This window comes from Oryctolagus cuniculus, chromosome 17 (genome assembly GCF_964237555.1).
Source record: "Oryctolagus cuniculus chromosome 17, mOryCun1.1, whole genome shotgun sequence".
Taxonomy (NCBI): domain Eukaryota; kingdom Metazoa; phylum Chordata; class Mammalia; order Lagomorpha; family Leporidae; genus Oryctolagus; species Oryctolagus cuniculus.
Genome location: NC_091448.1, coordinates 62,999,494 through 63,121,389, shown reverse-complemented (window position 1 = coordinate 63,121,389; position 121,896 = coordinate 62,999,494). Strand labels below are relative to the sequence as shown.

At 44.1% G+C, this 121,896-nt stretch overlaps 3 protein-coding genes across 3 annotated transcripts; all 3 read right to left on the bottom strand.

The window, feature by feature from the left end:
* Positions 1–19,873: 19,873 nt before the first annotated feature.
* LOC103347337 (leucine-rich repeat-containing protein 37A3) lies at positions 19,874–56,690 on the bottom strand. The gene is given in 11 exon segments (XM_070061599.1): positions 19,874–24,380; positions 24,685–25,580; positions 25,583–26,446; positions 27,880–27,998; positions 35,922–35,996; positions 36,544–36,615; positions 44,966–45,046; positions 45,661–45,732; positions 48,578–48,649; positions 52,172–52,243; positions 53,884–56,690. Coding segments are annotated over 11 exon segments (5,334 nt in total). The 3' UTR covers positions 19,874–24,176.
* A 787-nt stretch (positions 56,691–57,477) lies between these two features.
* On the bottom strand, positions 57,478–91,427 carry LOC138846265 (leucine-rich repeat-containing protein 37A3-like). Its single transcript, XM_070061598.1, has 9 exons — positions 87,983–91,427; positions 86,271–86,342; positions 82,675–82,746; positions 79,756–79,827; positions 79,061–79,141; positions 70,644–70,715; positions 70,022–70,096; positions 61,990–62,108; positions 57,478–60,562 (listed from the first exon to the last, which is right to left on the bottom strand). Exons 1-9 carry the CDS (start codon positions 91,234–91,236, stop codon positions 58,761–58,763), a joined length of 5,619 nt encoding a protein of 1,872 aa, XP_069917699.1. The 5' UTR covers positions 91,237–91,427; the 3' UTR covers positions 57,478–58,760.
* A 130-nt stretch (positions 91,428–91,557) lies between these two features.
* On the bottom strand, positions 91,558–113,915 carry LOC138846275 (leucine-rich repeat-containing protein 37A2-like). Its single transcript, XM_070061613.1, has 6 exons — positions 113,821–113,915; positions 113,126–113,206; positions 104,704–104,775; positions 104,082–104,156; positions 96,070–96,188; positions 91,558–94,642 (listed from the first exon to the last, which is right to left on the bottom strand). Exons 2-6 carry the CDS (start codon positions 113,143–113,145, stop codon positions 92,841–92,843), a joined length of 2,088 nt encoding a protein of 695 aa, XP_069917714.1. The 5' UTR covers positions 113,146–113,206; positions 113,821–113,915; the 3' UTR covers positions 91,558–92,840.
* Positions 113,916–121,896: the final 7,981 nt, after the last annotated feature.

Sequence of the window (121,896 nt, the reverse complement as noted above, 5' to 3'; positions counted from 1 at the left end):
AACTCTGCTTATTGTGATTTCAGATAATAAAGCTTTTTTTTTTACTTTTTGACAGGCAGAGTGGACAGTAAGACAGAGAGACAGAGAGAAAGGTCTTCCTTTTGCCGTTGGTTCACCCTCCAATGGCTGCCTCGGCCAGTGCGCTGCGGCTCGTGCACCGCACTGATCTGATGGCAGGAGCCAGGTGCTTCTCCTGGTCTCCCATGGGGTGCAGGGCCCAAGCACTTGGGCCATCCTCCACTGCACTCCTTGGCCACAGCAGAGAGCTGGCCTGGAAGAGGGGCAACCGGGACAGAATCCGGCACCCCGACCAGGACTAGAACCCAGTGTGCCAGTGCCACAAGGCGGAGGATTAGCCTAGTGAGCCGTGGCACCAGCCTCAGATAATAAACTTTACAGTTGTTCTCATGGATAATCCACACATACATAATTATTCTTCATTTTCATATATTTCATTTTCCACATGAGGACAAAATGGTGTCTGTAAGCTTTTTGAAGGGCATTATAAAAATCTATTAGCCGGCCAGCTATATATTATTATCCTGACAGCTTTGTCAGAGTACGTTGAGCCTGGTGTCTGAGCACTGCCCTTTTGCTGGAACTAGCATGAGGCAGCTCATGGAATTCAAGCAGTCTTATGCAAGAGAGAAAATTGCATACCCATTTGCTTACATGTTCACTCTTCTTTTGCTTCTGAAATAATCTTGTAAAATATTCACATCACTTTTATAGAGATTAGCCAAATTAGATTGGTTATTGAAAGTGTTTTCTCTTTGATACCAGCAGTATAATGATATACGCATAACTTAAAATCAGCAAAAAGTTGGATAGAGAGAACACTTCAGTTTTCATAAATATAATAGTTTATAAATTGTTTTTCCTTTCTTAAATAGAGAGAAACCTCCAGAGCACTTTGATAACTTCTCTGAAGACAAATAAAGCAGTGTCTGAACAGTAATACTGACTTTCTTCACCATTACTTTGATGTGTAGATGATAGAGAATAAAGCAAAAATAATGCCCTGTGTTGCACTGTTATCTTTTTTTATCTTTTATTTAATGAATATAAATTTCCAAAGTACGACTCATGTGTTACAATGGCTTCCCCCCCATACCGTCCCTCCCACCCACAACCCTCCCCTTTCCCACTCCCTCTCCCCTTCCATTCACATCAAGATTCATTTTCGATTATCTTAATATACAGAAGATCAGCTTAGTATACCTTAAGTAAGTATTTCAACAGTTTGCTCCCACACAGAAACATAAAGTGAAAAATAATAGATGATTTTTTTTAAATGATGATGAAATCAGATCAGACCTATTGTCATGTTTAATCCCAGTGAGAGTCAAGTTGGGAATTGATAATTTCTTTCTTTTTTTTTTTTACAGAAGATCAGTTTAGTGTACATTAAGTAAAGATTTCAGTCGTTTGCACCCCCATAGAAACACAAAGTGAAATATACTGTTTGAGTACTCATTATAGCATTAAGCCTCAGTGTACAGCACGTTAAGGACAGAGATCCTACATGAGGAGTAAGTGCACAGTGACTCCTGTTGTTGACTTTACCAATTGACACTCCTGTTTATGGCATCAGTAATCTCCCTATGCACCAGTTATGAGTTTCCAAGGCTATGGAAGCCCCTTGAGTTCTCCGACTCTTATCTTGTTTAGACAAGGTCATAGTCAAAGTGGAGGTTCTCTCCTCCCTTCAGAGAAAGGCACCTCCCTCTTTGAAGACCTGTTCTTTCCACTGGGATCTCACTCACAGAGATCTTTTTGCCAGAGTGTCTTGGCTTTCCATGCCTGAAATACTCTCATGGGCTTTTCAGCCAGATCTGAATGCCTTTAGGGCTGATTCTGAGGCCAGAGTGCTATTTAGGACATCCGCCATTCTATGAGTCTGCTGAGTATCTCACTTCCCATGTTGGATCACTCTCCCCTTTATTTATTCTATCGGTTGGTGTTAGCAGATACTAGACTTGTTTATGTGCTCCCTTTGACTCTTAGTCCTTTCATTATGATCAATTGTGAACTGAAATTGATCACTTGGAGTAGTGAGATGGCATTGGCACATGCCACCTTGATGGGATTGAATTGGAATACCCTGGTATGTTTCCAACTCTACCAATTGGGGCAAGTCAGCTCGAGCATGCCCCAAATTATACATCTCTTCCCTCTCTTATTCCCACTCTTATGTTTAACAGGGATCACATTTCAGTTAATTTTCAACACTTAAGAATAACTGTGTATTAATTACAGAATTAAACCAGTCATATTAAGTAGAACAGACAAAAAAAAATACTATGAGGGATAATGTATTAAGTTGTCCATTAGCAGTCAGGGCTATGCTGATCAAGTGACCATTTCTCATAGTGTCCATTTCACTTCAGGAGGTTTCCTTTTTGGTGTTCAGTCAGTTGTCACCGATCAGGGAGAACATATGGTATTTGTCCCTTTGGGACTGGCTTACTTCACTCAGCATGATGTGTTCCAGATTCCTCCATTTTGTTGCAAATGACTGGATTTCGTTGTTTCTTACTGCGGTATAGTACTCTAAAGAATACATATCCCATAATTTCTTTATCCAGTCTACCGTTGATGGGCATTTAGGTTGGTTCCAGGTCTTGGCTATTGTGAATTGCCTGTGTTGCACTGTTATCTTTAAAACTAACTTTAGTTAGTGAGATACACACACACAGAATAAAACCATTTCAAATAGACAATACATGCATAGGGCTGCATATTTCAAATATATTTATAGTAAAAATAATTTTTGTGGAGTTACATAACTCCCAGCATTCTTATTCCTGTCAAGGGAACATAGAATTTCAGTATTTCACAAATTTTGATGGAGCATAACTATTAACTTAACTAGAGAGAAACAATTACAATTGGAAAATGTTAACAGTTGGAAAATCAAACCTTATAAGTATGCTAGAAGTTCCCATACCATCTGAACACTTGAGCCTGAAATGGTATCCATTCCACACATTTATATTCAGTAGTACAAGCTCAAACCTCAACTGCTCAACTCAGAGCCAACTATCCCACAGACAGAAAATAATCAAATTTGATAAGAGTTGAATATTATACTATGGGTTGCAATAATGATGAGAAATATCATGATTTCTCTGATTTTGTATCTCATGCTCATTTAAATTCAGCATGGTATCTTCAAATTCATCAAAGTACTCCATTAAAATTCATAACATTTTTGGAAATAAGGTGAAAACTGTAGTTTGACAGTTATACAATTATTCATGGGCAGGTAAATACATCTGAAAATATATTTAAATTATGCCTTAAAATATGTTGTATATTAGTAACACTGAACAAATCAAATACTCTGATTAGAAAAGAAAACATATCTAGCTTTTGATGATAAAGTAAAATGTAATAATATTTTCTGAGGCTTAATAAGTACTGTAAGTTTGAAATTTTAGAAATTCAATACATGGGTCTGGCACTATGGCACAGTAGATTAAATCTCCACCTGTGATGCCAGCATCCCCATATGGGCACTGGCTCATGTCTTGGCTGCTCCTCTTCCAATCCAGCTCTCTGGTCCAAGGCCTGGAAAGTCAATGGAGGTTGGCACAAGTGCTTGGACCCCAGCACCCACATTGGAGACCCAGAAGAAGTTCTTGGCTCCTGGCTTCAGATTGGCCTAGTTCTGGCCATCATAGCCTTTGGAGAGTGAATCAGTGGATGGAAGACCTCTCAGTCTCTCTTGCCTTCTCTCTGTAACTCAGCCTCTCAAATTAATAAATAACTCTTAAGAAAAATCAAGTCTCAAAACAGCATGATAGGCTGGTGCCATGGCTCAATAGGCTAATCCTCCACCTGCGGCACTGGCACACCAGGTTCTAGTCCTGGTCGGGGCACCGGATTCTTTCCCAGCTGCCCCTCTTCCAGTCCAGCTCTCTGCTGTGGCCTGAGAAGGCAGTGGAGGATGGCCCAAGTCCTTGGGCCCTGCACCTGCATGGGAGACCAGGAGAAGCACCTGACTTCTGGCTTCAGATCAGTGCGGTGCACTGGCCACAGTGGCCATTGAACCAACAGAAAAGGAAGACCTTTCTCTCTGTCTCTCTCTCACTGTCCACTCTGCCTGTCAAAAAAAAATCCATCTACCCATTAAAAAAAAAACAGCATGCTAAAGATTGAATTTTTTTTTAATAGAAAGAAACTGAATATACTTGGGGCCAGCTTTGTGGCATAGCAGGTAAAACTGCTGCCTGTGATTTTACCATCCCACATAGATACCGCTTTCTGTTCCAGGTGCTTCACCTCTGATCCAGCTCCCTGATAACAGTGTGGGCAAAGCAGTGGAAGATGGACCAAGTATTTGATTCTCTGCCCCTCATGCAGGGTAGCTGGATGAGGCTCCAGCTCCTGGCTTTCACCTGGTCCAACGATGGGAGTTATAATCATCTGGGAAGTGAACCAGCAGACAGAAGATTTCTCTCTGTGTCTCTCCTGATCTCTTTAACTCTGACTTTCAAAATAAATAAGTAAATCTAAAAAATGAATGCACTCATCAAGCTGCACCTACTGTTTTATCATAAACTTAATGAATGCACTGATAATTCTAACAGATGGAACTAGACATAAAGAATTAGAATTTTAATACTTACTAATGTATAGAAACCAAGGTGAGGGATTACATTCAAAAGATGAGTATAAAAACATATTTGACTTTGGAATGTGTTGCTGTTATATTAATATGCATATAGTTCATACTTCAGAAAATTCACTTTCTGCAAAATAGTCTATAAAATCAAAGCTTTGAAGGAATCTATCTCAATCAATCATCTCTTTGTATAAAGAACTTTCGAGTGCCCTTGGTAGATACCATTTTGTGCAATAGTTCTAAACGTGAAAATCAGATGATTGACTTGTAAATATCCATTTTATTTTTTCAAGTGAAACTATACTTGAATGCCAATATATGGACAGGAAAAACTTGCTGAAATGAGAAGCCTAATATGCTATCTCTCATCAGCCTCTCCTTTTCTTAGGGGTTGTTTCTGAGCTATTTGTGAGGATGGCTAAGATTTGTAGAACCATTTAAACTTTAAACTTTAGGGAGATTTTTCTTTCTCTAAGATTTTGCTTTAGTTATAATCTAAAAGTGAGTTAAGCATGCATCTACATTTTTATTGAGAGTAAAGTTTGGACTTTCACAGACTGATTTTTGATTTTGTAAATAGATGGCAATAACGAATCTGAGTTTTCATTAATATGTTGTATTTTATTTTTGTAACATTGTACCAAATCTATTTGTTTCAAACAAATAATTTTGAAAATTACTTCTTCCTAAGAGAAGAATTTTAAAAATTATTTTTAAATAGATCTATCTATCTACCAGAAAGGCAGAGTATTAGAAAGGGAGAGACAGAAAGGTCTTCCACCTTCTGGTTAGCTTCCAAAATGACTGTAACAGCCAGCACTGGGCCAGGGTGAATTAAGGAGCCTGGAACTTCATTCAGGATTCCCACATGGGTTATCAGTGGCTGAGTACCTTGGCCATATCCTCTGCCTGCCCAAGTGCATTAGCAGGCAGCTAGATTGGAAATGCAGAGGACTAGGACTCAAACCAGGATTGTGATGTAGGATGGTGGTGTCCCAAGTGGCACTTAACCTGCTGCATCTTAATGCCAACCATAACAGGAGTAATTCTGAAATAATTTTCAGGCTTTCATATTTGCTTACTGCACTTTTCAGAAAGAATTCTTTAAAGTCATCCTGAGTTTTATAGTATGTTTTTATGTGGAATATAAATAAATAAATAAATATGGAAACATATTAGCTACAGCTTCTAGTTTGACAATATTATGTGTTGATTTCAGATTTTGATTGTTCATATGCTGTGCTGTCTTATATTAAGGTGTGATTTGAATTTATTACAGGTGCTGTGCTAGAGATGTTAGCAGTTCTCAAAAGCAATGTTGAAGGCACTAAGCATGTCATGTCTTCATTTTCAATATTGCTTTAAATAGAAATAAATTGTGCTTGTCACACAGAATTGGAAGGATTTACAGGGAAATGGTTTGATGAAAAAAAGTGCTGAAAACATAAACATATCAACATATCAACATGAAAAACACAGCAGTGTTGGATTGTGTTGGGGTGGGATGGTTTACTACAATGAGGCATACAGAGCTCTTATTTGTGCACGGCTGCTTAACATTACAATGTTAGAAGTGAATAGTTGATGGAGAATGGAAATGCACTCATAAGTACATTCCACTGGAATTTCCATAAACTAACATAAGTACTCTTCAATAAGCTCATATATAGTAACCATATATTTAACACTGTAAGTAAATCATTGGCACACATTTTCTTTTTCTTTTTCTTTTTTTTGGACAGGCAGAGTGGACACTGAGAGAGAGACAGAAAGGTCTTCCTTTTGCCATTGGTTCACCCTCCAATAGCCGCCATGGCTGGTGTGCTGTGGCTGGCGTACCGTGCTGATCTGAAGGCAGGAGCCAGGTGCTTCTCCTGGTCTCCCATGCGGGTACAGGGCCCAAGCACTTGGGCCATCTTCCACTGCACTCCCTGGCCACAGCAGAGAGCTGGCCTGGAAGAGGGGCAACCAGGACAGAATCTGGCAAACCGAATGGGACTAGAACCCAGTGTGCCAGTGCCACAAGGCAGAGGATTAGCCTAGTGAGCCGCAGCACTGGCCAGCACACATTTTCAAATTTTAAAAATGCTGCTATAAAAAGTTATACTAATTACACATCTAAAATTAATGTTGGAGCTGGTACTGTGGCACAGCATGTTAAAGCCCTGGCCTGAAGCACTGGCATCCCATATGGGCACCAGTTCTAGTCCCAGCTGCTCCTCTTCTGATCCAACTCTCTGCTATGGCCTGGGAAAGCAGTAGAAGATGGTCCAAGTCCTTGGGCCCCTGCACCCATGTGGGAGACCCAGAAGAAGCTCCTAACTCCTGGCTTTAGATTGGCACAGCTCCAGCTGTTGCAGCCATCTGGGGAGTGAACCAGAAGATGGAAGACCTCTCTGTCTCTACCTCTCTCTGTAACTCTGTCTTTCAAATAAAATAAATCTTTAAAATAATCTGAAAAAAAAAGGTTGAAAATGAATAAATAAATAAATAAATGAATATTTTATTTCCTTTCATTCCACAGCCTACCAGAACAAACCTTATGCCTTAAGTAGGCTTACACATACTCTGAGATCATCTGAATGTCTTATGAGCAAGCTGGGAGGAAAATGACACTGAGAAGCTCTTATACTATATTTGACAGCTGGGACAATTGGCCCACTTTCAGGCACTTAATCAAGACAACCAAACAACCACTCCTTCAAAGGATTGCACAGCAATATTCCAAGTGGCTGTCTGTTTGCCATTACCTGTACTAGACACAATTCAAGTGTACATCAACACTGGGTAGTTAAAACATATTATGGTCCCATCACTGTGGCATAGTAGGTTAAACTTCTGCCTGCAGTGCCAGCATCTCATATGGGCACTAGTTTGAGTCCCAGCCATTCTACCTCTGATCTGGCTCCCTGCAATTAGCCTAGAAAACAGCAGAAGATGGCTCAAGCACTTGTACCCCTGCACCCGTTTGTGAAACCTAGAAGAAGCTCCTGGCTCAGGGCTCCTGATCAGCCCAGCTGCAGCCACAAAAGAACCAGACTTTTCTGGTTTAATCCACATATGACCAGGCAAATTGCTGTAGAATTCTTATTGATTTTAACAAAAAAAATCACAGGCAAACTTGTTTTGGAAAAACTAAAATTCCACTGGTGCCATGGCTAATTTGGCTAATCTTCCACCTACAGCTCCAGTACCCTGGGTTCTAGTCCCAGTTTGGGCACCAGAATCTGTCCTGGTTGCTCCTCTTCTAGTCCAGCTCTCTGCTGTGGCCTGGGAAGGCAGTGGAGGATGACCCAAGTCCTTGGGCCCTGCACCTGCATTGGAGACCAAGAGGAAGCACCTGGCTCCTGGCTTCAATTGGTGCAGTGTTCATAGTAGTGTCCATTAGTGGAGTGAACTAATGGAAGGAAGAGCTTTCTGTCTCTCTCTCACTGTCTAACTCTGCCTGTCAAAAAAAAAAAAAAAAAAAAGAAAGAAAAAAACTAAAATCCCTCAGGTCTACAAAAGCCTTAAATATCATTTCCACAAACACAAAAATCATCTTGGTCGGTGCTGGCTATAGATTTTGAATCATAAAACCACAATTTGTAGTGTTTCTGTGTATCTAATGGGTACTACATCACAACTGTTGTTTTGGGTGAGAATAAAAATGAACGAAAGAGATACGGCAGGAAACAAATAAAAAACCAGAAAAACTAGAGTGATGTGCTGAAGAACAATGGCATAATTGGCTGATGAGCCCAAAACAATAAAACCAACATTGAACTCCAGAAAGCCAAATCATGTGCCCTGATTTGAAAAGACCATTCATCCAGTTACCTGAATTCCATTAGTCAGCATGAAAACAAAATGTAACATCATAAAATTCTTTAAAATAGAGAAATACATGAAAAATATGCAAGAAAACACAAAACAAAGGGGGTATTGCAAGACTTGATACTGGAGCCAAGATGGCGGAATAGTGAGGGCGCGCACCGATAGTCCGGGAAAATTTAGTTTAATAAAAGGGAAGTTACGGTAGCCGCAGAAAATAGAACCAAAAAAAAAATTGCAGGGGAAACCCTTCTGGATGGAGCAGCCGTGAATCGGAGGACCTACTGGGAGAACAAGGTCGCCCACCGCGCGGAAGCCAAGTCGCGGGACCGAGCCACAGAAGCCCCAGGGTCTGCGCGCCAGTGCTCCAAGGGGAGTGCATGCCACACAGACAACAGCGGGGAGACTTGGGACGCTCAGGTCTCCGAGTCCACACATCGGCACTGGAAGGGGAGGTGAGCTCAATAACCCGAGACATTGGTGGGGAAACGGGGGTCAGAATCTAGAGGGGGGCCGGAAAGTGCAGCAAACTCACTACCAGAAAGAAGGAAAAAAAAAAGCTTCGGGGTTTCTCTTCCCCCTAACCTTGCAAAGGTTACAAGGCTGCAAGGCTTGAAGAATTCCCAAGAGACAAAAAGCAGGCCTCCTCTCTGGATTTACATATCAATGGGGGAGAGTTAAGGAACTGAGTCACTACAATTCAGTAGCCTAGGCAACCCAGTGGGAGTCCAGAGGAGCCAAAGACTGGAAGCTAAATACCATCAATTCTGCACAGCCCTGCCCTGCAGTGTTACTTACCCCCTGAATAAATAAAATAAATAAATAAATAAAAAGAGAGAGATTTACCACGCATAACTTGAGGGTGTCACCTTTGCACACCCTTAACCAGGAAGAACCAGGCAGAGCTCTCAGGCCGCACCCATCTCAAGCCTCCAAGGCTCCTCCAACAGCAGGCAGTCCACTTAACACAGACACAGTATAAAAAAAAAAAACGCACAGTGACAAAAGAAGAATTAACTATGCCGAGTAACAAACACAGAAATAGAGGGAGCAAGATCAACGATGACACTATGATGCCTCCAAATAAGCAAAACACCCCAAGCCAAGAGTATGAAGATGATGAGATAGAAGAAATGCAAGATACAGATTTCAAAAAATTTATGATAAGAACATTTAGAAGTTTTCAAAAGCAAATCCTTGAACTACAGAAATCCTTAATGGACAAGATTGAAAATCTCTCTCGTGAAAATGAAATTTTAAGGAAGAGTCAAAATGAAACTCAGAAACTAGTAGAACAGGAAAGTGTAATAGTGAAGAGAAATCAAAATGAAATGAAGAGCTCAATAGATCAAATGACAAACACATTAGAAAGCCTTAAAAACAGAATGGGTGAAGCAGAAGAGAGAATATCGGACTTAGAAGATAGAGCACAGGAAAACATACAGTCAAACCAAAGAAGAGGAAATTAGAAATCTAAAAAATATTGTTGGGAATCTACAGGATACTATTAAAAAAACCAACATTCAAGTTCTAGGAGTTCCTGAAGGCATGGAGAGAGAGAAAGGATTAGAAGGCCTTTTTAGTGAGATACTAGCAGAGAACTTTCCAGGTTTGGAGAAGGACAGAGACATCCTAGTACAGGAAGCTCATAGAACCCCCAATAAACATGACCAAAAGAGATCCTCACCACGACACGTGGTAATTAAACTTACCCCAGTGAAACATAAAGAAAAGATCCTAAAATGTGCAAGAGAGAAACGTCAGATTACTCTCAGAGGATGTCCAATTAGACTCACAGCAGACTTCTCATCAGAAACACTACAGGCTAGGAGGGAATGGTGAGACATAGCACAGGTGCTAAGAGAGAAAAATTGCCAGCCCAGAATATTATATCCTGCCAAGCTCTCATTTGTGAATGAAGGTGAAATAAAGACCTTTCATAGCAAACAGAAATTGAAAGACTTTGCCGCCACTCGTCCGGCCCTGCAAAAGATACTTAAAGATGTGCTACACTCAGAAACACAGAAACACGGCCATCGATATGAAAGAAGGTAAAGGAAGAAAACCTACCAGTAAAAGAGCATGGGAAGCTCAATGCATATACTAGAAAATATCTCTGGGAAAATGGCAGGGCAAAGTCACTATGTATCAATAGTCACATTGAACATTAATGGTCTAATTCTTCAGTTAAAAGACACCGATTGGCTGATTGGCTCAAAGAACACAACCCAACTATTTGTTGCCTACAAGAAACACATCTCTCTAACAAAGATGCATGCAGACTGAAAGTGAAAGGTTGGAAAAAGATATTCCATGCCAACAGAAACCAAAAAAAGCAGGTGTAGCCATATTAATATCAAACAAAATAAACTTTAATACAAAAACTGTTAAGAGAGACAAAGAGGGACACTATATAATGATTAAGGGTTCAATTCAACAGGAAGATGTAACTATTATAAATGTATATGCACCTAATTACAGGGCACCGGTCTATTTAAAAGATATGTTAAGGGACTTAAAGGGAGATTTAGATTCCAGTACAATAGTACTGGGGGACTTCAATACTCCACTCTCAGAAATAGACAGATCATCCGGACAGAAGATCAACAAGGAAACAGCAGATTTATTCGACACTATTGCCTAAATGGATCTAACAGATATCTACAGAACTTTCAACCCTACATCTACAGACTTCACATTCTTCTCAGCAGTGCATGGAACCTTCTCTAGGATTGATCACATACTAGGCCATAAAGCAAGTCTCAGCAAATTTAAAAGAATTAGAATCATACCATACAGCTTCTCAGACCACAGCAGAATGAAGCTGGAAATTAGCAACTCCGGAAACCCTAGAAAGTATGCAAACACATGGAGACTGAACAACATGCTCCTGAATGAACACTGGGTCATTCAAGAAATCAAAAGAGAAATCAGAAACTTTCTGGAAGTAAATGAGGATAACAACACAACATATCAAAACTTATGGGATACAGCAAAAGCAGTACTGAGAGGCAAGTTTATAGCAATAGGTGCCTATATCAAGAAATTGGAAAGGCACCAAATAAATGAGCTTTCAGCGCATCTCAGGGACCTAGAAAAACTGCAGCAAACCAAACCCAAATCTAGTAGGAGAAGAGAAATAATTAAAATCAGAGAAGAAATAAACAGGATTGAATCCAAAAAAAACACTACAAAAAATCAGCCAAGGGAGAAGCTGGTTTTTTGAAAAAAATAAACAAAATTGACACCCCATTGGCCCAACTAACTAAAAAAAGAAGAGAAAAGACCCAAATCAATAAAATCAGAGATGAAACAGGAAACATAACAACAGACACCACAGAAATAAAAAGAATCATCAGAAATTACTACAACGACTTGTATGCCAGCAAACAGGAAAATCTATCAGAAATGGATAGATTCCTGGACACATGCAATCTACCAAAATTGAACCATGAAGACATAGAAAACCTAAATAGACCCATAACTGAAACAGAAATTGAAACAGTAATAAAGGTCCTCCCAACAAAGAAAAGCCCAGGACCAGATGGATTCACTGCTGAATTCTACCAGACATTTAAAGAAGAACTAATCCCATTTCTTCTCAAACTATTCAGAACAATCGAAAAAGAGGGAGTCCTCCCAAATTCTTTCTATGAAGCCAGCATCACCTTAATCCCTAAGCCAGAGAAAGATGCAGCACTGAAAGAAAATTATAGACCAATATCCCTGATGAACATAGATGCAAAAATCCTCAATAAAATTCTTGCCGATAGAATACAACAACACATCAGAAAAATCATCCACCCAGACCAAGTGGGATTTATCCCTGGTATGCAGGGATGGTTCAACATTCGCAAATCAATCAACATGATACACCACATTAACAGACTGCAGAAGAAAAACCATATGATTATCTCAATAGATGCAGAGAAAGCATTCGATAAAATTCAACACCCTTTCATGATGAAAACTCTAAGCAAATTGGGTATAGAAGGAACATTCCTCAATATAATCAAAGCAATTTATGAAAAACCCATGGCCAGCATCCTATTGAATGGGGAAAAGTTGGAAGCATTTCCACTGAGATCTGGCACCAGACAGGGATGCCCACTCTCACCACTGCTATTTAACATAGTTCTGGAAGTTTTAGCCAGAGCCATCAGACAAGAAAAAGAAATCAAAGGAATACAAATTGAGAAGGAAGAAGTCAAACTATCCCTCTTTGCAGACGATATGATTCTTTACTTAGAGGACCCAAAGAACTCTACTAAGAGACTATTGGAACTCATAGAGGAGTTTGGCAAAGTGGCAGGATATAAAATCAATGCACAAAAATCAACAGCCTTTGTATACACAAGCAATGCCACAGCTGAGAAAGAACTGCTAAGATCAATCCCATTCACAATAGCTACAAAAACAATCAAATACCTTGGAATAAACTTAACCAAGGATGTTAAAGATTTCTACGATGAGAATTACAAAATCTTAAAGAAAGAAACAGAAGAGGATACCAAAAAATGGAAAACTCTTCCATGTTCATGGATTGGAAGAATCAACATCATCAAAATGTCCATTCTCCCAAAAGCAATTTATAGATTCAATGCAATTCCAATCAGGATACCAAAGACATTCTTCTCAGATCTAGAAAAAAATGATGCTGAAATTCATATGGAAGCAAAAGAGACCTCGAATAGCTAAAGCAATCTTGTACAACAAAAGCAAAGCCGGAGGCATCACAATACCATATTTCAGGACATACTACAGGGCAGTTGTAATCAAAACAGCATGGTACTGTGTTGCTCCCCCTCTTCACGGAGGAATGACACTAGACACTGCATTGTTCTTTTGTCTACTCGGCCCTTCCCGGGTTTGCTGCTGGTTCTTCCCGGGTTGGCTACCGTCCTTCCACCTCCGTGGAAGGGCGGTTCCCCCTGTCACTTTCCCCACTTCCATGGGGGAGCGGCACACCGCCGGCCAGCTCTCTCGGGGGCTGCTCAGATGTTATTCGGATGTTCCCCTTAGATGTTCCTCGTGCATATTGTCTCTCTCCTCCTTTATAGTCCTCTTCCACCAATCCCAACTCTGCTACCCACACGCCGAGTATGCTGCTCTCCTCCAATCAGGAGCAAGATCAGCTCCTGCAGGTTACTGGTCGAACTGGAGGAGCTGTGTAAAAGTTGTTTACTCCTCTCCCAGTGCCATATTGTGGGAGAGCAGATGCATAGAATAAGTCTTAATTCCTGTAACTTAGTCTAGTCCGAGTTGTTCCCCAAAGTACCGGTACAGAAACAGATGGATAGACCAATGGAATAGAATTGAAACACCAGAAAGCAATCCAAACATCTACAGCCAACTTATATTTGATCAAGGATCTAAAACCAATCCCTGGAGCAAGGACAGTCTATCAATAAATGGCGCTGGGAAAACTGGATTTCCACGTGCAGAAGCATGAAGCAAGACCCCTACCTTACACCTTACACAAAAATCCACTCAACATGGATTAAAGACCTAAATCTATGACCTGACACCATCAAGTTATTAGAGAACATTGGAGAAACCCTTCAAGATATTGGCACAGGCAAAGAATTTCTGGAAAAGACCCGGGAGGCACAGGCAGTCAAAGCCAAAATCAACTATTGGGATTGCATCAAATTGAGAAGTTTCTGTACTGCAAAAGAAACAGGAGAGTGAAGAGACAACCGACAGAATGGGAAAAATATTTGCAAACTATGCAACAGATAAAGGGTTAATAACCAGAATCTACAGAGATCAAGAAACTCCACAAAAGCAAAACAAACAACCTACTTAAGAGATGGGCCAAGGACCTCAATAGGTATCTTTCAAAAGAGGAAATCCAAATGGCGAACAGGCATATGAAAAAATGTTCAAGCTCACTAGCAATCAGGGAAATGCAAATCAAAACCACAATGAGGTTTCACCTCACCCCGGTTAGAATGGCTCACATACAGAAATCTACCAACAACAGATGCTGGCGAGGATGTGGGGAAAAAGGGACACTAACCCACTGTTGGTGGGAATGCAAACTGGTGAAGCCACTATGGAAGTCCGTCTGGAGATTCCTCAGAAACCTGAATATAACCCTACCGTTCGACCCAGCCATCCCACTCCTTGGAATTTACCCAAAGGAATTTAAGTTGGCAAACAAAAAAGCGGTCTGCACCCTAATGTTTATTGCAGCACAATTCACAATAGCCAAGACCTGGAACCAACCTAAATGCCCATCAATGGTAGACTGGATAAAGAAATTATGGGATATGTACTCTTTAGAATACTATACCACAGTAAGAAACAACAAAATCCAGTCATTTGCAACAAAATGGAGGAATCTGGAACACATCATGCTGAGTGAAGTAAGCCAGTCCCAAAGGGACAAATACCATATGTTCTCCCTGATTGGTGACAACTGACTGAACACCAAAAAGGAAACCTGTTGAAGTGAAATGGACACTATGAGAAACGGTGACTTGATCAGCATAGCCCTGACTGTTAATGAACAACTTAATACATTATCCCTCTTAGTAGTTTTTTTGTCTGCTCTACTTAATATGACTGGTTTAATTCTGTAATTAATGCACAGTTATTCTTAAGTGTTGAAATTTAATGAAATGTGATCCCTGTTAAACATAAGAGTGGGAATAAGAGAGGGAAGAGATGTATAATTTGGGACATGCTCAGGCTGACTTGTCCCAAATGGTAGAGTTAGAAACATACCAGGGGACTCCAATTCAATCCCATCAAGGTGGCATGTACCAATGCCATCTCACTAGTCCAGGTGATCAATTTCAGTTCACAATTGACCATAATGAAAGGACTAAGAGTCAAAGGAAGAAATAAACAAGTCTAGTGCCCGCTAATACTAACCGATAGAATAAATAAAGGGGAGAGTGATCCAACATGGGAAGCGAGATACACAGCAGACTCATAGAATGGCAGATGTCCTAAACAACACTCTGGTCTCAGAATCAGCCCTAAAGGCATTCGGATCAGGCTGAAAAGCCCATGAGAGTATTTCAGGCATGGAAAGCCAAGACACTCTGGCAAAAAAAAAAAAAAAAAAAAAACCTAAATGAAAGATCTCTGTGAGTGAGATCCCAGTGGAAAGAACAGGTCTTCAAAGAAGGAGAAGGAGGTACCTTTCTCTGAAGGGAGGAGAGAACCTCCACTTTGACTATGACCTTGTCTAAACAAGATAAGAGTCGGAGAACTCAAGGGGCTTCCATAGCCTTGGAAACTCATGACTGGTGCATAGGGAGATTACTGATGCCATAAACAGGAGTGTCAATTTGTAAAGTCAACAACAGGAGTCACTGTGCACTTACTCCTCATGTAGGATCTCTGTCCTTAATGTGCTGTACATTGAGATTTAATGCTATAACGAGTACTCAAACAGTATATTTCACTTTGTGTTTCTATAGGGGTGCAAACTGTTGAAATCTTTACTTAATGTATACTAAACTGACCTTCTGTAAAAAAAAGAAGAAATTATCAATTCCCAACTTGACTCTCACTGGGATTAAACATGACAATAGGTCTGATCTGATTTCATCATCATTTAAAAAATCATCTATTATTTTTCACTTTATGTTTCTGTGTGGGAGCAAACTGTTGAAATCTTTACTTAATGTATGCTAAACTGATCTTCTGTATATAAAGAGAATCAAAAATGAATCCTCATGTGAATGGAAGGGGAGAGGGAGTGGGAAAGGGGAGGGTTGTGGGTGGGAGGGACGGTATGGGGGGGAAGCCATTGTAATCCATAAGCTGTACTTTGGAAATTTATATTCATTAAATAAAAGTTAAAAAAAAAGAAATATGATAGCCAAATTGAGGAGAGAGTGCTTAGAAGAAACCAAAGGCTACCAGCATCTTGATCTCAGACTTCTGGCCTCGAGATCTGTGAGAAAAGCAGTGTCTATGCTTTACGTTACTTTATTATAGGAACTTTAGCAAAAATAATACAGGGAGTATACTCTCATATGTGTTCTTCCAATTATCTTCAAATGTGTTCTTCAGATTATCAAGTGATATGTAAACGCAAAGTAATGTTGATGACATTGAAAAAACTGTTATATTAAAATATGCTGGGCTTCATGAGAATATTTTAGGCATGGAAAGCCAAGACACTCTGGAAAAAAAAAGAAGACCTAAATGAAAGATCCCAGTGGAAAGAATGGGGCCATCAAAGAAGGAGGTACCTTTCTCTGAAGGGAGGAATGAACTTCCAGTTTGACTATGACCCTGTCGGAATAAGATCGAAGTCGGCGAACTCAAAAGGCTTCCATAGACTCGGCAACTCATGACTAGAGCCTAGGGAGATTACTGACGCCATAAACAAGAATGTCAAATGGTTAAGTCTTTACTTAATATATACTAAATTGATCTTCTGTATATAAAGATAATTGAAAATGAATCTTGATGTGAATGGAATGTTAGAGGGAGCGGGAGATGGGAGGGGTGTGAGTGGGAGGGAAATTATGGTGGGGAAAGCCATTGTAATCCATAAACTGTACTTTGGAAACTTATATTTACTAAATAAAAGTTAAAAAATATGATGGGCTTATTTTTATTATTGAGACTAATAAGAATTATTTAATTTGAGACTGTATTACGTAAAAACATTATCTAAGCCTCACATTGTGTACCATGTTGTAAATACTGTAAGTAAGCCAACATAGAAACCTGCAGCTGTCTGGAATCCTCATCCAGTCTCCGGGAAGCCCAGCAAGTACAAAAGTCTCTATTTGTGATTTCTCCCTGTTTATATCCAACACTCACATTCAAATCAACATCCCCCTCCCCCAGTTATAAAATGTGACCAGCATGGGGGGAGTTTCTGTGACCCTACTGCCTAGTACTGTGCCGGTGCTCAGCTGGTGCTCAGTGAACAGTAGCAGCCACCGCCTTTTCCCATCAGTGTGATCATCACTGCTGTTGTTAGAGTCTGAAAAAGCCCACCGCCCGAGGAACGACTCCAAGAGACTTTTCTCTCATGCAACCAGCAAAGGGTTAAAGATTTATTGATTATCCAGCATGCTGGGGCTGTCTGATCATACATGAACAGAGCAGCCCCGAATAACCAAAGGTTAGGGTTTATAAAGGCAAAAACCGCAAAACCGGGAAGGGGGGAATACACGGTTGCTATGCACGGTTGCTATACACAGTTGCTAAAATCAAAAGAGAGTACATAAAATCAAAAGAGAGTATATGGTTACTGGGGTCAACATAACCTAAAACCTAAGTGAAATTAATATTTATCATAATCTTGACAATACCAGTTGCAATAATACAATTAGCAATTAGGACTTGACATTAATGCAAGACACAGACAAATCACATCTTTATTATTAGCCCAGGTAACCCAGGTGCAACCTTTCTACTTTTAAGCTTGAGCAATCATGCTAGGGGGTTTTTGTGCTCTGCCAAGGGTGATGTAGTGCACTGCTATTGTCCGACTATTTGAGATCATGGTTGCAAACCAGAGTCTCACGGTGGGGGGGGGGTGCTTTCCCAGAATGGAGTCTCAAGTGCTCCAAAATGGAGTCCCTACTGTCAAGGTGCTACTTCACTCTGTCTTATTTTTACAGCTGTATCAGGAGGTTTAAACCTGTACGCTTAAGCTTAATTTTTACACCTGCACATATACAATTTTAACTCTTCACTGTCACCACTTTGGTGGCTCTTCTTTTTTTTTTTTTTTTTTTAAAGATTATTTATTTGACAAAGTCACAGACAGAGCGAGGGAAAGAAAGAGAGCTCTTCCATCCTCTGGCTCATTCCCCAAATGGCCGTAAAGGCTGGAGTTGGGCCAGTCCAAAGCCAGGAGTGAGCAGTCAGGAGCTTTTTCTGGGTCTCTCACATGGGTGCACAGGCCCAGGCACTTGGACCATCTTCTACTGCTTTCTCAGGCCATAGCAGAGAGCTGGATTGGAAGAGGGGCAGCCGGGACTAGAACCTGCACCCATATGGGATGCCAGCACCGCAGGTGGAGGCTTAGCCTACTATGCCACAGCACCGGCCCGGTTGTTCTTTTTCTCTATCCCTGTGCCCTACAGCAGGTCCCAGAGGCTTTGGAGTCTAACAGCCCTGGGTTAAAATCCTAACTCTTCTCCTGGCTTCAGACTGGCACAGCTCCAGGCATTGAGGCCAATTGGGGAGTGATGGGAAGACCCTCTCCCTCTCCCTCTCCCCCTCCCCCTCCCCTCCCCCTCCCTCTCCTCCTCTCCCTCTCCCTCTCCCTCTCCCTCTCCCCCTCCCTCTCCTCCTCTCCCTCTCCCTCTCCCTCTCCCTCTCCCTCTCCCTCCCTCTGCTGTTTCTGTGTAACTCTGACTTTCAAATAAACAAATCTTTAAAAAAAATCCTAACACTTTTGGATGTGTGACTTTGGGCAGGTCACCTCCATGCCTTGAGCCGTGTTTCTTTATCTGTAAAATAATAAAGGCATTTGCTCCCATGGATTGCTGGGATACGTGATACAAGAATGTAAAATGCCAGACATAGAGCCTGGCACAAATTAGGAAAATCCCGAATGGCAGTGGCTGCTGTCACTGCCCATTGGTTTTGGTTTTAAAAAGATTTGTTTATTTACTTTAAAGGAGAGTTACAGAGATAGAGATAGAGAGAGAGAGAGAGAGACAGAGAGAGAGAGGTTTTCCATTCGCTGGTTCACTTCCCAGTTGGCTGCAATGGCCGGAGCTGAGCCAATCCAAAGCCAGGAGCCAGAAGCTTCCCCTGGGTCCCCCACATGGGAGCAGGGGCCCAAGGACTTGGGCCATCTTCTACTGCTTTCCCAGGCCATAGCAGAGAGCTGGATCAGAAGTGGAGCAGCTGGGACTTGAACCAGCTCCCATATGGGAGGCCGGCACTGCAGGTGCCAGCTTGACCCACTACGCCACAGCGCTGGCCTCTGCTCATTGTTATTAGTACCATTTCATCTTATATTTTAGACTCAGGAATACTGGTAGCTTGCTGAAGTGCTTCTCACTCCCAGTGACAAACTTTGGACAGTGACTTGGGAGGTATTAAGATCCAAATATTCTGACCACCCCAAGGCCCTCCGAGACCGACCAGAGGAAGCGGGTCCTCTGTGAGCTGGAGGTCTAATCCCCCTCTGTTGATTGGTTCTCAGTGATCCAGGGGAAAGAAAGCACCAGAACACCCGGTATTTGATTTAAAAGTCTACACCTTGGGGATGTGTTTTCGGGTTCTTGGAGACTGACTTAATGGAAGAAGAGAGGTGAGAGTTCTTGCTGGTGCTGTGCCCCTGGGGAGGGCTTGACTCCCTCGGAGGCTTCTAGAAGCAGTCCTGCTTTTCTTGCCTGTGGCCCCTGTTACTGCATACAATAAATATTTGACAACATTTTAATTTCTCGCCACCTGGCTAGAATTGCTTATGAATATCACACCCATGAATGTAAGCAATTAAGTATTTTATAAGCACTGCTGAGATGCCAATATCAGAAAACAGGACTTGCAGGTGACAGAGGCGGGACGGTCACTCCGTGTTTTCCTCGGGGGCTTCGCTCTCTTCACCTTCTGCCGAGGACTCTGGAGGGGGCGTTTTCTTGGCGGGGGCCTCGCTGAGCTCCCTGTGGGAAGAGAGCAGAGCAAGGCTTCCACTCCTGCCACTCTCCCCGCCTCCCCAAACTCAGTACGGTGAAGTGGCCCTGTCAAGGACCCTGCGTCCTTGTCAGGAAACTCTTCCTTTACGGAAGGCTCCTTGTCTGGGGGCAAGTCCTTGGCTTTCTTGCGTGTGCCACCGAAAGGGCTGAGCAGACGCCTCAGCCAGAGTGGCCACCTCAGCCGGAAGAAGCCCTAGGAAAGACAAAAAGACATGTGAATTGAGCATTTTCCCTGTCTCCAGCCACACACTGCAGCCTCCTCCCATTTACCTGAGTCTCATCTTCCGAACACTTTCTAGGCACTGATTGGTGAAAGCTCCTTGGGGAAAAACACACACAAGACCATTAGAGACGAGTGCCATTGTTCACTTCTCACAGTGTGCATCTCCGGTCTTCCTGGGATGACACATGCACCTCAGCCATCACTGCAGTGAGTGCTCACTACAAGCCTGGGGTCTCAGATGCAGTACCCAGGGCGCTGGGCTTCCAGAAGCCCTCTGTCCCTACAGACCTGCAGTGTCTCTGGGGAGACTTTTGTCTGTTGTCAGTCCCAGTGCCTTTCTCAGCCAAGTGTGCTTGCGCAGTGGGACACACTGCACCACCACATGGGGCAGAAGTATTTTCTCTCTCCAGAGGCATTTGACACCTGCCCCTTTAGGATTTAGCCTCACAAGCATCATTCACTGGGGTGTAGGGAGAAAATGCTTGTGTTTCCATAGCTGCTCTAGTCCCCTATAAATTGAATCCTATGAAGCAATGCCCGAGTCCAATAGCAACGTTACCCAGCTCAAAGATTTTTCTCACTGCAGGGTGTCTGTCACTGATGGAAGATTGAGTTGTGAAACCAGTTTAAAGGGCAAAACCAGCGTGGAAATACAAGGTACCCTTTTTGAATATGATTAAAACAGAAAAAGAGTGCATTGTTTCAGCAACTGCTTGTGTCTACAGAGCGTGTGGGTATTGATTTGCAATAGAAATTGTAGCACACAGCCCAAGCTCACTATGACCAAGGGAGAAGTCCCTGGCTGGGGAGGAACCTTCCTCTCTGTAATACTCACTGGCAGTGTGACTATGGGACCAGTATTGTCCCTTTCTCCTTGTATCCTTACCATAACAGGGAGAGACAAACGGTCTGAGAAGGTGTGAATAAAAGGCATAGGCAGTGGGGGTCTGGAAACCAGTAAGTTTTCCAGCCACCTCATACGTTTTACTCTCCAGCAGCCTTGAGGGCGACTGTCCCCCTTCCCCCAGTGTCATGTGTCTTTCCATAGCCCTTCTCCGAGCCTCTGGAAAGGCCTCTGAACTGGCCAGATGCCACCAGCAGCAGGAACAGCACAAACAAAGCCCCTCCCTAGCTGCTGTGTCTCGGAAGGACCACTGACAGCACATGTGTCCGTGCTGGTGCCGTCTCCCCAGCCATGGCTGGGGACCAGATTTGCTGGAACCAGGCAAAACACTCAGATGGATAGTCTTCTGCCTCTGGCAATGTCCTCATTCTAAAATGAGCAGGTTTAAATAGATGAGTTCTCAGTACTCCTCTACTTCTAAAATTCTAATGTAACAATTGTCAGACTGATACTTACGTTGAAGATTTTTCTAACAATTGTCAGACTGATACTTACGTTGAAGATTTTTCTATGTCTTCTCTTCCTCTTCCTCTATGAGAGTAAATCTTTTTTGTAAGGAAAAGCAATCATTATTCACCATAATGATTCTATCTCCAAATCATTTACCTTCCCTTTCTTTCTCTAAAAGCCTTGCCTGCCCAATAAGATAACTTTTTTGAGGACAGGAATTCTGTCTTGTTAATAGTTCTCACTCTTCCACAGTCCTTGGTCTTGAATGCCTCTGGGACTTAATACATTCTATTGACAGCCAGTCATCAGTGAGTCCTCTTAAAAGTGGAATGGGAGTGCAGCGTCATGCATTTAATCTATACTAATTTGGGAACATGGAAGTTGTAGTCCTTAAACAAAATTTAAAAAATCTGGAAGAAAAAAAAGTGGAGTAGTAGGAAACACCCTTAACCTGCTGAAAGTATGGACCAGAAACCTAAACAATGGTGTTTTAAAGGCAAGAACAGGAGTAGGATACTTATTAGACTGCTACTAGTCATCATTGTTGAAAAGGCTGAAATTAGTGCAATAAGAAAAATAAATGGGGTATAATTACTGCAAAGGAAGAGACAAAACTGTCATCATTTGCATAGGAGATGGTGGACAACCTAAAAAAAAAAGCCCAAGATAATCAGCTGACATTTTGTTGGACGTAACATGTGGGTCCGGGGAGGTGACTAGGTGCTGAGTCAGGAGAGTAGTACAGTGAATCTCCTGTTTGTTGTGCACCACCAGTGACTAGAGGGAAAATGGAGTACAGAGCCCTTCTTTAATAGCAATAGAAAGGAATAAACTATCTTGGAATAAACTCAACGAAAGTTGTGTAAGATTTATGTGATTAGGATGCTCTTCTGAAGTCCATAAAATGTCATGTTTCTAGGGTATCATAAAGATGTCAGTTCTCAAATTAATCTACAAATTCAAGGCAACTTAACTCAAACCCCAAGAAAACTTTTTACAAAATCTGACCAGCTGCCATCTTTTAGGAAAAAATAGATGATAAAAACTACTAAATTTATGAAGCAGGAGCTGCCCTACACTGAAACTGTGTAGTGTTAGGGTGGGCACTGCCCATGCTGGTCTCTTTCTCATCTCTATGCTGTGATCACTTACTTCTTGTGGCTAGACATGTCTTTTAAAAAACTTTCATTGAAGATAGACAGATTTCATGTATACAGATTCAGGAACATAGTGATACTTTCCACCTTACCCTCCCTCCTGCCCACACTCCCATCCCTTATTCTTCCCCCCTCTCCTATTTCCATTCTTATTTTTTATGAAGATCTATTTTCAGTTAACATTATACTCATAAGATTAACCCTACACTAAGTAAAATGTTCAACAACTAGTATGAAGAAAAAAATTCACTGTTCTTCAACAGTTCACACAAGGGCTATTTAAAATCATCACATCTCAGGGATTTTTCAAGATGGTGGCATAGGGAGGCAGCTTGCTGCTCTAGTCTAGGGGTGGATAGTTAAAAAAAAGTGGAAGGAGTGCAATCTCAGGGAAGGTTTAGGGAGAAAATGGTAGAGGAAACTCCATGCAAATTGGATGGACGCTGTGGACCTATGTAGAGGGTGTGGACTTGCACAGTTTGAGACCCCAGCAGCTGAGAGCCTCAGCACCAGCTTTGGAATGAGGCAAGACCATACTGCAACAGCTCAAGCCACTGGCAATAAAGCTGTGGGAAAAGCCTGGCATGGGTCTGGCTTGGAGCTCTGTGGGGGATGATGTACCTGCCAACCTAGAGCAAAAAAAAGTGGGGGAGTTCACGTTTCTCTCTGCCCGACCTCAGGCACTGGCATGCTGTAACTAGCCAAGAGAGGGCAGGCACCATTTTGGAGATACGTAACAGCTGCTCCAGCTAGTGACCGTGAACCCAGAAACCAACCTAGAGGAGATGCCAGACTCTGGGAGAATTGACAGGGGGCTGGGTGCTTGTGGCTGTGGGAGCCTTGTGTGGTGGGACTGTGAAAACACTGGGCTGTGTGGGAGGGTGCAGGCAAGCTCCAGGGAGGGAACACATCTTAGAGCAGCTTGATGCAGGAATCAGCTGCAGTGCATCAGCTGAACTCATTTAGACAAAGTCTTAGACATTGGAGCAGTGGGATGCTACGTAGATCTAATGACTCTGTAAGACAATACTTTTGTCTTTTGGCTGCATCCTTTCTCCCAAGGGCAGAGACAGTTCCTCGAGGGTGGAGAGCATATAATCTCATTGTTTCAGCAATGAGGAAAGAAATCAGTGGTAGAAGAGAGTACATCAAATCCCTGACACAATTTTGGAGAACTTCTGCCACTTTACTCTGGCCTTCTTACACTTAACCTCTCCAAATGTCCAGTCCCTTGTTATCTCGGTTCCAGTTGCACAGAGATTTCCCACGAGTGGGGTTCCTTTAAAAATCTGTGGAATGTGCTTTTCAAGGGAAAGAGTAAAGCGCATCTCGGTCTTGGTGACTAAAGAGGAAGGTCAGCTCATGGTACGTGGAAAGTGGCATTGATGTACAGTCTGTGGATTCCGAATCTATTACAAAGGAAGGATGCACTCTGGCAACCTGAATGAGTCGTCCCTACCTCAATGAGACAGAAGATGATAACCAGCATTGTGACCACTGCCGTCACAGATATTGCCACGATGAGCTTGTTGTGATAGCCGTGTTCTTGAGCTCCTTTTGCGAGCTAAGAAAGAGCACAGTTTAAAAAGACAGAATAAAGAGCTGGAAAATATGGATGCTAAATATTCAGAACCCCGTTCTTCAGGTGAGTGGCGTAAAAGATCTTAAAAGACCATACAAAATCTGCTGTATTATATATAATCTTGGTATTACTCATTTTCTCTACAGTGTGTTAGGTCTGCCTCCTAACAAAGTGTCACCGTCTTGGCAAAAGTTACATTACTGAGACAAGATCTGGACTGGGAGCCCCTGGTCTTCCCGCTTGGGGTCTCCTAAGTGATGGGAAAGTGCAGATCTCCTGTCCTCACCTTACTCGACTCCTGCTCTTTCTGTCCACTCGGGGCTTCTGTACTCTCATTGATATAGGTCTCAGTCCTCCACTGCTCTGTGTCCCATTCTTCCTTGGCTATCTTTTCTTCCTGCTGCTCACTGAGGAGCTTCATCAGGATGCCTGTTCTGGAGATGAGCTTGGCACAGGGCAGTTGCACCTGGGCCTCAGAGCAGTCCATTTTCAGAGTGCGGATGACGTGAGAAATGAGCTTTTTCATGTCCGTGTTGGGGATGAGGGACTGTAGCTGCTGATTCAGCTGAATTTCAAACTGTTCTCCCTGGGACAGCATCACAGGGTAGGTGAAGCCTACGGGCATGGTGGGGGCTTCAGTGCCCTCGCTGGGGTATTCCCACTGTGTTTCCTTGGTTTGGTCCACAGTCGGCATTAGGTTGAACTCGGTCCCAGCAGAATCTGTAGCTGAAGGATCTGTGTGCATTTTGTCACCAGGGAGCGTTTCTTCATGTGCAGTGGTGTTTTCTGGCAAAATGTTTTCTTCAAAAACACGCCCTCTGGAATGGTTTTCCTCCCTAGTGTCTTCTATAGAAGGTTCTCTCAGAGGAGGACTCCCCTGAGAATGCAGGCCTCCAGGGGATGAGAAAGCCTCTCCGGAGGGGGAGTTTATGAGACTCCGCAGTGCAGGGAACGGAGGCCTCTTCCCAGCCATCTGCCTGTTGAGGGAATTTTTCCTTCTGAACTTCCGACTCAGTTTGGCCTTGGGGGTTCGGAGGACCAGGTGAGAGCGAGTTTTGTGAAAGCGGTAATTTTGTCTGGAATGCGAGATTGGTTTCCCTGCCGCCTTATTTTTAGCTCTAGCATTGGCATCTTCTAAGACAAAAATGGTGTAGGTTAAGTCTTTTCCTTTGTTGTTGATCTCAGAGATTTTGCAGGGGAGGTAGAAGGCCTGCCCAGGATGTGTTTCTTCAGGAAAGAGGGGGCTGCAGCCTCACGTTCCTTTGTGAGCAAGGGCTCCGTGTGCAAGGAGTTTCCGGCCACCTGCCTGGGCCTCTGAGCCACTTGAAGCTCCTTCAGCTCCCTGGAGCCTGCTCTCCCAAGCCTTCTTCCCCCAATGCTCTCCGCAAAGGGCCAGGTGCCCCGTCTCCTCCCGAGGCTCTTCCTCATCTCCTGGAGGTGCCTTTCCCGTAAGCCCTTTGGCCCCTTGATGACTTTTTTCACTCTCTGCAGCCTGTACCCCACACTTGGCATGGTTGCCAGGCTGTTCTCCTGTGACGGGGCAGTTTCTGATTTCTTTTGGAGGATTTGAGGGTTAAATTGATGACCTAACAGGATAGGCTGCATAAGCATGGCCTTTTCTTCCTTCTTAACCTCATCGATTTTTTCTTGAATTTCTTCATCTAACAAATTCTGTAGAAAATAGAGCTTTCTCAACTTATTTCTGTAAGGATGAGAGGGCCTCCTTATGTGGGTTTTCACGTAGCTCAGGGACTTATCTCTATCTTGCACATTTGAAAAAAGCAGTGTAATGAATGGTAATAATGTTGATTCTACATTTTGTAGATTTTCCTCTGAGAAATAAGGCAATATGTAATTCAGTGCACTAATAATGTCACTTTCATTGTTGAAGTCCCGCTGTTCACTCATGCGGCCTGGGAAGTCCACGCTGTTTCTCTCTGATACTGGGTTCCCTGGCTCAATAGTCAGCTGCTTGCTGGTGTTGTTCTTCCGGGCTTGCAATATCTTCATGAATTCCCCCTTTGGGTTCCCTATAGATGCTTCTTCAACTGTCAAAAAAAGAAGAGACTGCTTTTTGGTACGGAAGACTGATGGGACAGCTTTATGTCAGTCCACAGCCCTACACTCTCATCAATTAAATTAGGAGTCAAATCCAATATTTGGGGTACCATTGAGACTTTAGAGAGAAAAGTAAAACCACACTCAAACCTATGAAATGGCAACAACAAAGGAGAAAAAGATATTTTTGAGAGTGGCATTCAGAAGAGTTCGCAGTGTTAAAAAGCAGTAACTATGATCAGTATTATTTCATTGGTTTCCAATGACCAACCACTCCAGGCTTAGAATAAGGCTGGAGGACAAATGGCCCCACCCAGCTGCCCCTTCTGTGGCTCTGCCCCTGCTTCTCAGCCACATCATTCCACAGTCCTGCCTCATGCTGAGGGAGCCCAAGGCTTCCTCCCTCCCTTCCTCCCTCCCTGTGGCCCTATGTTCTTGCTGCCATCACAGGTGTCCATGGCAAAATATAGGCATGTAAGGGGAGTGAGGGCAGAGGTGGTCAAGCCAAGGGGCCTTGCTCCTCACCTCAATGTGTTCTTTCCCACCCTTGTAAAGGGAGATTAACAATGCTTGTCCTTCTCACCTCTTGAGATGAAGGGAATAATATAATTGGTAGAATAATATAACTGGTCTGGAAGGTGAGCAACACTGTGTAGATGGGTATACAGTTATCACTGTGCTAATGCCTCAGATCCCTGACTGAGATCCGAATTCAAGCTGTCTAAGGAAGAAAGCGGTCACATTTTGGAAGTCACGACATCAGTGGTAATAACCCTCATCTACAGAAGGATACTTAAAAGTACCCGAGTGTTCTGTGGATAGAAAAGCGTGAGACTCAGAGCAGGTTCAGAGTTGGACAGTCTACAAGTGCATGGAGGAGCCTTCCGACTCCATCAGAGGAGTCAGGCAGCCATTTCTGGTTATGGAACCAGAAACTCCCCGGCTCCAAATAAAACAGCATCACTTGTACTCTTTTATACAAGTGCAAAAACAAACAACCGCGGTGAGCAGTGTAGACCTGTTCTATAAGACAGAGGGCCCTTGAGGCCCAACACATAGAAAACCAGTTTATAGACTGTGTGCAAATGAGTTATCATTGAAAAGCAAAGCACCCAAGAGCACAGAACACCACGTGTGTGGTTCCCAACATTGCTTCCTTCCCCTTCCACCTCTTTTCCATGATCCTTTGTGCATATGTAAATTACATAGCGGTAACTATGTTATTAAATTACATAGCGGTGATTGCGAACCTGACTTTCAGCAAGGGAGCAGTGTAGCAATTTAGGGAGTTTAAATCTGAATGAATGAATAAAAATTCAGCAATTAATTACATTGTTACTTTAAACTTGACCCTAAAATTTTAAAATAAGAAATTTAAAACAAATAAAAATTAAAAAAAGATCCTCAGGAAGTTCCGACTCACGGCAATGTGTCGTATTTGGCAGGCATTCATTGTCACAGTGAAGCTTGATGGTGTTGCAGACAACCTCGATAGTATGTTTAAATTGGCAGAGGCAGCAGGCCATATGGCTGGGTAAGATCCTATGAATAGAGACAGAGAATTAAGTTACCTGTAAAGGGGTTCCTTGGGTGGGTCAAACAGGTGAGCCAAGGTGCCAGCAAAGGAGTTCTTGAGGTATGTGGCCAGGACATTTGGGTAGGAGCCTGGTGGCCAATTGTTGGTCTTGAATATGAGAATAAAGGAAGGAGGGAGAGGTGGCCCAAGGAGGCATAGGCATGGAAGTGGGTGTGGTGTATCCAAAATAAAGTCAACAGGGTGAGCATTGGGCACCATGGATCTGTCGTTTGACTCAGGGGTGTCTCCTTCCAGTTCACAAGTCTCATTGTGGGTTGGGAGTGCACAGGAGGACTTCCCCCAACCTCTGGAGTACTCTTCTCCATCCCTGTTGGAAGTGTTCACTATTAGAAACTACTCTGGTCCCAGAAAAATGACTGACTGCAGTAATTGTTGGAAAAGATGTGGAGAAAAAGGAACACTCGCTCACTGATGGGTGAGTGAAAGTAATTTGACCAGGCAGGTGTTTAGCCCAGCCATGAAGATGCTGCTTGGGACAAGCACATCCACTTCTGGAATGCCTGGCTCCATTTCTGATCCCTGTTTCCTGCCAGGAAGTGCCCTGGGATGTGTCAGGTGGTGCTTCCCTAAATACCCAGAAATGGAAAGACTGCAACTTATGGTAGGTGTGTGTTTTTAAGAAACTGTCAGTCTATTTTCATTATATTTTTTTTTCAAATGTATCATTTCGAAAGTTTCTGTGGAAGGAAGAGAGAGAAACACACACAAACACATCTTTTCTTTTTTTTTTTCTTTTTGACAGGCAGAGTGGACAGTGAGAGACAGAAACAGAGAGAAAGGTCTTCCTTTTGCCATTGGTTCACCCTCCAATGGCCGCCGTGGCCGGCGCATCGCGCTGATCCAAAGCCAGAAGCCAGGTGCTTTTCCTGGTCTCCCATGCGGGTGCAGGGCCCAAGGACTTGGGCCATCCTCCACTGCACTCCCGGGCCATACCAGAGAGCTGGCCTGGAAGAGGGGCAACCGGGACAGAATCCGGCGCCCTGACCGGGACTAGAACCCAGTGTGCCAGCGCCGCAAGGCGGAAGATTAGCCTATTGAGCCACGGTGCCGACCACATGTTTTCATTAGGTAGTTTACTCCCCAAATGTCTGCGACATGCAGGGCTGGGCCAGGCCAAAGCCAGGAGCTCAGAAACTAGTTTGGTTTTCCATGTGAGGAGCAAGAACTCAAGTCCTTGGGGCATCACCCACTGCCTTCCAGGGTACATGTTAGCAGGAAGCTAGGGTGGAGCAGAGCCGGGACTTGGATCCAGGCATTCTGATGTGGGATTGGAGTATCCCAGGTAGTGGCTTAACGGCTGCACCAAATGCCTGCCATCGTAAACAGTTTAATTTTTATTTGTTTTATTTTTTAAAGCTTTTATGTAATGAATGCCAATTTCATAGGTACAACTTTAGGAATATAGTGTTTTTTCCTCCATACCTGCCCTCCCACCCCCACTCCCGTCCTACCTCCTACTCCCTCTCCCATCCCATTCTTCATTAAGATTCACTTTTGATTGACTTTATATACAAAAGAGCAACTCTATACTAAGTAAAGATTTCAACACTTTGCACCAACCCCCCACCCCACAACATAAAAAGTACTGTTTGAGAACAAGTTTTGCAGTTAATTCTCATAGTACAGCTCATTAAGGACAGAGTTCCTACGGGGGGGGGGGGTAAGTGCAAACAGCTTCATTTCTAATACCCCCAAATTGGAACAACCTAAGTGTTCACAAATAGGTGAATAGATAAACTATGGTAGGTTACACGTAGTGGGCCAGGCTCTTTCTAACCAATAGAATAACCAATGGTTGAGTTGTTACAGATGACTAATGTTACTTCTTTGGGTCCAGGGAAAGCTTCATATAGAAAGGAAAAAAAAAAAGAAATTATCAACTCCCAACTTGACTCTCACTGGGATTAAACATGACAATAGGTCTGATCTGATTTCATCATCATTTAAAAAAATCATCTATTATTTTTCACTTTATGTTTCTGTGTGGGAGCAAACTGCTGAAATCCTTACTTAATGTATACTAAGCTGATCTTCTGTATATTAAGATATTCGAAAATGAATCTTGATGTGAATGGAAGGGGAGAGGGAGTGGGAAAGGGGAGGGTTGTGGGTGGGAGGGACGGTATGGGGGAGAAGCCATTGTAATCCATAAATCGTACTTTGGAAATTTATATTCATTAAATAAAAGTTAAAAAAAAACAAAACAAAACAAAAAAAAAGAAAGAATGCACTCAGAATGCTAAGCTAGTGTTTTACTAGACTTCAATTCTAACAGGAAATTTTCGTTAAGTCCTTTCTACCCCTAACTTCGTATTTTGAAAATTTTCAAGCCTACAAAAATATCCGAAAGATTGGTGTCATGAGTTTACATGTTCTCTCACTTAGATTCAACTGTTGCTAACATTTTGCCACATTCACTTTCCACGTGTGTGTCTCTATGCACTTCTTGGACAAACCATTTGAGAATGAGCTGTAGATATGATGACCTTTTCTTGCTAAACCTGAAGTCTGCGTCTCCTAAGAACAAAGGCATTCTCCTGCATATCCACAACACTATTATCACCCAGTCAGCTTTAACATTAACATCACCGTCTATTGTGGTCCACATGCAGGTGCTCTCAGTTGTCCCAAACATGTCTTGGCTACTTTTAAATCAGGCATTGCATTTTATTTTCATGGCTCTTTAATTTTCTTCAGTTTAGAACTGTTCCTTTTTTGCAGTGTTTCATGGCATTGGGATTTTTGAGGCATTCAAATCAGTTGTTTTACAGCATGCACCTCAATTTATCCTTCTAAGACCAATACTGAATATAATCACCAGGGAACATTTATTTTTTTGAGTGGCTAAGATTTTTTTTAAAAAGTTTTATTTATTTGAAAGGCAGAGTGATGGTTGGGTGCAGGAGAGAGAGAGAATGAGTGGAGGGAGAGGGAGAGGGAGGGAGAGAGAGAGAAAGAATGAACGTGAATAAGTCTTCCAGCCACTGGTTCATGCCCCAAATGGCCACCGCAGCTGGGGTTGGGCTGGGTTGAAGTCAGGAGCCAGGAGCCAGGAGCCAGGAACTATATTCAGGTCTCTCCTGGGTGGCAGGGGGTCAAGCACTTTGGTCATCCTGTGCTGCTTTCCCAGGTTCATTAGCAAGGAGCTGGATGGGAAGTGGAGCAGCTGGGACTTGAACTGGCACTCCCATATGGGATGCCAGCATCACAGACAACTTCACCTTATGCCACAACACCAGCCCCACTAGGGACCATTTCTGGCAGGAACACTGCATCTTGCATAGAGAATGTTGTAGTTTTGCTGCTTACTAAAATGGATGCACTAGGGATGATGTCAGTGATAAAATATTTATTTTTTAGAAGATTTTTATTTATTTGAGAGGTAGAGTTACAAACACAGAAAGGGAGAGACAGAGACAAAGATCTTCCATCTTAAGCTGGTTCACGTCCCAAATGGCCTCAATGGCCAGAGCTGGGCCAATCTGAAGCCAGGAGCCAGGAGCTTCTTCCGGGTCTCCCATGCAGGTGCAGAAGCTCAAGCACTTAGGTCATCTACTGCTTTCCCAGGCCATAGCAGAGAGATGGATCAGAAAAGGAGAAGCCAGGACTGGATCTGGTGCCCATATGGGATGCTGGCACCGCAGGTGGAGACAGCCCACTATACCACAGCGCTGGGCCCCAAATCATTATTTTCAAAAATATTGGCAAATCTGGGGCCGGCACCATGGTGCAGTAGGTTAATCCTTCACCTGCAGCACCGGCATCTCATATGGGCACTGGTTCTAGTGCCAGCTGCTCTGCTTTTGATCCAGCTCTCTGCTATGGCCTGGGAAAGCAGTGGAAGATGGCCCAAGTCCTTGGGCCCTGCACCCGCATGGGAGACTGGAAAGAAGCACCTGGCTCCTGGCTTCGATCAGTGCAGCTCCAGCCATTGTGGCCATTTGGGGAGTGAACCATCGGAAGGCTTTTTTCTCTGTGTCTCTCTCTCACTGTCTATAACTCTTATCTGTCAAATAAATAAATAAAATTTTAAAAAATATTGGAAAATCTTTTGAAATTGCTAATGACCTGAGGTATAACTTATTCTTACTAGATAATATTTAAGTATTAAAGACCATTGCACATTAATATGCAATAAAGGGGCCAGCGCTGTGCTGTAGCAGGTTAAGCCTTCACCTGCAGTGTCAGCATCCCTTATAGGCACTGGTTCAAGTCCCAGCTGCTCCGCTTCTGGTCCAGCTCCCTGCTAATGCACTTGGGAAAGCAGCAGAGGATGGTCCAAGTGCTTGGGCTCCTGCTCCCACATGATTCAGAATAAGCTCCGACTCCTGACTTTGGCCTGGCCAAGCCCTGGCTGTTGTGGTCTTTTGAGCTAGGAACCAGCAGATGGAAGATCTTTCTCTCTCTCTGTATTTCTGCATTTCTTTTTTCTTCTTTTTTTAACTTTTATTTAATGAATATAAATTTCCAAAGTACAGCTTATGGATTACAATGGCTCCCCCCCCATAACTTCCCTCCCACCCGCAACCCTCCCCTTTCCCTCTCCCTCCCCCCTTCCATTCACATCAAGATTCATTTTCAATTCTCTTTATATACAGAAGATCAGTTTAGCATATATTAAGTAAAGATTTCAACAGTTTGCACCCACATAGAAACATACCAGGGGATTCCAATTCAATCCCATCAAGGTGGCATGTACCAATGCCATCTCACTAGTTCCGGTGATCAATTTCTGTTCAAATTGATCATAATGATAGGACTAAGAGCCAAAGGGAGCACATAAACAAGACTAGTGTCTGCAAATACTAGCTGATAGAATAAAAAAGGGAGAGAACGATCCAGCATGGGAAGTGAGATACACAGCAGACCCATAGAATGGCAGATGTCCTAAACAGCACTCTGGCCTCAGAATCAGCCCTTAAGGCACACGGATCTAGCTGAAAAGCCCATGAGAGTATTACAGGCATGGAAAGCCAAAACACTCTGGCAAAAAAAAAAAAAAAAAAAAAAAAAACCCTACATGTATTTCTGCCTTTCGAATAAATAAGTAAGTCTTTAAGAATGCATTAAGGACCATCGCTTATGAGTCACGACACAAGTGAGCTGGCCTGCTTTGTCTAAACTCCTGAGGACTTCCAATAATGAACTCCAGTGTAACAATTGCTTTCAGGTTTTTATAGCCTTGGTTGCACATGGCTCCAGAAAATGCTAGCACTTTTCCTGTCCACTGATGGTCAAGTATGAAAAAAAGCAGCTAGAACACCACAGCCTTGGCTAACTGAGAAAGCTTGTTGATGATGAGAGCTTTGACTCTTTGGAGAGGAAGGCCTCTCACTGACCTGGGAGGATCCACTGTGGCAGATGCTGCCCAAGGTTGAGGAAGAGGAGGCTAGAGCAGAAACCAGTGGACTTGATGATGTGGGAACGTTAGTCAAGGAGGTGATCTGACAGAAGTGATTAGGGCAGGGTATGCTGTGAGAGGCCTTTCCCCATTCTTATCTTGTGGAGTCCGCTCAACTAGCCTTATCATAGTTTCTGTTTAGCTTGTCCAATTGGCAGGGGGGAGGTCACAATGGAAGTTGCAGTGAGTTTATGGTAAAATGTCAGAATAGGGCTCTAAGGAAATCCTTTTTAAAACTTCAAAACTTGAGATACTTCAAACTCTGCATGAAAATTAACTAGAAAGGATCATGGACCTAAATGTAACTCTACAGTTTCTACAAGAAAACAGGAGAAAATCTCTGTAACTTTAGATTAGACAATGGGTTATTTGAAAGATTTTTTTCAGGAAAGGCACAATAAAAGGACAAACCATACAAGATAAAAGTTGCTATAGGCTCATCAACATTAAAAAAAAAATTAACTTCTACTCTTCAGAAGGTACACTTAGTAGAGTGAAATGATAACTCACAACCAGAGAGAAGATATTTACTAAACATACATCTGAGAGAAAGTACTCATACCCAGAGCATATAAAACACTCTTAAAACTCCCTAAGATTACCATCAAATTACTACATGGGAACAGATTTGAATAGACACTTGGTAAAGATATTTGCACAACAGTATCGTCAGTTAGTAGAGAAGTCTAAGTTTAAACTGCAGTGAGTGTACCCAAGGTGCCAGCGTTAGGATGACTGAGTCCCGCATTTGAGCACTTGCATTTGATTCTTCTCTCTGGTTCCTGATTCCAGCTTCCTGCTAATATAGTTCTTCTGCCTTTCTTTGGTTGAGTAACTGGGGTTCCTGCCACCTACATGGGAGATCTGGGTTGAATTCCCAGCTGTCAATTCCAGCTTCAGCCCAATGCTGGTCTTGGTGGCATTTGGTGAGAGAACTGATTGACTCTCTAGTAACTATTTTTAAATACTAAAAAAACATATAGAGATTCCACTATTTATCTACTGGCAGAAGAGCTACATTAAAAAAAGTTTTATTTTTTAACTTATTTGAAAGAACGAGAGAGAGAGAGAGAGAGAGAGAGAGAGAAAGAAAGAGATTGATTGATTGACCTTCCATCTGCTGGTTCACTTCCCCAAATGCTGATAACAGCCAGGGTTGGGCCAGGACTATGCCAAGGACATAGGTCTCAATGTGTGGGTCTCCTACATGGGTGGCAGAGACCAGAATACTTGAGTTACCATCGGCTACCTCCCAGGGTGCACATTAGCTGGAAGCAGAGTAGCTGGGACTCAAACTTGGCACTCTGATACGGGATGTAGGCATCCCAAGTGGTATCTTATTTATTTATTTATTTATTTATTTATTTATTTATTTGACATGTAGAGTTAGACAGTGAGAGGGAGAGACATAGAGAAAGGTCTTCCTTCCATTGGTTCACCTCCCAATCACCCCCCAAATGGCCGCTACCGCCGGAGCTGCGCCGAACTGAAGCCAGGAGCCAGGTGCTTCCTCCTGGTCTCCCATGCGGGTGCAGGGTCCAAGCACTTGGGCCATCCTCCACTGCCTTCCCGGGCCACAGCAGAGAGCTAGATTGGAAGAGCAGCAGCTGGGACTAGAACCTGGTGCCCATATGGGATGCCGGTGCCACAGGTGGAGGATTAGCCAAGTAAGCCATGGTGCTGGCCCCCCAAGTGGTATCTTAATGCTGTGCCACAATGTCCAGTTTCTAAATGTTTGTTAAAAAAGTTGAAATCTGAGGACTGGGACAACACATGTTGCAACTGCCACTCTCGAACATTGTTGGTGAGAGTGCAGACTGCAGCAGCTACTTGGCAAACAGTTTAGCTGTGTGTTAAACAGTTCAATATACACTTAGTAGGTAATGAACTGTCCTACCCCTAGATCTTTACACCAAAGAAATGAAGACACATATCCACTCACAGACCTCCATGTGAGTGCTGTTAGTGGCTTTATTTATAATTGCAAAAAGTTGGAAAACACAGTTCTATAAGCTGATGAAATGGATAAACTGGTGTAACTACACAATTGGAATATTACTTAGCAATAGGTAGAGGCAGCAACATGAATAGTAGTTTAATCTCTAAAGGATTATGCTGAGTAAAGGAGCCAGACACAAGAGGCTACACTTACTACATGATTTTGCTTATAAGACACTGTGGAAGGAAAAACTACAAGAATAGAAACAGGATGAGTGGTTTGCAGGGCCTGGGTCTGGGGATGGGAGGAGACGATTGATTGGAAAGGACCATGAGGGACCTTTTTGGGTTGATAGAAATGTTCTACATCAGGAATTTGGTGGTGGTTACATAACCACGTGTTTGCCAAAACTCAGCAAACTTTACAGTGTGAATTGAAATACATAAAAATTATACCTCCATAAGCCTGACTTAAGAAAACAAGTCTACAGACTTACATGGAAATAAACCTAAGAAAAAGATAACTTACAGGTTTTCCAATTGAAGAGTCATCATGAGGATGTTCTCAACTGTGGTAAGTGGTACTTGTGTTGTTCCCAAGTCTCTGAAGGAGAAAGCCCAAACATTCATGGTATGGACCTCAATAAAAAGATCTGTCTTTAAAAAGGTTGTTTCAGGAAGATGTGGTTACATCAGTTTTGGCTTCTCTATAAAGCAAGACAGCTCAAGAGTTTGTCATGGAGACAGTTCCAGAAAGCCCTGGTTGAAATGACTTTACTATTTGCATCATCAGATTAATGACCTTGGCATTGAAGAGTGGAACCTACACCTTTTTCTGCCATTGTCTTATTTTTCATTTTATACTACATTGACCTCTTTTAATTCTTATTTTTTTCTTTAAAAAATTTACATCTATACCTCTTTGCTTGGGATAGATGGTATTCCTAACATGTATTTGCATGTAACACTGTCTCCCTCTGCCAGCTGTCTTTCCCATGATAAATTCTTTCTCAGTTCTTGCCTCAGTCAATAACTTTTTTTCAGTAACCTATTTTTTTTTCAGTAACCTAATTTAAAATCATGACTTTTTAGCCTCAATCTCAAATATTTAATGTTTGATGAAAATAAAAAAGGATTAGTTTAATACTTACAGATATTTTAATGCTGGCAGTTTAAAAAGATACGAATCTTCAACGTTTTTCAGAGGATTACGATTGAGATTTCTGAAAAATGCAATGGAATTAAAGTTATTGGCCTTTCAATAAGCACAAGATTGTATGAGAAATTATATTCTTTTTTGTGTAGACATTTTAGGCTTAAAATTACTTTCTGTGTACTTATAAATCACCCTTAGAATTCAAAAAGCACTTGTTCTTTGGGAACTACCTATGTCTCTTAGAGGATGAATGGAGAAGAGAAAGAGAAAAGATACAAAAAAATGCATAATAAACAAAAAGTATGCAAAAGAACTTTTTAGGTGAAAAGCCTTAGAAGTGGAGCCAGTGTTTTGCCTAGCAATTAACACCCAGATTGGGATACCTACGTCTCAAATCAGATGCCTGGGTTTGATTCCCAGTTCCAGCTTCTAATTGCAACTTCCTGTTAATGCAGACCCTGGGAGGCAGTGGTGATGGCTCAATTGGTTGATTCTTTGCTGCCTACTTGGAGACGTGGACTGGTTTCTGGTTTCCAGCTTCAGCCTGGGCCTGGCCTAGCCTCGCCCGAGCCATTGCAGGTATTTGGGAAGTGAACTAGTGGACGGGAGCTGTCTGTGTCTTAAAAAAGAAAGATGTATAGAAGTGACCACACTGATAGGGAAGCCCTTTTTTGTGTAGGAAACACTAATCCTGTGTTCTCCATAATTCAAGGTGCTTGCCTTTCATCTTTAGAAATTTTAAACAAGCCATGACTTAATTCATTTAGTTGATGGAAAAAGAACCCACGTCAAAGCCATACTCTTGTCACATTCTTCCACTGGTGTTCTCATTTCGCATCACACATCATCACATCACATCACATCACATCACACCACATCATCACGTCACATCACATCACATCACATCACATCACATCATCACGTCACATCACATCACACTGATCATCACATCACATCACGTCACATTGCATCACATCACATCACAGTCTTTGTTACGTTGCTTGTTGGCCTGTCAGTCTCCTGGCCTGTTAGCCCCTTGAGGGCAGGGAACATATGTTATTGTCTTTGTTATGCCTGTGTGTGGCATAGTGCCTGAAATTTACTGCATGGTTAATAAATATTTGTTGAGTAAAGAAATCACATTTTGTTTCCATACCAATACAATGAATAAATTCGTGTTGTGGGAAATTTCATTCCTAAATGCTGTAATAGATTTTTAAAGTTTTTAAAGCAAGCAAACAAAAACAAAAACAGGTAAAAAAAACTGCCTTTAGTTTAACTCTACTCAAAAACGTACTGTACTGTTACAGACTGTGAAAATAATAATTCTTACAGATGATATTGATTGGGCTGCCAAGCATCTGTGTTCAGCATTCAACACTGGATGTTCCCAGTAACCTCTGTGATAGGTATTGTACCCCAGTAGCCTATTGTGATATATATTGTGCTGAGTCACAGAGGCTGTGTAACTTGTTGTAGGTCACTGCACTTGTAAGAAGCAAAGCTGGAGCTGGAGCTCAGTCCTGCCCCAGACTGTGTCTAATATGTGTGCAGAAAAGGGTCCAAATATTTGTCACTTTAATCTGAAGCTTGAGATGACTAAATATAGAAGTACTTTGAAAATTTCATCAACCTTCTCAGGATAGCGCTCATGAAAATTAGTTTCTCTTTTTATTCCTTTTCCCTAATCTTATCCCACGATTAGATATTTAGCTCAGAGTCATTGAGACTAGAGATTTAAAAGCATGTTGTAGGTGACATCAGTGGAAACCTATGTAAACAGTGGAGTGAGAACATTTGAAAATGTATCCCTTCATAAAGGGAACAACAAAATGGTAAAAGTGGTCAGAATCAAGTTTTTGATAATTCTGGAAATTTAACCAAAGGCTTGCAGCCACCTGTGGGGCATTTACTCAAGAAAATTGGCTGACTTTCTCTAAGAATAGTGAGATTTGTGTGGGTTTTGTGTATTTAACTTGCCCTAGACAGTTCCTCCCTGGCAAGCTCAGTGGTAGCCTTAAAAATAGGCTTGGCAGCTTATGACAAGAGCCTCGGGTGATAACTGACGTCATAAATAAGAGTGTCAATTGTTAAATCAACAACAGGAGTCACTGTGCACTTACTCCCCATGTAGGATCTCTGTCCTTAATGTGTGGTACTATGTGAATTAATGGTATAACTAGTACTCAAACAATACTTTATACTTTGTGTTTCTGTGTGGGTGCGAACTGCTGAAATCTTTACTTAGTATATACTAAGTTGATCTTCTGTATATAAAGAGAATTGAGAATGAATCTTGATGAAGAATGGGATGAGAAAGGGAATGGGAGATGGGATGACTGCAGGTGGGAGGGAGGTTATGGGGGGAAAAAGCCACTATAATCCAGAAGTTGTACATTGGAAATGTATATTTATTAAATAAAAGTTAAAAAAAAGAAACATCTGCTTTAGGAATAGACTGATGTCTTAGCAACATTTGGGTTTAGGTTTTTGGATTGTGGATTAATTTTATTTTTGATTTGTTGCTTCTCAAAATTTTTTAAAATTATGAGATGTATTACTTGCATACTCAAAGTCATATGTAACCATGTGAATGTTGGATAATGTTTGAACTTTGTCTAAGTTATTTTGTCTACATTTGAACCAAATCAGGAATTATAATAAGAAAAGAGAAGTATGTGTAAAATGAGCAACAACAACAAAAAAACCTCAAACTCTCCCAAAAAAATAGCCTGTATGCCCAGTATGAGAGAGAGTGAGGGAGAGGGATAGAGGGATAGAGGGACAGAGGGACAGAGGGAGGGAAGGAGGGAGGGAGGGGGAGAGAGAGAGAGAGAGAGAGAGAGAGAGAGAGAGAGAGAGAATGAAAATGAATGGAGATGAGGGCCGGCGCCGTGGCTCACTAGGCTAATCCTCCGCCTAGCGGCGCCGGCACACCGGGTTCTAGTCCCGGTCAGGGCGCCAGATTCTGTCCAGGTTGCCCCTCTTCCAGGCCAGCTCTCTGCTGTGGCCAGGGAGTGCAGTGGAGGATGGCCCAGGTGCTTGGGCCCTGCACCCCATGAGAGACCAGGAAAAGCACCTGGCTCCTGGCTCCTGCCACCGGATCAGCGCGGTGCGCCGGCCGCAGTGCGCTGGCCGCGGCGGCCATTGGAGGGTGAACCAACGGCAAAGGAAGACCTTTCTCTCTGTCTCTCTCTCTCACTGTCCACTCTGCCTGTAAAAAAAAAAAGAAAGAAAAAAAAGAAAATGAATGGAGATGAGCATGCAGAATGAAGCTGAGCCTCTCCAAAGTGCATCCCAGTGAGCTGTCAGAATCTTGGGCCATCTTCCACTGCTTTCCCAGGCCATAGCAGAGAGCTGGATTGGAAGTGGAGCATCCAGGTCTCAAACCGGCACCTATATGGGATGCTGGCGCTTCAGGCCAGGGCTTTAATCTGCTGTGCCACAGCACCAGCCGTGTCTCTGACTTTCAAATAAATGAATAAATCTTAAAGAAAAAAGTAAAAGAACAAAAAAACCCTAAAGCCAATGAAGAGAATACTTTAAGAGAAGCATACGGTGCAGAGGAAGAATTACCTTAAGAGAAAAGAAGACCTCTTGCCACACAGATGAGAATATGGTGCAGATGAAAAAATTATGAGAAGAAAAGTGTAATAGTTGCAGGAAGTGACAATGTGAAAACTTGTGAACCCTTACAAAACACCCCCAAAGGGCAGACCTGAGTTGTTCTCTTCATCTGTAAGGTTTATGCCTCTCTCTGAGTTTGGGGAGATGCTGTTTGGATTCCAGGACACACCACAGAGGGAGGACTGTGCCAGCAGTGTGCAAATGCAGGTGTATCCACAGCTTGCCTGAAGGAGGCTATGCCCATGGCTGAACTTCAGTGTACGACCACACCCAGCTCACCTACAGTGTCAACAGTGGGGCGAATATCTGAGGAGGGAGAAAGCCTGGACTCTCCTCCTAGTCACCCACAGTGCTTGTGAGTAACAGACGAGTGAGCATGTGGATGTGCTCTGTCTGGATAAGGGAGCCCCTCTCTACACTCTAGAGTCCTTCCACTACTAAACTATGAAACTTGTTTTGTGAGGACCAATGAAGTGACTAAAACAATTTTTAGAAAGAAGCCAATGAGTTAAGACTTAATGTACATGTGTGGGGAGCAACTCGGACTAGACTAAGTTACTGGAATTAAGACTTATTCTATGCATCTGCTCTCCCACAATATGGCGCTGGGAGAGGAGCAAACAGCTTCTACCCAGCTGCCTTTCACCAACTTGACAAGCTGCAGGAGCTGCTCCTGATTGGAGGAGAGCAGCGTACTCGGCGTGTGGGTAGCAGAGTTGGGATTGGTGGAAGAGGACTATAAAGGAGGAGAGAGACAACATGCACCAGGAACATCTATCTGAAGGAACACCTGTGCAGCCCCCGAGAGAGCCGGCCGGCGGTGTGCCGCTCCCCCGCAGAAGTGGGGAAAGCGGCAGGGGGAACCGCCCTTCCACGGAGGTGGAAGGGACGGTAGCCAACCCGGGAAGAACCAGCAGCAAACCTGGGGAGGGCTGAGCAGACGAAAGAACAATGCAGGGTCCTGTGTCGTTCCTCCACGAAGAGGGGGAGCGACATAATGGTGCCGTGACTCGGATAGGAAACCTAGGAGGGAAGAAGAGGGAAGAAACGGGAAGAAGTGGGAAAATACCGGAGAGAGAGACTAGCAAAGAACCTAGGGAAAAGCCGGATGGAAAAGGTGCCGGAAGAAGCTATTGAAAGCCTAGGCATAGACTCGGATACGGACTGTGGGAAAGAAGTTAGGATTTAAAGTGAAAGCAAGAAGAAACTTAGACTCAGATACGGACTGCAGGTTGAAAGCGAAAGTGAAACCTAGAAGAAACTTAGACTCGGATACGGACTGTGGGGAAAAGCCAGGAGAAATGAGAGGGGATTGTTGTTGGAAGAAAAGTTAGGAAACATACCGGGTAGAGAAAAATGTTAGGGAGGATGAAGCCGCGGGGGGGCAGGCTGAAGCGGAGACGTAAGCTAGCTTGGAATTCTTCAAGTCAGCCCGGGGAGCAAAAGGCGAAAATCTGGAACCAGAGGCAGAGACGTGGGCCGCCAGGTTGGAATCCGTCAGATTAGCCCGGGGAGCAAAAGACGGGAAGCCAAACTGGGGGGCGCAGACGTGAGCTAGGTTGAATTCACCAGGTTAGCCTGGGGAACTTGGACTGAATGCCGGTGGCGGAAACGTGAGCTGGGCTGTGTGACTCGCGGAAGCCGCCACGCGCAGAGAGAGCGCGCGGGGCACAAACGGGGAGAGCGCACGGGGTGCGAATAGAAGCCGGTAAGCTGCGCAGAGCCGGGAAGCCACCGCAGGGCGGGCCCCGGGAAGCCGCGCAGAGCCGGGAAGCCGCCGCGGGGGAGGCGCCGAGAAGCAGCCTCGGGGCGGGCGCCGGGAAACCGCGGGGATAAGAGAAACAAGTTTAGAAGTAAAATGAGAGAAATAGGAATGCTGGCAGATAGAAGTAAAATAGGAGAAATAGGAATGCCCGGAGGTAGAGAAATAGAGAAAAATAAGGCCTCCCCACAACACGGCAATGAGAGAGCTTGGATTCGGTCTGCCTGATTAGTAAGACGATAAGCACCTGCAGGCAGCTAGCAGCTTATGCGCTGCAGGTCACCGAAGACAGGCACGAATTAACATCAATAAGTCTCCCCACAATACGGCAATGAGAAGGCTTGGATTCGGTTTGCCTGATTGGTAGGGCTTGTAAGCACCTGCAGGCAGTTCTAGCAGAGCAGAGCATGCGCTGCAGGGCACCGAACACAGGCACGCATCAGCGCCTAAAAACCTCCTCACAACATGGCGAAGAGAGGACCCGGATTCAGTTTGCCTGATTGGTAGGGCTTGTAAGCACCTGTGGGCAACTCTAGCAAGCAGAGCAGTGTGTGTGCTGCGGGGCACCAAAGACAGGCGCGTATCAACGCCAAAAATAAAAAGAAAGGGGGATCTGTGGGGAGCAACTGGGAGCAACTCGGACTAGACTAAGTTACTGGAATTAAGACTTATTCTATGCATCTGCTCTCCCACAATATGGTGCTGGGAGAGGAGCAAACAGCTTCTACCCAGCTGCCTTTCACCAACTTGACAAGCTGCAGGAGCTGCTCCTGATTGGAGGAGAGCAGCGTACTCGGCGTGTGGGTAGCAGAGTTGGGATTGGTGGAAGAGGACTATAAAGGAGGAGAGAGACAACATGCACCAGGAACATCTATCTGAAGGAACACCTGTGCAGCCCCCGAGAGAGCCAGCCGGCGGTGTGCCGCTCCCCCGCAGAAGTGGGGAAAGCGGCAGGGGGAACCGCCCTTCCACGGAGGTGGAAGGGACGGTAGCCAACCTGGGAAGAACCAGCAGCAAACCTGGGGAGGGCCGAGCAGACGAAAGAACAATGCAGGGTCCTGTGTCGTTCCTCCACGAAGAGGGGGAGCGACATAAATGAATGAAGCAGAAGAAATAAAGTATACTTAATGTTTAGAATTATCAATTACTGCTGATTTTCCATAATATATTTCATTTCTGATTTCACTGAAAGATTTGATGAGTATTACTATTCAAAGAATGTTATGTCACTGGTAAGCTCTTGGCATGTCTTTGAGGTAGATTTCATATTCACAATAGATTGATCCTACCACACTGCTGTTTTACACAGAGACTTCATTCAGAAGAATGTTTACTGGGCTGCATGTAGTACATGCAAAGTAAGGGTGAATGCAGATTTTGCTGAGCATGAGCCTAACCTAATTTGGGGAATCCCTTATAATGAAACATGCAGAATTATGAATATAAAAATTGCTCCAGCCCCTCCCAGGACCTTGGAAGGGGCACGTGCAAGCGTAAAGCCTTGAAGCTTAGGCTCCAGTTCATGATGAATCCAGCTCAGCTGGCACTCTTTTCTGGACTCTGTAATGCAGTGAACAGCATTGTTTTCACTTTAAAAACCCTCATCTTTGGTCATAAGATCACTGGTGTCTTCCTGGGGCAACGGGGATAGCAAAAGTTTCCTTGAAGCAGATTTGTCTAATAAAAGAATATGTCCCCAAATAAAGGAGACCCGCTCCCAACACACACTTGGTGTATTACAGCCATTGTGCCAATTTTTGAAGCAACCATGAGTTAGATATGTTCAGATCGCATGATAAGAGGATTAGTTTCCAATACCAGCTAGCTCTGGTTTTTGCATCACCATGAAGCAAATGCTTTTTTTCTTTGGCTTAAGATGGACACAGAAACTTGAGATAAATGAACTGGTGCCTCATGCACTGTACGCCATCCCTAGCTCTGCTCCTACTTTTTCAGCTCAACTCTCTGGCCTTGCTGCACAGATGCTAGCATGGCTGTCACTCATTTTCCCATCAATGTCCAACTTCCCCCTGCTGGCATGAAAGTCTCTGGAGACAAAGCTTCTGTCCTGTTCCAGTTTGTACCCCCAGCACTTAATACAGCACCTGGCACTCGGTGGGCCTGGCACTCAGTGAATGTTCTTAAATGAATTCATTACTTTTCATCCACTGTGATTCCACAGATTTTCTCCCTGTGTTGTCTACAGAAAGCTGTACTGGAACTCGGCCCCTTAGGAGGGAATCTAATGGAATGATATATGTTGAGGCCATTTTTGCTGATGCTACCAAAACCACTTGGTGTTGGGGCTCCAGGAACCAGCTCCCGGTGTGTGGGTGAAGTAAAAACAGACTCTCAGTGTTCTTCCTCAAGATCTGCAGGCACTGTTGGTCCATCCCCAACACATCCTAAAACCTTCCCTCATAACCAGAATGAATTGTGTTTGGCTGGGATTCTGAACCACAGAACAGGTGGATAGTCTTTCAACATCAGGTTTAGTGGAGAATCTGTATCTTGAATCTAATATTCCCTTGGGCCATTGAACATCACAGAATTGTTGAGTTGAAAGTGAATAAAACTCACTTTCTGTTGCAGTTTAGTCAGGACAAAATATGTGGGATTAGGCTAGAGCAGTGTATTTTCTTATTTTTTTAACACTACAGTTTAACATATATGCCACTTCTTCCTATTTCAAAAGTTATTAGTATCCACAGATAATTTATAAATTGAGAGCTAAATACATTTTGGAAAAAGCTTATGATCTGGGTGGGTGATGGGGAGAGATGTGCCCTTTGGCTGGGTCCCAGGAATTATTTTTGCATTAGGATTTAAAAGCAGGTAACCCTGAGAAAGCACCAGAACCTTTTTCTCCCAGAGTACTTTGTGTTAGATTTTTGGAAAAAAAAAATGGAAATGAAGACCTTCTTTGCAGAGTTTATATACAGGGCTTAATACCCAGATAAGCATAACTATATACCATTTTTATACACAAATGGTTTTTAAATATGTATTCATCATCTATTGCACTTACACATTGTGCAAAAACTGCATTCCATGCCACGCCTGAAATGTCCCAAAGCTCAGTTCTGTCAGTAAATTGCAACCAAGATTTCTACAAAAAAAGACACGAGTGAAAGAGAATGAAGAAGAAAAAAAGAAATATTTTCAGAATACTCTTCTTTCAGGAGTGATTCTAATTTTTATAGATGAAACAATACTTCCACATTTTATCTACACACTAAAGAATTTACTGGTACTGGAAGATTTGGTTTCTGAATTATACTTGCACATTTACATTAAATTTCATCATATTATTTTCATATTACATGACATACTTGTACTGTGTGATCTTTACTTCTCTGGAACAGAGTTTCACAACTTGAATGCTATTGACATTTTGGACTCGATAATGCTTTTCTTGTGGAGGTTTGTCCTGTACATAGTAAGTGGCTTAACAGCAGGCTGGGCTTAGCTCACGCAGTGTCAGCAGCACGTGCAGGGCTGCAAGCTGTTACCTGAATGCAAAATCATGTTGGCTGAGAAGCCCTGCTCTGTGGGATTCACTCTGACTTTTGTACCTGATAGTATTTTTGCTAGAGAGGAAAAGGACCTGTTACAGAATTTTAGCAACCTTCTACTACAAATGTAAAGTAGAATCTTAACCCTATTTCAAGGTGAACAGTGAAGATTTATTAAAATTCCAAATGTGATGAAATTGTAACTTACATAGACTGCAAAAAAGGGAGTGACTCAAATGCACGTCTTTCGATAAACTCTATTTTATTGCAGGATAAATCTCTAGGAAAAGGAAAACATTGCCTTGGTTAGCTATTACCTATATAGTCAGTGGGGATAATAAAATTTGCATTTGATAATGTTGGATATGCAGTTTTTACCTAAACTGTAAAGCTTTGGACTTGTATTTGACCCTCTGGAGATACTACCCCTTCTTACAACCTCTCCTAATAGTCTCACTGTTAGAACCTTCATCAATGACATACACAACTATAGATCTTGATAGATTGTGGTGGTAAACTTTCCTGAGTGCAGAATTGATTAGATGAACTTTCATAGTCTTCATCCATTTGAAACAAGGAGCAAAGCTGTCATCTCCATTTTTAATGTCTAATATTCCAAAGAATTCTCACATTTTCACATCTTTCCTGGTTTAGTCCTAGTTTTCTAACTTCATTCAATACCAGAAAAAAAGATGCCCTTTTGAATCATTTGAAATGAAATTGGTTCTCTAATTAATTCATTATTTTGAACTGATTCAGAATTACACTTTCTGTCATACTAAAGGAAATTTATTTGTTGCTTGTTGCTTGATAGTCCATGAAAGCCATGATAGAACCGTCAGAAAACAGCATGACACTGGATTCCCACTTGAAAACACTCTTGGTGGTAGAGGACTCTTACTTCCACTGATTACAATTTGACCCTCACTTTTCACCTGCAACTCATCTGTTGGTGGCTCCATCTCTAGAATCTCCTTCTCTCACCTGTCCCACGCGCAGTCACCAGTGGGACTTGCCCTAAGTGACTCTCCGAGGCCAATATCACTAGGTGCTTACAGAAGAGGCAGATTCTCAGCCCTGTTCTAGACCGACTCAGGCAGTTACTGTGGGGGTAGGGTTCAGAGCCCCAGGTAACTGTGGTGCAAGCTCAAGTCTGTTTTAGAGCACTGCTGTGACAGCATGGTTCCCCGTGGTGACTCTTGCTCAGCATTCAAAGGCCTGGAAGACCTGGCTTCACCCTCCAGCTTTCCCTGCATCTCTGTGCCTCAGAAGCTTCCATGTTTTCCCTTTCTCCCACGATATTCTCTCCAAGACGTCTGATGATGCCCACTGCCCCCTTGGAAGTCCTGTTCAACTGGCATTGCTCCCTGGTTCCATCGTCCCTGACCCAGCCCAAAGTCTTCTCCCTCGTCTGGACTCTATATCCATTTCTTTTGATATCGTTACTTGTGCCTTCCATTTCCCCAGAGCATAAACTTCTTGAAAGCATGGATTCGGCCTTGCTCATCTACATTGCCCACTATGTTTAAAACTGACTCATGGAAATAGACTCAGGTGTTTATTAAATGAAGGAATGGTTGAGTAGGTAGAAGAAGGAAAAGTGAATTTTTAAAAAGCAGTGTGGTTTTATTATTCCCTGGTCCCTCTGCAGCACTCTGTCAGCTACATAGTGCTTATTGGGTATTGGTTTGAGCTTGTGTATTTGTTTCCCCTGCAAGATTGTGAGCTCTTGGGAAGGTGGGATCCTGTCTTACTCATTTATGTGTCTCCAGTACTAGGCAAAGTGTTTGGCTTTCTCTTTCAGCTTTAGACAATTGATTGGCATTTTGAAAATGAAGTGAATACATATGCTAGCATAAACTAATTAGGCTACAAAGGATTTTCCAGCAGAAACAATGAAGGGCCTATTCTACCAGCAGTAGTCTCATTTGTTTTTCTCCAAACCATGTTTGCAAGGTTCCGGAGCCCAGATGGGAAAGGTGCTCAAGAGGAACCATGCAGATGTGGTTGTCCCCGTATGGCCTAGAAGTTCTGATCATCATTCAAAGGAGTGTTGTGAGTATCACATGCTATGTTCCTTAAGCCTTGTACTTTTGAGACAAGAATCTATTTGCTGAAGAGGCCCAGTAATTAGCCTAATAAGGATTAATGATGTACACTTCCCAATACTATGTAGCTATTGTTTTAATTATCTATTTCCAACATGGGTATAATAGTTCCTTAATGGAAATCATTAATGCCAAATCTGTTCTCTTGGTAGCTTAGTATTCTTGATAATATTGTTTATATAATTTACCTGTTTAGCAAGTCACTTAATGGCTAAAGGTTAACTTATTCAAGATTAGATCATCTAACAACTTTCAGTTGATGGCATTCAAATTAATGTTGTTGGTTTATGTTTTCTTCCCTTTGTTGTATTAAACCAACTTGTTCAAACCTTGTTTGTAAAGGCCAGATGATAAATGTTTGAGACTTGGTCGGCCACATATTGTCTCTGTTGTATTTTCTTGTTTCTTTGTTTCTCTTTACAGTCCTTTATAAATATAAAACTCATTCTTAACTTAGGACCTGTATGAAGACAGACCTTGGATCCAATTTCATCCATTGCTTGTAAATTAAATACAAATATAATCCGCGGCTCACTAGGCTAATCCTCCGCCTTGCGGCGCCGGCACACCGGGTTCTAGTCCTGGCCTGGGCGCCGGATTCTGTCCTGGTTGCCCCTCCTCCAGGCCATCTCTGCTGTGGCCAGGGAGTGCAGTGGAGGATGGCCCAGGTACTTGAGCCCTGCACCCCATGGGAGACCAGGAGAAGCACCTGGCTCCTGCCATCGGATCAGCGCGGTGCTCTGGCCGCAGCGCACTGGCCGCGGCGGCCATTGGAGGGTGAACCAATGGCAAAGGAAGACCTTGCTCTCTGTCTCTCTCTCTCTCTCTCACTGTCCACTCTGCCTGTCAAAAAAAAAAAAACCACAAAGCACATAGTAGGTATTCCATGTTAGAGATATGAGACCCTACAGTGTAGACTTCCAGAAGAAACCTTGGAGATTATCCAGCTGGGACCCATATTTGTTTTCTAGATAATGTAACTAAAATCTCATAAATAAGTATGATTAACTGACTTACAAGTGTTGGAGGGACAGCAGGCCTTCAAATGAGTCCTTATGTAATTCAGTCAAGTCATTTTCACTGAGGATTCTGGAAAATGAAAGAGGTACTTCTGAATCAAAATGACAACTGCAGCTGTTTGCTTCATAGGACTAACTCTGTATGTAGAGGAAACTTTGGTAATGGTGCTGTTTAAATACCCAGATTCTAATTTACTTCTAGGGTGGCAATGTCTGTTGTATTTTAATTTAAACCATTTTTCCCACTCTCCCTTTTTTGTCCATCTCTATACACCTATCCGTCCTTCCCACCAAATCATAAATGTAATGTCTGCTCTGTAGGTCACAATGTCCCTGTTAGAACCTAACACTGGGAGGCACCAAGATTGGCAGAACTGCCATTTCCTTCTGTTTTTTCCCCAAGCCCTACTACCGAAGCCCCATGTTTGAGGTATGCCGGGGCTACAAGTTAAGGTTGACCAGGGAGGCAGTAATGATGGCTGAGTATTTAAATCCCTGCCATCTATGTAGGAGAACAAGACTGAGTTTGAGGTTCCTGAGTTTGACTGACCCAGTCTCACCACTACAGGCATCTGGGGAGTGAACAGTGTATGATAGCATGCTGCCTTTGCCTCTCAAATAAGAAAAATTAAATTTTCTTCCCCTTCCCTTTATCCCTTAGCCTTTCCAACTCCTGTCTTCACTCTTCAGAGGAAACTAGTGTTATTTACTTTTGTGTCAGATGACTCTGATTTTTCCTTTTTCCAAAGATTTATTTATTTATTTGAAAGTCAGAGTTACACACAGAGAGAAGGAGAGGGGAGAAGGGAGAGGGGAGAGGGGAGAGGAAGGTCTTCCATCCGCTGGTTCACTCCCCAATTGGCCACAAAGGCTGGAGCTGTGCTAATGAGGAGCCAGGAGCTTCCTCCAGGTCTTCCCATGTGGGTGCAGGGGCCCAAGGACTTGGGCCATCTTCCACTGCTTTCCCAGGCCATAGCAAAGAGCTGGATCGGAAGTGGAGCAGCTGAGACTCGAACCGGCACCCATATGGGATGCTGGCACTGTGGGTGGTGGCTTTACCTGCTATGCCACAGTGCCAGCCCTGACTTTGATTTTTCTTACAAGTTTGGGACATCTTTAAATGAAGCATAACCAAAATATATACAAACTGTGTGTATTGCATTTAAGAAACATCATAAATTAAAAGTCACAACTGCCTGATTCTAGCATTTTCCCATCAGAAATGAGATAGTAGGCTAAGGGGAAACTTTTATCTTTTTTAAAAAAGATTTTATTTATTTGTTTCAGAGTTATAATTACAGATGGAGAGAAGGAGAGACAGAAAGGTCTTCTCTCCACTGGTTCACTCCCCAAATGGCTGCAATGGCTGTAGCTGGGCCAATTGGAAGCCAGGAGCCAGGATCCATGAGCCTCTTTGGGGTCTCCTACATGGGTGCACAGACCTAAGTGCTTGGGCCATCCTCTACTGCATTCTCAGGCCATAGCAGAGAGTTGGATTTAAAGTGGAGCAGCTGGGACTAGAACTGGTGCCCGTACAGGATACCAGCGCCGCAAGTAGCAGCTTAGCCCACTGCACTACTGCAGCACTGCACAGGCCCTGGGAAAATTTATCTTAAAGTGATCATAACCCTTCTCCTTTGTCTGTTATATGTCTTGTTTGTATTCAGAAATAATTTATGATGTCTGTACAAGTTGTCCCAGTGATATAACACGCAAACTGTCGTGAAAAATGTCAATTAATTCCTTTTTTTTATTATGTTACACTCAGCACTTCAAAATTTCTAGTTCACTGGCCTAGGTGACATGATAGATTTTTATTTTTAGTTAATTACTTTGAATGTTAAGTATTTTCCCCCAAAATTGGGAGTCTAAACTGATTCCTTTCAAAAATCAGTAAGGAAAAGATAATTCAACAAATGGACAGTGGACAAAACCTCAACGAAACATAGATGTTCAATAAGTATATAAAGACATTTAAATTTATGAGTAATCAGAGAAATCCAGATTCAGCTGGGAACCCTTTTATTTGCCAGTCACATTAGCAAAAAGACAAAGAGCATCCCGAGGTGAAAAGGTGAAGGGAAGAGTCAGTGTTGGGGCATAGCAGGCTAAGCCGTCACTTGAGAAGCGTAAATTCCATATTGGAGAGCCTGGTTAAAGTCTTGGGCCCTCTGCTTCTGAGCCAGATGCCTGCTAGTGCACCTAGGAGGCAGCAGATGATGGCCCAAGTGCTTGATTCCTCGTCATCCCTGTGGGAGACCCAGAATCAAGTATTAGATCTTAGCTTTGGCCTGGCCCAGCCATGGCTGTTTTGGGCATTTGGGGAATAAAGCAGTGGATGGAAGATTCTCTCTTTCTCTCACTCTCTCATTTGCTCTCGCTCCATCTCCCCCTCCCCCCACTCCCATAGTTCAAGTAAACAAATACATCTTTTTAAAAAGGATGAAGGGAAATGAATGTTCTTATATTCTGTTAGCTGGAGTGTAAGTAAGTGTGCACAGCTTTTCTGAGGGCAATTAAAATTTCCTATTTCCGTAGTCTTCATCCATTTTCATTCTTTTTTTTTTTGAGATTTATTTATTTATTTGAAAGTCAAGTTACACACAGAGAGAAGGAGAGGCAGAGAGAGAGAGAGAGAGGCAGAGAGAGAGAGAGAGGTCTTCAATCCACTGGCTCACTCCCCAGTTGGCCACAATGGCCAGAGCTGTGCTGATCCGAAGCCAGGAGCCAGGAGCCAGGAGCTTCTTCAAGGTCTCCCACATGGGTGCGGGGTCCCAAGCACTTGGGCCATCTTCCACTGCTTTCCCAGGCCATATCAGAGATCTGGATCAGAAGTGGAGCAGCCAGGACTCAAACCAGCGCCCATATGGGATGCTGGCATGGCTGGTGGAGGCTTTTCCCACTATGCCACAATGCTAGCTGCCCCATTTTCTTTCTAGACTTCTATTTTGCAAAATGCTTGTCCATGTTCACAAGTGTGCACAAGGATTTTCCTTGCAGCAATACATGAGAAGTGGACATAATCGAAAATCCATCAATAGAGGGATTATTAAGTAAACTGTGAAATGGCCATCCATACTATAGAATATCATGCAGGAGTTAAATGAATAGGGTAACTGACTGAGTACTAGGAGGGAAAGAAATCCAGAAGAAACCATGAAGTGAAAGAACCAAGTTGCAGGATGTTACTATTTAGGTTAAAAAAAGAAAGAAACCACACAACACAACTATTATGCTCTATGTAAATATGTTTGTAGGTAATTTTTTGGAAGGATATATGCCAAACTCAGAGCAGTAATTATTACCTCATAGGTAGGGAGTTAGGACACAATGAAGGTCTTCACTATCCCTATCACTTTTTATCTACTAAGAATGTAATGGTATTACTGATAAAATGCAAATAAATAGAAGTAGTTTCTTATTTCAAATTCTGTGCCTTGTTAAAACAACCATAGAATTATAATCAACAGATGTTGATTGTGACATGGAGAGGGAATACTTTTTCTGACATACTGACCTCAAAATAGTAGAACAAGAAAGCTCTTACAATGCAGTTAGTTTTGTGTATTCATGTTTGGGAGCGTGTACTCACAGTGTCTCAGCCCAGCGGTATGCTTTCCATACATTTTCATCAATGAAAGAAATCGAGTTTCCTTGGAAATTTCTGTAAAGGAACACAGTTCACATCCTTGAATGGGTTGGAAAAGAATGAACAGAATGAGGAAAAAAATCATGGCACCCTCATGGGGGAGTATTGAAATACAGAAATATTATCAGCTTTCTAATAAATACCAGTGCTTTTATGTTCCGTAGCTCTCTGCTTCCCAGTTTGCTCACTCAATAAATAATGAGGGGCCACTGACATAAACAATGAAGCATCCTCTCAGAAGCTTAACTTCGTCTCTGTCCAGTCTCTTTGACAGTAAAGACAGTCAATCACTTTGAATATTAAGTATTTTCACCAAAATAACTCAGGTGTCTACACTGACTTCTATAAATCAGTGAGAAAAGGATAAATTATTCAAGAAAAAATGGGCAAAATGTATTGTCACCAATAAGAATAATGAAAACCTATGCAGGTATACTAGTGCTTTGGCCAAGCGCCCTCTGCTGAAATCTTTCCAAGTACTGAATGGATACAGACAATTTAAAATCAGAGGGACTAATGTGCTGATGTGGAAAGCCTTTTGGAATACAGCATAGGGTAAAAGTGCCGATCACTGAGCCAGGAGCCAAGCATTACCTCCATAGGAAAAAAAAAAAGAGAGGAGGTTGGAAGGAAAGACGCACACCTGGGTTACAGGTAATAGAGTGAGGACCAGGGGATGATGAGGGTGTGTGGGGGTTCATACTTTCACATTTTATCCTACATTCTGTGCACTTTTTAAAAAGTGGAAAGGTGCTCATAATCGATACTTGTTTACAAGAAGCTGTTAAATGACTTATATTTAGCTTCAACTTTGAATTGCTGTGAGTGCTTAGCTTTAACTCTGTCCTCACTCCTCAGCAACAATGAACCTATTTGTTTTAGGTACACATTTTCCTGGAAGCAGGAGCAGCAATAAAACAGATACCTGTATGCTCACCTGCCTGGTGGATATGTCCTCTCGGGTTACTTTATGCTCATCAATAAAAAGTGCCTAACACTGAACACATCTCCCACTAACGGGCTCTTCTTTCTGACTGCTGTGCTTCTGCCTTATAGACCACCATCATTCTCGCTGTCATCCAGGGAAAGACTGTGGAGTCATGCATTTTTATTTTCTGTTACAATCCATCACACAATTCTTTAAGCCAGCTTTACAGATGAGGATATTGAATCCAAGCTAAATAACTTGTCCAAAGTCACAAAGCTAATCACTGGGAGACCTGTGTTCAAAGCCAGGCAACCTGGCTCCAGAATCTATCCTTAAATCTGTTGTATCATCTCTAATAAGTCGGGATGAGGGCTGTGTTGAAGAGTGGGATTAAAGCAATGAGGTAATAACATGGTGAATGTCAATAAATAATGAATCAGGAAAAGCAGTAAGGGCAATCACATGAGACTGTAGAAGAGACAGAAGAGAATAAGAGAAGGAGGATCAGGAAAGCTCACAAGCAAAGTGGCCACTTGGGGGTGAACCAACGGAAAAAGGAAGACCTTTCTCTCTGTCTCTCACTGTCCTACTCTGTCTGCCAAAACACACACATACACACACACACAGTCAACATAAGGTGGGGACTTGAGGAGGGCTCAGAAGATCTTGGGTAAAAGCTGCTGAGACAGGCAGGCTGTAGGGAACCATGAGGAAGGGAGATTCTTACAATATGCTGAAGGTGCCATTGTAGCTGTTGGGCTCTGGTACAGGAACTCTGTGAAGCTTCTGCACTGGGCTGAGGCCAGTGCACGAAAGTGTCTCATCTTTGCAGGTGCAGAGCTCACAGACATTTATGGTGGCAGCCGCATTCAGGGGTTGATCTGTGACTTCAGTTAGGGTTGAGTGCTGAGTCTGAACCTGGCCTGGATGTAGATCTGTAGTCTTCTTCAGGGATGGAGAATGGCCAGCTTTTGCAGTGGGTACCAGAGTTATGGTTAGCTCCATCTTGGAAGGCTGAGCTATGACACTGGGTGATGTTGGGTGCTGAGCTTGATGCTGACCTGCTGTTGGAACTGTCATCTCATTGTCCCCTGGGGACTGAGTTATGAGCTCCTTTAGTGGCTCTGTAGACTGAGTTAGGGTCATTTGCATGGTAGTAGAAGGTGTAGCCTCTGTAGTACGTTGTGGAGTTTGGGTAATTTCCAGGTCCAGAGGCTTGACTGTGACTTGAGGCAGGTTTGTATACTGAGTCTGAATCTGGACTGGAGGTGAAAATGTCACCTCAGGGTACATTGGATAAGGAGGAGGAGATATAGACTTGAAGGCTGTAGAATGTTCATCCTGTGTAGTGGGTACCTGAGTTATGGTTGACTCTAACTTCGAAGGTTCAGCTGTGCCACTGGGTGACATTGGATGCGGAGTTTGATCTTGACTTGGTTTTGGAACTACCATCTCATAATAAACTGGAGGCTGATAGACCACTTCATTATGTGGCCCTGGAGGCTGCCCTGAAGTCTCCTGCATGGTTGGGAGTGGTTCACCCTCCACAATGGATTCTGGAGTTAGGGTAAGTTCTACATCAAAAGGTTGAACTGTGACTTCTGTCAGGGTTGGATGCTGAGCCTGAACCTGGTCTGGTTGTGAAAGTACCTCCTCATGGAGCACGGGAGGTACTTTAGTCTTCTTCAGGGCTGTAGAATGTTCAGCCTTCCTGGTACGCTTTGCATTTATGGTAAGCACTGTGTCCAAAGGCTGAACTGTGATGTGAGGCAATGTTGGATATTGAGCTTGATTATGACCCAGTGTTGGAACTGTCACCTCTTGATGTATTGGAGATTGGGTTACACCCTCCATGGGAGGTTGACTGGAGGTCTCCTGCATGTCTGTAGAGGGTTCAGTCACCATACTGCTGGTTTCTGGAGTTATGGTAAGTCCCAGGTCCAGATGTTGAGTTGTGACTGGAGTCAGGTTTGGAGATGGAGCTGTAGTCTTGCTCAGGTCTGCAGGATGCTCAGCCTCTGTAGTAGGTTCTGTAGTAATGGTAAGTGCCAGGTCTAAAGGTTGATTTGTGACACTGGGTGATAGTGGAGGTTGATTTTGACCCTCATGATGCACTGGTGGCTGAGCTACAGTTTCTTTAGGTGGAGTCTCCTGCACATTTGTGGCAAGTTCAGCCTCTGTAATGGGCTGTGGAGTTATTGTAAGTGCCAGATCAAAAGGTTGAAATGTGATGCGGGGTGATTTTGGAAACGGAGCTTGATCCTGAGCTGGTGTTGGAACTGTCACCCCCTGATATCCTGGGGGTTGAGCTATACCTTCCTTAGATGGCCCTGGAAGCTGAACTGGGGCCTCCTGCATGATTGGAGAAAGTCCGCCTTCCATTCCAGGTTGTGTAGTTATGGTGAGTTCCACATCCAAAGGTTGACCTGTGACTTTGGTCAGGTTTGGTTGCTGAGTTTGAAGCTCCTGCTGGGTTACAGATGATTGAGTGTCAGGGAAGTCTTGTGGCTTGGCTGGGGCTACATTTTGCACTGGAGCTTGTTCTGCATTCTTGAGGGGCTCTAGAGGCTCAGCTGGAGAAAGTTCCATCTTTTCAGGCAGTGCTGGAGGCTTGGCAAGAGGAGGCCCAAGCTGGGTTGGAGAAAATTCAACTTGCTTGGTGGGAACTGTAGGCTGGGCAGGTCCTTCCTGCTGACTCCAGTAAGGATAAACTTCTGGAGTGGGCTTTAGGGTTCTGGTAAGGTCAATATCCACATGTTTTGGTTTGGTTTTAGACATCCTTAAATGCTGAGTTCTGAGTATTTCTTCTGGAATATGAGGTGAAAATGTCATATTCATTGGAATAGCATCACTCATCTCTGGGAAGATATCTGAAGGCTGGTTTGTGTTTCCCTGTTGGAGTGGTAATTGGTAAGCACTCACGGGGCGCTCTAGAGGTGGAACGGAAATCCCCTGCTGGCTTGGTGAAGGTTCCTTCAGTTGTTCAGGCTGAGCTGGGACCCCTGGAAGTGGGGAGTGCTCATCCTCTTCTGGGGGCTTTGGCTGCTGAGCTGTGTCTGCCTCCTGGTCTTTCAAAGGCTCATGCTCCGTAGGGAACACTGAGGCGTGAGCTTGGGCTTCCTGATGGATTGGAGAAGGTGCAGCCTCTTCGGGGGCCTGTAAAATTTCAGCTGTTTCCTCCTGCTGGGTCATAGAGGGTTTCTCATCCTGCATAACTTCTGGAGATTGAATTGGCAGTGGTTCAACCTCTTCAAGAGGCGTTGGAGGCAGAGCTGGGACTGAGGCCTGAGTTGTTGTGACCTCGTGGCTGACTGGAAATGTTTCCACTTCTGCAGGGTTTGTTTTTTTTTTTTTTTTTTTTTTTTTTTTTTTTGACAGGCAGAGTGGACAGTGAGAGAGAGAGACAGAGAGAAAGGTCTTCCTTTGCCGTTGGTTCACCCTCCAATGGCCGCCGCGGCCGGCGCGCTGCGGCCGGCGCACCACACTGATCCGATGGCAGGAGCCAGGAGCCAGGTGCTTTTCCTGGTCTCCCATGGGGTGCAGGGCCCAAGCACCTGGGCCATCCTCCACTGCACTCCCTGGCCACAGCAGAGAGCTGGCCTGGAAGAGGGGCAACCGGGACAGAATCCGGTGCCCCAACCGGGACTAGAACCCGGTGTGCCGGTGCTGCAAGGCGGAGGATTAGCCTAGTGAGCCGCGGTGCCGGCCGTGCTGCAGGTTTTGGTGTTAGGGTCAGCTGCAGGTCTGGAGGTTTAGTAGTCACATTGGGCAAGTCGTACTGCTGAACTTGATGGTGACCTGGAGGTAAAATGGTCACTGTGTGAGGACTTGGAAGCTGGGCTGGGACTTCTGTCTTCTTTCCAGAAGATTCAACCCCCTCAGAAGACTCAGAGGGCCGCATTGGTTGCTCCTGCTCACTGATATAGGGTTCTGTCTCCACAGGAGGGCCCGGAGTCTGAGCAGAGCCCTCCTGCTGCGCTGGAGAAGAGTCCCGCTCCATGGTAGGCTCCGGAGTTATGGTCAGCGCCACATCTGCAGGCTTGATGGTCACGTTGGGCAGGTTATAACGGTGAACTTGATTCTGATCTGGAGACCAGTCCATCCCCTTCTGAATCTGTGGAGTCTGAGCTATGATATTCTCTTCAGGAGATTCTAGCGCTTGAGCTCGGGGATCTTGCTGTACTGGAGATTTGACTTCCACAGGGAGTGCCGAAGGCTTCTCCGGGGCTTCCAGTTGGCTTCTAGAAGGTTCGATCTCAGGAGACTCAGAAGGCTGAGCAGGCTGCTCCTGATTGCTGGAGGAATATTCAGTGTTCACAGGCAGGCCTGGAGGCTGAGCTGGGGCCCCCTGCTGGGCTACAGATGGGCTGACTTCCTCAGCATACTCTGAGGGCTGAGCTGTGGCATCGTTTTGGGTAGAGAAAGGTCCAGTCTCCTCAGGGAGATCTGAGGTCTGAGCTAGACCCTCTTGAGTCCAAGATTCCACCCTCCCAGGGAAGTCCGGAGTCTGCACTGGGGCCTCTTGTTGGGCTGAGGGGAGTCCCACTCCCTCAGGATGCCCCAGAGGCTGAGCTGGAGCCTGCTCCGTGCTTGGAGTAGACTGAACTTCCTCACCTGCCCCTGAGGCTTCTGTCAGCTCCGTGTCTGCAGGTTTCAGTGTGACGCTGGGGAAGTTTGCTTGGAGAGCTACAATCTGAGGTGAGGATGGAGTGTTAGGATCATGATACACTGATGCCTGACCTACTACTTCTGCAGTAGCAAATGGATTCTGAGCGGGGGCCTCCTGCTGCAACGGAGATGCTTCTTCCTCGGGCTGCTGCAGGTCTGCACCTGGGCCCTCTTGCTGGGGTGAAGAAAGTTCATCTGGTTCAACGGGCTGTGGAGGCGGAGCTTGTTCTTCTTGCTGTGCAGAGGAGGATTGGATGGGCTCCTGAGTCTCTGGATTTTGAGTCTGGCCTTCCATCAGGAATTGAGATGGTTCAGCCTGCTCAGAGGGCTGTGCAGGTTCTCCTGGGTTCTCCTGGGATTCTGTAGGAAAACCACCAGGATAGACCCCATAGTCAGCCAGCAAAACTTGATTTTGACCCTGAAGCTTGGCCGCTTTGTCTGGAGTTCCAACAACAACCTTAGGAAGCCGTTGACGCCGAGCTAGATCTTTCTTGGGGGTCAGGGGTGAAACAATCAACTTGTTTCCTTGTGAAGACTGTCTAGAGGCGGAACGAGTGCTTCCAATGACTGGTGAGCATTTCCTTCCAGTCGAGGAGGCAGAGCCGGAGGCTGATCCTGATCCCCGTCTAGCACGGGAATCGCCTCTGGTAGCCTCTGTTGTCGAGTCAGCCTATTGAAATACTGCTTTGGAACAGCAAGCTGTTCTGGCTCTGGGGGCAGTTCCAGAAAAAGGAAGCAAACTCACAGTGGACTCTTGAGGCGAGGTCAGCACCCGGGAGGGAGCAGAAGACCCCAGGTCATCAAAGCCGCCAGGGTCTGCCATGGGTGTGAGCGAGTCAGGCGATTCAGGTGGGACATTCAAGGAGTGGGAAGACCAGGGCTCAGAGAGCCAAGGGATCTGGACTGGGAGCCCCTGGTCTTCCCGCGTGGGGTCTCCTAAGTGATGGGAAAGTGCAGGTCTCCTGTCCTCACCTTACTCGACTCCTGCTCTTTCTGTCCACTCGGGGCTTCTGTACTCTCATTGATATAGGTCTCGGTCCTCCACTGCTCTGCGTCCCATTCTTCCTTGGCTATCTTTTCTTCCTGCTGCTCACTGAGGAGCTTCATCAGGATGCCTGTTTTGGAGGTGAGCTTGGCACAGGGCAGTTGCACCTGGGCCTCAGAGCAGTCCATTTTCAGAGTGCGGATGACGTGAGAAATGAGCTTTTTCATGTCCGTGTTGGGGATGAGGGACTGTAGCTGCGGATTCAGCTGAATTTCAAACTGTTGCCCCTGGGACAGCATCACGGGGTAGGTGAAGCCTGCGGGCGTGGTGGGGGCTTCAGTGCCCTCGCTGGGGTATTCCCACTGTGTTTCCTTGGTTTGGTCCACAGTCGGCATTAGGTCGAACTCGGTCCCAGCAGAATCTGTAGCTGAAGGATCTGTGTGCATTTTGTCGCCAGGGAGCGTTTCTTCATGTGCAGTGGTGTTTTCTGGCAAAACGTTTTCTTCAAAAACACGACCTCCGGAATGGTTTTCCTCCCTAGTGTCTTCTATAGAAGGTTCTCTCAGAGGAGGACTCCCCTGAGAATGCAGGCCTCCAGGGGATGAGAAAGCCTCTCCGGAGGGGGAGTTTATGAGACTCCGCAGTGCAGGGAACGGAGGCCTCTTCCCAGCCGTCAGCCTGTTGAGGGAATTTTTCCTTCTGAACTTCCGACTCAGTTTGGCCTTGGGGGTTCGGAGGACCAGGTGAGAGCGAGTTTTGTGAAAGCGGTAATTTTGTCTGGAATGCCAGATTGGTTTCCCTGCCGCCTTATTTTTAGCTCTAGCATTGGCATCTTCTAAGACAAAAATGGTGTAGGTTAAGTCTTTTCCTTTGTTGTTGATCTCAGAGAGAGATTTTGCAGGGGAGGTAGAAGGCCTGCCCAGGATGTGTTTCTTCAGGAAAGAGGAGGCTGCAGCCTCACGTTCCTTTGTGAGCAAGGGCTCCGTGTGCAAGGAGTTTCCGGCCACCTGCCTGGGCCTCTGAGCCACTTGAAGCTCCTTCAGCTCCCTGGAGCCTGCTCTCCCAAGCCTTCTTCCCCCAATGCTCTCCGCAAAGGGCCAGGTGCCCCGTCTCCTCCCGAGGCTCTTCCTCATCTCCTGGAGGTGCCTTTCCCGTAAGCCCTTTGGCCCCTTGATGACTTTTTTCACTCTCTGCAGCCTGTACCCCACACTTGGCATGGTTGCCAGGCTGTTCTCCTGTGACGGGGCAGTTTCTGATTTCTTTTGGAGGATTTGAGGGTTAAATTGAGGACCTAACAGGATAGGCTGCATAAGCATGGCCTTTTCTTCCTTCTTAACCTCATCGATTTTTTCTTGAATTTCTTCATCTAACAAATTCTGTAGAAAATAGAGCTTTCTCAACTTATTTCTGTAAGGATGAGAGGGCCTCCTTATGTGGGTTTTCACGTAGCTCAGGGACTTATCTCTATCTTGCACATTTGAAAAAAGCAGTGTAATGAATGGTAATAATGTTGATTCTACATTTTGTAGAATTTCCTCTGAGAAATAAGGCAATATGTAATTCAGTGCACTAATAATGTCACTTTCATTGTTGAAGTCCCGCTGTTCACTCATATGGCCTGGGAAGTCCACACTGTTTCTCTCTGATACTGGGTTCCCTGGCTCAATAGTCAGCTGCTTGCTGGTGTTGTTCTTCCGGGCTTGCAATATCTTCATGAATGCCCCCTTTGGGTTCCCTATAGATGCTTCTTCAACTGTCAAAAAAAGAAGAGACTGCTTTTTGGTACGGAAGACTGATGGGACAGCTTTATGTCAGTCCACAGCCCTACACTCTGATCAATTAAATTAGGAGTCAAATCCAATATTTGGGGTACCATTGAGACTTTAGAGAGAAAAGTAAAACCAAACTCAAACCTATGAAATGGCAACAATAAAGGAGAAAAAGATATTTTTGAGAGTGGCATTCAGAAGAGTTCGCAGTGTTAAAAAGCAGTAACTATGATCAGTATTATTTCATTGGTTTCCAATGACCAACCACTCCAGGCTTAGAATAAGGCTGGAGGACAAATGGCCCCACCCAGCTGCCCCTTCTGTGGCTCTGCCCCTGCTTCTCAGCCACATCATTCCACAGTCCTGCCTCATGCTGAGGGAGCCCAAGGCTTCCTCCCTCCCTCCCTCCCTCCCTGTGGCCCTATGTTCTTGCTGCCATCACAGGTGTCCATGGCAAAAGATAGGCATGTAAGGGGAGCGAGGGCAGAGATGGTCAAGCCAAGGGGCCTTGCTCCTCACCTCAGTGTGTTCTTTCCCACCCTTGTAAAGGGAGATTAACAATGCTTGTCCTTCTCACCTCTTGAGACGAAGGGAATAATATAATTGGTAGGAAACTGGTCTGGAAGGTGAGCAACACTGTGTAGATGGGTATACAGTTATCACTGTGCTAATGCCTCAGATCCCTGACTGAGATCCGAATTCAAGCTGTCTAAGGAAGAAAGCGGTCACATTTTGGAAGTCACGACATCAGTGGTAATAACCCTCATCTACAGAAGGATACTTAAAATTACCCGAGTGTTCTGTGGATAGAAAAGCGTGAGACTCAGAGCAGGTTCAGAGTTGGACAGTCTACAAGTGCATGGAGGAGCCTTCCGACTCCATCAGAGGAGCCAGGCAGCCATTTCTGGTTATGGAACCAGAAACTCCCCGGCTCCAAATAAAACAGCATCACTTGTACTCTTTTATACAAGTGCAAAAACAAACAACCGCGGTGAGCAGTGTAGACCTGTTCTATAAGACAGAGGGCCCTTGAGGCCCAACACGTAGAAAACCAGTTTATAGACTGTGTGCAAATGAGTTATCATTGAAAAGCAAAGCACCCAAGAGCACAGAACACCACGTGTGTGGTTCCCAACATTGCTTCCTTCCCCTTCCACCTCTTTTCCATGATCCTTTGTGCATATGTAAATTACATAGCGGTAACTATGTTATTAAATTACATAGCGGTGATTGCAAACCTGACTTTCAGCAAGGGAGCAGTGTAGCAATTTAGGGAGTTTAAATCTGAATGAATGAATAAAAATTCAGCAATTAATTACATTGTTACTTTAAACTTGACCCTAAAATTTTAAAATAAGAAATTTAAAACAAATAAATATTAAAAAAAGATCCTCAGGAAGTTCCGACTCACGGCAATGTGTCGTATTTGGCAGGCATTCATTGTCACAGTGAAGCTTGACGGTGTTGCAGACAACCTCGATAGTATGTTTAAATTGGCAGAGGCAGCAGGCCATATGGCTGGGTAAGATCCTATGAATAGAGACAGAGAATTAAGTTACCTGTAAAGGGGTTCCTTGGGTGGGTCAAACAGGTGAGCCAAGGTGCCAGCAAAGGCGTTCTTGAGGTATGTGTGTGGCCAGGGCATTTGGGTAGGAGCCTGGTGGCCAATTGTTGGTCTTGAATATGAGAATAAAGGAAGGAGGGAGAGGTGGCCCAAGGAGGCATAGGCATGGAAGTGGGTGTGGTGTATCCAAAATAAAGTCAACAGGGTGAGCATTGGGCACCATGGATCTGTCGTTTGACTCAGGGGTGTCTCCTTCCAGTTCACAAGTCTCATTGTGGGTTGGGAGTGCACAGGAGGACTTCCCCCAACCTCTGGAGTACTCTTCTCCATCCCTGTTGGAAGTGTTCACTATTAGAAACTACTCTGGTCCCAGAAAAATGACTGACTGCAGTAATTGTTGGAAAAGATGTGGAGAAAAAGGAACACTTGCTCACTGATGGGTGAGTGAAAGTAATTTGACCAGGCAGGTGTTTAGCCCAGCCATGAAGATGCTGCTTGGGACAAGCACATCCCCTTCTGGAGTGCCTGGCTCCATTTCTGATCCCTGTTTCCTGCCAGGGAGTGCCCTGGGATGTGTCAGGTGGTGCTTCCCTAAATACCCAGAAATGGAAAGGCTGCAACTTATGGTAGGTGTGTGTTTTTAAGAAACTGTCAGTCTATTTTCATTATATTTTTTTTTTCAAATTTATCATTTCGAAAGTTTCTGTGGAAGGAAGAGAGAGAAACACACACAAACACATCTTTTCTTTTTTTTTTCTTTTTGACAGGCAGAGTGGACAGTGAGAGACAGAAACAGAGAGAAAGGTCTTCCTTTTGCCATTGGTTCACCCTCCAATGGCCGCCGTGGCCGGCGCATCGCGCTGATCCAAAGCCAGAAGCCAGGTGCTTTTCCTGGTCTCCCATGCGGGTGCAGGGCCCAAGGACTTGGGCCATCCTCCACTGCACTCCCGGGCCATACCAGAGAGCTGGCCTGGAAGAGGGGCAACCGGGACAGAATCTGGCGCCCCGACCGGGACTAGAACCCAGTGTGCCAGCGCCGCAAGGCGGAAGATTAGCCTATTGAGCCACGGTGCCGACCACATGTTTTCATTAGGTAGTTTACTCCCCAAATGTCTGCGACATGCAGGGCTGGGCCAGGCCAAAGCCAGGAGCTCAGAAACTAGTTTGGTTTTCCATGTGAGGAGCAAGAACTCAAGTCCTTGGGGCATCACCCACTGCCTTCCAGGGTACATGTTAGCAGGAAGCTAGGGTGGAGCAGAGCCGGGACTTGGATCCAGGCATTCTGATGTGGGATTGGAGTATCCCAGGTAGTGGCTTAACGGCTGCACCAAATGCCTGCCATCGTAAACAGTTTAATTTTTATTTGTTTTATTTTTTAAAGCTTTTATGTAATGAATGCCAATTTCATAGGTACAACTTTAGGAATATAGTGTTTTTTCCTCCATACCTGCCCTCCCACCCCCACTCCCGTCCTACCTCCTACTCCCTCTCCCATCCCATTCTTCATTAAGATTCACTTTTGATTGACTTTATATACAAAAGAGCAACTCTATACTAAGTAAAGATTTCAACACTTTGCACCAACCCCCCACCCCACAACATAAAAAGTACTGTTTGAGAACAAGTTTTGCAGTTAATTCTCATAGTACAGCTCATTAAGGACAGAGTTCCTACAGGGGGGGTAAGTGCAAACAGCTTCATTTCTAATACCCCCAAATTGGAACAACCTAAGTGTTCACAAATAGGTGAATAGATAAACTATGGTAGGTTACACGTAGTGGGCCAGGCTCTTTCTAACCAATAGAATAACCAATGGTTGAGTTGTTACAGATGACTAATGTTACTTCTTTGGGTCCAGGGAAAGCTTCATATAGAAAGAAAAAAAAAAGAAATTATCAACTCCCAACTTGACTCTCACTGGGATTAAACATGACAATAGGTCTGATCTGATTTCATCATCATTTAAAAAAATCATCTATTATTTTTCACTTTATGTTTCTGTGTGGGAGCAAACTGCTGAAATCCTTACTTAATGTATACTAAGCTGATCTTCTGTATATTAAGATATTCGAAAATGAATCTTGATGTGAATGGAAGGGGAGAGGGAGTGGGAAAGGGGAGGGTTGTGGGTGGGAGGGACGGTATGGGGGGGAAGCCATTGTAATCCATAAATCGTACTTTGGAAATTTATATTCATTAAATAAAAGTTAAAAACAAAACAAAACAAAAAAAAAAGAAAGAATGCACTCAGAATGCTAAGCTAGTGTTTTACTAGACTTCAATTCTAACAGGAAATTTTCGTTAAGTCCTTTCTACCCCTAACTTCGTATTTTGAAAATTTTCAAGCCTACAAAAATATCCGAAAGATTGGTGTCATGAGTTTACATGTTCTCTCACTTAGATTCAACTGTTGCTAACATTTTGCCACATTCACTTTCCACGTGTGTGTCTCTATGCACTTCTTGGACAAACCATTTGAGAATGAGCTGTAGATATGATGACCTTTTCTTGCTAAACCTGAAGTCTGCGTCTCCTAAGAACAAAGGCATTCTCCTGCATATCCACAACACTATTATCACCCAGTCAGCTTTAACATTAACATCACCGTCTATTGTGGTCCACATGCAGGTGCTCTCAGTTGTCCCAAACATGTCTTGGCTACTTTTAAATCAGGCATTGCATTTTATTTTCATGGCTCTTTAATTTTCTTCAGTTTAGAACTGTTCCTTTTTTGCAGTGTTTCATGGCATTGGGATTTTTGAGGCATTCAAATCAGTTGTTTTACAGCATGCACCTCAATTTATCCTTCTAAGACCAATACTGAATATAATCACCAGGGAACATTTATTTTTTTGAGTGGCTAAGATTTTTTTTAAAAAGTTTTATTTATTTGAAAGGCAGAGTGATGGTTGGGTGCAGGAGAGAGAGAGAATGAGTGGAGGGAGAGGGAGAGGGAGGGAGAGAGAGAGAAAGAATGAACGTGAATAAATCTTCCAGCCACTGGTTCATGCCCCAAATGGCCACCGCAGCTGGGGTTGGGCTGGGTTGAAGTCAGGAGCCAGGAGCCAGGAGCCAGGAACTATATTCAGGTCTCTCCTGGGTGGCAGGGGGTCAAGCACTTTGGTCATCCTGTGCTGCTTTCCCAGGTTCATTAGCAAGGAGCTGGATGGGAAGTGGAGCAGCTGGGACTTGAACTGGCACTCCCATATGGGATGCCAGCATCACAGACAACTTCACCTTATGCCACAACACCAGCCCCACTAGGGACCATTTCTGGCAGGAACACTGCATCTTGCATAGAGAATGTTGTAGTTTTGCTGCTTACTAAAATGGATGCACTAGGGATGATGTCAGTGATAAAATATTTATTTTTTAGAAGATTTTTATTTATTTGAGAGGTAGAGTTACAAACACAGAAAGGGAGAGACAGAGACAAAGATCTTCCATCTTAAGCTGGTTCACGTCCCAAATGGCCTCAATGGCCAGAGCTGGGCCAATCTGAAGCCAGGAGCCAGGAGCTTCTTCCGGGTCTCCCATGCAGGTGCAGAAGCTCAAGCACTTAGGTCATCTACTGCTTTCCCAGGCCATAGCAGAGAGATGGATCAGAAAAGGAGAAGCCAGGACTGGATCTGGTGCCCATATGGGATGCTGGCACCGCAGGTGGAGACAGCCCACTATACCACAGCGCTGGGCCCCAAATCATTATTTTCAAAAATATTGGCAAATCTGGGGCCGGCACCATGGTGCAGTAGGTTAATCCTTCACCTGCAGCACCGGCATCTCATATGGGCGCTGGTTCTAGTGCCAGCTGCTCTGCTTTTGATCCAGCTCTCTGCTATGGCCTGGGAAAGCAGTGGAAGATGGCCCAAGTCCTTGGGCCCTGCACCCGCATGGGAGACTGGAAAGAAGCACCTGGCTCCTGGCTTCGATCAGTGCAGCTCCAGCCATTGTGGCCATTTGGGGAGTGAACCATCGGAAGGCTTTTTTCTCTGTGTCTCTCTCTCACTGTCTATAACTCTTATCTGTCAAATAAATAAATAAAATTTTAAAAAATATTGGAAAATCTTTTGAAATTGCTAATGACCTGAGGTATAACTTATTCTTACTAGATAATATTTAAGTATTAAAGACCATTGCACATTAATATGCAATAAAGGGGCCAGCGCTGTGCTGTAGCAGGTTAAGCCTTCACCTGCAGTGTCAGCATCCCTTATAGGCACTGGTTCAAGTCCCAGCTGCTCCGCTTCTGGTCCAGCTCCCTGCTAATGCACTTGGGAAAGCAGCAGAGGATGGTCCAAGTGCTTGGGCTCCTGCTCCCACATGATTCAGAATAAGCTCCGACTCCTGACTTTGGCCTGGCCAAGCCCTGGCTGTTGTGGTCTTTTGAGCTAGGAACCAGCAGATGGAAGATCTTTCTCTCTCTCTGTATTTCTGCATTTCTTTTTTCTTCTTTTTTTTAACTTTTATTTAATGAATATAAATTTCCAAAGTACAGCTTATGGATTACAATGGCTCCCCCCCCCCATAACTTCCCTCCCACCCGCAACCCTCCCCTTTCCCTCTCCCTCCCCCTTCCATTCACATCAAGATTCATTTTCAATTCTCTTTATATACAGAAGATCAGTTTAGCATATATTAAGTAAAGATTTCAACAGTTTGCACCCACATAGAAACATACAAGGGATTCCAATTCAATCCCATCAAGGTGGCATGTACCAATGCCATCTCACTAGTTCCGGTGATCAATTTCTGTTCAAATTGATCATAATGATAGGACTAAGAGCCAAAGGGAGCACATAAACAAGACTAGTGTCTGCAAATACTAGCTGATAGAATAAAAAAGGGAGAGAACGATCCAGCATGGGAAGTGAGATACACAGCAGACCCATAGAATGGCAGATGTCCTAAACAGCACTCTGGCCTCAGAATCAGCCCTTAAGGCACACGGATCTAGCTGAAAAGCCCATGAGAGTATTACAGGCATGGAAAGCCAAAACACTCTGGCAAAAAAAAAAAAAAAAAAAAAAAAAAACCCTACATGTATTTCTGCCTTTCGAATAAATAAGTAAGTCTTTAAGAATGCATTAAGGACCATCGCTTATGAGTCACGACACAAGTGAGCTGGCCTGCTTTGTCTAAACTCCTGAGGACTTCCAATAATGAACTCCAGTGTAACAATTGCTTTCAGGTTTTTATAGCCTTGGTTGCACATGGCTCCAGAAAATGCTAGCACTTTTCCTGTCCACTGATGGTCAAGTATGAAAAAAAGCAGCTAGAACACCACAGCCTTGGCTAACTGAGAAAGCTTGTTGATGATGAGAGCTTTGACTCTTTGGAGAGGAAGGCCTCTCACTGACCTGGGAGGATCCACTGTGGCAGATGCTGCCCAAGGTTGAGGAAGAGGAGGCTAGAGCAGAAACCAGTGGACTTGATGATGTGGGAACGTTAGTCAAGGAGGTGATCTGACAGAAGTGATTAGGGCAGGGTATGCTGTGAGAGGCCTTTCCCCATTCTTATCTTGTGGAGTCCGCTCAACTAGCCTTATCATAGTTTCTGTTTAGCTTGTCCAATTGGCAGGGGGGAGGTCACAATGGAAGTTGCAGTGAGTTTATGGTAAAATGTCAGAATAGGGCTCTAAGGAAATCCTTTTTAAAACTTCAAAACTTGAGATACTTCAAACTCTGCATGAAAATTAACTAGAAAGGATCATGGACCTAAATGTAACTCTACAGTTTCTACAAGAAAACAGGAGAAAATCTCTGTAACTTTAGATTAGACAATGGGTTATTTGAAAGATTTTTTTCAGGAAAGGCACAATAAAAGGACAAACCATACAAGATAAAAGTTGCTATAGGCTCATCAACATTAAAAAAAAATTAACTTCTACTCTTCAGAAGGTACACTTAGTAGAGTGAAATGATAACTCACAACCAGAGAGAAGATATTTACTAAACATACATCTGAGAGAAAGTACTCATACCCAGAGCATATAAAACACTCTTAAAACTCCCTAAGATTACCATCAAATTACTACATGGGAACAGATTTGAATAGACACTTGGTAAAGATATTTGCACAACAGTATCGTCAGTTATTAGAGAAGTCTAAGTTTAAACTGCAGTGAGTGTACCCAAGGTGCCAGCGTTAGGATGACTGAGTCCCGCATTTGAGCACTTGCATTTGATTCTTCTCTCTGGTTCCTGATTCCAGCTTCCTGCTAATATAGTTCTTCTGCCTTTCTTTGGTTGAGTAACTGGGGTTCCTGCCACCTACATGGGAGATCTGGGTTGAATTCCCAGCTGTCAATTCCAGCTTCAGCCCAATGCTGGTCTTGGTGGCATTTGGTGAGAGAACTGATTGACTCTCTAGTAACTATTTTTAAATACTAAAAAAACATATAGAGATTCCACTATTTATCTACTGGCAGAAGAGCTACATTAAAAAAAGTTTTATTTTTTAACTTATTTGAAAGAACGAGAGAGAGAGAGAGAGAGAGAGAGAGAAAGAAAGAGATTGATTGATTGACCTTCCATCTGCTGGTTCACTTCCCCAAATGCTGATAACAGCCAGGGTTGGGCCAGGACTATGCCAAGGACATAGGTCTCAATGTGTGGGTCTCCTACATGGGTGGCAGAGACCAGAATACTTGAGTTACCATCGGCTACCTCCCAGGGTGCACATTAGCTGGAAGCAGAGTAGCTGGGACTCAAACTTGGCACTCTGATACGGGATGTAGGCATCCCAAGTGGTATCTTATTTATTTATTTATTTATTTATTTATTTATTTGACATGTAGAGTTAGACAGTGAGAGGGAGAGACATAGAGAAAGGTCTTCCTTCCATTGGTTCACCTCCCAATCACCCCCCAAATGGCCGCTACCGCCGGAGCTGCGCCGAACTGAAGCCAGGAGCCAGGTGCTTCCTCCTGGTCTCCCATGCGGGTGCAGGGTCCAAGCACTTGGGCCATCCTCCACTGCCTTCCCGGGCCACAGCAGAGAGCTAGATTGGAAGAGCAGCAGCTGGGACTAGAACCTGGTGCCCATATGGGATGCCGGTGCCACAGGTGGAGGATTAGCCAAGTAAGCCATGGTGCTGGCCCCCCAAGTGGTATCTTAATGCTGTGCCACAATGTCCAGTTTCTAAATGTTTGTTAAAAAAGTTGAAATCTGAGGACTGGGACAACACATGTTGCAACTGCCACTCTCGAACATTGTTGGTGAGAGTGCAGACTGCAGCAGCTACTTGGCAAACAGTTTAGCTGTGTGTTAAACAGTTCAATATACACTTAGTAGGTAATGAACTGTCCTACCCCTAGATCTTTACACCAAAGAAATGAAGACACATATCCACTCACAGACCTCCATGTGAGTGCTGTTAGTGGCTTTATTTATAATTGCAAAAAGTTGGAAAACACAGTTCTATAAGCTGATGAAATGGATAAACTGGTGTAACTACACAATTGGAATATTACTTAGCAATAGGTAGAGGCAGCAACATGAATAGTAGTTTAATCTCTAAAGGATTATGCTGAGTAAAGGAGCCAGACACAAGAGGCTACACTTACTACATGATTTTGCTTATAAGACACTGTGGAAGGAAAAACTACAAGAATAGAAACAGGATGAGTGGTTTGCAGGGCCTGGGTCTGGGGATGGGAGGAGACGATTGATTGGAAAGGACCATGAGGGACCTTTTTGGGTTGATAGAAATGTTCTACATCAGGAATTTGGTGGTGGTTACATAACCACGTGTTTGCCAAAACTCAGCAAACTTTACAGTGTGAATTGAAATACATAAAAATTATACCTCCATAAGCCTGACTTAAGAAAACAAGTCTACAGACTTACATGGAAATAAACCTAAGAAAAAGATAACTTACAGGTTTTCCAATTGAAGAGTCATCATGAGGATGTTCTCAACTGTGGTAAGTGGTACTTGTGTTGTTCCCAAGTCTCTGAAGGAGAAAGCCCAAACATTCATGGTATGGACCTCAATAAAAAGATCTGTCTTTAAAAAGGTTGTTTCAGGAAGATGTGGTTACATCAGTTTTGGCTTCTCTATAAAGCAAGACAGCTCAAGAGTTTGTCATGGAGACAGTTCCAGAAAGCCCTGGTTGAAATGACTTTACTATTTGCATCATCAGATTAATGACCTTGGCATTGAAGAGTGGAACCTACACCTTTTTCTGCCATTGTCTTATTTTTCATTTTATACTACATTGACCTCTTTTAATTCTTATTTTTTTCTTTAAAAAATTTACATCTATACCTCTTTGCTTGGGATAGATGGTATTCCTAACATGTATTTGCATGTAACACTGTCTCCCTCTGCCAGCTGTCTTTCCCATGATAAATTCTTTCTCAGTTCTTGCCTCAGTCAATAACTTTTTTTCAGTAACCTATTTTTTTTTCAGTAACCTAATTTAAAATCATGACTTTTTAGCCTCAATCTCAAATATTTAATGTTTGATGAAAATAAAAAAGGATTAGTTTAATACTTACAGATATTTTAATGCTGGCAGTTTAAAAAGATACGAATCTTCAACGTTTTTCAGAGGATTACGATTGAGATTTCTGAAAAATGCAATGGAATTAAAGTTATTGGCCTTTCAATAAGCACAAGATTGTATGAGAAATTATATTCTTTTTTGTGTAGACATTTTAGGCTTAAAATTACTTTCTGTGTACTTATAAATCACCCTTAGAATTCAAAAAGCACTTGTTCTTTGGGAACTACCTATGTCTCTTAGAGGATGAATGGAGAAGAGAAAGAGAAAAGATACAAAAAAATGCATAATAAACAAAAAGTATGCAAAAGAACTTTTTAGGTGAAAAGCCCTAATTAGAAGTGGAGCCAGTGTTTTGCCTAGCAATTAACACCCAGATTGGGATACCTACGTCTCAAATCAGATGCCTGGGTTTGATTCCCAGTTCCAGCTTCTAATTGCAACTTCCTGTTAATGCAGACCCTGGGAGGCAGTGGTGATGGCTCAATTGGTTGATTCTTTGCTGCCTACTTGGAGACGTGGACTGGTTTCTGGTTTCCAGCTTCAGCCTGGGCCTGGCCTAGCCTCGCCCGAGCCATTGCAGGTATTTGGGAAGTGAACTAGTGGACGGGAGCTGTCTGTGTCTTAAAAAAGAAAGATGTATAGAAGTGACCACACTGATAGGGAAGCCCTTTTTTGTGTAGGAAACACTAATCCTGTGTTCTCCATAATTCAAGGTGCTTGCCTTTCATCTTTAGAAATTTTAAACAAGCCATGACTTAACTCATTTAGTTGATGGAAAAAGAACCCACGTCAAAGCCATACTCTTGTCACGTTCTTCCACTGGTGTTCTCATTTCGCATCACACATCATCACATCACATCACATCACACCACATCATCACGTCACATCACATCACATCACATCACATCACATCACATCACATCATCACGTCACATCACATCACACTGATCATCACATCACATCACGTCACATTGCATCACATCACATCACAGTCTTTGTTACGTTGCGTGTTGGCCTGTCAGTCTCCTGGCCTGTTAGCCCCTTGAGGGCAGGGAACATATGTTATTGTCTTTGTTATGCCTGTGTGTGGCATAGTGCCTGAAATTTACTGCATGGTTAATAAATATTTGTTGAGTAAAGAAATCACATTTTGTTTCCATACCAATACAATGAATAAATTCGTGTTGTGGGAAATTTCATTCCTAAATGCTGTAATAGATTTTTAAAGTTTTTAAAGCAAGCAAACAAAAACAAAAACAGGTAAAAAAAACTGCCTTTAGTTTAACTCTACTCAAAAACGTACTGTACTGTTACAGACTGTGAAAATAATAATTCTTACAGATGATATTGATTGGGCTGCCAAGCATCTGTGTTCAGCATTCAACACTGGATGTTCCCAGTAACCTCTGTGATAGGTATTGTACCCCAGTAGCCTATTGTGATATATATTGTGCTGAGTCACAGAGGCTGTGTAACTTGTTGTAGGTCACTGCACTTGTAAGAAGCAAAGCTGGAGCTGGAGCTCAGTCCTGCCCCAGACTGTGTCTAATATGTGTGCAGAAAAGGGTCCAAATATTTGTCACTTTAATCTGAAGCTTGAGATGACTAAATATAGAAGTACTTTGAAAATTTCATCAACCTTCTCAGGATAGCGCTCATGAAAATTAGTTTCTCTTTTTATTCCTTTTCCCTAATCTTATCCCACGATTAGATATTTAGCTCAGAGTCATTGAGACTAGAGATTTAAAAGCATGTTGTAGGTGACATCAGTGGAAACCTATGTAAACAGTGGAGTGAGAACATTTGAAAATGTATCCCTTCATAAAGGGAACAACAAAATGGTAAAAGTGGTCAGAATCAAGTTTTTGATAATTCTGGAAATTTAACCAAAGGCTTGCAGCCACCTGTGGGGCATTTACTCAAGAAAATTGGCTGACTTTCTCTAAGAATAGTGAGATTTGTGTGGGTTTTGTGTATTTAACTTGCCCTAGACAGTTCCTCCCTGGCAAGCTCAGTGGTAGCCTTAAAAATAGGCTTGGCAGCTTATGACAAGAGCCTCGGGTGATAACTGACGTCATAAATAAGAGTGTCAATTGTTAAATCAACAACAGGAGTCACTGTGCACTTACTCCCCATGTAGGATCTCTGTCCTTAATGTGTGGTACTATGTGAATTAATGGTATAACTAGTACTCAAACAATACTTTATACTTTGTGTTTCTGTGTGGGTGCGAACTGCTGAAATCTTTACTTAGTATATACTAAGTTGATCTTCTGTATATAAAGAGAATTGAGAATGAATCTTGATGAAGAATGGGATGAGAAAGGGAATGGGAGATGGGATGACTGCAGGTGGGAGGGAGGTTATGGGGGGAAAAAGCCACTATAATCCAGAAGTTGTACATTGGAAATGTATATTTATTAAATAAAAGTTAAAAAAAAGAAACATCTGCTTTAGGAATAGACTGATGTCTTAGCAATATTTGGGTTTAGGTTTTTGGATTGTGGATTAATTTTATTTTTGATTTGTTGCTTCTCAAAATTTTTTAAAATTATGAGATGTATTACTTGCATACTCAAAGTCATATGTAACCATGTGAATGTTGGATAATGTTTGAACTTTGTCTAAGTTATTTTGTCTACATTTGAACCAAATCAGGAATTATAATAAGAAAAGAGAAGTATGTGTAAAATGAGCAACAACAACAAAAAAACCTCAAACTCTCCAAAAAAAAATAGCCTGTATGCCCAGTATCAGAGAGAGTGAGGGAGAGGGATAGAGGGATAGAGGGACAGAGGGACAGAGGGAGGGAAGGAGGGAGGGAGGGGGAGAGAGAGAGAGAGAGAGAGAGAGAGAATGAAAATGAATGGAGATGAGGGCCGGCGCCGTGGCTCACTAGGCTAATCCTCCGCCTAGCGGCGCCGGCACACCGGGTTCTAGTCCCGGTCGGGGCGCCAGATTCTGTCCAGGTTGCCCCTCTTCCAGGCCAGCTCTCTGCTGTGGCCAGGGAGTGCAGTGGAGGATGGCCCAGGTGCTTGGGCCCTGCACCCCATGAGAGACCAGGAAAAGCACCTGGCTCCTGGCTCCTGCCACCGGATCAGCGCGGTGCGCCGGCCGCAGTGCGCTGGCCGCGGCGGCCATTGGAGGGTGAACCAACGGCAAAGGAAGACCTTTCTCTCTGTCTCTCTCTCTCACTGTCCACTCTGCCTGTAAAAAAAAAAGAAAGAAAAAAAAAGAAAATGAATGGAGATGAGCATGCAGAATGAAGCTGAGCCTCTCCAAAGTGCATCCCAGTGAGCTGTCAGAATCTTGGGCCATCTTCCACTGCTTTCCCAGGCCATAGCAGAGAGCTGGATTGGAAGTGGAGCATCCAGGTCTCAAACCGGCACCTATATGGGATGCTGGCGCTTCAGGCCAGGGCTTTAATCTGCTGTGCCACAGCACCAGCCGTGTCTCTGACTTTCAAATAAATGAATAAATCTTAAAGAAAAAAGTAAAAGAACAAAAAACCCTAAAGCCAATGAAGAGAATACTTTAAGAGAAGCATACGGTGCAGAGGAAGAATTACCTTAAGAGAAAAGAAGACCTCTTGCCACACAGATGAGAATATGGTGCAGATGAAAAGATTATGAGAAGAAAAGTGTAATAGTTGCAGGAAGTGACAATGTGAAAACTTGTGAACCCTTACAAAACACCCCCAAAGGGCAGACCTGAGTTGTTCTCTTCATCTGTAAGGTTTATGCCTCTCTCTGAGTTTGGGGAGATGCTGTTTGGATTCCAGGACACACCACAGAGGGAGGACTGTGCCAGCAGTGTGCAAATGCAGGTGTATCCACAGCTTGCCTGAAGGAGGCTATGCCCATGGCTGACCTTCAGTGTACGACCACACCCAGCTCACCTACAGTGTCAACAGTGGGGCGAATATCTGAGGAGGGAGAAAGCCTGGACTCTCCTCCTAGTCACCCACAGTGCTTGTGAGTAACAGACGAGTGAGCATGTGGATGTGCTCTGTCTGGATAAGGGAGCCCCTCTCTACACTCTAGAGTCCTTCCACTACTAAACTATGAAACTTGTTTTGTGAGGACCAATGAAGTGACTAAAACAATTTTTAGAAAGAAGCCAATGAGTTAAGACTTAATGTACATGTGTGGGGAGCAACTCGGACTAGACTAAGTTACTGGAATTAAGACTTATTCTATGCATCTGCTCTCCCACAATATGGCGCTGGGAGAGGAGCAAACAGCTTCTACCCAGCTGCCTTTCACCAACTTGACAAGCTGCAGGAGCTGCTCCTGATTGGAGGAGAGCAGCGTACTCGGCGTGTGGGTAGCAGAGTTGGGATTGGTGGAAGAGGACTATAAAGGAGGAGAGAGACAACATGCACCAGGAACATCTATCTGAAGGAACACCTGTGCAGCCCCCGAGAGAGCCGGCCGGCGGTGTGCCGCTCCCCCGCAGAAGTGGGGAAAGCGGCAGGGGGAACCGCCCTTCCACGGAGGTGGAAGGGACGGTAGCCAACCCGGGAAGAACCAGCAGCAAACCTGGGGAGGGCCGAGCAGACGAAAGAACAATGCAGGGTCCTGTGTCGTTCCTCCACGAAGAGGGGGAGCGACATAATGGTGCTGTGACTCGGATAGGAAACCTAGGAGGGAAGAAGAGGGAAGAAACGGGAAGAAGTGGGAAAATACCGGAGAGAGAGACTAGCAAAGAACCTAGGGAAAAGCCGGATGGAAAAGGTGCCGGAAGAAGCTATTGAAAGCCTAGGCATAGACTCGGATACGGACTGTGGGAAAGAAGTTAGGATTTAAAGTGAAAGCAAGAAGAAACTTAGACTCAGATACGGACTGCAGGTTGAAAGCGAAAGTGAAACCTAGAAGAAACTTAGACTCGGATACGGACTGTGGGGAAAAGCCAGGAGAAATGAGAGGGGATTGTTGTTGGAAGAAAAGTTAGGAAACATACCGGGTAGAGAAAAATGTTAGGGAGGATGAAGCCGCGGGGGGGCAGGCTGAAGCGGAGACGTAAGCTAGCTTGGAATTCTTCAAGTCAGCCCGGGGAGCAAAAGGCAAAAATCTGGAACCAGAGGCAGAGACGTGGGCCGCCAGGTTGGAATCCGTCAGATTAGCCCGGGGAGCAAAAGACGGGAAGCCAAACTGGGGGGCGCAGACGTGAGCTAGGTTGAATTCACCAGGTTAGCCCGGGGAACTTGGACTGAATGCCGGTGGCGGAAACGTGAGCTGGGCTGTGTGACTCGCGGAAGCCGCCACGCGCAGAGAGAGCGCGCGGGGCACAAACGGGGAGAGCGCACGGGGTGCGAATAGAAGCCGGTAAGCTGCGCAGAGCCAGGAAGCCACCGCAGGGCGGGCCCCGGGAAGCCGCGCAGAGCCGGGAAGCCGCCGCGGGGGAGGCGCCGAGAAGCAGCCTCGGGGCGGGCGCTGGGAAACCGCGGGGATAAGAGAAACAAGTTTAGAAGTAAAATGAGAGAAATAGGAATGCTGGCAGATAGAAGTAAAATAGGAGAAATAGGAATGCCCGGAGGTAGAGAAATAGAGAAAAATAAGGCCTCCCCACAACACGGCAATGAGAGAGCTTGGATTCGGTCTGCCTGATTAGTAAGACGATAAGCACCTGCAGGCAGCTAGCAGCTTATGCGCTGCAGGTCACCGAAGACAGGCACGAATTAACATCAATAAGTCTCCCCACAATACGGCAATGAGAAGGCTTGGATTCGGTTTGCCTGATTGGTAGGGCTTGTAAGCACCTGCAGGCAGTTCTAGCAGAGCAGAGCATGCGCTGCAGGGCACCGAACACAGGCACGCATCAGCGCCTAAAAACCTCCTCACAACATGGCGAAGAGAGGACCCGGATTCAGTTTGCCTGATTGGTAGGGCTTGTAAGCACCTGTGGGCAACTCTAGCAAGCAGAGCAGTGTGTGTGCTGCGGGGCACCAAAGACAGGCGCGTATCAACGCCAAAAATAAAAAGAAAGGGGGATCTGTGGGGAGCAACTGGGAGCAACTCGGACTAGACTAAGTTACTGGAATTAAGACTTATTCTATGCATCTGCTCTCCCACAATATGGCGCTGGGAGAGGAGCAAACAGCTTCTACCCAGCTGCCTTTCACCAACTTGACAAGCTGCAGGAGCTGCTCCTGATTGGAGGAGAGCAGCGTACTCGGCGTGTGGGTAGCAGAGTTGGGATTGGTGGAAGAGGACTATAAAGGAGGAGAGAGACAACATGCACCAGGAACATCTATCTGAAGGAACACCTGTGCAGCCCCCGAGAGAGCCAGCCGGCGGTGTGCCGCTCCCCCGCAGAAGTGGGGAAAGCGGCAGGGGGAACCGCCCTTCCACGGAGGTGGAAGGGACGGTAGCCAACCTGGGAAGAACCAGCAGCAAACCTGGGGAGGGCCGAGCAGACGAAAGAACAACGCAGGGTCCTGTGTCGTTCCTCCACGAAGAGGGGGAGCGACATAAATGAATGAAGCAGAAGAAATAAAGTATACTTAATGTTTAGAATTATCAATTACTGCTGATTTTCCATAATATATTTCATTTCTGATTTCACTGAAAGATTTGATGAGTATTACTATTCAAAGAATGTTATGTCACTGGTAAGCTCTTGGCATGTCTTTGAGGTAGATTTCATATTCACAATAGATTGATCCTACCACACTGCTGTTTTACACAGAGACTTCATTCAGAAGAATGTTTACTGGGCTGCATGTAGTACATGCAAAGTAAGGGTGAATGCAGATTTTGCTGAGCATGAGCCTAACCTAATTTGGGGAATCCCTTATAATGAAACATGCAGAATTATGAATATAAAAATTGCTCCAGCCCCTCCCAGGACCTTGGAAGGGGCACGTGCAAGCGTAAAGCCTTGAAGCTTAGGCTCCAGTTCATGATGAATCCAGCTCAGCTGGCACTCTTTTCTGGACTCTGTAATGCAGTGAACAGCATTGTTTTCACTTTAAAAACCCTCATCTTTGGTCATAAGATCACTGGTGTCTTCCTGGGGCAACGGGGATAGCAAAAGTTTCCTTGAAGCAGATTTGTCTAATAAAAGAATATGTCCCCAAATAAAGGAGACCCGCTCCCAACACACACTTGGTGTATTACAGCCATTGTGCCAATTTTTGAAGCAACCATGAGTTAGATATGTTCAGATCGCATGATAAGAGGATTAGTTTCCAATACCAGCTAGCTCTGGTTTTTGCATCACCATGAAGCAAATGCTTTTTTTCTTTGGCTTAAGATGGACACAGAAACTTGAGATAAATGAACTGGTGCCTCATGCACTGTACGCCATCCCTAGCTCTGCTCCTACTTTTTCAGCTCAACTCTCTGGCCTTGCTGCACAGATGCTAGCATGGCTGTCACTCATTTTCCCATCAATGTCCAACTTCCCCCTGCTGGCATGAAAGTCTCTGGAGACAAAGCTTCTGTCCTGTTCCAGTTTGTACCCCCAGCACTTAATACAGCACCTGGCACTCGGTGGGCCTGGCACTCAGTGAATGTTCTTAAATGAATTCATTACTTTTCATCCACTGTGATTCCACAGATTTTCTCCCTGTGTTGTCTACAGAAAGCTGTACTGGAACTCGGCCCCTTAGGAGGGAATCTAATGGAATGATATATGTTGAGGCCATTTTTGCTGATGCTACCAAAACCACTTGGTGTTGGGGCTCCAGGAACCAGCTCCCGGTGTGTGGGTGAAGTAAAAACAGACTCTCAGTGTTCTTCCTCAAGATCTGCAGGCACTGTTGGTCCATCCCCAACACATCCTAAAACCTTCCCTCATAACCAGAATGAATTGTGTTTGGCTGGGATTCTGAACCACAGAACAGGTGGATAGTCTTTCAACATCAGGTTTAGTGGAGAATCTGTATCTTGAATCTAATATTCCCTTGGGCCATTGAACATCACAGAATTGTTGAGTTGAAAGTGAATAAAACTCACTTTCTGTTGCAGTTTAGTCAGGACAAAATATGTGGGATTAGGCTAGAGCAGTGTATTTTCTTATTTTTTTAACACTACAGTTTAACATATATGCCACTTCTTCCTATTTCAAAAGTTATTAGTATCCACAGATAATTTATAAATTGAGAGCTAAATACATTTTGGAAAAAGCTTATGATCTGGGTGGGTGATGGGGAGAGATGTGCCCTTTGGCTGGGTCCCAGGAATTATTTTTGCATTAGGATTTAAAAGCAGGTAACCCTGAGAAAGCACCAGAACCTTTTTCTCCCAGAGTACTTTGTGTTAGATTTTTGGAAAAAAAAAATGGAAATGAAGACCTTCTTTGCAGAGTTTATATACAGGGCTTAATACCCAGATAAGCATAACTATATACCATTTTTATACACAAATGGTTTTTAAATATGTATTCATCATCTATTGCACTTACACATTGTGCAAAAACTGCATTCCATGCCACGCCTGAAATGTCCCAAAGCTCAGTTCTGTCAGTAAATTGCAACCAAGATTTCTACAAAAAAAGACACGAGTGAAAGAGAATGAAGAAGAAAAAAAGAAATATTTTCAGAATACTCTTCTTTCAGGAGTGATTCTAATTTTTATAGATGAAACAATACTTCCACATTTTATCTACACACTAAAGAATTTACTGGTACTGGAAGATTTGGTTTCTGAATTATACTTGCACATTTACATTAAATTTCATCATATTATTTTCATATTACATGACATACTTGTACTGTGTGATCTTTACTTCTCTGGAACAGAGTTTCACAACTTGAATGCTATTGACATTTTGGACTCGATAATGCTTTTCTTGTGGAGGTTTGTCCTGTACATAGTAAGTGGCTTAACAGCAGGCTGGGCTTAGCTCACGCAGTGTCAGCAGCACGTGCAGGGCTGCAAGCTGTTACCTGAATGCAAAATCATGTTGGCTGAGAAGCCCTGCTCTGTGGGATTCACTCTGACTTTTGTACCTGATAGTATTTTTGCTAGAGAGGAAAAGGACCTGTTACAGAATTTTAGCAACCTTCTACTACAAATGTAAAGTAGAATCTTAACCCTATTTCAAGGTGAACAGTGAAGATTTATTAAAATTCCAAATGTGATGAAATTGTAACTTACATAGACTGCAAAAAAGGGAGTGACTCAAATGCACGTCTTTCGATAAACTCTATTTTATTGCAGGATAAATCTCTAGGAAAAGGAAAACATTGCCTTGGTTAGCTATTACCTATATAGTCAGTGGGGATAATAAAATTTGCATTTGATAATGTTGGATATGCAGTTTTTACCTAAACTGTAAAGCTTTGGACTTGTATTTGACCCTCTGGAGATACTACCCCTTCTTACAACCTCTCCTAATAGTCTCACTGTTAGAACCTTCATCAATGACATACACAACTATAGATCTTGATAGATTGTGGTGGTAAACTTTCCTGAGTGCAGAATTGATTAGATGAACTTTCATAGTCTTCATCCATTTGAAACAAGGAGCAAAGCTGTCATCTCCATTTTTAATGTCTAATATTCCAAAGAATTCTCACATTTTCACATCTTTCCTGGTTTAGTCCTAGTTTTCTAACTTCATTCAATACCAGAAAAAAAGATGCCCTTTTGAATCATTTGAAATGAAATTGGTTCTCTAATTAATTCATTATTTTGAACTGATTCAGAATTACACTTTCTGTCATACTAAAGGAAATTTATTTGTTGCTTGTTGCTTGATAGTCCATGAAAGCCATGATAGAACCGTCAGAAAACAGCATGACACTGGATTCCCACTTGAAAACACTCTTGGTGGTAGAGGACTCTTACTTCCACTGATTACAATTTGACCCTCACTTTTCACCTGCAACTCATCTGTTGGTGGCTCCATCTCTAGAATCTCCTTCTCTCACCTGTCCCACGCGCAGTCACCAGTGGGACTTGCCCTAAGTGACTCTCCGAGGCCAATATCACTAGGTGCTTACAGAAGAGGCAGATTCTCAGCCCTGTTCTAGACCGACTCAGGCAGTTACTGTGGGGGTAGGGTTCAGAGCCCCAGGTAACTGTGGTGCAAGCTCAAGTCTGTTTTAGAGCACTGCTGTGACAGCATGGTTCCCCGTGGTGACTCTTGCTCAGCATTCAAAGGCCTGGAAGACCTGGCTTCACCCTCCAGCTTTCCCTGCATCTCTGTGCCTCAGAAGCTTCCATGTTTTCCCTTTCTCCCACGATATTCTCTCCAAGACGTCTGATGATGCCCACTGCCCCCTTGGAAGTCCTGTTCAACTGGCATTGCTCCCTGGTTCCATCGTCCCTGACCCAGCCCAAAGTCTTCTCCCTCGTCTGGACTCTATATCCATTTCTTTTGATATCGTTACTTGTGCCTTCCATTTCCCCAGAGCATAAACTTCTTGAAAGCATGGATTCGGCCTTGCTCATCTACATTGCCCACTATGTTTAAAACTGACTCATGGAAATAGACTCAGGTGTTTATTAAATGAAGGAATGGTTGAGTAGGTAGAAGAAGGAAAAGTGAATTTTTAAAAAGCAGTGTGGTTTTATTATTCCCTGGTCCCTCTGCAGCACTCTGTCAGCTACATAGTGCTTATTGGGTATTGGTTTGAGCTTGTGTATTTGTTTCCCCTGCAAGATTGTGAGCTCTTGGGAAGGTGGGATCCTGTCTTACTCATTTATGTGTCTCCAGTACTAGGCAAAGTGTTTGGCTTTCTCTTTCAGCTTTAGACAATTGATTGGCATTTTGAAAATGAAGTGAATACATATGCTAGCATAAACTAATTAGGCTACAAAGGATTTTCCAGCAGAAACAATGAAGGGCCTATTCTACCAGCAGTAGTCTCATTTGTTTTTCTCCAAACCATGTTTGCAAGGTTCCGGAGCCCAGATGGGAAAGGTGCTCAAGAGGAACCATGCAGATGTGGTTGTCCCCGTATGGCCTAGAAGTTCTGATCATCATTCAAAGGAGTGTTGTGAGTATCACATGCTATGTTCCTTAAGCCTTGTACTTTTGAGACAAGAATCTATTTGCTGAAGAGGCCCAGTAATTAGCCTAATAAGGATTAATGATGTACACTTCCCAATACTATGTAGCTATTGTTTTAATTATCTATTTCCAACATGGGTATAATAGTTCCTTAATGGAAATCATTAATGCCAAATCTGTTCTCTTGGTAGCTTAGTATTCTTGATAATATTGTTTATATAATTTACCTGTTTAGCAAGTCACTTAATGGCTAAAGGTTAACTTATTCAAGATTAGATCATCTAACAACTTTCAGTTGATGGCATTCAAATTAATGTTGTTGGTTTATGTTTTCTTCCCTTTGTTGTATTAAACCAACTTGTTCAAACCTTGTTTGTAAAGGCCAGATGATAAATGTTTGAGACTTGGTCGGCCACATATTGTCTCTGTTGTATTTTCTTGTTTCTTTGTTTCTCTTTACAGTCCTTTATAAATATAAAACTCATTCTTAACTTAGGACCTGTATGAAGACAGACCTTGGATCCAATTTCATCCATTGCTTGTAAATTAAATACAAATATAATCCGCGGCTCACTAGGCTAATCCTCCGCCTTGCGGCGCCGGCACACCGGGTTCTAGTCCTGGCCTGGGCGCCGGATTCTGTCCTGGTTGCCCCTCCTCCAGGCCATCTCTGCTGTGGCCAGGGAGTGCAGTGGAGGATGGCCCAGGTACTTGAGCCCTGCACCCCATGGGAGACCAGGAGAAGCACCTGGCTCCTGCCATCGGATCAGCGCGGTGCTCCGGCCGCAGCGCACTGGCCGCGGCGGCCATTGGAGGGTGAACCAATGGCAAAGGAAGACCTTGCTCTCTGTCTCTCTCTCTCTCTCTCACTGTCCACTCTGCCTGTCAAAAAAAAAAAAAAACCACAAAGCACATAGTAGGTATTCCATGTTAGAGATATGAGACCCTACAGTGTAGACTTCCAGAAGAAACCTTGGAGATTATCCAGCTGGGACCCATATTTGTTTTCTAGATAATGTAACTAAAATCTCATAAATAAGTATGATTAACTGACTTACAAGTGTTGGAGGGACAGCAGGCCTTCAAATGAGTCCTTATGTAATTCAGTCAAGTCATTTTCACTGAGGATTCTGGAAAATGAAAGAGGTACTTCTGAATCAAAATGACAACTGCAGCTGTTTGCTTCATAGGACTAACTCTGTATGTAGAGGAAACTTTGGTAATGGTGCTGTTTAAATACCCAGATTCTAATTTACTTCTAGGGTGGCAATGTCTGTTGTATTTTAATTTAAACCATTTTTCCCACTCTCCCTTTTTTGTCCATCTCTATACACCTATCCGTCCTTCCCACCAAATCATAAATGTAATGTCTGCTCTGTAGGTCACAATGTCCCTGTTAGAACCTAACACTGGGAGGCACCAAGATTGGCAGAACTGCCATTTCCTTCTGTTTTTTCCCCAAGCCCTACTACCGAAGCCCCATGTTTGAGGCATGCCGGGGCTACAAGTTAAGGTTGACCAGGGAGGCAGTAATGATGGCTGAGTATTTAAATCCCTGCCATCTATGTAGGAGAACAAGACTGAGTTTGAGGTTCCTGAGTTTGACTGACCCAGTCTCACCACTACAGGCATCTGGGGAGTGAACAGTGTATGATAGCATGCTGCCTTTGCCTCTCAAATAAGAAAAATTAAATTTTCTTCCCCTTCCCTTTATCCCTTAGCCTTTCCAACTCCTGTCTTCACTCTTCAGAGGAAACTAGTGTTATTTACTTTTGTGTCAGATGACTCTGATTTTTCCTTTTTCCAAAGATTTATTTATTTATTTGAAAGTCAGAGTTACACACAGAGAGAAGGAGAGGGGAGAAGGGAGAGGGGAGAGGGGAGAGGAAGGTCTTCCATCCGCTGGTTCACTCCCCAATTGGCCACAAAGCCTGGAGCTGTGCTAATGAGGAGCCAGGAGCTTCCTCCAGGTCTTCCCATGTGGGTGCAGGGGCCCAAGGACTTGGGCCATCTTCCACTGCTTTCCCAGGCCATAGCAAAGAGCTGGATTGGAAGTGGAGCAGCTGAGACTCGAACCGGCACCCATATGGGATGCTGGCACTGTGGGTGGTGGCTTTACCTGCTATGCCACAGTGCCAGCCCTGACTTTGATTTTTCTTACAAGTTTGGGACATCTTTAAATGAAGCATAACCAAAATATATACAAACTGTGTGTATTGCATTTAAGAAACATCATAAATTAAAAGTCACAACTGCCTGATTCTAGCATTTTCCCATCAGAAATGAGATAGTAGGCTAAGGGGAAACTTTTATCTTTTTTAAAAAAGATTTTATTTATTTGTTTCAGAGTTATAATTACAGATGGAGAGAAGGAGAGACAGAAAGGTCTTCTCTCCACTGGTTCACTCCCCAAATGGCTGCAATGGCTGTAGCTGGGCCAATTGGAAGCCAGGAGCCAGGATCCATGAGCCTCTTTGGGGTCTCCTACATGGGTGCACAGACCTAAGTGCTTGGGCCATCCTCTACTGCATTCTCAGGCCATAGCAGAGAGTTGGATTTAAAGTGGAGCAGCTGGGACTAGAACTGGTGCCCGTACAGGATACCAGCGCCGCAAGTAGCAGCTTAGCCCACTGCACTACTGCAGCACTGCACAGGCCCTGGGAAAATTTATCTTAAAGTGATCATAACCCTTCTCCTTTGTCTGTTATATGTCTTGTTTGTATTCAGAAATAATTTATGATGTCTGTACAAGTTGTCCCAGTGATATAACACGCAAACTGTCGTGAAAAATGTCAATTAATTCCTTTTTTTTATTATGTTACACTCAGCACTTCAAAATTTCTAGTTCACTGGCCTAGGTGACATGATAGATTTTTATTTTTAGTTAATTACTTTGAATGTTAAGTATTTTCCCCCAAAATTGGGAGTCTAAACTGATTCCTTTCAAAAATCAGTAAGGAAAAGATAATTCAACAAATGGACAGTGGACAAAACCTCAACGAAACATAGATGTTCAATAAGTATATAAAGACATTTAAATTTATGAGTAATCAGAGAAATCCAGATTCAGCTGGGAACCCTTTTATTTGCCAGTCACATTAGCAAAAAGACAAAGAGCATCCCGAGGTGAAAAGGTGAAGGGAAGAGTCAGTGTTGGGGCATAGCAGGCTAAGCCGTCACTTGAGAAGCGTAAATTCCATATTGGAGAGCCTGGTTAAAGTCTTGGGCCCTCTGCTTCTGAGCCAGATGCCTGCTAGTGCACCTAGGAGGCAGCAGATGATGGCCCAAGTGCTTGATTCCTCGTCATCCCTGTGGGAGACCCAGAATCAAGTATTAGATCTTAGCTTTGGCCTGGCCCAGCCATGGCTGTTTTGGGCATTTGGGGAATAAAGCAGTGGATGGAAGATTCTCTCTTTCTCTCACTCTCTCATTTGCTCTCGCTCCATCTCCCCCTCCCCCCACTCCCATAGTTCAAGTAAACAAATACATCTTTTTAAAAAGGATGAAGGGAAATGAATGTTCTTATATTCTGTTAGCTGGAGTGTAAGTAAGTGTGCACAGCTTTTCTGAGGGCAATTAAAATTTCCTATTTCCGTAGTCTTCATCCATTTTCATTCTTTTTTTTTTTTTGAGATTTATTTATTTATTTGAAAGTCAAGTTACACACAGAGAGAAGGAGAGGCAGAGAGAGAGAGAGAGAGGCAGAGAGAGAGAGAGAGGTCTTCAATCCACTGGCTCACTCCCCAGTTGGCCACAATGGCCAGAGCTGTGCTGATCCGAAGCCAGGAGCCAGGAGCCAGGAGCTTCTTCAAGGTCTCCCACATGGGTGCGGGGTCCCAAGCACTTGGGCCATCTTCCACTGCTTTCCCAGGCCATATCAGAGATCTGGATCAGAAGTGGAGCAGCCAGGACTCAAACCAGCGCCCATATGGGATGCTGGCATGGCTGGTGGAGGCTTTTCCCACTATGCCACAATGCTAGCTGCCCCATTTTCTTTCTAGACTTCTATTTTGCAAAATGCTTGTCCATGTTCACAAGTGTGCACAAGGATTTTCCTTGCAGCAATACATGAGAAGTGGACATAATCGAAAATCCATCAATAGAGGGATTATTAAGTAAACTGTGAAATGGCCATCCATACTATAGAATATCATGCAGGAGTTAAATGAATAGGGTAACTGACTGAGTACTAGGAGGGAAAGAAATCCAGAAGAAACCATGAAGTGAAAGAACCAAGTTGCAGGATGTTACTATTTAGGTTAAAAAAAGAAAGAAACCACACAACACAACTATTATGCTCTATGTAAATATGTTTGTAGGTAATTTTTTGGAAGGATATATGCCAAACTCAGAGCAGTAATTATTACCTCATAGGTAGGGAGTTAGGACACAATGAAGGTCTTCACTATCCCTATCACTTTTTATCTACTAAGAATGTAATGGTATTACTGATAAAATGCAAATAAATAGAAGTAGTTTCTTATTTCAAATTCTGTGCCTTGTTAAAACAACCATAGAATTATAATCAACAGATGTTGATTGTGACATGGAGAGGGAATACTTTTTCTGACATACTGACCTCAAAATAGTAGAACAAGAAAGCTCTTACAATGCAGTTAGTTTTGTGTATTCATGTTTGGGAGCGTGTACTCACAGTGTCTCAGCCCAGCGGTATGCTTTCCATACATTTTCATCAATGAAAGAAATCGAGTTTCCTTGGAAATTTCTGTAAAGGAACACAGTTCACATCCTTGAATGGGTTGGAAAAGAATGAACAGAATGAGGAAAAAAATCATGGCACCCTCATGGGGGAGTATTGAAATACAGAAATATTATCAGCTTTCTAATAAATACCAGTGCTTTTATGTTCCGTAGCTCTCTGCTTCCCAGTTTGCTCACTCAATAAATAATGAGGGGCCACTGACATAAACAATGAAGCATCCTCTCAGAAGCTTAACTTCGTCTCTGTCCAGTCTCTTTGACAGTAAAGACAGTCAATCACTTTGAATATTAAGTATTTTCACCAAAATAACTCAGGTGTCTACACTGACTTCTATAAATCAGTGAGAAAAGGATAAATTATTCAAGAAAAAATGGGCAAAATGTATTGTCACCAATAAGAATAATGAAAACCTATGCAGGTATACTAGTGCTTTGGCCAAGCGCCCTCTGCTGAAATCTTTCCAAGTACTGAATGGATACAGACAATTTAAAATCAGAGGGACTAATGTGCTGATGTGGAAAGCCTTTTGGAATACAGCATAGGGTAAAAGTGCCGATCACTGAGCCAGGAGCCAAGCATTACCTCCATAGGAAAAAAAAAAAGAGAGGAGGTTGGAAGGAAAGACGCACACCTGGGTTACAGGTAATAGAGTGAGGACCAGGGGATGATGAGGGTGTGTGGGGGTTCATACTTTCACATTTTATCCTACATTCTGTGCACTTTTTAAAAAGTGGAAAGGTGCTCATAATCGATACTTGTTTACAAGAAGCTGTTAAATGACTTATATTTAGCTTCAACTTTGAATTGCTGTGAGTGCTTAGCTTTAACTCTGTCCTCACTCCTCAGCAACAATGAACCTATTTGTTTTAGGTACACATTTTCCTGGAAGCAGGAGCAGCAATAAAACAGATACCTGTATGCTCACCTGCCTGGTGGATATGTCCTCTCGGGTTACTTTATGCTCATCAATAAAAAGTGCCTAACACTGAACACATCTCCCACTAACGGGCTCTTCTTTCTGACTGCTGTGCTTCTGCCTTATAGACCACCATCATTCTCGCTGTCATCCAGGGAAAGACTGTGGAGTCACGCATTTTTATTTTCTGTTACAATCCATCACACAATTCTTTAAGCCAGCTTTACAGATGAGGATATTGAATCCAAGCTAAATAACTTGTCCAAAGTCACAAAGCTAATCACTGGGAGACCTGTGTTCAAAGCCAGGCAACCTGGCTCCAGAATCTATCCTTAAATCTGTTGTATCATCTCTAATAAGTCGGGATGAGGGCTGTGTTGAAGAGTGGGATTAAAGCAATGAGGTAATAACATGGTGAATGTCAATAAATAATGAATCAGGAAAAGCAGTAAGGGCAATCACATGAGACTGTAGAAGAGACAGAAGAGAATAAGAGAAGGAGGATCAGGAAAGCTCACAAGCAAAGTGGCCACTTGGGGGTGAACCAACGGAAAAAGGAAGACCTTTCTCTCTGTCTCTCACTGTCCTACTCTGTCTGCCAAAACACACACATACACACACACACAGTCAACATAAGGTGGGGACTTGAGGAGGGCTCAGAAGATCTTGGGTAAAAGCTGCTGAGACAGGCAGGCTGTAGGGAACCATGAGGAAGGGAGATTCTTACAATATGCTGAAGGTGCCATTGTAGCTGTTGGGCTCTGGTACAGGAACTCTGTGAAGCTTCTGCACTGGGCTGAGGCCAGTGCACGAAAGTGTCTCATCTTTGCAGGTGCAGAGCTCACAGACATTTATGGTGGCAGCCGCATTCAGGGGTTGATCTGTGACTTCAGTTAGGGTTGAGTGCTGAGTCTGAACCTGGCCTGGATGTAGATCTGTAGTCTTCTTCAGGGATGGAGAATGGCCAGCTTTTGCAGTGGGTACCAGAGTTATGGTTAGCTCCATCTTGGAAGGCTGAGCTATGACACTGGGTGATGTTGGGTGCTGAGCTTGATGCTGACCTGCTGTTGGAACTGTCATCTCATTGTCCCCTGGGGACTGAGTTATGAGCTCCTTTAGTGGCTCTGTAGACTGAGTTAGGGTCATTTGCATGGTAGTAGAAGGTGTAGCCTCTGTAGTACGTTGTGGAGTTTGGGTAATTTCCAGGTCCAGAGGCTTGACTGTGACTTGAGGCAGGTTTGTATACTGAGTCTGAATCTGGACTGGAGGTGAAAATGTCACCTCAGGGTACATTGGATAAGGAGGAGGAGATATAGACTTGAAGGCTGTAGAATGTTCATCCTGTGTAGTGGGTACCTGAGTTATGGTTGACTCTAACTTCGAAGGTTCAGCTGTGCCACTGGGTGACATTGGATGCGGAGTTTGATCTTGACTTGGTTTTGGAACTACCATCTCATAATAAACTGGAGGCTGATAGACCACTTCATTATGTGGCCCTGGAGGCTGCCCTGAAGTCTCCTGCATGGTTGGGAGTGGTTCACCCTCCACAATGGATTCTGGAGTTAGGGTAAGTTCTACATCAAAAGGTTGAACTGTGACTTCTGTCAGGGTTGGATGCTGAGCCTGAACCTGGTCTGGTTGTGAAAGTACCTCCTCATGGAGCACGGGAGGTACTTTAGTCTTCTTCAGGGCTGTAGAATGTTCAGCCTTCCTGGTACGCTTTGCATTTATGGTAAGCACTGTGTCCAAAGGCTGAACTGTGATGTGAGGCAATGTTGGATATTGAGCTTGATTATGACCCAGTGTTGGAACTGTCACCTCTTGATGTATTGGAGATTGGGTTACACCCTCCATGGGAGGTTGACTGGAGGTCTCCTGCATGTCTGTAGAGGGTTCAGTCACCATACTGCTGGTTTCTGGAGTTATGGTAAGTCCCAGGTCCAGATGTTGAGTTGTGACTGGAGTCAGGTTTGGAGATGGAGCTGTAGTCTTGCTCAGGTCTGCAGGATGCTCAGCCTCTGTAGTAGGTTCTGTAGTAATGGTAAGTGCCAGGTCTAAAGGTTGATTTGTGACACTGGGTGATAGTGGAGGTTGATTTTGACCCTCATGATGCACTGGTGGCTGAGCTACAGATTCTTTAGGTGGAGTCTCCTGCACATTTGTGGCAAGTTCAGCCTCTGTAATGGGCTGTGGAGTTATTGTAAGTGCCAGATCAAAAGGTTGAAATGTGATGCGGGGTGATTTTGGAAACGGAGCTTGATCCTGAGCTGGTGTTGGAACTGTCACCCCCTGATATCCTGGGGGTTGAGCTATACCTTCCTTAGATGGCCCTGGAAGCTGAACTGGGGCCTCCTGCATGATTGGAGAAAGTCCGCCTTCCATTCCAGGTTGTGTAGTTATGGTGAGTTCCACATCCAAAGGTTGACCTGTGACTTTGGTCAGGTTTGGTTGCTGAGTTTGAAGCTCCTGCTGGGTTACAGATGATTGAGTGTCAGGGAAGTCTTGTGGCTTGGCTGGGGCTACATTTTGCACTGGAGCTTGTTCTGCATTCTTGAGGGGCTCTAGAGGCTCAGCTGGAGAAAGTTCCATCTTTTCAGGCAGTGCTGGAGGCTTGGCAAGAGGAGGCCCAAGCTGGGTTGGAGAAAATTCAACTTGCTTGGTGGGAACTGTAGGCTGGGCAGGTCCTTCCTGCTGACTCCAGTAAGGATAAACTTCTGGAGTGGGCTTTAGGGTTCTGGTAAGGTCAATATCCACATGTTTTGGTTTGGTTTTAGACATCCTTAAATGCTGAGTTCTGAGTATTTCTTCTGGAATATGAGGTGAAAATGTCATATTCATTGGAATAGCATCACTCATCTCTGGGAAGATATCTGAAGGCTGGTTTGTGTTTCCCTGTTGGAGTGGTAATTGGTAAGCACTCACGGGGCGCTCTAGAGGTGGAACGGAAATCCCCTGCTGGCTTGGTGAAGGTTCCTTCAGTTGTTCAGGCTGAGCTGGGACCCCTGGAAGTGGGGAGTGCTCATCCTCTTCTGGGGGCTTTGGCTGCTGAGCTGTGTCTGCCTCCTGGTCTTTCAAAGGCTCATGCTCCGTAGGGAACACTGAGGCGTGAGCTTGGGCTTCCTGATGGATTGGAGAAGGTGCAGCCTCTTCGGGGGCCTGTAAAATTTCAGCTGTTTCCTCCTGCTGGGTCATAGAGGGTTTCTCATCCTGCATAACTTCTGGAGATTGAATTGGCAGTGGTTCAACCTCTTCAAGAGGCGTTGGAGGCAGAGCTGGGACTGAGGCCTGAGTTGTTGTGACCTCGTGGCTGACTGGAAATGTTTCCACTTCTGCAGGGTTTTTTTTTTTTTTTTTGACAGGCAGAGTGGACAGTGAGAGAGAGAGACAGAGAGAAAGGTCTTCCTTTGCCGTTGGTTCACCCTCCAATGGCCGCCGCGGCCGGCGCGCTGCGGCCGGCGCACCACACTGATCCGATGGCAGGAGCCAGGAGCCAGGTGCTTTTCCTGGTCTCCCATGGGGTGCAGGGCCCAAGCACCTGGGCCATCCTCCACTGCACTCCCTGGCCACAGCAGAGAGCTGGCCTGGAAGAGGGGCAACCGGGACAGAATCCGGTGCCCCAACCGGGACTAGAACCCGGTGTGCCGGTGCTGCAAGGCGGAGGATTAGCCTAGTGAGCCGCGGTGCCGGCCGTGCTGCAGGTTTTGGTGTTAGGGTCAGCTGCAGGTCTGGAGGTTTAGTAGTCACATTGGGCAAGTCGTACTGCTGAACTTGATGGTGACCTGGAGGTAAAATGGTCACTGTGTGAGGACTTGGAAGCTGGGCTGGGACTTCTGTCTTCTTTCCAGAAGATTCAACCCCCTCAGAAGACTCAGAGGGCCGCATTGGTTGCTCCTGCTCACTGATATAGGGTTCTGTCTCCACAGGAGGGCCCGGAGTCTGAGCAGAGCCCTCCTGCTGCGCTGGAGAAGAGTCCCGCTCCATGGTAGGCTCCGGAGTTATGGTCAGCGCCACATCTGCAGGCTTGATGGTCACGTTGGGCAGGTTATAACGGTGAACTTGATTCTGATCTGGAGACCAGTCCGTCCCCTTCTGAATCTGTGGAGTCTGAGCTATGATAGTCTCTTCAGGAGATTCTAGCGCTTGAGCTCAGGGATCTTGCTGTACTGGAGATTTGACTTCCACAGGGAGTGCCGAAGGCTTCTCCGGGGCTTCCAGTTGGCTTCTAGAAGGTTCGATCTCAGGAGACTCAGAAGGCTGAGCAGGCTGCTCCTGATTGCTGGAGGAATATTCAGTGTTCACAGGCAGGCCTGGAGGCTGAGCTGGGGCCCCCTGCTGGGCTACAGATGGGCTGACTTCCTCAGCATACTCTGAGGGCTGAGCTGTGGCATCGTTTTGGGTAGAGAAAGGTCCAGTCTCCTCAGGGAGATCTGAGGTCTGAGCTAGACCCTCTTGAGTCCAAGATTCCACCCTCCCAGGGAAGTCCGGAGTCTGCACTGGGGCCTCTTGTTGGGCTGAGGGGAGTCCCACTCCCTCAGGATGCCCCAGAGGCTGAGCTGGAGCCTGCTCCGTGCTTGGAGTAGACTGAACTTCCTCACCTGCCCCTGAGGCTTCTGTCAGCTCCGTGTCTGCAGGTTTCAGTGTGACGCTGGGGAAGTTTGCTTGGAGAGCTACAATCTGAGGTGAGGATGGAGTGTTAGGATCATGATACACTGATGCCTGACCTACTACTTCTGCAGTAGCAAATGGATTCTGAGCGGGGGCCTCCTGCTGCAACGGAGATGCTTCTTCCTCGGGCTGCTGCAGGTCTGCACCTGGGCCCTCTTGCTGGGGTGAAGAAAGTTCATCTGGTTCAACGGGCTGTGGAGGCGGAGCTTGTTCTTCTTGCTGTGCAGAGGAGGATTGGATGGGCTCCTGAGTCTCTGGATTTTGAGTCTGGCCTTCCATCAGGAATTGAGATGGTTCAGCCTGCTCAGAGGGCTGTGCAGGTTCTCCTGGGTTCTCCTGGGATTCTGTAGGAAAACCACCAGGATAGACCCCATAGTCAGCCAGCAAAACTTGATTTTGACCCTGAAGCTTGGCCGCTTTGTCTGGAGTTCCAACAACAACCTTAGGAAGCCGTTGACGCCGAGCTAGATCTTTCTTGGGGGTCAGGGGTGAAACAATCAACTTGTTTCCTTGTGAAGACTGTCTAGAGGCGGAACGAGTGCTTCCAATGACTGGTGAGCATTTCCTTCCAGTCGAGGAGGCAGAGCCGGAGGCTGATCCTGATCCCCGTCTAGCACGGGAATCGCCTCTGGTAGCCTCTGTTGTCGAGTCAGCCTATTGAAATACTGCTTTGGAACAGCAAGCTGTTCTGGCTCTGGGGGCAGTTCCAGAAAAAGGAAGCAAACTCACAGTGGACTCTTGAGGCGAGGTCAGCACCCGGGAGGGAGCAGAAGACCCCAGGTCATCAAAGCCGCCAGGGTCTGCCATGGGTGTGAGCGAGTCAGGCGATTCAGGTGGGACATTCAAGGAGTGGGAAGACCAGGGCTCAGAGAGCCAAGGGATCTGGACTGGGAGCCCCTGGTCTTCCCGCGTGGGGTCTCCTAAGTGATGGGAAAGTGCAGGTCTCCTGTCCTCACCTTACTCGACTCCTGCTCTTTCTGTCCACTCGGGGCTTCTGTACTCTCATTGATATAGGTCTCGGTCCTCCACTGCTCTGCGTCCCATTCTTCCTTGGCTATCTTTTCTTCCTGCTGCTCACTGAGGAGCTTCATCAGGATGCCTGTTTTGGAGGTGAGCTTGGCACAGGGCAGTTGCACCTGGGCCTCAGAGCAGTCCATTTTCAGAGTGCGGATGACGTGAGAAATGAGCTTTTTCATGTCCGTGTTGGGGATGAGGGACTGTAGCTGCGGATTCAGCTGAATTTCAAACTGTTGCCCCTGGGACAGCATCACGGGGTAGGTGAAGCCTGCGGGCGTGGTGGGGGCTTCAGTGCCCTCGCTGGGGTATTCCCACTGTGTTTCCTTGGTTTGGTCCACAGTCGGCATTAGGTCGAACTCGGTCCCAGCAGAATCTGTAGCTGAAGGATCTGTGTGCATTTTGTCGCCAGGGAGCGTTTCTTCATGTGCAGTGGTGTTTTCTGGCAAAACGTTTTCTTCAAAAACACGACCTCCGGAATGGTTTTCCTCCCTAGTGTCTTCTATAGAAGGTTCTCTCAGAGGAGGACTCCCCTGAGAATGCAGGCCTCCAGGGGATGAGAAAGCCTCTCCGGAGGGGGAGTTTATGAGACTCCGCAGTGCAGGGAACGGAGGCCTCTTCCCAGCCGTCAGCCTGTTGAGGGAATTTTTCCTTCTGAACTTCCGACTCAGTTTGGCCTTGGGGGTTCGGAGGACCAGGTGAGAGCGAGTTTTGTGAAAGCAGTAATTTTGTCTGGAATGCCAGATTGGTTTCCCTGCCGCCTTATTTTTAGCTCTAGCATTGGCATCTTCTAAGACAAAAATGGTGTAGGTTAAGTCTTTTCCTTTGTTGTTGATCTCAGAGAGAGATTTTGCAGGGGAGGTAGAAGGCCTGCCCAGGATGTGTTTCTTCAGGAAAGAGGAGGCTGCAGCCTCACGTTCCTTTGTGAGCAAGGGCTCCGTGTGCAAGGAGTTTCCGGCCACCTGCCTGGGCCTCTGAGCCACTTGAAGCTCCTTCAGCTCCCTGGAGCCTGCTCTCCCAAGCCTTCTTCCCCCAATGCTCTCCGCAAAGGGCCAGGTGCCCCGTCTCCTCCCGAGGCTCTTCCTCATCTCCTGGAGGTGCCTTTCCCGTAAGCCCTTTGGCCCCTTGATGACTTTTTTCACTCTCTGCAGCCTGTACCCCACACTTGGCATGGTTGCCAGGCTGTTCTCCTGTGACGGGGCAGTTTCTGATTTCTTTTGGAGGATTTGAGGGTTAAATTGAGGACCTAACAGGATAGGCTGCATAAGCATGGCCTTTTCTTCCTTCTTAACCTCATCGATTTTTTCTTGAATTTCTTCATCTAACAAATTCTGTAGAAAATAGAGCTTTCTCAACTTATTTCTGTAAGGATGAGAGGGCCTCCTTATGTGGGTTTTCACGTAGCTCAGGGACTTATCTCTATCTTGCACATTTGAAAAAAGCAGTGTAATGAATGGTAATAATGTTGATTCTACATTTTGTAGATTTTCCTCTGAGAAATAAGGCAGTATGTAATTCAGTGCACTAATAATGTCACTTTCATTGTTGAAGTCCCGCTGTTCACTCATACGGCCTGGGAAGTCCACGCTGTTTCTCTCTGATACTGGGTTCCCTGGCTCAATAGTCAGCTGCTTGCTGGTGTTGTTCTTCCGGGCTTGCAATATCTTCATGAATGCCCCCTTTGGGTTCCCTATAGATGCTTCTTCAACTGTCAAAAAAAGAAGAGACTGCTTTTTGGTACGGAAGACTGATGGGACAGCTTTATGTCAGTCCACAGCCCTACACTCTGATCAATTAAATTAGGAGTCAAATCCAATATTTGGGGTACCATTGAGACTTTAGAGAGAAAAGTAAAACCAAACTCAAACCTATGAAATGGCAACAATAAAGGAGAAAAAGATATTTTTGAGAGTGGCATTCAGAAGAGTTCGCAGTGTTAAAAAGCAGTAACTATGATCAGTATTATTTCATTGGTTTCCAATGACCAACCACTCCAGGCTTAGAATAAGGCTGGAGGACAAATGGCCCCACCCAGCTGCCCCTTCTGTGGCTCTGCCCCTGCTTCTCAGCCACATCATTCCACAGTCCTGCCTCATGCTGAGGGAGCCCAAGGCTTCCTCCCTCCCTCCCTCCCTCCCTGTGGCCCTATGTTCTTGCTGCCATCACAGGTGTCCATGGCAAAAGATAGGCATGTAAGGGGAGCGAGGGCAGAGATGGTCAAGCCAAGGGGCCTTGCTCCTCACCTCAGTGTGTTCTTTCCCACCCTTGTAAAGGGAGATTAACAATGCTTGTCCTTCTCACCTCTTGAGACGAAGGGAATAATATAATTGGTAGGAAACTGGTCTGGAAGGTGAGCAACACTGTGTAGATGGGTATACAGTTATCACTGTGCTAATGCCTCAGATCCCTGACTGAGATCCGAATTCAAGCTGTCTAAGGAAGAAAGCGGTCACATTTTGGAAGTCACGACATCAGTGGTAATAACCCTCATCTACAGAAGGATACTTAAAATTACCCGAGTGTTCTGTGGATAGAAAAGCGTGAGACTCAGAGCAGGTTCAGAGTTGGACAGTCTACAAGTGCATGGAGGAGCCTTCCGACTCCATCAGAGGAGCCAGGCAGCCATTTCTGGTTATGGAACCAGAAACTCCCCGGCTCCAAATAAAACAGCATCACTTGTACTCTTTTATACAAGTGCAAAAACAAACAACCGCGGTGAGCAGTGTAGACCTGTTCTATAAGACAGAGGGCCCTTGAGGCCCAACACGTAGAAAACCAGTTTATAGACTGTGTGCAAATGAGTTATCATTGAAAAGCAAAGCACCCAAGAGCACAGAACACCACGTGTGTGGTTCCCAACATTGCTTCCTTCCCCTTCCACCTCTTTTCCATGATCCTTTGTGCATATGTAAATTACATAGCGGTAACTATGTTATTAAATTACATAGCGGTGATTGCGAACCTGACTTTCAGCAAGGGAGCAGTGTAGCAATTTAGGGAGTTTAAATCTGAATGAATGAATAAAAATTCAGCAATTAATTACATTGTTACTTTAAACTTGACCCTAAAATTTTAAAATAAGAAATTTAAAACAAATAAATATTAAAAAAAGATCCTCAGGAAGTTCCGACTCACGGCAATGTGTCGTATTTGGCAGGCATTCATTGTCACAGTGAAGCTTGACGGTGTTGCAGACAACCTCGATAGTATGTTTAAATTGGCAGAGGCAGCAGGCCATATGGCTGGGTAAGATCCTATGAATAGAGACAGAGAATTAAGTTACCTGTAAAGGGGTTCCTTGGGTGGGTCAAACAGGTGAGCCAAGGTGCCAGCAAAGGCGTTCTTGAGGTATGTGTGTGGCCAGGGCATTTGGGTAGGAGCCTGGTGGCCAATTGTTGGTCTTGAATATGAGAATAAAGGAAGGAGGGAGAGGTGGCCCAAGGAGGCATAGGCATGGAAGTGGGTGTGGTGTATCCAAAATAAAGTCAACAGGGTGAGCATTGGGCACCATGGATCTGTCGTTTGACTCAGGGGTGTCTCCTTCCAGTTCACAAGTCTCATTGTGGGTTGGGAGTGCACAGGAGGACTTCCCCCAACCTCTGGAGTACTCTTCTCCATCCCTGTTGGAAGTGTTCACTATTAGAAACTACTCTGGTCCCAGAAAAATGACTGACTGCAGTAATTGTTGGAAAAGATGTGGAGAAAAAGGAACACTTGCTCACTGATGGGTGAGTGAAAGTAATTTGACCAGGCAGGTGTTTAGCCCAGCCATGAAGATGCTGCTTGGGACAAGCACATCCCCTTCTGGAGTGCCTGGCTCCATTTCTGATCCCTGTTTCCTGCCAGGGAGTGCCCTGGGATGTGTCAGGTGGTGCTTCCCTAAATACCCAGAAATGGAAAGGCTGCAACTTATGGTAGGTGTGTGTTTTTAAGAAACTGTCAGTCTATTTTCATTATATTTTTTTTTTCAAATTTATCATTTCGAAAGTTTCTGTGGAAGGAAGAGAGAGAAACACACACAAACACATCTTTTCTTTTTTTTTTCTTTTTGACAGGCAGAGTGGACAGTGAGAGACAGAAACAGAGAGAAAGGTCTTCCTTTTGCCATTGGTTCACCCTCCAATGGCCGCCGTGGCCGGCGCATCGCGCTGATCCAAAGCCAGAAGCCAGGTGCTTTTCCTGGTCTCCCATGCGGGTGCAGGGCCCAAGGACTTGGGCCATCCTCCACTGCACTCCCGGGCCATACCAGAGAGCTGGCCTGGAAGAGGGGCAACCGGGACAGAATCTGGCGCCCCGACCGGGACTAGAACCCAGTGTGCCAGCGCCGCAAGGCGGAAGATTAGCCTATTGAGCCACGGTGCCGACCACATGTTTTCATTAGGTAGTTTACTCCCCAAATGTCTGCGACATGCAGGGCTGGGCCAGGCCAAAGCCAGGAGCTCAGAAACTAGTTTGGTTTTCCATGTGAGGAGCAAGAACTCAAGTCCTTGGGGCATCACCCACTGCCTTCCAGGGTACATGTTAGCAGGAAGCTAGGGTGGAGCAGAGCCGGGACTTGGATCCAGGCATTCTGATGTGGGATTGGAGTATCCCAGGTAGTGGCTTAACGGCTGCACCAAATGCCTGCCATCGTAAACAGTTTAATTTTTATTTGTTTTATTTTTTAAAGCTTTTATGTAATGAATGCCAATTTCATAGGTACAACTTTAGGAATATAGTGTTTTTTCCTCCATACCTGCCCTCCCACCCCCACTCCCGTCCTACCTCCTACTCCCTCTCCCATCCCATTCTTCATTAAGATTCACTTTTGATTGACTTTATATACAAAAGAGCAACTCTATACTAAGTAAAGATTTCAACACTTTGCACCAACCCCCCACCCCACAACATAAAAAGTACTGTTTGAGAACAAGTTTTGCAGTTAATTCTCATAGTACAGCTCATTAAGGACAGAGTTCCTACAGGGGGGGTAAGTGCAAACAGCTTCATTTCTAATACCCCCAAATTGGAACAACCTAAGTGTTCACAAATAGGTGAATAGATAAACTATGGTAGGTTACACGTAGTGGGCCAGGCTCTTTCTAACCAATAGAATAACCAATGGTTGAGTTGTTACAGATGACTAATGTTACTTCTTTGGGTCCAGGGAAAGCTTCATATAGAAAGAAAAAAAAAGAAATTATCAACTCCCAACTTGACTCTCACTGGGATTAAACATGACAATAGGTCTGATCTGATTTCATCATCATTTAAAAAAATCATCTATTATTTTTCACTTTATGTTTCTGTGTGGGAGCAAACTGCTGAAATCCTTACTTAATGTATACTAAGCTGATCTTCTGTATATTAAGATATTCGAAAATGAATCTTGATGTGAATGGAAGGGGAGAGGGAGTGGGAAAGGGGAGGGTTGTGGGTGGGAGGGACGGTATGGGGGGGAAGCCATTGTAATCCATAAATCGTACTTTGGAAATTTATATTCATTACATAAAAGTTAAAAACAAAACAAAACAAAAAAAAAAGAAAGAATGCACTCAGAATGCTAAGCTAGTGTTTTACTAGACTTCAATTCTAACAGGAAATTTTCGTTAAGTCCTTTCTACCCCTAACTTCGTATTTTGAAAATTTTCAAGCCTACAAAAATATCCGAAAGATTGGTGTCATGAGTTTACATGTTCTCTCACTTAGATTCAACTGTTGCTAACATTTTGCCACATTCACTTTCCACGTGTGTGTCTCTATGCACTTCTTGGACAAACCATTTGAGAATGAGCTGTAGATATGATGACCTTTTCTTGCTAAACCTGAAGTCTGCGTCTCCTAAGAACAAAGGCATTCTCCTGCATATCCACAACACTATTATCACCCAGTCAGCTTTAACATTAACATCACCGTCTATTGTGGTCCACATGCAGGTGCTCTCAGTTGTCCCAAACATGTCTTGGCTACTTTTAAATCAGGCATTGCATTTTATTTTCATGGCTCTTTAATTTTCTTCAGTTTAGAACTGTTCCTTTTTTGCAGTGTTTCATGGCATTGGGATTTTTGAGGCATTCAAATCAGTTGTTTTACAGCATGCACCTCAATTTATCCTTCTAAGACCAATACTGAATATAATCACCAGGGAACATTTATTTTTTTGAGTGGCTAAGATTTTTTTTAAAAAGTTTTATTTATTTGAAAGGCAGAGTGATGGTTGGGTGCAGGAGAGAGAGAGAATGAGTGGAGGGAGAGGGAGAGGGAGGGAGAGAGAGAGAAAGAATGAACGTGAATAAGTCTTCCAGCCACTGGTTCATGCCCCAAATGGCCACCGCAGCTGGGGTTGGGCTGGGTTGAAGTCAGGAGCCAGGAGCCAGGAGCCAGGAACTATATTCAGGTCTCTCCTGGGTGGCAGGGGGTCAAGCACTTTGGTCATCCTGTGCTGCTTTCCCAGGTTCATTAGCAAGGAGCTGGATGGGAAGTGGAGCAGCTGGGACTTGAACTGGCACTCCCATATGGGATGCCAGCATCACAGACAACTTCACCTTATGCCACAACACCAGCCCCACTAGGGACCATTTCTGGCAGGAACACTGCATCTTGCATAGAGAATGTTGTAGTTTTGCTGCTTACTAAAATGGATGCACTAGGGATGATGTCAGTGATAAAATATTTATTTTTTAGAAGATTTTTATTTATTTGAGAGGTAGAGTTACAAACACAGAAAGGGAGAGACAGAGACAAAGATCTTCCATCTTAAGCTGGTTCACGTCCCAAATGGCCTCAATGGCCAGAGCTGGGCCAATCTGAAGCCAGGAGCCAGGAGCTTCTTCCGGGTCTCCCATGCAGGTGCAGAAGCTCAAGCACTTAGGTCATCTACTGCTTTCCCAGGCCATAGCAGAGAGATGGATCAGAAAAGGAGAAGCCAGGACTGGATCTGGTGCCCATATGGGATGCTGGCACCGCAGGTGGAGACAGCCCACTATACCACAGCGCTGGGCCCCAAATCATTATTTTCAAAAATATTGGCAAATCTGGGGCCGGCACCATGGTGCAGTAGGTTAATCCTTCACCTGCAGCACCGGCATCTCATATGGGCGCTGGTTCTAGTGCCAGCTGCTCTGCTTTTGATCCAGCTCTCTGCTATGGCCTGGGAAAGCAGTGGAAGATGGCCCAAGTCCTTGGGCCCTGCACCCGCATGGGAGACTGGAAAGAAGCACCTGGCTCCTGGCTTCGATCAGTGCAGCTCCAGCCATTTGGGGAGTGAACCATCGGAAGGCTTTTTTCTCTGTGTCTCTCTCTCACTGTCTATAACTCTTATCTGTCAAATAAATAAATAAAATTTTAAAAAATATTGGAAAATCTTTTGAAATTGCTAATGACCTGAGGTATAACTTATTCTTACTAGATAATATTTAAGTATTAAAGACCATTGCACATTAATATGCAATAAAGGGGCCAGCGCTGTGCTGTAGCAGGTTAAGCCTTCACCTGCAGTGTCAGCATCCCTTATAGGCACTGGTTCAAGTCCCAGCTGCTCCGCTTCTGGTCCAGCTCCCTGCTAATGCACTTGGGAAAGCAGCAGAGGATGGTCCAAGTGCTTGGGCTCCTGCTCCCACATGATTCAGAATAAGCTCCGACTCCTGACTTTGGCCTGGCCAAGCCCTGGCTGTTGTGGTCTTTTGAGCTAGGAACCAGCAGATGGAAGATCTTTCTCTCTCTCTGTATTTCTGCATTTCTTTTTTCTTCTTTTTTTTAACTTTTATTTAATGAATATAAATTTCCAAAGTACAGCTTATGGATTACAATGGCTCCCCCCCCCATAACTTCCCTCCCACCCGCAACCCTCCCCTTTCCCTCTCCCTCCCCCTTCCATTCACATCAAGATTCATTTTCAATTCTCTTTATATACAGAAGATCAGTTTAGCATATATTAAGTAAAGATTTCAACAGTTTGCACCCACATAGAAACATACCAGGGGATTCCAATTCAATCCCATCAAGGTGGCATGTACCAATGCCATCTCACTAGTTCCGGTGATCAATTTCTGTTCAAATTGATCATAATGATAGGACTAAGAGCCAAAGGGAGCACATAAACAAGACTAGTGTCTGCAAATACTAGCTGATAGAATAAAAAAGGGAGAGAACGATCCAGCATGGGAAGTGAGATACACAGCAGACCCATAGAATGGCAGATGTCCTAAACAGCACTCTGGCCTCAGAATCAGCCCTTAAGGCACACGGATCTAGCTGAAAAGCCCATGAGAGTATTACAGGCATGGAAAGCCAAAACACTCTGGCAAAAAAAAAAAAAAAAAAAAAAACCCTACATGTATTTCTGCCTTTCGAATAAATAAGTAAGTCTTTAAGAATGCATTAAGGACCATCGCTTATGAGTCACGACACAAGTGAGCTGGCCTGCTTTGTCTAAACTCCTGAGGACTTCCAATAATGAACTCCAGTGTAACAATTGCTTTCAGGTTTTTATAGCCTTGGTTGCACATGGCTCCAGAAAATGCTAGCACTTTTCCTGTCCACTGATGGTCAAGTATGAAAAAAAGCAGCTAGAACACCACAGCCTTGGCTAACTGAGAAAGCTTGTTGATGATGAGAGCTTTGACTCTTTGGAGAGGAAGGCCTCTCACTGACCTGGGAGGATCCACTGTGGCAGATGCTGCCCAAGGTTGAGGAAGAGGAGGCTAGAGCAGAAACCAGTGGACTTGATGATGTGGGAACGTTAGTCAAGGAGGTGATCTGACAGAAGTGATTAGGGCAGGGTATGCTGTGAGAGGCCTTTCCCCATTCTTATCTTGTGGAGTCCGCTCAACTAGCCTTATCATAGTTTCTGTTTAGCTTGTCCAATTGGCAGGGGGGAGGTCACAATGGAAGTTGCAGTGAGTTTATGGTAAAATGTCAGAATAGGGCTCTAAGGAAATCCTTTTTAAAACTTCAAAACTTGAGATACTTCAAACTCTGCATGAAAATTAACTAGAAAGGATCATGGACCTAAATGTAACTCTACAGTTTCTACAAGAAAACAGGAGAAAATCTCTGTAACTTTAGATTAGACAATGGGTTATTTGAAAGATTTTTTTCAGGAAAGGCACAATAAAAGGACAAACCATACAAGATAAAAGTTGCTATAGGCTCATCAACATTAAAAAAAAATTAACTTCTACTCTTCAGAAGGTACACTTAGTAGAGTGAAATGATAACTCACAACCAGAGAGAAGATATTTACTAAACATACATCTGAGAGAAAGTACTCATACCCAGAGCATATAAAACACTCTTAAAACTCCCTAAGATTACCATCAAATTACTACATGGGAACAGATTTGAATAGACACTTGGTAAAGATATTTGCACAACAGTATCGTCAGTTATTAGAGAAGTCTAAGTTTAAACTGCAGTGAGTGTACCCAAGGTGCCAGCGTTAGGATGACTGAGTCCCGCATTTGAGCACTTGCATTTGATTCTTCTCTCTGGTTCCTGATTCCAGCTTCCTGCTAATATAGTTCTTCTGCCTTTCTTTGGTTGAGTAACTGGGGTTCCTGCCACCTACATGGGAGATCTGGGTTGAATTCCCAGCTGTCAATTCCAGCTTCAGCCCAATGCTGGTCTTGGTGGCATTTGGTGAGAGAACTGATTGACTCTCTAGTAACTATTTTTAAATACTAAAAAAACATATAGAGATTCCACTATTTATCTACTGGCAGAAGAGCTACATTAAAAAAAGTTTTATTTTTTAACTTATTTGAAAGAACGAGAGAGAGAGAGAGAGAGAGAAAGAAAGAGATTGATTGATTGACCTTCCATCTGCTGGTTCACTTCCCCAAATGCTGATAACAGCCAGGGTTGGGCCAGGACTATGCCAAGGACATAGGTCTCAATGTGTGGGTCTCCTACATGGGTGGCAGAGACCAGAATACTCGAGTTACCATCGGCTACCTCCCAGGGTGCACATTAGCTGGAAGCAGAGTAGCTGGGACTCAAACTTGGCACTCTGATACGGGATGTAGGCATCCCAAGTGGTATCTTATTTATTTATTTATTTATTTATTTATTTATTTGACATGTAGAGTTAGACAGTGAGAGGGAGAGACATAGAGAAAGGTCTTCCTTCCATTGGTTCACCTCCCAATCACCCCCCAAATGGCCGCTACCGCCGGAGCTGCGCCGAACTGAAGCCAGGAGCCAGGTGCTTCCTCCTGGTCTCCCATGCGGGTGCAGGGTCCAAGCACTTGGGCCATCCTCCACTGCCTTCCCGGGCCACAGCAGAGAGCTAGATTGGAAGAGCAGCAGCTGGGACTAGAACCTGGTGCCCATATGGGATGCCGGTGCCACAGGTGGAGGATTAGCCAAGTAAGCCATGGTGCTGGCCCCCCAAGTGGTATCTTAATGCTGTGCCACAATGTCCAGTTTCTAAATGTTTGTTAAAAAAGTTGAAATCTGAGGACTGGGACAACACATGTTGCAACTGCCACTCTCGAACATTGTTGGTGAGAGTGCAGACTGCAGCAGCTACTTGGCAAACAGTTTAGCTGTGTGTTAAACAGTTCAATATACACTTAGTAGGTAATGAACTGTCCTACCCCTAGATCTTTACACCAAAGAAATGAAGACACATATCCACTCACAGACCTCCATGTGAGTGCTGTTAGTGGCTTTATTTATAATTGCAAAAAGTTGGAAAACACAGTTCTATAAGCTGATGAAATGGATAAACTGGTGTAACTACACAATTGGAATATTACTTAGCAATAGGTAGAGGCAGCAACATGAATAGTAGTTTAATCTCTAAAGGATTATGCTGAGTAAAGGAGCCAGACACAAGAGGCTACACTTACTACATGATTTTGCTTATAAGACACTGTGGAAGGAAAAACTACAAGAATAGAAACAGGATGAGTGGTTTGCAGGGCCTGGGTCTGGGGATGGGAGGAGACGATTGATTGGAAAGGACCATGAGGGATCTTTTTGGGTTGATAGAAATGTTCTACATCAGGAATTTGGTGGTGGTTACATAACCACGTGTTTGCCAAAACTCAGCAAACTTTACAGTGTGAATTGAAATACATAAAAATTATACCTCCATAAGCCTGACTTAAGAAAACAAGTCTACAGACTTACATGGAAATAAACCTAAGAAAAAGATAACTTACAGGTTTTCCAATTGAAGAGTCATCATGAGGATGTTCTCAACTGTGGTAAGTGGTACTTGTGTTGTTCCCAAGTCTCTGAAGGAGAAAGCCCAAACATTCATGGTATGGACCTCAATAAAAAGATCTGTCTTTAAAAAGGTTGTTTCAGGAAGATGTGGTTACATCAGTTTTGGCTTCTCTATAAAGCAAGACAGCTCAAGAGTTTGTCATGGAGACAGTTCCAGAAAGCCCTGGTTGAAATGACTTTACTATTTGCATCATCAGATTAATGACCTTGGCATTGAAGAGTGGAACCTACACCTTTTTCTGCCATTGTCTTATTTTTCATTTTATACTACATTGACCTCTTTTAATTCTTATTTTTTTCTTTAAAAAATTTACATCTATACCTCTTTGCTTGGGATAGATGGTATTCCTAACATGTATTTGCATGTAACACTGTCTCCCTCTGCCAGCTGTCTTTCCCATGATAAATTCTTTCTCAGTTCTTGCCTCAGTCAATAACTTTTTTTCAGTAACCTATTTTTTTTTCAGTAACCTAATTTAAAATCATGACTTTTTAGCCTCAATCTCAAATATTTAATGTTTGATGAAAATAAAAAAGGATTAGTTTAATACTTACAGATATTTTAATGCTGGCAGTTTAAAAAGATACGAATCTTCAACGTTTTTCAGAGGATTACGATTGAGATTTCTGAAAAATGCAATGGAATTAAAGTTATTGGCCTTTCAATAAGCACAAGATTGTATGAGAAATTATATTCTTTTTTGTGTAGACATTTTAGGCTTAAAATTACTTTCTGTGTACTTATAAATCACCCTTAGAATTCAAAAAGCACTTGTTCTTTGGGAACTACCTATGTCTCTTAGAGGATGAATGGAGAAGAGAAAGAGAAAAGATACAAAAAAATGCATAATAAACAAAAAGTATGCAAAAGAACTTTTTAGGTGAAAAGCCCTAATTAGAAGTGGAGCCAGTGTTTTGCCTAGCAATTAACACCCAGATTGGGATACCTACGTCTCAAATCAGATGCCTGGGTTTGATTCCCAGTTCCAGCTTCTAATTGCAACTTCCTGTTAATGCAGACCCTGGGAGGCAGTGGTGATGGCTCAATTGGTTGATTCTTTGCTGCCTACTTGGAGACGTGGACTGGTTTCTGGTTTCCAGCTTCAGCCTGGGCCTGGCCTAGCCTCGCCCGAGCCATTGCAGGTATTTGGGAAGTGAACTAGTGGACGGGAGCTGTCTGTGTCTTAAAAAAGAAAGATGTATAGAAGTGACCACACTGATAGGGAAGCCCTTTTTTGTGTAGGAAACACTAATCCTGTGTTCTCCATAATTCAAGGTGCTTGCCTTTCATCTTTAGAAATTTTAAACAAGCCATGACTTAATTCATTTAGTTGATGGAAAAAGAACCCACGTCAAAGCCATACTCTTGTCACGTTCTTCCACTGGTGTTCTCATTTCGCATCACACATCATCACATCACATCACATCACACCACATCATCACGTCACATCACATCACATCACATCACATCACATCACATCATCACGTCACATCACATCACACTGATCATCACATCACATCACGTCACATTGCATCACATCACATCACAGTCTTTGTTACGTTGCGTGTTGGCCTGTCAGTCTCCTGGCCTGTTAGCCCCTTGAGGGCAGGGAACATATGTTATTGTCTTTGTTATGCCTGTGTGTGGCATAGTGCCTGAAATTTACTGCATGGTTAATAAATATTTGTTGAGTAAAGAAATCACATTTTGTTTCCATACCAATACAATGAATAAATTCGTGTTGTGGGAAATTTCATTCCTAAATGCTGTAATAGATTTTTAAAGTTTTTAAAGCAAGCAAACAAAAACAAAAACAGGTAAAAAAAACTGCCTTTAGTTTAACTCTACTCAAAAACGTACTGTACTGTTACAGACTGTGAAAATAATAATTCTTACAGATGATATTGATTGGGCTGCCAAGCATCTGTGTTCAGCATTCAACACTGGATGTTCCCAGTAACCTCTGTGATAGGTATTGTACCCCAGTAGCCTATTGTGATATATATTGTGCTGAGTCACAGAGGCTGTGTAACTTGTTGTAGGTCACTGCACTTGTAAGAAGCAAAGCTGGAGCTGGAGCTCAGTCCTGCCCCAGACTGTGTCTAATATGTGTGCAGAAAAGGGTCCAAATATTTGTCACTTTAATCTGAAGCTTGAGATGACTAAATATAGAAGTACTTTGAAAATTTCATCAACCTTCTCAGGATAGCGCTCATGAAAATTAGTTTCTCTTTTTATTCCTTTTCCCTAATCTTATCCCACGATTAGATATTTAGCTCAGAGTCATTGAGACTAGAGATTTAAAAGCATGTTGTAGGTGACATCAGTGGAAACCTATGTAAACAGTGGAGTGAGAACATTTGAAAATGTATCCCTTCATAAAGGGAACAACAAAATGGTAAAAGTGGTCAGAATCAAGTTTTTGATAATTCTGGAAATTTAACCAAAGGCTTGCAGCCACCTGTGGGGCATTTACTCAAGAAAATTGGCTGACTTTCTCTAAGAATAGTGAGATTTGTGTGGGTTTTGTGTATTTAACTTGCCCTAGACAGTTCCTCCCTGGCAAGCTCAGTGGTAGCCTTAAAAATAGGCTTGGCAGCTTATGACAAGAGCCTCGGGTGATAACTGACGTCATAAATAAGAATGTCAATTGTTAAATCAACAACAGGAGTCACTGTGCACTTACTCCCCATGTAGGATCTCTGTCCTTAATGTGTGGTACTATGTGAATTAATGGTATAACTAGTACTCAAACAATACTTTATACTTTGTGTTTCTGTGTGGGTGCGAACTGCTGAAATCTTTACTTAGTATATACTAAGTTGATCTTCTGTATATAAAGAGAATTGAGAATGAATCTTGATGAAGAATGGGATGAGAAAGGGAATGGGAGATGGGATGACTGCAGGTGGGAGGGAGGTTATGGGGGGAAAAAGCCACTATAATCCAGAAGTTGTACATTGGAAATGTATATTTATTAAATAAAAGTTAAAAAAAAGAAACATCTGCTTTAGGAATAGACTGATGTCTTAGCAATATTTGGGTTTAGGTTTTTGGATTGTGGATTAATTTTATTTTTGATTTGTTGCTTCTCAAAATTTTTTAAAATTATGAGATGTATTACTTGCATACTCAAAGTCATATGTAACCATGTGAATGTTGGATAATGTTTGAACTTTGTCTAAGTTATTTTGTCTACATTTGAACCAAATCAGGAATTATAATAAGAAAAGAGAAGTATGTGTAAAATGAGCAACAACAACAAAAAAACCTCAAACTCTCCAAAAAAAAATAGCCTGTATGCCCAGTATCAGAGAGAGTGAGGGAGAGGGATAGAGGGATAGAGGGACAGAGGGACAGAGGGAGGGAAGGAGGGAGGGAGGGGGAGAGAGAGAGAGAGAGAGAGAGAGAGAGAGAGAGAGAATGAAAATGAATGGAGATGAGGGCCGGCGCCGTGGCTCACTAGGCTAATCCTCCGCCTAGCGGCGCCGGCACACCGGGTTCTAGTCCCGGTCGGGGCGCCAGATTCTGTCCAGGTTGCCCCTCTTCCAGGCCAGCTCTCTGCTGTGGCCAGGGAGTGCAGTGGAGGATGGCCCAGGTGCTTGGGCCCTGCACCCCATGAGAGACCAGGAAAAGCACCTGGCTCCTGGCTCCTGCCACCGGATCAGCGCGGTGCGCCGGCCGCAGTGCGCTGGCCGCGGCGGCCATTGGAGGGTGAACCAACGGCAAAGGAAGACCTTTCTCTCTGTCTCTCTCTCTCACTGTCCACTCTGCCTGTAAAAAAAAAGAAAGAAAAAAAAAGAAAATGAATGGAGATGAGCATGCAGAATGAAGCTGAGCCTCTCCAAAGTGCATCCCAGTGAGCTGTCAGAATCTTGGGCCATCTTCCACTGCTTTCCCAGGCCATAGCAGAGAGCTGGATTGGAAGTGGAGCATCCAGGTCTCAAACCGGCACCTATATGGGATGCTGGCGCTTCAGGCCAGGGCTTTAATCTGCTGTGCCACAGCACCAGCCGTGTCTCTGACTTTCAAATAAATGAATAAATCTTAAAGAAAAAAGTAAAAGAACAAAAAAACCCTAAAGCCAATGAAGAGAATACTTTAAGAGAAGCATACGGTGCAGAGGAAGAATTACCTTAAGAGAAAAGAAGACCTCTTGCCACACAGATGAGAATATGGTGCAGATGAAAAGATTATGAGAAGAAAAGTGTAATAGTTGCAGGAAGTGACAATGTGAAAACTTGTGAACCCTTACAAAACACCCCCAAAGGGCAGACCTGAGTTGTTCTCTTCATCTGTAAGGTTTATGCCTCTCTCTGAGTTTGGGGAGATGCTGTTTGGATTCCAGGACACACCACAGAGGGAGGACTGTGCCAGCAGTGTGCAAATGCAGGTGTATCCACAGCTTGCCTGAAGGAGGCTATGCCCATGGCTGACCTTCAGTGTACGACCACACCCAGCTCACCTACAGTGTCAACAGTGGGGCGAATATCTGAGGAGGGAGAAAGCCTGGACTCTCCTCCTAGTCACCCACAGTGCTTGTGAGTAACAGACGAGTGAGCATGTGGATGTGCTCTGTCTGGATAAGGGAGCCCCTCTCTACACTCTAGAGTCCTTCCACTACTAAACTATGAAACTTGTTTTGTGAGGACCAATGAAGTGACTAAAACAATTTTTAGAAAGAAGCCAATGAGTTAAGACTTAATGTACATGTGTGGGGAGCAACTCGGACTAGACTAAGTTACTGGAATTAAGACTTATTCTATGCATCTGCTCTCCCACAATATGGCGCTGGGAGAGGAGCAAACAGCTTCTACCCAGCTGCCTTTCACCAACTTGACAAGCTGCAGGAGCTGCTCCTGATTGGAGGAGAGCAGCGTACTCGGCGTGTGGGTAGCAGAGTTGGGATTGGTGGAAGAGGACTATAAAGGAGGAGAGAGACAACATGCACCAGGAACATCTATCTGAAGGAACACCTGTGCAGCCCCCGAGAGAGCCGGCCGGCGGTGTGCCGCTCCCCCGCAGAAGTGGGGAAAGCGGCAGGGGGAACCGCCCTTCCACGGAGGTGGAAGGGACGGTAGCCAACCCGGGAAGAACCAGCAGCAAACCTGGGGAGGGCCGAGCAGACGAAAGAACAATGCAGGGTCCTGTGTCGTTCCTCCACGAAGAGGGGGAGCGACATAATGGTGCCGTGACTCGGATAGGAAACCTAGGAGGGAAGAAGAGGGAAGAAACGGGAAGAAGTGGGAAAATACCGGAGAGAGAGACTAGCAAAGAACCTAGGGAAAAGCCGGATGGAAAAGGTGCCGGAAGAAGCTATTGAAAGCCTAGGCATAGACTCGGATACGGACTGTGGGAAAGAAGTTAGGATTTAAAGTGAAAGCAAGAAGAAACTTAGACTCAGATACGGACTGCAGGTTGAAAGCGAAAGTGAAACCTGGAAGAAACTTAGACTCGGATACGGACTGTGGGGAAAAGCCAGGAGAAATGAGAGGGGATTGTTGTTGGAAGAAAAGTTAGGAAACATACCGGGTAGAGAAAAATGTTAGGGAGGATGAAGCCGCGGGGGGGCAGGCTGAAGCGGAGACGTAAGCTAGCTTGGAATTCTTCAAGTCAGCCCGGGGAGCAAAAGGCGAAAATCTGGAACCAGAGGCAGAGACGTGGGCCGCCAGGTTGGAATCCGTCAGATTAGCCCGGGGAGCAAAAGACGGGAAGCCAAACTGGGGGGCGCAGACGTGAGCTAGGTTGAATTCACCAGGTTAGCCCGGGGAACTTGGACTGAATGCCGGTGGCGGAAACGTGAGCTGGGCTGTGTGACTCGCGGAAGCCGCCACGCGCAGAGAGAGCGCGCGGGGCACAAACGGGGAGAGCGCACGGGGTGCGAATAGAAGCCGGTAAGCTGCGCAGAGCCGGGAAGCCACCGCAGGGCGGGCCCCGGGAAGCCGCGCAGAGCCGGGAAGCCGCCGCGGGGGAGGCGCCGAGAAGCAGCCTCGGGGCGGGCGCCGGGAAACCGCGGGGATAAGAGAAACAAGTTTAGAAGTAAAATGAGAGAAATAGGAATGCTGGCAGATAGAAGTAAAATAGGAGAAATAGGAATGCCCGGAGGTAGAGAAATAGAGAAAAATAAGGCCTCCCCACAACACGGCAATGAGAGAGCTTGGATTCGGTCTGCCTGATTAGTAAGACGATAAGCACCTGCAGGCAGCTAGCAGCTTATGCGCTGCAGGTCACCGAAGACAGGCACGAATTAACATCAATAAGTCTCCCCACAATACGGCAATGAGAAGGCTTGGATTCGGTTTGCCTGATTGGTAGGGCTTGTAAGCACCTGCAGGCAGTTCTAGCAGAGCAGAGCATGCGCTGCAGGGCACCGAACACAGGCACGCATCAGCGCCTAAAAACCTCCTCACAACATGGCGAAGAGAGGACCCGGATTCAGTTTGCCTGATTGGTAGGGCTTGTAAGCACCTGTGGGCAACTCTAGCAAGCAGAGCAGTGTGTGTGCTGCGGGGCACCAAAGACAGGCGCGTATCAACGCCAAAAATAAAAAGAAAGGGGGATCTGTGGGGAGCAACTGGGAGCAACTCGGACTAGACTAAGTTACTGGAATTAAGACTTATTCTATGCATCTGCTCTCCCACAATATGGCGCTGGGAGAGGAGCAAACAGCTTCTACCCAGCTGCCTTTCACCAACTTGACAAGCTGCAGGAGCTGCTCCTGATTGGAGGAGAGCAGCGTACTCGGCGTGTGGGTAGCAGAGTTGGGATTGGTGGAAGAGGACTATAAAGGAGGAGAGAGACAACATGCACCAGGAACATCTATCTGAAGGAACACCTGTGCAGCCCCCGAGAGAGCCAGCCGGCGGTGTGCCGCTCCCCCGCAGAAGTGGGGAAAGCGGCAGGGGGAACCGCCCTTCCACGGAGGTGGAAGGGACGGTAGCCAACCTGGGAAGAACCAGCAGCAAACCTGGGGAGGGCCGAGCAGACGAAAGAACAACGCAGGGTCCTGTGTCGTTCCTCCACGAAGAGGGGGAGCGACATAAATGAATGAAGCAGAAGAAATAAAGTATACTTAATGTTTAGAATTATCAATTACTGCTGATTTTCCATAATATATTTCATTTCTGATTTCACTGAAAGATTTGATGAGTATTACTATTCAAAGAATGTTATGTCACTGGTAAGCTCTTGGCATGTCTTTGAGGTAGATTTCATATTCACAATAGATTGATCCTACCACACTGCTGTTTTACACAGAGACTTCATTCAGAAGAATGTTTACTGGGCTGCATGTAGTACATGCAAAGTAAGGGTGAATGCAGATTTTGCTGAGCATGAGCCTAACCTAATTTGGGGAATCCCTTATAATGAAACATGCAGAATTATGAATATAAAAATTGCTCCAGCCCCTCCCAGGACCTTGGAAGGGGCACGTGCAAGCGTAAAGCCTTGAAGCTTAGGCTCCAGTTCATGATGAATCCAGCTCAGCTGGCACTCTTTTCTGGACTCTGTAATGCAGTGAACAGCATTGTTTTCACTTTAAAAACCCTCATCTTTGGTCATAAGATCACTGGTGTCTTCCTGGGGCAACGGGGATAGCAAAAGTTTCCTTGAAGCAGATTTGTCTAATAAAAGAATATGTCCCCAAATAAAGGAGACCCGCTCCCAACACACACTTGGTGTATTACAGCCATTGTGCCAATTTTTGAAGCAACCATGAGTTAGATATGTTCAGATCGCATGATAAGAGGATTAGTTTCCAATACCAGCTAGCTCTGGTTTTTGCATCACCATGAAGCAAATGCTTTTTTTCTTTGGCTTAAGATGGACACAGAAACTTGAGATAAATGAACTGGTGCCTCATGCACTGTACGCCATCCCTAGCTCTGCTCCTACTTTTTCAGCTCAACTCTCTGGCCTTGCTGCACAGATGCTAGCATGGCTGTCACTCATTTTCCCATCAATGTCCAACTTCCCCCTGCTGGCATGAAAGTCTCTGGAGACAAAGCTTCTGTCCTGTTCCAGTTTGTACCCCCAGCACTTAATACAGCACCTGGCACTCGGTGGGCCTGGCACTCAGTGAATGTTCTTAAATGAATTCATTACTTTTCATCCACTGTGATTCCACAGATTTTCTCCCTGTGTTGTCTACAGAAAGCTGTACTGGAACTCGGCCCCTTAGGAGGGAATCTAATGGAATGATATATGTTGAGGCCATTTTTACTGATGCTACCAAAACCACTTGGTGTTGGGGCTCCAGGAACCAGCTCCCGGTGTGTGGGTGAAGTAAAAACAGACTCTCAGTGTTCTTCCTCAAGATCTGCAGGCACTGTTGGTCCATCCCCAACACATCCTAAAACCTTCCCTCATAACCAGAATGAATTGTGTTTGGCTGGGATTCTGAACCACAGAACAGGTGGATAGTCTTTCAACATCAGGTTTAGTGGAGAATCTGTATCTTGAATCTAATATTCCCTTGGGCCATTGAACATCACAGAATTGTTGAGTTGAAAGTGAATAAAACTCACTTTCTGTTGCAGTTTAGTCAGGACAAAATATGTGGGATTAGGCTAGAGCAGTGTATTTTCTTATTTTTTTAACACTACAGTTTAACATATATGCCACTTCTTCCTATTTCAAAAGTTATTAGTATCCACAGATAATTTATAAATTGAGAGCTAAATACATTTTGGAAAAAGCTTATGATCTGGGTGGGTGATGGGGAGAGATGTGCCCTTTGGCTGGGTCCCAGGAATTATTTTTGCATTAGGATTTAAAAGCAGGTAACCCTGAGAAAGCACCAGAACCTTTTTCTCCCAGAGTACTTTGTGTTAGATTTTTGGAAAAAAAAAATGGAAATGAAGACCTTCTTTGCAGAGTTTATATACAGGGCTTAATACCCAGATAAGCATAACTATATACCATTTTTATACACAAATGGTTTTTAAATATGTATTCATCATCTATTGCACTTACACATTGTGCAAAAACTGCATTCCATGCCACGCCTGAAATGTCCCAAAGCTCAGTTCTGTCAGTAAATTGCAACCAAGATTTCTACAAAAAAAGACACGAGTGAAAGAGAATGAAGAAGAAAAAAAGAAATATTTTCAGAATACTCTTCTTTCAGGAGTGATTCTAATTTTTATAGATGAAACAATACTTCCACATTTTATCTACACACTAAAGAATTTACTGGTACTGGAAGATTTGGTTTCTGAATTATACTTGCACATTTACATTAAATTTCATCATATTATTTTCATATTACATGACATACTTGTACTGTGTGATCTTTACTTCTCTGGAACAGAGTTTCACAACTTGAATGCTATTGACATTTTGGACTCGATAATGCTTTTCTTGTGGAGGTTTGTCCTGTACATAGTAAGTGGCTTAACAGCAGGCTGGGCTTAGCTCACGCAGTGTCAGCAGCACGTGCAGGGCTGCAAGCTGTTACCTGAATGCAAAATCATGTTGGCTGAGAAGCCCTGCTCTGTGGGATTCACTCTGACTTTTGTACCTGATAGTATTTTTGCTAGAGAGGAAAAGGACCTGTTACAGAATTTTAGCAACCTTCTACTACAAATGTAAAGTAGAATCTTAACCCTATTTCAAGGTGAACAGTGAAGATTTATTAAAATTCCAAATGTGATGAAATTGTAACTTACATAGACTGCAAAAAAGGGAGTGACTCAAATGCACGTCTTTCGATAAACTCTATTTTATTGCAGGATAAATCTCTAGGAAAAGGAAAACATTGCCTTGGTTAGCTATTACCTATATAGTCAGTGGGGATAATAAAATTTGCATTTGATAATGTTGGATATGCAGTTTTTACCTAAACTGTAAAGCTTTGGACTTGTATTTGACCCTCTGGAGATACTACCCCTTCTTACAACCTCTCCTAATAGTCTCACTGTTAGAACCTTCATCAATGACATACACAACTATAGATCTTGATAGATTGTGGTGGTAAACTTTCCTGAGTGCAGAATTGATTAGATGAACTTTCATAGTCTTCATCCATTTGAAACAAGGAGCAAAGCTGTCATCTCCATTTTTAATGTCTAATATTCCAAAGAATTCTCACATTTTCACATCTTTCCTGGTTTAGTCCTAGTTTTCTAACTTCATTCAATACCAGAAAAAAAGATGCCCTTTTGAATCATTTGAAATGAAATTGGTTCTCTAATTAATTCATTATTTTGAACTGATTCAGAATTACACTTTCTGTCATACTAAAGGAAATTTATTTGTTGCTTGTTGCTTGATAGTCCATGAAAGCCATGATAGAACCGTCAGAAAACAGCATGACACTGGATTCCCACTTGAAAACACTCTTGGTGGTAGAGGACTCTTACTTCCACTGATTACAATTTGACCCTCACTTTTCACCTGCAACTCATCTGTTGGTGGCTCCATCTCTAGAATCTCCTTCTCTCACCTGTCCCACGCGCAGTCACCAGTGGGACTTGCCCTAAGTGACTCTCCGAGGCCAATATCACTAGGTGCTTACAGAAGAGGCAGATTCTCAGCCCTGTTCTAGACCGACTCAGGCAGTTACTGTGGGGGTAGGGTTCAGAGCCCCAGGTAACTGTGGTGCAAGCTCAAGTCTGTTTTAGAGCACTGCTGTGACAGCATGGTTCCCCGTGGTGACTCTTGCTCAGCATTCAAAGGCCTGGAAGACCTGGCTTCACCCTCCAGCTTTCCCTGCATCTCTGTGCCTCAGAAGCTTCCATGTTTTCCCTTTCTCCCACGATATTCTCTCCAAGACGTCTGATGATGCCCACTGCCCCCTTGGAAGTCCTGTTCAACTGGCATTGCTCCCTGGTTCCATCGTCCCTGACCCAGCCCAAAGTCTTCTCCCTCGTCTGGACTCTATATCCATTTCTTTTGATATCGTTACTTGTGCCTTCCATTTCCCCAGAGCATAAACTTCTTGAAAGCATGGATTCGGCCTTGCTCATCTACATTGCCCACTATGTTTAAAACTGACTCATGGAAATAGACTCAGGTGTTTATTAAATGAAGGAATGGTTGAGTAGGTAGAAGAAGGAAAAGTGAATTTTTAAAAAGCAGTGTGGTTTTATTATTCCCTGGTCCCTCTGCAGCACTCTGTCAGCTACATAGTGCTTATTGGGTATTGGTTTGAGCTTGTGTATTTGTTTCCCCTGCAAGATTGTGAGCTCTTGGGAAGGTGGGATCCTGTCTTACTCATTTATGTGTCTCCAGTACTAGGCAAAGTGTTTGGCTTTCTCTTTCAGCTTTAGACAATTGATTGGCATTTTGAAAATGAAGTGAATACATATGCTAGCATAAACTAATTAGGCTACAAAGGATTTTCCAGCAGAAACAATGAAGGGCCTATTCTACCAGCAGTAGTCTCATTTGTTTTTCTCCAAACCATGTTTGCAAGGTTCCGGAGCCCAGATGGGAAAGGTGCTCAAGAGGAACCATGCAGATGTGGTTGTCCCCGTATGGCCTAGAAGTTCTGATCATCATTCAAAGGAGTGTTGTGAGTATCACATGCTATGTTCCTTAAGCCTTGTACTTTTGAGACAAGAATCTATTTGCTGAAGAGGCCCAGTAATTAGCCTAATAAGGATTAATGATGTACACTTCCCAATACTATGTAGCTATTGTTTTAATTATCTATTTCCAACATGGGTATAATAGTTCCTTAATGGAAATCATTAATGCCAAATCTGTTCTCTTGGTAGCTTAGTATTCTTGATAATATTGTTTATATAATTTACCTGTTTAGCAAGTCACTTAATGGCTAAAGGTTAACTTATTCAAGATTAGATCATCTAACAACTTTCAGTTGATGGCATTCAAATTAATGTTGTTGGTTTATGTTTTCTTCCCTTTGTTGTATTAAACCAACTTGTTCAAACCTTGTTTGTAAAGGCCAGATGATAAATGTTTGAGACTTGGTCGGCCACATATTGTCTCTGTTGTATTTTCTTGTTTCTTTGTTTCTCTTTACAGTCCTTTATAAATATAAAACTCATTCTTAACTTAGGACCTGTATGAAGACAGACCTTGGATCCAATTTCATCCATTGCTTGTAAATTAAATACAAATATAATCCGCGGCTCACTAGGCTAATCCTCCGCCTTGCGGCGCCGGCACACCGGGTTCTAGTCCTGGCCTGGGCGCCGGATTCTGTCCTGGTTGCCCCTCCTCCAGGCCATCTCTGCTGTGGCCAGGGAGTGCAGTGGAGGATGGCCCAGGTACTTGAGCCCTGCACCCCATGGGAGACCAGGAGAAGCACCTGGCTCCTGCCATCGGATCAGCGCGGTGCTCCGGCCGCAGCGCACTGGCCGCGGCGGCCATTGGAGGGTGAACCAATGGCAAAGGAAGACCTTGCTCTCTGTCTCTCTCTCTCTCTCTCACTGTCCACTCTGCCTGTCAAAAAAAAAAAAAAAACCACAAAGCACATAGTAGGTATTCCATGTTAGAGATATGAGACCCTACAGTGTAGACTTCCAGAAGAAACCTTGGAGATTATCCAGCTGGGACCCATATTTGTTTTCTAGATAATGTAACTAAAATCTCATAAATAAGTATGATTAACTGACTTACAAGTGTTGGAGGGACAGCAGGCCTTCAAATGAGTCCTTATGTAATTCAGTCAAGTCATTTTCACTGAGGATTCTGGAAAATGAAAGAGGTACTTCTGAATCAAAATGACAACTGCAGCTGTTTGCTTCATAGGACTAACTCTGTATGTAGAGGAAACTTTGGTAATGGTGCTGTTTAAATACCCAGATTCTAATTTACTTCTAGGGTGGCAATGTCTGTTGTATTTTAATTTAAACCATTTTTCCCACTCTCCCTTTTTTGTCCATCTCTATACACCTATCCGTCCTTCCCACCAAATCATAAATGTAATGTCTGCTCTGTAGGTCACAATGTCCCTGTTAGAACCTAACACTGGGAGGCACCAAGATTGGCAGAACTGCCATTTCCTTCTGTTTTTTCCCCAAGCCCTACTACCGAAGCCCCATGTTTGAGGCATGCCGGGGCTACAAGTTAAGGTTGACCAGGGAGGCAGTAATGATGGCTGAGTATTTAAATCCCTGCCATCTATGTAGGAGAACAAGACTGAGTTTGAGGTTCCTGAGTTTGACTGACCCAGTCTCACCACTACAGGCATCTGGGGAGTGAACAGTGTATGATAGCATGCTGCCTTTGCCGCTCAAATAAGAAAAAATTAAATTTTCTTCCCCTTCCCTTTATCCCTTAGCCTTTCCAACTCCCGTCTTCACTCTTCAGAGGAAACTAGTGTTATTTACTTTTGTGTCAGATGACTCTGATTTTTCCTTTTTCCAAAGATTTATTTATTTATTTGAAAGTCAGAGTTACACACAGAGAGAAGGAGAGGGGAGAAGGGAGAGGGGAGAGGGGAGAGGAAGGTCTTCCATCCGCTGGTTCACTCCCCAATTGGCCACAAAGGCTGGAGCTGTGCTAATGAGGAGCCAGGAGCTTCCTCCAGGTCTTCCCATGTGGGTGCAGGGGCCCAAGGACTTGGGCCATCTTCCACTGCTTTCCCAGGCCATAGCAAAGAGCTGGATCGGAAGTGGAGCAGCTGAGACTCGAACCGGCACCCATATGGGATGCTGGCACTGTGGGTGGTGGCTTTACCTGCTATGCCACAGTGCCAGCCCTGACTTTGATTTTTCTTACAAGTTTGGGACATCTTTAAATGAAGCATAACCAAAATATATACAAACTGTGTGTATTGCATTTAAGAAACATCATAAATTAAAAGTCACAACTGCCTGATTCTAGCATTTTCCCATCAGAAATGAGATAGTAGGCTAAGGGGAAACTTTTATCTTTTTTAAAAAAGATTTTATTTATTTGTTTCAGAGTTATAATTACAGATGGAGAGAAGGAGAGACAGAAAGGTCTTCTCTCCACTGGTTCACTCCCCAAATGGCTGCAATGGCTGTAGCTGGGCCAATTGGAAGCCAGGAGCCAGGATCCATGAGCCTCTTTGGGGTCTCCTACATGGGTGCACAGACCTAAGTGCTTGGGCCATCCTCTACTGCATTCTCAGGCCATAGCAGAGAGTTGGATTTAAAGTGGAGCAGCTGGGACTAGAACTGGTGCCCGTACAGGATACCAGCGCCGCAAGTAGCAGCTTAGCCCACTGCACTACTGCAGCACTGCACAGGCCCTGGGAAAATTTATCTTAAAGTGATCATAACCCTTCTCCTTTGTCTGTTATATGTCTTTTTGTATTCAGAAATAATTTATGATGTCTGTACAAGTTGTCCCAGTGATATAACACGCAAACTGTCGTGAAAAATGTCAATTAATTCCTTTTTTTTATTATGTTACACTCAGCACTTCAAAATTTCTAGTTCACTGGCCTAGGTGACATGATAGATTTTTATTTTTAGTTAATTACTTTGAATGTTAAGTATTTTCCCCCAAAATTGGGAGTCTAAACTGATTCCTTTCAAAAATCAGTAAGGAAAAGATAATTCAACAAATGGACAGTGGACAAAACCTCAACGAAACATAGATGTTCAATAAGTATATAAAGACATTTAAATTTATGAGTAATCAGAGAAATCCAGATTCAGCTGGGAACCCTTTTATTTGCCAGTCACATTAGCAAAAAGACAAAGAGCATCCCGAGGTGAAAAGGTGAAGGGAAGAGTCAGTGTTGGGGCATAGCAGGCTAAGCCGTCACTTGAGAAGCGTAAATTCCATATTGGAGAGCCTGGTTAAAGTCTTGGGCCCTCTGCTTCTGAGCCAGATGCCTGCTAGTGCACCTAGGAGGCAGCAGATGATGGCCCAAGTGCTTGATTCCTCGTCATCCCTGTGGGAGACCCAGAATCAAGTATTAGATCTTAGCTTTGGCCTGGCCCAGCCATGGCTGTTTTGGGCATTTGGGGAATAAAGCAGTGGATGGAAGATTCTCTCTTTCTCTCACTCTCTCATTTGCTCTCGCTCCATCTCCCCCTCCCCCCACTCCCATAGTTCAAGTAAACAAATACATCTTTTTAAAAAGGATGAAGGGAAATGAATGTTCTTATATTCTGTTAGCTGGAGTGTAAGTAAGTGTGCACAGCTTTTCTGAGGGCAATTAAAATTTCCTATTTCCGTAGTCTTCATCCATTTTCATTCTTTTTTTTTTTTTGAGATTTATTTATTTATTTGAAAGTCAAGTTACACACAGAGAGAAGGAGAGGCAGAGAGAGAGAGAGAGAGGCAGAGAGAGAGAGAGAGGTCTTCAATCCACTGGCTCACTCCCCAGTTGGCCACAATGGCCAGAGCTGTGCTGATCCGAAGCCAGGAGCCAGGAGCCAGGAGCTTCTTCAAGGTCTCCCACATGGGTGCGGGGTCCCAAGCACTTGGGCCATCTTCCACTGCTTTCCCAGGCCATATCAGAGATCTGGATCAGAAGTGGAGCAGCCAGGACTCAAACCAGTGCCCATATGGGATGCTGGCATGGCTGGTGGAGGCTTTTCCCACTATGCCACAATGCTAGCTGCCCCATTTTCTTTCTAGACTTCTATTTTGCAAAATGCTTGTCCATGTTCACAAGTGTGCACAAGGATTTTCCTTGCAGCAATACATGAGAAGTGGACATAATCGAAAATCCATCAATAGAGGGATTATTAAGTAAACTGTGAAATGGCCATCCATACTATAGAATATCATGCAGGAGTTAAATGAATAGGGTAACTGACTGAGTACTAGGAGGGAAAGAAATCCAGAAGAAACCATGAAGTGAAAGAACCAAGTTGCAGGATGTTACTATTTAGGTTAAAAAAAGAAAGAAACCACACAACACAACTATTATGCTCTATGTAAATATGTTTGTAGGTAATTTTTTGGAAGGATATATGCCAAACTCAGAGCAGTAATTATTACCTCATAGGTAGAGAGTTAGGACACAATGAAGGTCTTCACTATCCCTATCACTTTTTATCTACTAAGAATGTAATGGTATTACTGATAAAATGCAAATAAATAGAAGTAGTTTCTTATTTCAAATTCTGTGCCTTGTTAAAACAACCATAGAATTATAATCAACAGATGTTGATTGTGACATGGAGAGGGAATACTTTTTCTGACATACTGACCTCAAAATAGTAGAACAAGAAAGCTCTTACAATGCAGTTAGTTTTGTGTATTCATGTTTGGGAGCGTGTACTCACAGTGTCTCAGCCCAGCGGTATGCTTTCCATACATTTTCATCAATGAAAGAAATCGAGTTTCCTTGGAAATTTCTGTAAAGGAACACAGTTCACATCCTTGAATGGGTTGGAAAAGAATGAACAGAATGAGGAAAAAAATCATGGCACCCTCATGGGGGAGTATTGAAATACAGAAATATTATCAGCTTTCTAATAAATACCAGTGCTTTTATGTTCCGTAGCTCTCTGCTTCCCAGTTTGCTCACTCAATAAATAATGAGGGGCCACTGACATAAACAATGAAGCATCCTCTCAGAAGCTTAACTTCGTCTCTGTCCAGTCTCTTTGACAGTAAAGACAGTCAATCACTTTGAATATTAAGTATTTTCACCAAAATAACTCAGGTGTCTACACTGACTTCTATAAATCAGTGAGAAAAGGATAAATTATTCAAGAAAAAATGGGCAAAATGTATTGTCACCAATAAGAATAATGAAAACCTATGCAGGTATACTAGTGCTTTGGCCAAGCGCCCTCTGCTGAAATCTTTCCAAGTACTGAATGGATACAGACAATTTAAAATCAGAGGGACTAATGTGCTGATGTGGAAAGCCTTTTGGAATACAGCATAGGGTAAAAGTGCCGATCACTGAGCCAGGAGCCAAGCATTACCTCCATAGGAAAAAAAAAAAGAGAGGAGGTTGGAAGGAAAGACGCACACCTGGGTTACAGGTAATAGAGTGAGGACCAGGGGATGATGAGGGTGTGTGGGGGTTCATACTTTCACATTTTATCCTACATTCTGTGCACTTTTTAAAAAGTGGAAAGGTGCTCATAATCGATACTTGTTTACAAGAAGCTGTTAAATGACTTATATTTAGCTTCAACTTTGAATTGCTGTGAGTGCTTAGCTTTAACTCTGTCCTCACTCCTCAGCAACAATGAACCTATTTGTTTTAGGTACACATTTTCCTGGAAGCAGGAGCAGCAATAAAACAGATACCTGTATGCTCACCTGCCTGGTGGATATGTCCTCTCGGGTTACTTTATGCTCATCAATAAAAAGTGCCTAACACTGAACACATCTCCCACTAACGGGCTCTTCTTTCTGACTGCTGTGCTTCTGCCTTATAGACCACCATCATTCTCGCTGTCATCCAGGGAAAGACTGTGGAGTCACGCATTTTTATTTTCTGTTACAATCCATCACACAATTCTTTAAGCCAGCTTTACAGATGAGGATATTGAATCCAAGCTAAATAACTTGTCCAAAGTCACAAAGCTAATCACTGGGAGACCTGTGTTCAAAGCCAGGCAACCTGGCTCCAGAATCTATCCTTAAATCTGTTGTATCATCTCTAATAAGTCGGGATGAGGGCTGTGTTGAAGAGTGGGATTAAAGCAATGAGGTAATAACATGGTGAATGTCAATAAATAATGAATCAGGAAAAGCAGTAAGGGCAATCACATGAGACTGTAGAAGAGACAGAAGAGAATAAGAGAAGGAGGATCAGGAAAGCTCACAAGCAAAGTGGCCACTTGGGGGTGAACCAACGGAAAAAGGAAGACCTTTCTCTCTGT

What these genes read in the sequence shown, in the direction of transcription:
- LOC138846275 (XM_070061613.1), bottom strand. Translation starts at nt 113,145, where the DNA reads ATGCAGTTTTTGCACAATGT. An exon ending in ATGCAGTTTTTGCACAATGT is followed by an intron (nt 104,776 to 113,125) that starts GTAAGTGCAATA and finishes TGCATTTTTCAG; the next exon opens with AAATCTCAATCGTAATCCTC. An exon ending in CTGCCAGCATTAAAATATCT is followed by an intron (nt 104,157 to 104,703) that starts GTAAGTATTAAA and finishes TTTCTCCTTCAG; the next exon opens with AGACTTGGGAACAACACAAG.
- LOC138846265 (XM_070061598.1), bottom strand. Translation starts at nt 91,236, where the DNA reads ATGGAGCGGGACTCTTCTCCAGCGCAGCAGGAGGGCTCTGCTCAGACT. An exon ending in TACCGCTGGGCTGAGACACT is followed by an intron (nt 82,747 to 86,270) that starts GTGAGTACACGC and finishes TTCATTTTCCAG; the next exon opens with AATCCTCAGTGAAAATGACT. An exon ending in ATGCAGTTTTTGCACAATGT is followed by an intron (nt 70,716 to 79,060) that starts GTAAGTGCAATA and finishes TGCATTTTTCAG; the next exon opens with AAATCTCAATCGTAATCCTC.